The sequence below is a fragment of the Camellia sinensis genome, chromosome 14 (assembly GCF_055761805.1).
Source record: "Camellia sinensis isolate YWXY chromosome 14, ASM5576180v1, whole genome shotgun sequence".
NCBI lineage: Eukaryota > Viridiplantae > Streptophyta > Magnoliopsida > Ericales > Theaceae > Camellia > Camellia sinensis.
The window spans coordinates 29,394,483-29,538,661 of record NC_138974.1 but is presented as its reverse complement, the minus strand read 5'-3'; the positions used below and the strand labels follow the sequence as shown (position 1 = coordinate 29,538,661).

At 35.3% G+C, this 144,179-nt stretch overlaps 6 protein-coding genes, 1 long non-coding RNA gene and 1 pseudogene across 13 annotated transcripts; 4 read left to right on the top strand and 4 right to left on the bottom strand.

Annotated features, from left to right (window-relative positions):
• Window positions 1-7,270: 7,270 nt before the first annotated feature.
• LOC114292006 (uncharacterized) lies at window positions 7,271-13,415 on the top strand. Of its 6 annotated transcripts, none has more exons than XM_082906627.1 (9): window positions 7,293-7,395; window positions 7,806-7,864; window positions 8,404-8,514; window positions 9,433-9,513; window positions 10,841-10,889; window positions 11,047-11,143; window positions 11,758-11,810; window positions 12,164-12,226; window positions 12,819-13,415. In XM_082906627.1, the coding sequence occupies exons 2-9, from the start codon at window positions 7,860-7,862 to the stop codon at window positions 13,113-13,115; spliced, it is 756 nt and encodes a 251-aa protein (XP_082762753.1). In that variant the 5' UTR covers window positions 7,293-7,395; window positions 7,806-7,859; the 3' UTR covers window positions 13,116-13,415. The 6 variants fall into 6 exon arrangements, with proteins under 6 accessions (XP_082762755.1, XP_082762753.1, XP_082762756.1 ...); XM_082906630.1 differs by having other exon boundaries at window positions 7,297-7,395; window positions 7,806-7,887; XM_082906628.1 differs by having other exon boundaries at window positions 7,297-7,395; window positions 7,806-8,167.
• An 877-nt stretch (window positions 13,416-14,292) lies between these two features.
• LOC114292004 (uncharacterized) lies at window positions 14,293-16,307 on the bottom strand. The gene is made up of 3 exons (XM_028235904.2): window positions 15,952-16,307; window positions 14,891-15,000; window positions 14,293-14,733 (listed from the first exon to the last, which is right to left on the bottom strand). Exons 1-3 carry the CDS (start codon window positions 16,133-16,135, stop codon window positions 14,443-14,445), a joined length of 585 nt encoding a protein of 194 aa, XP_028091705.2. The 5' UTR covers window positions 16,136-16,307; the 3' UTR covers window positions 14,293-14,442.
• Window positions 16,308-47,908: 31,601 nt separating this feature from the next.
• Window positions 47,909-57,962, top strand: LOC114292005 (bidirectional sugar transporter SWEET14). Of its 2 annotated transcripts, none has more exons than XM_028235906.2 (4): window positions 47,909-48,291; window positions 48,694-48,904; window positions 57,467-57,628; window positions 57,748-57,962. In XM_028235906.2, coding segments are annotated over exons 1-4 (543 nt in total). In that variant the 5' UTR covers window positions 47,909-48,289; the 3' UTR covers window positions 57,916-57,962. The 2 variants fall into 2 exon arrangements, with proteins under 2 accessions (XP_028091707.2, XP_082762751.1); XM_082906625.1 differs by having other exon boundaries at window positions 47,915-48,363.
• Window positions 57,963-61,303: 3,341 nt separating this feature from the next.
• LOC145807787 (uncharacterized) lies at window positions 61,304-61,897 on the bottom strand. The gene is made up of 2 exons (XR_014351157.1): window positions 61,759-61,897; window positions 61,304-61,609 (listed from the first exon to the last, which is right to left on the bottom strand). It is a non-coding gene; the product is annotated as an uncharacterized LOC145807787 (long non-coding RNA).
• Window positions 61,898-63,571: 1,674 nt separating this feature from the next.
• On the bottom strand, window positions 63,572-65,488 carry LOC114292007 (uncharacterized). The gene is made up of 3 exons (XM_028235915.2): window positions 65,161-65,488; window positions 64,128-64,237; window positions 63,572-63,970 (listed from the first exon to the last, which is right to left on the bottom strand). The coding sequence occupies exons 1-3, from the start codon at window positions 65,342-65,344 to the stop codon at window positions 63,707-63,709; spliced, it is 558 nt and encodes a 185-aa protein (XP_028091716.1). The 5' UTR covers window positions 65,345-65,488; the 3' UTR covers window positions 63,572-63,706.
• A 737-nt stretch (window positions 65,489-66,225) lies between these two features.
• On the top strand, window positions 66,226-66,576 carry LOC145806876 (NDR1/HIN1-like protein 10). The gene has a single exon (XM_082904718.1). The coding sequence runs from the start codon at window positions 66,226-66,228 to the stop codon at window positions 66,574-66,576; it is 351 nt and encodes a 116-aa protein (XP_082760844.1).
• Window positions 66,577-78,066: 11,490 nt separating this feature from the next.
• LOC114292028 (bidirectional sugar transporter SWEET14) lies at window positions 78,067-79,777 on the top strand. The gene is made up of 6 exons (XM_082904716.1): window positions 78,067-78,363; window positions 78,487-78,523; window positions 78,629-78,839; window positions 78,968-79,129; window positions 79,270-79,389; window positions 79,637-79,777. The coding sequence occupies exons 1-6, from the start codon at window positions 78,315-78,317 to the stop codon at window positions 79,775-79,777; spliced, it is 720 nt and encodes a 239-aa protein (XP_082760842.1). The 5' UTR covers window positions 78,067-78,314.
• A 63,424-nt stretch (window positions 79,778-143,201) lies between these two features.
• LOC114292047 (bidirectional sugar transporter NEC1-like) overlaps window positions 143,202-144,179 on the bottom strand; it is a 4,186-nt pseudogene continuing 3,208 nt past the window's right edge.

Sequence of the window (144,179 nt, the reverse complement as noted above, 5' to 3'; positions counted from 1 at the left end):
TGCCCGACTGGGGGGCAATCAAGAAGCTTGGCAGGATTGGCCAGCATTTAGCTCTTCTTCAGCTGAGATAAGGATCCGCGCTAAAGAAAGTTGGTAGGAATAACCAACATTGAGCTCTCTTCAGCTGAGATAAGGATCAAGGCTGAAGAAAGATTGGCAGGAATAACCAACATTTAGCTCTTCTTCAGCCGAGATAAGGATCTGCACTAAAGAAAGTTGGCAGGAATAACTAACATTGAGCTCTCTTCGGCCGAGATAAGGATCAAAGCTGAAGAAAAGGTTAGCAGGAATAACCAACATTTAGCTCTTCTTTAGCCGAGACAAGGATCCGCCCTGAAGAAAGTTGGCAGGAATAACCAACATTGAGCTCTCTTCAGCCGAGATAAGTATCAAGGCTGAAGAAAGGTTGGCAGGAATAACCAACATTTAGCTCTCTTCAGCTGAGATAAGGATCTAGGCTGAAGAGAAAGTTGACAAAAATAACCAACATTTTATTCTCTTCAGCCGAGATAAGGATCTAGGCTAAAGAAAGGTTGGCAGGAATAACCAACATTGAGTTCTCTTCAGCCGAAATTAGGGTCTAGGCTGAAGAAGGTCGGCAGGAATGGCCAAAGCAAGTTGGCAAGTTTGGCCAACAAATTTTTGAACGATTTGACCGGGATAATATTTAGCTCTGCCAAAGTAGGTTGACAGGTTTGACTAACAAAATTTTTTGAACTCTAAGGACCAAGATGCTTATCTCAGCCAATGAAGATTGGCAGGTTTGACCAATTTTTTGGATTCTTCAGCCAGATATGTATTTCGACCAAAGAAGGTTGACAGGATCAGGTAAAGCCAAGCTAATTAGTTCGGCTAAACATGCAGTCAGAATGATGCAAAACATTGAAAAAGAAACATAGTAACCGAGCAAAGAGATCGAAAATTTTCAAAACACATAATGGTTATAACAGGAGAACGTGGATAAATGGGGCACGCTACGTATCTTAGGAATGACGTCGTGGAAGGACATGTTGAGCAACAAACAAGACTTATTGAGGCCGAACGAGTTACGAAAACCGAACAACTTTTCTAGCTTGGCAGAATGGGGCGTTCTTAGCTCGGCTGGAGGAAAATAATCCCAATCATGCTACGCAGATGGAATTAAGGGGCAATTGAAAGGGTAATTTGTGTAGTCAAATTAGGTCGAGCTAGGTTGGAGTGGCGGTCAAAGATGTTTTTGGACCTAGTTACGAAATCGAGCTACGGGTTCTAGCTACGGGACTGAGCTATGGGACCTAGCTACAGAACCAGCCTGTTGGACCTAGCTATGAGTTCTAGCTACGGGGCCGAGCTACTAGACTACGAGACCTAGCTATGAGACCGAGCTACAAGACTTAGCTACGGGTCCAAGCTATTGGACCTAGCTACGCGGCCTAGCTATGAGACCTAGCCATGGGACCTAGCTACGGGACTTTGCTACTTTCTAGTGGCGGTCAACGCTGTGGCCAAGCTACCCAGCAAGGTAGTCAAACAAAGCCGAAGTAACTTGGTTGACCGCAATGTTAGCCGAGGTAAAGGTGTCAGCCGAGGTAAAGGGGTCAGCTGAGGTAAAGGGAGTGGCCATCTCACTTGGCTTGCAAGGGTGTTCTAAGGATAAGCATTATCCTTGGGCATGAGACTCCTAGTAGGACTCTGCTGAGGAGAGTTAGAGTCTTATTGGGATTGTGCAAACCATCTCACTTGGTTGGTAGTGAGTAGGGTATGTGATTCGTAGGAGGACTCTCATAGGGAGAGTTGGAATCCTACTAGGATTATGCCAAGCACAATCTATAAAAGCTCATGACCAGACCTATGGACAGGTATCACAATTTCTACTCTAAAACACACAGAGCTTTTTGTCTATTGTCTATTTGCTGACTTAGGCATCGGAGGGGTTTCCGGCACACACCCACCGGTTAGCTCACGTTTGTGTTTTTAGGTGGCAAAGCAACGTTATTTGGAGGAGTGCAAACTTGATCAACAGGATTATACGAGAAGATTATTTCGCGCTCGTACACTAATCTATTTAAATCCAATTTTAATTAGGGGTTGCTTTTTAAACGGATCTTAAATTGATGTAATGGGTAGGGGTGTAACTTGGGCATGTTCAACCTGAGCAATCCGAGTCCAGTCCGAATTTTTTTAGGGTTTAGACAAATATTTTCAAATTTGGTACGAACTTGGGTAAAAATTCAGAAGCTCAAAATAAATTTGGGCGGGCTTGGGCAAAGACGTTAAACAACCCGAGCAACCCGAAGTCTGAATTATACATATATAGATATATAAAAATATTAAATATATATGTAAATTATTAGTCATTACATGATATTAAAGTAATTTATATTATTAAATCATATTGAATATATATTATATATACAAATAACATAAAATCTTACTTTTTTTTCTTTTGTTTTCACTCATAAATTGTAAAGACTACTATAACAGTATCTCTTTTACATTATATAAATTATTTGTTTTGATGGTATTAATGATATTCTATAAAAAAATAAAAAAAAGATAAATAGAGTCAAATTTTAATAATTTAATAATGTAGCTGCAAAAAAAAAAAAAAAAAAAACTAATATTCATTTACAAGTTGGGCAATTTGGGCAACTCAGGTAATTCGGGTTTAACTCGGGTCGGCTTGGGTAGATAATCTTGGGCTACAATTCGGGCTTGAGCAGGTCTTAGCACAACTTGGACTGGACTTAGACAATCTCCTAATCGGACCGAACCCGCCCAAGTTGCATCCCTAGTAATGGGGCAGGTTGAGATTGAATTTGCCACAGGTACTCTTTAGCTTCTTTATGAAATGATTTATTTGCGATACATTCTTTATTATATTTTTGATAAATTAAATGTGAAAATATTTTAATGAAATAATCATATGTTTTTAACTTCATTTTAATAAACCAACATTACATTATTCAAAATATGAAGTTGAACCACAATTTAATCCAATGAAAATGTTTTCACCACTTAAAGTTGCATGCTAAAAATTTATATTTAAATGAGTTATACTTCTTTGAATGTAAATAGTGTAAAATTTTTTCATTATGCTTCTTTGAATATAAAATCTTTTCGTTTTAAATTCATAAATCCAAACACAATTTCATTATTAAAAATTCACTCAAATTTTTGTTGATAATCTCCTATGGTAATTGTATTTTAAATTAGAATATTGGTCTCTTTCCTCGGGTTTCATTCGTCTTCTCAAAAAATTTTGATTAGAAATCGACAATATCAACATTTTGCTCATTGGTCAATGGCCTTGTAGGCTAATGACGTAGGAATAAAAAATATATATACACACATTGTGTTTTAAATTTTAAAAAATATATAAAAAAAAATATGTTTAGCCCAATCTAAGGGTACCCAGGAAAGAGTACTGCGTCATGTGACAATGGGCTGCACGTCATAGGCCCAACACAATTTTTTTTTTTTTTTGGGTATGAACAAAGCAATAAAAAATAAATACAACAATATAGCTTACAATTTGTATAAAAAAATAATTAGTGTGTTTGGATTCAGTTTTCTGAAAATTAAATTTTTTATTTTTCATATTTTTTTATTTTTAGTAAATATTTTTACAATTTTAAGATTTTTTTTGCTTGTTTAGATACACCTTACTTAGATGTATCTAAAAAGTAAAATATTTATGAAAAAATATATTTTTAAATTAATAAATACACAAAGATATGAAAATATATTGAATTTTTATTTTTTTAATTTTATTTTTGCAATTTAGTGAATTTTTTAAAGATTTTTTTCACAAAAATTATACTTTTTAAATGTATTTATGTTAGGTGAGTCTCATTTTTTTTTTAAAAAAAGTTGCTTAAAATATTAAAAAATTCAATAAAAATAAAAAAAAAATCGAAAATAAGAAAGTATAATTTTCTAAAAAGTAAATTTTAAAAACTGAAAACAAATAAGCTGGATACTATTTACGTTCCACCTTAAATTTCACTTATTTTATCTTTTTTTTAATCTCTTAAAGAGAATAGTGTGAAAAACAAAAAACAAAATCAGAATATCAATCGTCCTTAAATAAAACTAACATCAATGGGTTCAAAAGTGCTTTGATAATTTTATTATTGCATATATAAAACAGGTGAGAGATTAAAATAAAGGGTTAATTTTACTTTTATTTCCTAAATTATTTTTAAATTTTCTACTTCATTCATAAATTATCAATTTCGCCCATGGTAGTTCTTAAAACTTTTAATTTTTGTTCACATGGTCTAATTGGAGGTGATTACACAAATCAATTGAAATCTAATTTAATGAAAAGAAAAGTTATTTTAGAATTTAAAAAATTTCAATCATAAAAAAGAAAAGAAAAATTAGTCTAGGATTCCTCTCTCACTTTTTGTAATGGAAGGGATTCATAAAATTATTTTTTGATGTCTAAGGTCCCTAAACATATCCCCTATTTGTCTCTCCTTCCGTGTCCGATCTAAACGAAGAGCTAACCCCTTCTTTTGAATCCTATAGGGATGAAGATAATAATGATGCTGTTTCTGAAACTCGTTTGGACCACCAACCACCAACCACCACCCCTCTCCTCTTCTTACCGTAACCATTACTAGCTTCGACTGCAGCTCATTCGCCATCCCCAGCTTAGGTGACCCACCCTCTGTCATCTTCGTTGCTCTGTCGTTCCTGTATCACCATCACCACAGTCTAGATCTGGAAAACCTATATGTCTTCTCCCAATCGCAGGCTCGCATCAACACTGCGCCACAGCTAAGCTAAGGATGGGTACTGTTCTGAAGCTGCTTCAACTTCTTCTGCAAATTCATTTGTAGAGGCCATATTGGATAGAGACAGCGACATACAGTCTGAATTTCCTGAAGTTTTGAATGCATATTTCAGTTTTTGAGTCCTTTAAATTCTCACCCATACACTAGTAGGCAAGTTAATGTAGGCTTGTGATCGTTCTGGTTATAACTTGCTTAGAGTGCTTAGTATAAGCTTGGTAATACTCTCTACTAATTACTACCTGTTTGAAATTTCTCCTATGGACCAAACTAGAGAATTTCTCTGGACCAACCCAGAGAAAATTCTCTGAATTGAATTTTCTCTGGTTTTGACCAGAGAATTTCTCTGGATTAAATTGAATTTTCTCTAGTTTTGGCTAGAGAATTTCCCTGGATTAAATTGAATTTTCTCTAGTTTTGGACCAAAGAATTTCACTGAATTGAATTTTCTCTGTTTTGGACCAGAGAATTTTTCTAGATTAAATTGAATTTTCTCTGAGTTTGGACCAAAGAATTTTACTAGACTGAATTTTCTCTGGTTGAATTTTCTCTGGATCGAATTTTCTCTGGATTGATGTTGAGGGACCTTAGACATTATAAAAATATTGAGTGTCTTTTATGCTATAAAATCATAATACCAGGGACCTTAAAAAAAAATCCCAATAAAAAATATTTATTTTTCTTGTTATTTTGAACAAATTATATCTCAGAACCAATTTAATAGTGTTTGTTTATATAATTTACGGTAAATTACAAATACACCCCTGAGATTTGATTAAAATACAAATCGCCCCTTGTGATTTTAAAAATTACATTCCATCATTTGAGGTTTCTAATTTCATAACAAATCACCTCTTTTATTAATAAATCATCAAGTCAATTAACAACTTTTAATTATGTTAAAAATATGTTTTAATTAATAATTTAGGTAATTTTATTATTGTATATGAGAGCAATTATGAATTTTGTTTTTAGTTAATTTTGTTAAATAAAAAATTATAATAAGGGGGTATTTGCAATTTTTCAAACCACAAGGGACAATCTGTATTTTAAGTAAATCTCAAGGAGTATATTTGTAATTTACTCTATAATGTAAGTTGTCAAAATTATAAAAGGGTAAATTACAAATACACCTTCTAAGATTTGCTTAAAATACGAATTGCCCTCTGTGGTTTAGAAAATTACAAATACCCCATTGTCAGAATTTTTATTTAACAAAATTAATTGAAAAAGTAAAATTTCTAACTGTTCACCTATGTAATAATAAAATTATCTAAATTATTAATTGAAATAAAATTTTAACATTATTAAAAACTGGTAATTAACTTGAAATTAGAAATTTTAGGGGTATAACACATAGGGTAATTTGTAATTTAAGTAAATTTCAAAGTATGTGTTTGTAATTTACCCATTATAAAATTATCTTTTTACCCATATGTACGGGGAGAAAATATGCATCGCTGTCCGTACTCCTTTCGTCCAAGCTCCGTGTCTATCCGATCAATCTGAAAACACAACGGCGGTGAGCTACCCGGCGGTGTGTTGCTGGAAACCCCTCCGACGGTCAAGTTAGCACACACTCAGAGAAAGAGAGAGAGAAGCTCAATGAATATAAGTCTATCTCACCAAATGATGTTTTATCCTCAGCATGGGGGGCGCAGTCATGCTTATATACTTTCTGTGTTCACTTCTGCACACATTCGTTTATTAACACGTGGAGCTACTCTCTTATGTGTCAGCGCAAATCCAACTAAACACCACCTAATCAAATCGCCGGACGACATTGGCGGGAATGGGCAGTCCGGCGGAATTATCCCGACCTCCTTCGATCGAGCTACTTAACGAGCCCAACAGTGCCACTTGCCGAGCTCCATCACAACCGAGTTCCGTAGCGTTCTAGTACGCCCGAGCTCCAGAAAGGTTAAGCCGGTCCAAGGGAGACCTTTTCGCAGAGCTACACGCGCGACCAATAAGCCCGGGTTGACGGACGATCATCTTAGCTGAATGGGCCCTGGACCTCAACCGAGTAAACTAACTCTGGACTAGCCCAAGTTAGCTCGGCCCAAACGCGCTCGGACCTCTTTTTTGTCCAGTCTCTACCACGGCCCAGAGCCAGATTGTGAATCTCCCTATCACATTATTGAAATAAAATTTTAAAAACTGGTAATTAACTTGATAATTTATTAATAAAAGAATTTATTTGTTATGAAATTAGAAATTTTAGGGGTATAACACATATGGTAATTTGTAATTTAAGTAAATTTCAAGGGATGTGTTTGTAATTTACCCATTATAAAATTATCTTTTTATCCACCAAATTAGAATTTAATAATTATTAATTTATACTAATTAAGCTATATAGACAAAAATTTAAAACTAATAGACAAAATAAATGGTTTAGAGATGAAATACAAAAAATAGTGAGAAAAATAAAAAATAAAAAATAAATTAATCCAAAAATAAAATATAAGGAAAAATTAAAATGTGTAAAAAAAAAAAAAAACACAGAGGCAAACATAAATATCACCAATACTTGAATCCAGGGATTGATTGATTGAGAGAGAGAGAGAGGGAGGGATTCAGGTATCAGAGTTGAGTCCGAAATCGGTGCCATGTAAGTGCCCTCCGTTCACTATTACTTCTCTTTTTTTTTTTCTTCCTCTTCTTCTTCTTCTTCTTCTGCTTCTTCGTTCCCTAGATCTTTTTCTTTCACCGTTTCGTTACGGAGAAATCACTCGCATAGAGAAAAAAAAGAAGAAGAAGAAGAAGAAAGTTTGATTCTTTCAATAATTTATCTACTGTTGAAATCAGCTCTTTAACGATTCATGGGTTTCTCTTTTTTGCCTTCTGCAAATTAGGGTTTTGGGGAAAAAAATCAAAGAATGAATTGGAAGTGGAGAAACTAGAAAAAGTTTATGATTTTCCTGTAATTAATTATTGGGATAAATTTAGAAACACATGATTTTTTTCCCCTTCCTTTTATTATTTGGGTTTTTGTGAATTTTTTGTTATCATATTGCACAGGATGGAGATGGGCCTCATTAGATTGTGCAGAAGTTAGTGCTGATTCCAAAATTTATGAAGTAAACTCTGAGTCTGACCGAGGGAACTTACCAAACTTTGGAAATCACCATCTCCTTTTCTTTTCCTTTTTTTTTTTTTTTGTGTTCAAATTATTTTGCTTGTTAATATTTTATCTCAAGTTCTCAATTTTAATTGTTGATAAGATTGGAGGAAAAATATATGCTGTTGCACATCTTCTAATGTACAACATGCCTAATTAGTACATATTAATGTGTGTTTGAAAGGGGAAAGATTGAGTATAAATAGTGCACAAAGTGGTTGCCCGAGGCTTGAACCCATAATCTCAAGATTAATAGGCCAAGGTTTTACCATTGCACATATTCTAATGTATTATACTATAATTGGTTGATGCAAGTTCTGTCATTTTTATTGCTGCTTGAAATTAAGATATCAGCATAGCCCGTTAACCCTCTAAAGATCTTTTGTATTTAATCGTTTCAAATAGTAAATTAGTTTAATTATATATTGTCACAAACGGTTCTTATAGCTGCAGTATCTTTTAAATCTTAATATTGTTTTTGTCATTTCATGCTGGCAGAGGAATGGCAATGGAAATATCCTCAAATGATAATGCACAGCATTTAACTGTTTCTTCCAATGATGTTGACCATCACCACGACAATATGGTTCCTGATGTTGCAGATCAAGGGTACATGACATTTTTGCCTGGATAGTCGATCATTTCATTTTGGTTATTTTGACATCCAGAAATCTTAGTACAAGCAAGCTTTGTTTGTGCTTGCAATGATTTTGCTTTGTGGAAGATATCTTATCAGTAATTTTATACCTTCTTTTTCTTCTACATCCTTTTTCATTATTTGAAATGTAGTAAGAAAACAAGTAATTGGTGTGTATATATATATAATATTTGTGAAGCTTCATGTTCCGCATCTTGCAATTTTTAGTAGAAATAATTAGGGATTAACTAGATTTCATATTTTTCTTATATAATATCCACAACAGATATATAAATATATGATATGCTGCCATGTCCTACTTCTTTAAGATCTGCAGTGTTCGTATGTCCCAATCATGCTTGTTTGTATCTATGCTATGCAGATTAAGTCTGTTGTGTTAAATTTGTCTAATTGTAGAGATGATTGAACATTACATTGTGGAGCGAAGTGATAGAAATTTGAAATCGGAAGCAACTATTTGGAGACGTGGTTAAAGCAATAAGGTATCGGGGAAGATTAATAGAATCTGCCTGGATGCCTGAGATTGTTCAAGATTAGTGCTTGCTGCACATTGAGGAACAATGGAACTTTATAGAAATCACTGAATCTTTATTTTCTTATTTTGTTTTTTAATGGTAATGTAGGAGGAAATGCAAATGCAATACTTTTTTTTTTTTCTTCTCTTCATCCACCCCCTTTCTTCTTCTTATTCTTCTTCTTTGTTTCTTTCTTCTCCTACCCTTCCAGTGGGTTTGTGTGGAGCAAAGAGTTGATTATATGTCTTCAATTCAAATACCCAACAACTTTTTGAAAGCTTTATGTGCAAGTTTTTATAAGGGTCTTCATACTATATTTGGTTTCCTAAAGCTGTATTATACATAAAATTCCAGAGGAATGGAATACAAGCATGAGATTGGCGAAGAAGAAGCCAGAACTATACTTGAAGTTATTGCTTCAACTGGGAAATTTTGGTAAGTTTGTACCTTGGTATAAAATTACATCCATAAGTTGTATTATTTCATTTTGCATGAAATGTTCTGGTGTTTGTGGACCAAAGCATGGAGTTGATGCATAAACTTTGTTTCTGGGGCTTCTATCAATATTCTGATTACACATGTAGACACAAGTGAATGTAAGATATTCACCCGACACCCTCAACCCCCAACCTAAAGCAAAGAAGACCCTTTATTCTAGATTTCCTTATTAATATCGTTGTGTTCAGGTCTTTGTCACCACATTCTGTTACTCGATGATGTTCACTTCTGACATAAATTTCACGTATACATATAAAATCTTTAATTTGTCTCCTTATTAGTATTATATCTGTCTGATTGTCATGTATACATATAAAATCTTTAATTTGTCTCCTTATTAGTGTTATATCTGTCTGATTGTGATGTTTTGTGGCTTCGCTCGAGACTAATTTCAATACGATTGTATGAAGCAAAGTCTTTGGTGATGCCATGATGGTGATGAAAATTATGGCGATTTGAAGAAAAAGCAAAATTGTGGCATCTGCAGCTAATATTTGATCTTTCTAATGGGCTAATTTCTGTTCTTTGAAATTTTATTTATTTATTGGTGTTTGTGCATATTGTTTTTGTTTTGTTATTTTGGGTTCCCCATCCCCTTGCCCACAGTTTTAGCTAGATGGGGGAAGTAATTTTTAATTTAAGCAGACAGGCTTAAGCCAGAGTGATCAAAATCAAGAACCAGATCTTCATGGAAGCTTCCCCCCCCCCCCCCCCCCTTTTTTTTTGGATTGGGGGTGTACAAAACACCATTAATCCCTACACCTTTTGGGGTTTATATGATTCCTTCTTTCAGTAGAACTTTACTTCAGGATTTCACTTGGCAAGTGGCTGGGAATTTTTTTTTGCCTATTCCCTTTGAATGTTCTTTAAAGTGAGCTCATGAGGTCCTTGGGTGTTCTTTAACCATGCTTGATCCATGCATGGTTGAGTTGTTTTGACTCTTTGCTCGAGTAGAATCCTCCTCCATTGATAATGCTTGGCCCTTAGCCCTATAATGGCCATGTGTTTCCAATTAGCAGTGCAATGCTTAAATTGTATTTTCCTAATCTGATATGCATGTGTTGCTGCTTTACCAACAAACTTAAATGACGTGAGGAAAAGATCATAGGCTAGTATAAAGTTAGAAATTCATATGCAGCTTCGCATGTCATGCATTTGCAAGTTATTTGTTTTGTTTGTATACTTCAAGATTATATATTGTATGAGTCATAAATATTATTTCATTTTTGTTTGTGAAATAGTCATATTGCTTATATTGTTTCAGGCATGATTGGGACAAATTGAAGAGCTTGCTGTCCTTTCGGCTAAAGCAGGTATGGGGAGGTATGCTTGCATGTAGGTATTCAAATACTTTGTAGTGAATGAGTGATCATTTGTAGTTTTTATTTTGTTGTGGGATCATGATAGCATTTCAAATCTTTGCTTCAAAGATTTTAACCCTTTAATTCCCCCTCCCTCCTCAACCTGAAGGTGTTGTTTGAATATCCGGAGGCGAAGATGACTAGTGAACAACAAAGTGCTGCATTAGGAGAGACTTACCCAGAGTTAGTGAAGAGGCTGGATGAAGGTAATTCCTCACCATGGTATCATCACTGCTTCTAGCAGTCTCTGCTGTGAGTCTCAAGTTTTACTTGTGGTATTGCAGTATATAAAAGCAGATATCATAATATTTTACTAAATGACCCTATTAATTTATTCCTGCAAGACTTCTCTATTGCTCTTTAATTTGGTAGATCATTTTAAATTATTCTTTTGACTAAACTATATGATTGATCATTTAACTTAGAACTTCAAATGATTTTTTTTGTATTCATTAATAATGCAATCATTTTTTTTTTTCCTTCAAAAATAAAAAATAAAAAATGAAAAAAAGGAGAAAATCAAAATATAACTTCTTTGTATTGGTTCCGTGAATGCTTGTAACCATACTCGTTACTTGTAACTTTCTATTTCTGTCAACTCTGTTAAGAGCCATATCTCTGTTGAATTCATGCATAGTAAACCATTATAAAGGCTGGAAAGGTGTTGTGCATAACTCCATAATACTGATGGATATTTTGGATATTTGTGATTGTGTATATTAGTGATATTTTCTAGCTATGTATGTATTTGTTCTCCTAATCTGAAATTTTGGTAAGATATTGTTGAAAGCATTCACAGAATGTTTATTCTCCTCTGCAGCTCTTCTCAGCTTTATAGAAGGTCCTCCTTTTACCCTGCAGAGGCTTTGTGAGGTGATCATACTTGTCCATTATGAGTATCATGTTTCATTTTGTTGTACCCTGCCTAATAACTTCAACAATCTCCTAATTGGTTACTATTGTGCACTGAATTCTGGTGATGGTTCAAACCTTATTTGAGGTTTTGAATCAGTGGAATCCCAAATTTTATTTGTTTGTTAGTTTTGGAGATTGCCTTGTTGTTGAGGGAAGGGCATCCTAGGGTTGTTTCATGTTGGGCTTATTTTTGCTGAAACAATTGCTTACTGCTCTGTATGTTTAAATATATGTTATGCCTAGCAAATATCTGTATCTAAGTCGTATTATGTTTCCGTATGACTTATTTCATTGAACCTTCTGTGAATCAGATCCTTTTGAGTGCAAGAAGCATTTATCCAAATCTCTCGAAACTTGCTCTAGCACTAGAAAAGGTATGTAGGTGTGTTTTTTAGTTTGGCCTATTTAAAATGGCATCTTGAATTTTTTACATGCGTGAAATATTGCTGAAGTAGACAATATGTCTTCAGTGGTGCATTGACATTTGCATCTATTATTTCCTTCTGAAAAGTGAATCTTTGCTGAGGCCTGACTGCAAACAAATTTTCAAATATAGTAGAGCTACTCAAGGTCCCTTTCCTTAGAATAGCATGTTTCAGCTGGATGTTTAATATCATGTATGATTTGAACAATTTTTCAGGGTCTATTAGCTAGTAAATAGTTAGAAAAGCCATATATAATGCATGTGTGCATATAATTGAGTTGAAAAAACTTGTGCTTATGATATGTAGGGGGTGTATGAGTGGTGTATCCCTTTGTGACATAGCCATACAATCACATATTTTGATTCGATTCTCGTTTAGTACAAACCTTTGGAGTTGCTAGCTGTAGTTTTTTCAGTATGCTACAGTCATTAACAAATCCAGAATGGGATATTTCTCCAGATACCCCATTTGAACATCTCAAAACTTTGATTACGCCGGAATACTTTCCAGATGATGACTCATTTATTTTCTCTGCTTGTAGAATTTGTTGGTGACATCTACTCTGACAATCTCTGCTGATCCATATCCACCTGCAATGATGCAAAAACCCGAGGAAATTGACAAAAGAGATGAGGAACCTCAGGAAAGAGGTGAGGAACCTCAGGTGGCCTCTAATCCGGTAGAAAATGGGGTTGAACATGTAATAGGTGGCAATGATGAAGTAACAACAGAAGTAGAGGAAGCTGATGTTAATGATGATATGACAATTGACATGGAAGTTTTTGAAGAAATAGTTGGATCATCAGAATCTAATTCTGTTCCAACTACTGGTTCTTAGCCTCCTGATGGCCAAACTTGGCAGTACAGAAGTACTCATAGGTCCATGTGTCTTCTCTGATAGGGAACCGTTGAGTTTTAATTTCGGCTTAGATCCATATATTCTGATTCAAAGTTTGATTACTTTTCCGATTTCTCAATTATAAGGGATAACTGTACCGTGTTACCTTAATAGATAACACTTTGGTACAGCCTACTTATATTTCAAGCTTGGATGCTATTTTTTTGTCTTGGCGTTACCTTTCTAGTGTGGAACTTCGTTCATGAATTTATTTGTAAGCTTACTATTAGTTTCCTTTAACCCTCCATTGGATCACGGTTTATGATTTGCATTTTCATTTTCATTCTCTTGCCAGTGCACAATATCCTTTCTTCATATCACCTACAAATCTGCTTAAGATTCTCTTATCCCGGAATGGAAATAATTGCAAGCTAATTTAGTCGCGATTTTACATTCACAATGTCTCACTCCTGTCTTTGCTTCTGTCTTGTACTCGCATACTAGAGGAATACCAACATGGATTTGGTTTCCGATCGTGTTGTCAAGCTCAACTGTAGTAAGCATTACCAACTTAATGAACAAGATTTTAGACAATGCTAATGAATTCAATCAAATTAAATGCATATAAACATGGATGCATGGTGATGTTACAACATATTAGAGTTTAAGAGATTAATTTTTTTGTTTTCAAAAGTGAAAATTTTATTGTAACAAATATTTGGAGATCAATTCATGTTGTTGCGATGATAGTCACTAAAAAGTTGAGCCGAAAATAACTAAGACTTTTAGCAATAACATTTTGAAAATTTTGCTAATAAATGCATGGCAATAATTTGATCTTAAAAAGGTTTTTTTATATTATTTTATTTTAAAAAAAAATTTTAATACCCAAAAAATAATACTTCATCATTAAATGTCTATTTTTCTTGCAAAAAACATAATAATAACACTTGCGATAATAAAAATATTTCGTTCTTAAAATGTAATTTTATTTTTAAATTTATCCCTAAAATCTTAATTTGGTGTAGTGTGAGTGAAACCACTAAGCAGAAATCAATTGGAGCGAGTGCAGATCAATTGGAGTAATTAGTATAAAATTTGTTTTTCTTTGTTTTCCCCCCACTTTTCCAGTAACATAGCATACAGAAAGAATGGTGTGGTGAATAATGCAAACTTCTTTACAAAGCCTGTAATTCTTCTCATTAGTTGCACAAATATGTCAAAGCAGCTGGATCTAAAGTCTTCAAAACAATAGCACTACAACATCCCAGAAGTCTCACAACTATGGATTTTTCTTTAACTGAGGTCATAAGAGCACATCCATAACCTAATTAGTTGAACCTTGTCGAATTGTCTCCAAAAGATGCTCAATTCTGTACTTCATGATAGGCTGACCAGACCTTGTTTTCTTCAACATCTTCCCTCTTAAAGCTTTTCTTCGAGATTCAGCTCTCTCTCTTTCTTCCTTCTTTGCTTGAATAATGGCATCTCTTTCAATCTTTGCCTTCTCTTCCTCCTCGCACTTCTTCTTGTACAATTCTTGCAAACTTTGTGAACTCTTCTTGTAGTTCTTGTTTTTCTTGTTCATTTCACCAGCTATTTCAGTTTCATTCTCATCCTGTAATAACAACAAAAAATGCACACCCGAGACCATTTAGGATATTAAAGGTATATCAACAATGAAAGAAGTGATATTTTTTAAAAAAATGGGAAATTTTCAACAATACCCGAACAACACAAGCAAACAATCAGATTAAATAGAAAGGAATTCAGACCTCTAGCGGTCTCATAGCTGGGTAACGATCGTTCTGTTGGCTTTGTTGCTTTAGTGACTTCTTATACTTGCTCACATATTTGGCGTTCTTATAAAATTCCCTTTGCTTCTCTGTGAAAAAGAAAAAATAGTTAAACAGTATAAATTTGTTTCTAAATAAAGATGTAATTATGCACAATCAAGAAAAAATTAATAAAGGGAGTAAAACTCGAGGAGGATGAGATCAATGCAAACCACTGCCAATGTGAATATTTGCCCATACTACACGAATGTTTACAGAAGTTGATGATCGCTAGTTCATGACAATTTTTTTTATAGTTCTTTTGCCACTCCCATTTCTCAAACTAACAAGCTGTGATACAAACAACTATATTCCTAAGTGATTGTATTTTGTTGAGAAACTATAAATTCAATGTCCCTCCATCTTCTATTCTGTGTTGCTTATATTGAAAGGTTCCCAAATCTCCAAGTTCTTAACCGAAAAGTATTGGTATAGGAAAAGCGAAGAAAACCATACAAGCTCAAATTTTGTTCGCATAAATCAAGTTCACAAACTGGCTCATGCCATGTACTTCATCAGTATATGAATCAAAACAAAAATGACATGAAACCAAGAAACATGCTTGGAACATGGATAGATATATGGAAGGTTAACAGAAACATTTTCGGATAATTTTTGGTCATTTCAATTTGAAATTTTCATTAGGCTACGTTTGGTTCATGGATTTGTCATTTCAATCAAAACCGGTGAAATGTCCTTTTTATTTTCAAATCCCTCCTCAAATCCTTGAACCAAACACAGCCTGAGAAACATGAAAAATTAGACTTTGAACTCGAACACCACTACAATTGGCTAGAGTTATCAACAATACAGACTATTTCAATGTAAAACAGCTAAATCAATCAAACCCATTATTTCAAAGCAGATATCAAATAGAGAGAACAGATGGTTCCAAATTTGATTAAGAACACATGAGCTTGTGATACAGAATGGAATAGAGGCGAGAGAGAGAGAGAGAGAGAGAGAGAGAGAGAGAGAGAGAGAGAGAGAGGTGAATATACTAATCAAGGCGGGGTTGTATTGATTGGATTTCGTTTTTGCATTGGCGAACGTTTCGAGCGAGAGACCACCCCCTCCCAATCTCATCACGTTCTTCTTCTTAATCTTCTTCTGATTGATTGAACTTGAACCGTCGATCTTCTCTCTCCTTCCATTAGGGTTGTCTTTGGAGAATTGACGCTTCATCGTTTGATGAACAGAGATTGATCGATTGGTCGAGAATCGCAGGGCAAGAGCAAATTGGGGATTCACAATCCAAAACCCTAATTTGCAAACTAGTGTTTGCAAGAGAAGAGAGAGACGATGAAGAATCGAAATGGACTTCAAATTGGGTCTCGTGTCTACAAGGCCTTTATTGTTTAACCTATGGGCGGCCCAAGCCCAATATCACTTTGAAGTGTTGGGCTAAAGATCGAAAAAGAAAAAAAATCCCCAAAATAGAATTTAGTGTGAAACTTAAAAAATAATTACAAATAAATGATAAAATTTATAAATATAAGTAATTAAAATTATAAAATTTTCTATAAATATGCAATAATTTTAGGGGAATTTTTTTTAAGATCCCTGGTGAGAGAGTAATTTTTGGTAAAAATTGGGCTGAGCTATGAGATGGACTTTATGGCCCAAAGTATGAAGGACTGGGTAAAAAGGCTGAAAATTTACTCCGGCCCAAGAGTGAGATGGACTTTATGGCCCAAAGTATGAAGGACTGGGTAAAAAGGCCGAAAATTTACTCCGGCCCAAGAGAGATAAAGTTACTCCGGTCGAAGAGAGACAAAGTTACTCCGGTCCGAAAGCAATTTGGAGTTAGGCCGGTCTCGGTGGTAGTCCGGTCATGATGTTTTGTGGTTAGAACGGTTAAAACCTTGCTACTCGGTAGCTCGGTCTAAACACACCATGGGTTGAACAGAAGAGAACCGAGATAGGAAAGAGTAAAAGGACGAACCAAACTAAGGATAGTTCGGCCTACTCTGTGGCTCAGCATAGCCAGTTTTATCTCGGTCGTATGGCAGTTCGGCCATGGTAAAAACCATCCCACTTGGTTTAAGCAGTGGGGGGTGTTAAAGGATAAGCATTATCCTACAGGAGTATGAATCCTAGAAGGACTCTGCATGGAGAAATAAAGTCCTACTAAGATTGTGCCATTTGAAACTTATAAAAGCTCACAAACATCACCTTTGGGGAGGTAACACACAATCTTGCTTTCTGAATACACAAAGCTTTTGTTTATTTGTCAAGCTTACTGACTTAGGCATCGGAGAGGTTTCCGGCACACACCCGCCGGCTAGCTCACGTTTGTGTTTTCAGGTGATAAAGCGACGTCGTACGGAGGAGCACAGACTTAGTCAACAGGATTATACGAGAAGGTATATTTCTTTCCCGTACACCTGGTATTAAGATTTTATAGTATAAAGGACACTCAATATTTTCATAATGTCTAAGGTCCCTCAACATTGATCCAGAGAAAATTTGATCCAGAGAAAATTCGGTGCAGAGAAATTTCAAAATTTCTCTGGACTCCCCAAACCTAGAGAAATTCTCAAACAAACATTTCCAGATATTCTCTCACCTAGAGAATTTCTCTGGACTCCACAACCCAGAGAAAATTCCCAGACAAATATTTCCAGAGAAATTCTCTCAACCCAAAGAATTTCTCTGGACTCCACAACTCAGAGAAAATCCCAGAAAGTAGGGGCTTGAGAGAAAGCTCTCCCCCGATGGTTGGCTTGTGATTCATAGTGGGTTTGTGATTCATGGTTGTTCCATTAAACTAGTTTGTATCCATGATCTAGTTATTTAGTCATATGAGAGAAGTTGGTCTAGTGAGAATTTGAATTTTTTTCCCAAATAGTGGGTTCGTCCTAGGCATGTTCGCCTGCAAGATGGTTTCCATTGGCGTCGGAGGTGGTAAGTCACTGGTTTTGGCTGTAAGCATTCCATCTGTGATACTATTCGTTGCAATCACCGCTGTTGGCTGCATCACGTGGCTCATTCTTCACCCACAAGAACCCGTCTTCTACGTTGACTTCCTCTCTGTATCCAACTTCAACATCTCCGACTCGCAGAAAAATGCTCGATACGAAGTCCAATTGACCGTAACGAATTGGAACAAGAAGATAAACCTGGAGTTCGAAACCTTCAGCGTCTCTGTGTTCTAGAAGAGGAACCCGCTCTCAACGGGGTCAGTTCTTCAGCCTTTCGACGTGAGGAAGATGAATGAGACTGCAGTGAAAATTGAGTTGGGTTCGAACCCGAATGAGAATTACCAGATAAGGGGTAGAAGGACAGCTATTGACATGGCTAACATGGGTAGAGATTGGAAGCAGAGAGAGATGAGTTTAAATGTGGAAATGGTGGGTTTGGCTGAATTTAAGGCTAGTGATTGGCTAAGCAGCCACATGACAGTAAGTGTTTTTTTGTGAGAGAGTCAAATTTCTCTGTGATATATGTATGTGGGGTTAAGAGACCTTAGACATAATAAAATAATATTGTGAATCTCTTCCATTACTAAAAATGGGAGAGGGATCTCACACTAATTTTCCCATAATTTTTTCAGATGATTTCTGATTGAGAATTTTTTTTTAAAATATAAATAAAAAATCGTGGCATTATTGCAATATATTTCTCCTAATTTTATTCATAAAAAATATTGTTAACATATATAATTTAGAGTGTATATTAATATAACTTATAAATATTGTATATTTTTTACTTCACTTATGCTTATGGAAAATTAAGAGAAAATTAGAAAATCTCAATAGCAAATAAACAATCTCATCCCTGGCCCCATATAACATCAGCCAATCAAAATCAAAAACTTTTAGTGTTTAATTTTCAAACCAAAATTTCAGGAGGGAATTATCTTCAAATTTACATATTTTTAGTGTAAACAAACACATTGCTTGAACACATAAACAAAGTTAATGAGGGGATATAATTAGACCAATATCAATGTCATGATATTATGCATTGAAAGCTTGAGTCATCACGTGGCTTAATTATTTTATTACTATTATTAATAGTTTTGGTGACTAAGCCGATGGAAGGCAATCTTTGTAAACATTTATTGTTATTTTGCAAATTTACCAAAAATGTTGGTATGATAAATTATATATCATTTGAGAAATCAAAATGTTTTTGGGATAAAAACAATTGTGACCATTTAGTATAAGAGAGAAACTTTTTTTTCCTGTTGCCACGGTGTAAGATAATTCAAAAAGAACTACTTATGCACAAATTTCTGACTTCTAATAATAGTGTTAGATTAGATTATTTCCAATGATTACTCAAATCTTTCATTAAATTTGAATTTGATGACAAATGATTTTTTTTTTTTTTTGCTCCAACGGTTGCATCAAATAGGTATCAAATTGAGGACAAATGTGTTTTTCATCAAATCACTGTTTATTGCTGTTGCCGGATGTCCCCTGGATGTCCTCTCGGATGACCACCTCAAGGCAAAAAAAAAAAATTTACGCTAGCCAGTCAACTGGCGGGACATTTGCTCAGTCGACCAGTGTTCTGATGAAGCTCCAAAATTATCCGTTGGAGCACTTGATATCAAATGAAATTTTTACTCAAATTTAATGAAAAAATTGATACACCGTTAAAGATGCTCTTAGGGACACATAATTTTTGACATAGAAAATGAAGCGTGTGACCAATTTTTGGCACAAAAAGTGCACAATTTGCGGTGAACTTTTTAAAAATGAATTCAAGATGTGTAATCAAATAAAAAATTTTACACTTTGAAACTTATTAATTTTTTGACTTTTACTCACCAACTCAGTTCGATAATAATACTAATAAAGTTATATATAATAAAAGAGATCAAGTAATTTGAGCTTGACTCATGATCAGTTCAAAATATAGATAAGTTAAAATTTACATTTACTATTACAATCTTAAAATGAACAAGTTTGAATGATACAAATTAGAAGGATGAAAGGAATGGGTAATGGGTTTTGGGTTAAAGTCATAATTTTAAGGGTTGCTTTGCGTTATGGTGTTGGCCAATTAAAATTAACATATGATTTAAAACGTGTTTGGGTGGAAACAAACTTGTTTCACTTTCAATCAGTTTTCAACATAAAAACGAGTTTGCTTTGCAAATTCTAACTGGCTTTATATGAGAGAGATTGTTGAGTTGATGAGATGACTAAATCTCTCTGTTATTTTTGTGAGATCTTTGCAATAATTCTCTAGGAATTTTATGACTTAAATCCCATAAACTATACTTAAAATGTAAAGGAAATTATTCTATTATCAACTGAAGTGACACTTCAGATAGTGTACCTTTTTTTTCACAAATGACCTTTTTGTCTCCCAAATTATTTTTATTGAAATGATCATGGATCTTATAATAGAAATTATTTAAATCATTAAAGTAGGCTCGGGATAAGTCCACACACGGAGGTTGAGAATTGATACCCTTTTTATTTTTTTTGGGATTCAAAATATAAGATCCGAATACAACTAAAACTATTTGGATTAGTTTCTTTTCATTTTTTGGGCAGAGGGAGAAGAGTGTTTTTTATGAGTGAATCACTATCCTTCGCCATAATTTTTTTTTACAATGATCGAAAGGAAATTATAGTAGTCGATGAAGATGGAGACAACAACAAGTCTATCAATTCGAGCGAATCCAATGTGTGATTTTAAAAGAAGAACCAGAGAAAAACAAAACATGAGATCAAATTCAAAACCAGTTACAAGAAGCGATTTCGCAGCTTGAAATAGAGAGAGAACCACAAAATGCAAAAGACAATCCTTTTTTGTGGGCTTCATTGTTAATCTTTTCTTGTTCTTTTTTTTTTTTTTTTTTTAAAAAGGGGGGGGGGGGGGGTTGGTTAAGAAAACTGCATTGTGAGGAAAGAAATGAAGGAGGGAATAACATTGATGATGGAAGGATGGTTGTGAAGGAAGGGTAAAAAGCGTAAAGATGTAAAAATACTAATCCCATAGAAGATACTATATATTTTTCCAATCAGGCCATGATTATAATTGCAATAAACTCCTCATTTTCATTTAAACAATTAGCTCTGTTTGAGTAATTATCTAATAGATATGATCTATAGAATACGTACCGTGCTTTTCCAATATTAACGAGATATATGACTTTTTTTCTTCTTATTTTTCAAATAAATAATAATAATATATTTTATTATTATTAAATGGATACCTTAGATAATTTTTTATAATTTCAATAACTACAGTAAGGTCTTGTTTAGGAACAAATTATTTTAGTAATTTTTTTTTATTTTTTAACTAAAATATGAGAGGAAAAAAATTAGTATGTTTGAGAATAATTTTTTAACTTTTTTTTTTAATGAAAAAGAGTGAAATAAAATAATTTATAAAATAAAAAAATAGGTAAATTAATAGTTTTGGCCGTAAATTTATACCCACTTGTAAGTAAAATGATCTGCTGACGCGACAATCTGCTGTTTGACTGTGGAGTTAGTGGATTATTGGAAAACAGTAATGCTACAGGCCCCAAAATTGGCAACCTCATAAAAGGCATTGCAAATTTTATTAAATCGATGTGCTTCAGGTTTGCTAGAACAATTGGCATAACTAATCCGAACTTTCATGTAGCTCCTTTTAACATTTTTATCCCATCTCCTCAAGATGTACTTCTCCAGTACTTGATCAATCTTTTTATGCATGAAGACTGTGATTTGATCCTTGCACAATATTCCCCTAAATTCAAATAATCGACAATTGCAATTAACTTATTTTGTATCATCCTTAAAAACAACAATGAAAGTTGCACATTAATGACTCTCTCCAACTTTGACATATTCATCAATTGTATATTCTGAAATGCCACAACCTTCTTTACATGTAGTCAAATCACAATAAATCCTTCATAATATCTCTCCCTGGGACTCTTTGAATTTTGCTTTCGAGTAAGCACTTTGAAATTGCTTCTCTATCTCATAATGACTTATACATGGGATGCATGAGCTAAAAGAATTGAATTCCTCAAGATTTTCATTTTCGACCTTTTTTGCCAATGCATTCTCATATTGTTCAACAAACTGTTTCAAAGTGGTTTTCGAATTGATATCGTCATCAAAAAAGGCATGCATGCTTTCACTACGCTGAGTTGTTGACATTCCTGCCCAAAATATATCTTTGACAAAAGCTGACACCCAACGATGTCTCTCTTCATACAACCCAAGTAACTACTCATTACTTTGAAGTTCAAACGTCTCAATGAACCTATCCCATATTTTTTCAAATTCTTCTTTGGTCAATGAATCATAAACAACATTTTGCATTTCAAGTTTGATTGGTTCATATTCTTTGTACTTTCTCAATTTTTCGGGCACCTTTTTCATGATGTGCCACAAGCACCACCTGTGTCGTGCATTGGGAAAAACCTTCGCAATAGCCTTTTGCATAGCTCTGTCTTGATCTGTGATTATTGCACTCGAAGGGCTTTCAAACATGCATGTGAGCCAAGATTGAAATAGCCATGTAAATGACTCTGTGTCTTCACTTGAGATTAACCCACATACTAGCAATATCGATTGTCCATGATGGTTCACTCTAACAAAAGAAGCAAATGGCATGTCATATTTATTAACCAAATATGTCGTATCAAATGTTACTTCACCAAACTCACGCCAAGTCGCTCTACTCCTCGCGTCTGCCCAAAATACATTCTTCAATCAACCTTCTTCATTCAAATCAATCATGGAAAAGAAGTTAGAATTGTCTGATTGCATTTTCAGGAAGTAGTTGTCCATTGCAATAGCATCTCCTCCCTTGAGCTGTAAACGCCTTATTCCATTAAGATAGTTTCTCGCATCCTTCTCAAAAAATGTTAGCTTTTCATGTCCACCTCCCTCAACTACAAATGAATTAAAATTTTGATTCATTTTGATGCCAGCTATATCATTAAATTCAAGCCTTCGTTTGACATGTGGTTGAAATATCCAATTGCATTTGAAGAATCGAGTTTTCCCTGGACTTAGTCCATGGTTATGGTCAAGCTTAACAAAATTCAACCTCTACTTTCCACTGGTGCATAGATTTGCCGTGACCCTTGCCTTGCAATTTGTCTTCAATTGTGGTTGCAACTTAACAAGGTTGCTTCATCAGATCTTTTGCTTTCCACTGCGATTACAAGTAATTGTCGCATATCTCATCTCCCCATCATTTCCTTTACTAGAAGTTCTTTTGCACATGGCAAAACCTTTTTCTTTTGCATATCTTGTGTAAAATTTCATAACCTCATCTATGGAGTCAAATACCATCATCGGCTTAGGATCCTCTAAATGTTCTTCTGCATTTCTTATTTTATTTGTTTGATTAATATTGTCTTCAATCACTTCTGCACTTGCTTTCTCTATTTCATTCTCAATATTACATTATGTGTTGCTATAGTCACTTGTTACTTTGTCTTCCATCCTTTTAAAATATAACAAAGAATTATAAACATCATTTTAAAATTTGGCAAACATTTAACCCACCAAAATTGAACAGAAATAGTGCATTATTATTTAGTACAAATCTCTCAAACCAAAACATAATCTTCTAAAACTTTTGACAAATATTAAAGTTAAAATAAAAATTTTATTTATGTAAAGTAGAGGAGTTCAAAAAGAAATATAACCCAATTCCATCAATTGATATTAAGACAGACCGCCACATATTTAAAAAAATAAAAAAATTTAAGGCAGAGCATCACAACTTTTATTAAGATTGAAAAAGAGAGCACAACGCAATAATATTGTTCGCTGTTTCAATCTTTTTTTTTTTTTTCTTTTAAGACTTTTAACAAATATTTAGGCTTGTTTGGTTTATGGATTTGAGTAAAAATTTAAAAAATAAAATTAAAAAAATAGATGAAATATAAATATATTTCATTTATGCTTTACCCACCTTTTCATTTCTTTTTTCTAAATTTTTTTCTAAGTTTATGAATCAATCAGATCGTTAGGAGTTTGAAAATAAAAAATAAAAAGGTGGGACACAATTTCTTTTTTCAAATCTGACTCAAATCTATGAATCAAATACAATGTTAGAATATGAATTTCTCAGTAAAAAAAAAAAAAAATGGTTCAATCAAAAAATAATAAACCTAAAAATATATAACGCCTTACAAAAATTAGAAAAAAAAAGAAGAAAAAGAAGCTTACTTGATCAACTTCTTCCTTCGAGTTAGGCAATTTTCTTCAGCGATGATTTTTTTTCTTCGGTGACGATTATGCTGCTTTCAATGGACTGAAAGTCTGAAAAGAGTTGGGGGGAGGGGGGGTTTGGCGACTTTTTGTTTTTTTTTGGGTTAGTTTCTGCTTCATTTATTTTATGGTTTTCACAAAAATATCTTTTTACCGTGTGAGAGAAAAATGAGAATTGTTTAGTGGTAAGGCCCACTAAATTTAGGAGGCAGATTTTGATCATTTGGAGCATATATCATTTTTGATCATTTTACCTCTTTGGAGCGTATAGCATTGTTAATTGACAGTAACATAAAGAAAAATGAGAGAGAGCACTAATTAGTGCTACTATTAATGATGTGGTAGTGGATCTCACTATGAATGATTTGATGTTTTAGTCTTGGTGTTGTATTTTTTTTCTTTTTTTATTGAGTGCCATGTCATTAGTGATCTTTTTAGAGCTCTAAAATTAGTGGTCTCTATCATTGTTGTAACATAAAAATAGACCTGAGTAATCATTAATGATTTCACATCAAAACTAACGTGAAGAGACTACCAAATTTGTTCTTTCTCATTGGTGCTGTTTGGTGTAGCTGTTAAAATAGATTATAGATTATAGCTTAACAGATTATAGATTATGACTTTAATCAGAAGCTGTTAATCTGTTTGGTATAGCTGTTGGATTATAGATTTAAGTTGCTGAGTAGTGTTTGTTAAATAAGCTGTGAAGTAGCTTTTTTAATTAACTTTTATTTTTTATTATTCATTATTTGTCTACATTTCTCATAAAAAATAATAATAATATTTTATAGTCCATTTGTGTCTTTTTCTATTTTTTAAAAAATAAAAAATAAAAAAATCTAGAGTATAACCGTGAATTAATATGTCCACAGCAGAAGCTGATAATCAGAAGCAAGGGGTGAGCAGCTTCTCAGAATCAGCTTTTTTCACTTAAAATAAGTTGTTAGAATCAGAAGTTGTTTGAAATAAGTTTAACCAAACAGTCCAAAATAACTTTTTAAAAGCCAGAAGCCATAAGTTGGCTAAAAAAAGCCCTACCAAACACCCCCATTGAAGTCCTCCATGTCAACATCTCTCTTATATCAATGAACATGACATAGGCGGTGTTTAGTTTTTAATTTTTTTTAATTTTTTTTTAATTTTTTTTTATAAATTAATTATAAAATTAAAAAAAATAAATTCAAACAAAATATCATATCAAATTATATAATCATTTCATTTTTTTTCTCACAAACATCACATGTAATCACAAAAAAATCTAACTATCTTTCGAAACACAATTTTTTTTTCCCTAATAATATCCTACAACTAAAAAAACCTACAAAAAAAATTCACTTCCCAAACACCCACACATAAGGTATTTTATTTTGTTACAAAAATATAACCAATTATAAGTAGGCAATATCAAAATTGATATAATGATAAAAAACTACATAATAATTTATTAAAAGAGTTTAGAAGGACCATTTTTTTATTCAAAAAAATAATTGTAAGTTCGTGTTTAGCTTTAATTTTTTGAATTTAGTTTTTTTAAAATTGAGTTTTTTTTTTTTTGTATTTTTTATTTTTAGTGAATATTTTAAAAATTTGAAATAATTTTTTTTTACTTTTTTAGATATACCTTACTTAAATGTATTTAAATAGTAAAATGTCTGTGAAAAAATGTTTTAAAAAATAATAAATATACAAAAATACAAAAAATGTAATGAATTTTCTTATTTATTTTGCATTTTTTGGTATTTAGTGTATTTTTTAAATATTTTTTTACAAATATTATACTTTTTAAGTGTATTTATGTTCAGTGTGTCTAAAAAGTAAAAAAAAAAAGTTAAACTATTAAAAAAATTCATCAAAAATATTAAATTACGGAAAATAAAAAAATAAAATTTTTTAAAAACAGTTTTTTGAAAACCAGAACCAAACAAAGTGATAGGATGGTAGGCTTTTATTAGATACTCATAATTTCAAATTGTAGATAGATTTGTAGGATAAAATGATAATTTTTTTAATAACTTTTTAACTTTCATATTTACGTCTTTTTGTTTTTTTTTGGGTTATTTTCTGCTTCATTTATTTTATGGTTTTCACAAAAATATCTTTTTAGCACGTGAGAGAAAAATGAGAATTATTTAGTGGCGAGGCCCACTAAATTTAGGAGGCAGTCTAACTTGAGTTTTGATCATTTGGAGCGTATATCATTTTTGATCATTTTATTTCTTTGGAGCGTATAGCATTGCTGATTGACAGTAACATAAAAGAAAATGAGTGAGAGCACTAATTAATGCTACTATTAATGATGTGGTAGTGGATCCCACTATGAATGATTTGATGTTTTAGTCTTGGTCTGGTTTTTTTTTTTTTTTATTGAGTGTCATGTCATTAGTGATCTTTTTAGAGCTCCAAAATTAGTGGTCTCTATCATTAGTGGTCTCTATCATTGTTGTAACATAAAAATAGACCTGACTAATCCTTAATGATTTCACATCAAAACTAACGTGAAGAGACTACCAAATTTGTTCTTTCTCATTGAAGTCCTCCATGTCAACATCTCTCTTATATCAATGAACATGACATAGGCGGTGTTTAGAAAGGATTTTTTTTTAAAATTTTTTTTATAAATTAATTATAAAATTAAAAAAAATAAATTCAAACAAAATATCATATCAAATCATATAATCATTTCATTTTTTTCTCACAAACATCACATGTAATTACAAAAAAATCTAACTATCTTTCCAAACACAATTTTTTTTTTCTCTAATAATATCCTATACCTAAAAAAACCTACAAAAAAAATTCAATTCCCAAACACCCACATAAGGTATTTTATTTTGTTACAAAAATATAACCAATTATAAGTAGGCAATATAAAAATTGATATAATGATAAAAAAAACTACATAATAATTTATTAAAAGAGTTTAGAAGGACCATTTTTTTATTCAAAAAAATCCTTGTAAGTTCGTGTTTAGCTTTAATTTTTTCAATTCAGTTTTTTTAAAATTGAGTATTTTTTTGTATTTTTTATTTTTAGTAAATATTTTTAAAATTTTAAATAATTTTTTTTTACTTTTTTAGATATACCTTACTTAGATGTATTTAAATAGTAAAATGTTTGTGAAAAAATATTTTAAAAATTAATAAATATACAAAAATACAAAAAATGTAATGAATTTTCTTATTTATTTTGCATTTTTTGGAATTTAGTGTATTTTTTAAATATTTTTTTACAAATATTATACTTTTTAAGTGTATTTATGTTCAATGTGTCTAAAAAATAAAAAAAATTACTTAAACAATTAAAAAAATTCATCGAAAATATTAAATTACGGAAAATAAAAAAGTAAAATTTTTTAAAAACTGCTTTTTGAAAACCAGAACCAAACAAAGTGATAGGATGGTAGGCTTTTATTAGATACTCGTGATTTCAAATTGTAGATAGATTTGTAGGATAAAATGATAATTTTTTTAATAACTTTTTAACTTTTATATTGGCGTCTTTTTTGTCTTTTTTAGGGTTCTTTTCCGCTTCATTTATTTTATGGTTTTCATAAAAATATCTTTTTACCACGTGAGAGAAAAATGAGAATTGTTTAGTGGTGATGCCCACTAAATTTAGGAGGCAGTCTAACTAGAATTTTGATCATTTGGAGCGTATATCATTTTTGATCATTTTATCTCTTTGGGGCGTATAGCATTGCTGATTGACAGTAACATAAAGAAAAATGAGTGAGAGCACTAATTAGTGCTACCATTAATGATGTGGTAGTGGATCTCACTATGAATGATTTGATATTTTAGTCTTGGTGTTGTATTTTTTTTCTTTTTTTATGGAGTGCCATGCCATTAGTAATCTTTTTAGAAGTCTAAAATTAATGATTTTTATCATAGTTGTAACATAAAAATAGATCTGACTAATCATTAATGATTTCACATCAAAACTCACGTGAAGAGACTACCAAATTTTTTCTTTCTCATTGAAGTCCTCTATGTCAACATCTCCCTTATATCAATGAACATGACATAGGCGGTGTTTAGAAAGGATATTTTTTTTAATTTTTCTTTTTATAAATTAATTATAAAATTAAAAAAAATAAATTCAAACAAAATATCATATCAAATCATATAATCATTTCATTTTTTTTCTCACAAACATCACATATAATCACAAAAAAATCTAATTATCTTTCAAAACATAAATTTTTTTTTCTCTAATAATATTGTACAACTAAAAAAACGTACAAAAAAAATTCACTTCCCAAACACCCACATAAGGTATTTTATTTTGTAACAAAAATATAACCAATTGTAAGTAGGTAATATCAAAATTGATATAATGATAAAAAACTACATAATAATTAATTAAAAGAGTCTAGAAGGACCATTTTTTTACTCAAAAAAATCCTTGTAAGTTCGTGTTTAGCTTTAATTTTTTGAATTCAGTTTTTTTTAAATTGAGTTTTTTTTTTGTATTTTTTATTTTTAGTGAATATTTTTAAAATTTTAAATAATTTTTTTTACTTTTTTAGATATACCTCACTTGGATGTATTTAAATAGTAAGGTGTTTGTGAAAAAATATTTTAAAAATTAATAAATATACAAAAATATAAAAAATGTAATGAATTTTCTTATTTATTTTGCATTTTTGGGTATTTAGTGTATTTTTTAAATATTTTTTTACAAATATTATATACTTTTTAAGTGTATTTATTATCAGTGCGTCTAAAAAGTAAAAAAATTACTTAAACAATTAAAAAAATTCATCAAAAATATTAAATTACGGAAAATAAAAAAGTAAAATTTTTTAAAAACTGTTTTTTGAAAACCAGAACCAAACAAAGTGATAGGATGGTAGGCTTTTATTAGATACTCATAATTTTAAATTGTAGATAAATTTGTAGGATAAAATGATAATTTTTTTAATAACTTTTTAACTTTTATATTGACGTCTTTTTGTCTTTTTTTTGGGTTCTTTTCCGCTTCGTCTATTTTATGGCTTTCACAAAAATATCTTTTTACCACGGGAGAAAAAAGTGAGAATTGTTTAGTGGTGAGGCCCACTAAATTTAGGAGGCAGTCTAACTAGAATTTTGATCATTTGGAGCGTATATCGTTTTTGATCATTTTATCTCTTTGGAGCGTATAGCATTGCTGATTGACAGTAACATAAAGAAAAATGAGTGAGAGCACTAATTAGTGTTACCATTAATGATGTGGTAGTGGATCCCACTATGGATGATTTGATATTTTAGTCTTGGTGTTGTATTTTGTTTCTTTTTTTATTAAGTGTCATGTCATTAGTGATCTTTTTAGAACTTCAAAATTAATAGTTTCTATCATTGTAACATAAAAATAGACCTGACTAATCATTAATGATTTCACATCAAAACTAACGTGAAGAGACTACCAAATTTTTTCTTTCTCATTGAGGTCCTCCATGTCAACATCTCTTTTATATCAATGAACATGACATAGGCGGTGTTTAGAAAGGATTTTTTTTAAATTTTTTTTATTAATTAATTTTAAAATTAAAAAAAATAAATTCCAACAAAATATCATATCAAATCATATAATCATTTCATTTTTTTTCTCACAAACATCACATGTAATCACAAAAAAATCTAACTATCTTTCCAAGCACAATTTTTTTTTTTCTAATAATATCCTACAACTAAAAAAACCTACAGAAAAAATTCACTTCCCAAACACCCACATAAGGTATTTTAAATTGTTACAAAAATATAACCAATTATAAGTAGGCAATATAAAAATTGATATAATGATAAAAAAACTACATAATAATTTATTAACCGAGTTTAGATGGACCATTTTTTCATTCAAAAAAATCCTTGTAAGTTCGTGTTTAGCTTTAATTTTTTGAATTCAATTTTTTTTAAATTGAGTTTTTTTTGTATTTTTTATTTTTAGTGAATATTTTTAAAATTTTAAATAATTTTTTTTATTTTTTTAGATATACCTTACTTAGATGTATTTAAATAGTAAAATGTTTGTGAAAAAATATTTTAAAAATTAATGAATATACAAAAATGCAAAAAATGTAATGAATTTTCTTATTTATTTTTTATTTTTTGGTATTTAGTGTATTTTTTAAATATTTTTTTACAAATATTATATACTATCTAAGTGTATTTATGTTCAGTGTGTCTAAAAAGTCAAAAAATTAGTTAAACTATTAAAAAAATTCATCGAAAATATTAAATTACGGAAAATAAAAAAGTAAAATTTTTTAAATACTGTTTTTTGAAAACCAGAACCAAACAAAGTGATAGGATGGTAGGCTTTTATTAGATACTCATAGTTTGAAATTGTAGATAGATTTGTAGGATAAAATGATAATTTTTTTAATAACTTTTTAACTTATCTATTGGCGCCTTTTTGTCTTTTTTTGGGTTCTTTTCCGCTTCATTTATTTTATGGTTTTCACAAAAATATCTTTTTACCGGGTGAGAGAAAAATGAGAATTATTTAGTGGTGAGGCCCACTAAATTTAGGAGGCAGTCTAACTAGAATTTTGATCATTTGGAGCGTATATCATTTTTGATCATTTTATCTCTTTGGAGCGTATAGCATTGCTGATTGACAGAAACATAAAAGAAAATGAGTGAGAGTACTAATTAATGCTACCATTAATGATGTGGTTGGGGAACCCACTATGAATGATTTGATATTTTAGTCTTAGTGTTATATTTTTTTTCTTTTTTTGTTGAGTATTATGTCATTAGTGATCTTTTTAGAGTTTCAAAATTAGTGATTTTTGTAACATAAAAGTAGACCTGACTAATCATTAATGATTTCACATCAAAACTAACGTGAAGAGACTACCAAATTTGTTCTTTCTCGTTGAGGTCCTCCATGTCAACATCTCTCTTATATCAATGAACATGACATAGGCGGTGTTTAGAAATGAATTTTTTTTTTAATTTTTTTTATTAATTAATTATAAAATTATAAAAAATAAATTCAAACAAAATATCATATCAAATCATATAATCATTTCATTTTTTTTCTCACAAACATCACATGTATTCACAAAAAAATCTAACTATCTTTCCAAACACAAATTTTTTTTTCTCTAATAATATCCTACAACTAAAAAAACCTACAAAAAAAATTCACTTCCCAAACACCCACATAAGGTATTTTATTTTGTTACAAAAGTATAACCAATTATAAGTAGGCAATATCAAAATTGATATAATGGTAAAAAACTACATAATAATTTATTAAAAGAGTTTAGAAGGTTGTAAGTTCGTGTTTAGCTTTAATATTTTGAATTCATTTTTTTTTTTTAAATTGAGTTTTTTTTTTGTATTTTTTATTTTTAGTGAATATTTTTAAAATTTTAAATAATTTTTTTTACTTTTTTAGGTAAACCTTGCTTGGATGTATTTAAATAGTAAAATGTTTGTGAAAAAATATTTTAAAAATTAATAAATATACAAAAATACAAAAAACGTAATGAATTTTATTATTTATTTTGCATTTTTTTGTATTTAGTGTATTTTTTAAATATTTTTTTACAAATATTATATATTTTTTAAGTGTATTTACGTTCAGTGTGTCTAAAAAGTAAAAAAAATAGTTAAACTATTAAAAAAATTCATCGAAAATATTAAATTACGGAAAATAAAAAAGTAAAATTTTTTAAAAACTGTTTTTTGAAAACCAGAACCAAACAAAGTGATAGGATGGTAGGCTTTTATTAGATATTCATAATTTCAAATTGTAAATAGATTTGTAAGATAAAATGATAATCTTTTTAATAACTTTTTAACTTTTATATTGGCGTCTTTTTGTTTTTTTTGGGTTCTTTTCCGCCTCATTTATTTTATGGTTTTCGCAAAAATATCTTTTTACCACATGAGAAAAAAATGAGAATTGTTTAGTGGTGAGGCTCGCTAAATTTAGGATGCAGTCTAACTAGAATTTTGATCATTTGGAGCTTATATCATTTTTGATCATTTTATCTCTTTGGAGCGTATAGCATTGCTGATTGACAGTAACATAAAGGAAAATGAGTGAGAGCACTAATTAGTGCTACCATTAATGATGTGGTAGTGGATCCCACTATGAATGATTTGATGTTTTAGTCTTGGTATTGTATTTTTTTTCTTTTTTTATTGAGTGTCATGTCATTAGTGATCTATTCAGAACTCCAAAATTAATGGTCTCTATCATTGTTGTAACATAAAAATAGACCTGACTAATCATTAATGATTTCACATCAAAACTAAAGTTAAGAGACTACCAAATTTGTTCTTTCTCATTAAAATCCTCCATGTCAACCTCTCCCTTATATCAATGAACATGACATAGGCAGTGTTTAGAAAGGACTTTTTTTTTTTTTAAAAAAAAAAAATTTATAAATTAATTATAAAATTAAAAAAAATAAATTCAAACAAAATAACATATCAAATAATATAATCATTTCATTTTTTTTCTCACAAACATCACATGTAATCACAAAAAAATCTAACTATCTTTCCAAACACAAATTTTTTTTTCTCTAATAATATCCTACAACTAAAAAAACCTACAAAAAAAATTCACTTCCCAAACACCCACATAAGGTATTTTATTTTGTTACAGAAATATAACCAATTATAAGTAGGCAATATGAAAATTGATATAATGAGAAAAAAACTACATAATAATTTATTAAAAGAGTTTGGAAGGACCATTTTTTTATTCAAAAAAATCCTTGTAACTTCGTGTTTAGCTTTAATTTTTTGAATTCAATTTTTTTTAAATTGAATTTTTTTTTGTATTTTTTATTTTTAGTGAATATTTTTAAAATTTTAAATAATTTTTTAGATATACCTTACTTAGATGTTTTTAAATAGTAAAATGTTTGTGAAAAAATATTTTAAAAATTAATAAATATACAAAAATGCAAAAAATGTAATGAATTTTCTTATTTATTTTGTATTTTTTGGTATTTAGGGCTGGTTTGGCAAGTTTCAAAAAAGTCAAAAAGTCAAAAAGTCACTATCCTATTTAAGTCATATGATCTTATTTAAGTCACATCACCTCTCTAACACATCACTTCAAACTCAACCCAAATCCAACCCATATTTTATAAAAAGTCAAAAAGTGCACTTATTTAGATCATCCCAAACAACCCCTAAGTGTATTTTTTAAATATTTTTTTACAAATATTATATACTTTTTAAGTGTATTTATGTTCAGTGTGTGTCTAAAAAGTAAAAAAAATAGTTAAACTATTAAAAAAATTCATCGAAAATATTAAATTACGGAAAATAAAAAAGTAAAATTTTTTAAAAACTGCTTTTTGAAAATCAGAACCAAACAAAGTGATAGGATGGTAGGCTTTTATTAGATACTCATAATTTCAAATTATAGATAGATTTATAAGATAAAATGATAATTTTTTTTAATAATTTTTTAACTTTTATATTGGCGTCTTTTTGTTTTTTTTTGGGTTCTTTTCTGCTTTATTTATTTTATGGTTTTCACAAAAATATCTTTCTCCCACGTGAGAGAAAAATGAGAATTGTTTAGTGGTGAGGCCCACTGAATTTAGGAGGCAGTCTAACTAGAATTTTGATTATTCGGAGTGTATATCATTTTTGTTCATTTTATCTCTTTGGAGCGTATAGCATTGCTGATTGACAGTAACATAAAAGAAAATGAGTGAGAACACTAATTAATGCTACTATTAATGATGTGGTAGTGGATTTCACTATGAATGATTTGATGTTTTAGTCTTGGCGTTGTATTTTTTTTTTTTTTTATTGAGTGTCATGTCCTTAGTGATCTTTTTAGAACTCAAAAATTAGTGGTTTCTATCATTATTGTAACATAAAAATAGACCTGACTAATCATTAATGATTTCACATCAAAACTAACGTGAAGAGACTACCAAATTTGTTCTTTCTCATTGAAGTCCTCCATGTCAACATCTCTCTTATATCAATGAACATGACATAGGCGGTGTTTAGTTTTTAATTTTTTTTAATTTTTTTTTATAAATTAATTATAAAATTAAAAAAAATAAATTCAAACAAAATATCATATCAAATCATATAATTATTTCATTTTTTTTCTCACAAACATCACATGTAATCACAAAAAAATCTAACTATCTTTCCAAACACAATTTTTTTTTCTCTAATAATATCCAACAACTAAAAAAACCTACAAAAAAAATTCACTTCCCAAACACCCACATAAGGTATTTTATTTTGTTACAAAAATATAACCAATTATAAGTAGGCAATATCAAAATTGATATAATGATAAAAAAAACTACATAATAATTTATTAAAAGAGTTTAGAAGGACCATTTTTTTATTCAAAAAAATCCTTGTAAGTTCGTGTTTAGCTTTAATTTTTTGAATTCAGTTTTTTTAAAATTGAGTTTTTTTTTTATATTTTTTATTTTTAGTGAATATTTTTAAAATTTTAAATAATTTTTTTTACTTTTTTAGATATACCTTACTTAGATGTATTTAAATAGTAAAATGTTTGTGAAAAAATATTTTAAAAATTAATAAATATACAAAAATGCAAAAAATGTAATGAATTTTCTTATTTATTTTGCATTTTTTTTGTATTTAGTGTATTTTTTAAATATTTTTTTACAAATATTATATACTTTTTAAGTGTATTTATTATCAGTGCGTCTAAAAAATAAAAAAATTACTTAAACTATTAAAAAATTCATCGAAAATATTAAATTACGGAAAATAAAAAAGTAAAATTTTTTAAAAACTGTTTTTTTGAAAACCAGAACCAAACAAAGTGATAGGATGGTAGGCTTTTATTAGATACTCATAATTTCAAATTATAGATAGATTTGTAGGATAAAATGATAATTTTTTTAATAACTTTTTAACTTTTATATTAAAATGGTTGAATGTCGAGACCTAAGTTCAATTACCTTTGAAAATTGTTAAGGTACCAAGTTTAGTTACCCTTAAATTTGAGAATCAACTGTCTGAATTTTTTTAAAAAAAATAAAAATTAATTTGAAAATATTATCAATACCAAAAGATAAAATGACAAAAGTCATTTATTTGAGACGAATCTGAACGGCAAAAGTCATTTAGGTGATGTTTGGTAAACATTTTGGACTAAAAAAGCACAAAAGGACAAAAAAAAATGTCAAAAAATCACAAAAGGACAAAAAAAAAAGGTCAAAAAATCACAAAAGGACAAAATAAGCAAATAGACAAAAAAAAAAAAAAACACCATTCCAAAGCCAAAAAGCCAAAAAAGCCAAACAAGAATACCAAACCACTAAAAAAGTTTTAGGCTAAAAAAATAAAAAAAAAAATAAAAAAACTAACTAAAAAAGTCATTGCCGAACGAGGATTTAATGTAGAATTAGAGGAAGGAGTAGGTGAAGGATGTGTTTGGAGCCTGGTGCTAAAAACGTAACAGAAGGTGGACTCACTACAACAAAAACACATTTTAGTGACACCATACTAGTGGCGTGTTCTTAAAAAATGTCACAAAAATAATATTTGGCGGCTTTTTTTAGAAAAATGTCATAGAGCCACAAACGTACAAGGCTCTAGTGGCATTTCAATTAAAAAAAAGTGTCACTTCACTATAACAAAAATGTCATTACAACAAATTTACAATTTAGTGACACTACACTAATGGCATGTTTTTAGAAAATGCCACAAAAATAAAAATTAGCATTAAATGTTTTAGAAAAATGCCACAGAACCACAAACATATAAGGCTCTAGTGGCATTTCAATGAAAAAATGTCACCTCAATTTTATGGCATTTTATAAAATAATGACACAAAAAATTATGTTCGTGACATTTAACAACAGATGCCACTAAACTTTAGTAGCAATGACATTTTTTAAAAAAAGTCAAGACACTAGGTAGGTGCAAATTGCTTTTTATGGCACTTAGGTGAAAAGTGTCATAAACAAATATTTTATAGCATTTTGAAAAATGCCACTAAGCCAAAAACTTTCCAAACTTATAATGACATTTTTGAAAAAATAAAAAATGCCAATATATTTTCTAAATTTTTAAAATGCAGTACATGATTAAAAATAAATAAATTAAACTCAATATACACTACAGGAAAAAGCACATTCGGTGACTAAATTTTCTGACCAAAAAAAATTTGGTCGCTAAAAGTATAGCTTTCAGCGACCAAAACAACTTTAGTAGCCAAAAGTAAAGCTTTTTGGCGACTAAACAATTTTAGTAGCCAAAAGTCTACAATTGGCGACTAAAACTAAGTTTGGTCGCTGATTATATGAGTTTTAGTGACTAAAAAAATTTAGTAGCCAAAAGTCTACAATTGGCGACTAAAAATAAGTTTGGTCGCTGATTATATGAGTTTTACCGACTAAAAAAATTTTAGTAGCCAAAAGTAAAGCTTTTTGGTGACTAAAAAAATTTTAGTAGCCAAAAGTCTACAATTGACGACTAAAAAATAAGTTTAGTCGCCAAAAGTGGTCATTTTTAGCGTGGGAGAACTAACATCCTAAGCCTGGAATTAAATTTTTTGGCGACCAAAATTTTGGTAACTGAAAGTGCATCTTCGGCGACCAAATCCGATTTTGGTCGGCAAAAGTTAAGTTTTTTAGCAACTAAAAAATAATTAGTAGCCACAAGTATAGAATTGGTGACTAAAAAATATTTTTAGTCGCCAAAAGTAGTCTTTTTTTATTTTGCTAGTAAATAGTTTATTTTACATAAATTATGTTCAATAAAATAATTACGTTTATACATATATTTTTATATTAATATGGATGTATGTACTTGATTAAGGCCGAAATGTACGTCATTGAGGCCGTTAATTAGAATCTCTTAACTTCACTTGTTGGTCAAACTGTATATTTTATGTGTGTTGAGTGTCAATCAGGTTGTACATCGTTGGAGCATAAAATGAGCAAAAAGACAGAATTTGGGTAGAGTTGACTTTTTCGCACGTGCGTTGACTTTTCCGCACGTGCGTTGACTTTTCCGCATGTGCGTTGACTTTCCTGCATGTGCGTTGACTTTCCCGCACGCGCGTTGACTTTTTCTGAGAAAGTCAAACCGACGTTTTAAACCTGTTTGGACGAGATTGGAAGTATAAAAAGGCAAGTAAAAGGCTGGATTAGGGTTCTGAAATTGTTTTGACCTAAAGAGAGATGCTAGGATTTGAAAAAGAGAAAGAAACAAGAAGCTTCAAAGATGTCTCCCATGGTAGTTCCTTCTCCATCTACCTCCTCCTACTCCTCCATGAGTGGCTAGTCTCCTTTTCTAGGGTTTTGAAGAAACCCTAGCCATGTAATAGGTTTTTCTTTTTTTGATTTTATATTATGTAAAGGTTTGAACCATTGTATGGTGTTTTAGAAATTCTTTATATATAATTTTCATTATCTTTTCAAATATTTGACTTTCTGTGATTGTTGAATATTATCCATACATGAGTTTTCTATTCCTTCACATTCAAGGTATGGGACGAACCATGCTACGAGGAACGAGTCGTATCACTACCCTAGATTAGAGTGAACGATTCGTATTACTTGAGATGGTTCGTGCTCGTACATTGAATGTGATGATCTTCTTGTTAAATGCTTTGAGCTTGTAGTTGCGAAGCATTAATCCGTTTAAACCATAGCATAATTAATTTCAATTGGAAACCCTAATTATGTGGTTAGTGGTGAATTCTCTACCCTAGGATTTTTCCCCAATTCAGTAAACCTAAATTCAATTATTCTTGATAATTTAATTCATTAGTTTAATTTATTCATTATTAAATTAGGTTATAAACAACCAATCTTTTATCAAAATTAATTTAGGAATTTGACAATTAAATTAGTTTAATTTCACAATAGTCCCTGTGGATCAATACCTGGACTTGCCATTATTCTGATAGAATTTGGTATAGTTTAGTATTTAATTTTGGTGTGTTCAACGACCCATCACCATTTGGTGCCGTTGCCGGGGATTTCTGGCGAAATTAGTTAATTTAAAGTTATATTCTTATTTTAATTTTTAGTTTAGGATTTTATGCTTTTGGTCTTACTAAGTGTGCAGAGCGTTTGAAATTGAAGCTATCACTGAAGTGCAAGCGGAGCGCAACCGAGCTTTAAAAATAAAAAAAAACCGCAGCGCTAAAGTGAGTAAACAGAAGCAAACACTCACAAGCAAAGCACCAAAGTGCTAAAATGGAAGTCAAAGCTCAAACAGAGGTTGGAGACAACGTCTACACGCCAAGCATCCGTAAGACGAGTAAAGCGTCTTCGTTAAACCGCTGTGAGTATTTCTTCCTTTGGTATTTTGCTTTCATACTTAGTGCACAGAGTCGGAACTTGTGTGTGTGTTTGGGTAGTGTATACACGGGCGTCGTTCTTGTCGCCCTGAATTGTGGAGTTTGGACCTTGAACTAGAAAGGACCCTTAGGAAACTTAGAACCTCTGCCCGTATTTCTAGGCTTGAATATTCGTATTCATACATTGAGCCATTAGAGATGGCAGATCCTAATGTCCCGAATGTGCCTAACCGGACCCTTAAGGATTATTTTACACCCACTGCATATACATCATCATCATGCATCCAATTGCCTAATACCACTGCTGCTCATTATGAGATTAAGTCCAGCACTATACAAATGCTCCCATCATTCCATGGACTAACTCATGATGACCCTTATAAGCATTTGAATGAATTTCTGGAAATTTGCTCGACAGTGAGGATCCAAAATTTCACAAATGAGGCCTTAATGTTGCGATTGTTTCCATTCTCGTTAAAGGATAAAGCCAAACACTGGCTAAATTCTCTACCTGCTAATTCAATCACAACTTGGGACCAATTACAGCAACGGTTTTTGGAGAAGTACTTTCCCATAGGTAAAACCAACCAACTTAGGCGAGCCATCACAAACTTTGCTCAAATGGATGGCGAGCAATTCCATGAGACGTAGGAAAGACTTAGAGACCTTCTCCAACAGTGTCCCTACCACCAAGTGCCTGATTGGCAACTTGTTCAAACATTCTATTATGGCTTAACTGAGCCACACCGCCAAATGGTGGATTCGTCCTGTGGTGGGACATTTATGTCTAAAAATGATGCCGAGACATGGCAATTGTTTGAGAACTTAAGTGATAATTCCCTTCACCATGCCTCCGCAGCTCGGCAAGTCCGGCAACCCGTAGTTGGAGCCCCAAAAAGAGGGGGCATTTATGAAGTCGGGCAAAACCTAGAGTTAGCCCAACAAGTAGAGGCACTGTCCCGCAAGATAGACCATTTATCAGCTACGGGACATGCCCCTACCCAGCAAAATCAGCCTCAATTCCGTGAGGCATGTGTTATATGTGCGAGCCCTGCTCATGACTTGAGTGAGTGCCCTTCGGCATCACAATTTCCGGAGTTAGTCCAAGAGCATGTGAATGTGGCTCAAGGATTCTCCAACCCGGGTAATGACCCATACTCCAACACATATAATCCGGGATGGAGAAATCACCCTAACTTCTTATGGAGACCCCATTCACAAGGCACTTCTTATAATCCTCCACCACCAAGGCAGAATTTCAATAATTTTGCCAACCAATCATCCTACCAACCACCACAACCTTATCGACCCCCACAACTGTACCGGCAACCACAACCCCTGCCTGTTTCTCAGGACAACTCTGCCTTTGAGACTCAGGTATTGGAAGTTCTTTCAGAACTTAAGGGGTTAGCACCGATAGTTCACTCCCACACTCACTCTATTGCCAAGATAGAGACCCAATTGGGTCAAATAGCTAACTACATGAATCGAAGAGAGGAGGGAAAATTACCAAGTCAAACTGTGGCCAACCCTAAGGGACAATATAGGGCACAGAGTTCGGGTGGGAATGGTAAGCAACATGAGCAAGTGCAGGCGGTGGTTGCTTTAAGAAGTGGTAGGGAGTTAGGGCCTCAGTCAGTCGCGTCTGATGCAACTAGAGTTAGGAAAGGTGACCATGAGGGTACACCTAATGAGAGCAAGGGTGAGGGGGAAACACTTAAGAGGGATGAGTTAGTCCCTAGCACTCCATATGTGCCTAAGGCACCCTTTCCCCAGTGCCTTGATACACCGTCCCCTTTTAATAAGAATGCGGCATCTATGGAGGCAATGATGGATGTCTTTAAACAGGTAAAAATTAACCTCCCTCTGTTGGAGGCGATTAAGCAAGTACCATCATATGCCAAATTTCTGAAGGACCTTTGTACGCAAAAGCGTAAATCTAGGACACATGTGTCCCAAAAGGTCCTACTCACAGAGCAAGTAAGCTCCATCTTGTTGAATGACACACCTCCTAAGCTTAAGGACCCGGGTGCCCCAACCATTGCATGCATTATAGGGGACCATTTCATTGATAGGGCCTTATTAGATTTAGGGGCTAGTGTCAATTTATTGCTGTACTCTGTGTACGAGGAATTTGGGCTTGGCGAGTTGAAGCTCACTACTGTCACTTTTCAATTGGCTGACCGGTCCCTCAGAGTGCCACGTGGCATGATTGAGGATGTGCTAGTTAAGGTTGATAGGTTCTACTTCCCTGTTGACTTTTTGGTGTTAGATATGGAACCGGTAACCAGTTCTAAGAAACAAATCCCGGTGATCTTAGGTCGACCTTTCTTGGCTACGGCCAATGCATGCATAAATTGTCGGACCGGGGTTATGGAAGTTTCATTTGGCAACATGCAAGTGAAACTTAATGTTTTCCAAGCATCCCAACAACCTCATGAGAGAGAAGAGTGCTTATTAGTGGATGTTGTGGATGAGATTGTGGAGGAGGTTTTGCCCTCCATTCTTGTAGAGGACCCTTTAGAGGCTTGTTTAGGTCATTTTGGGTTTGAAAATTTTGATATTGATGGGTCAGTTAAGAAGGTTTTGAAATTGTTGGATGCGGGTATCATATACCCCATCTCAGATAGCAAGTGGGTGAGTCCCACACAAGTGGTGCCCAAGAAATCGGGCATCACCGTTGTTGAGAATGAGGGAGGAGAGTTAGACCCCACACGAACCACTACTGGGTGGCGAGGCTGCATTGATTATAGGAGACTAAATTCCTCGACTAGGAAGGATCATTTTCCTTTACCCAGGGGTTTGATGGACCCATTTTATTATGATTGATAGATTGATTCCTTATTCTCTTTTCTTCCCCTTCTATGTTATTTTGTTTTTCTTTGTTCTTGTCATGCTTTATTTGCGTCTAGGAGACTTTAAATCCTCTAAAGGTGTAATTCTTTTGGTGTTAGCCGTGCCCGAACGGCATCTAATGGTCTGGTATAGCCACCTAACCGTGTTTGTAGTGAGTTCCTAGGAGACCAACTGAGACGGTGGAAACTAGAGTTCGAATGGCAAAGCCTAGAACACAAAGGTTTGGGATTTCCGAGACTAGAGTCTGGTTTAAATACCCAGGGGTGTGGAGATTGCTTCAAAACTACCTCGGCTTGAACTCTGTATGGCAGCCCCATAGGTTGAGGTAGCTTTATGCGCCTCGATTCTGGATACCGAATCAACCTAGTCTGTCACCCTGTTGGAGAATAGGGAAAGTTACAAACACAGTTAGGGAGAAAAGTAGTACCCGTGGTTTTCGCGTGAAGATTATACCTTTAGTGGGCATTCCGTTATTTTCTTATGTACTATATTTATTTCGGATGTCAATTGAAGGTAGAAATGCTTAGTTTTGATTTAAAAAAAAAAAAGAAGGTTGTTTTATTTGTTAATTGTTGTTTAAAAAAAAAAAAAAAGAAAAAAAAAAGAAAGTGTTATACTTGTTCAATTTTACAAATATATATATATATATATATATATATATAAACAAATTCCGCATGTGCGGCACTGTGCGCACATAGGGCCAAAAACACCTCACAAAACAAATTGCCCCTGCTTTAAAAGCAGGTGCGGGCTGACGTTTCCAAAAAAAAAAAAAAAAAAAAAAAAAGTCAGCGAGGGGATGAAATCGCCGCACGTGCGGCCTGGGCCCCGCACGTGCGGGAAGTTTGGCATTTGAAGGAGCTGCACTCTGCTTTAAAAGCAGGTGCGGGGCAAGTGAGGGAATTTCAAAATTTTTTTATTTTATTTTATTTTATTTTTTTTCAAAAAAAAAAAAAAACGAAAAAATTGCAGATTTTGTTTTCCTTTTATTTTTCTTATTATTATTATTTTTATTTTCATGTACTAATTTAATTTTTAAAAAAAACATAATAATAATAATAATAATAATAATAATTTAAAATATTAAAAAAAAAAAAACCTTATAAATAGTGGTACTAACACTAATCCTAATTTAGTGTGTTTTTTTTTTTTTTCTATTTGTTTAGTGTAAATTGCTTCGTAGTGATTCTGGTTAGTTTAATTAGTTAGTGACATTTGGTTTTATTCTTATTTTCCTTATACTTGTGTAGTTAGTGATTTTATTTTTATCTTAGTCTATGATGTCATTATTCATATAATTACTAAGTAGTTTAGTTGTTATTTTATTTTATTTTTTGCAATTTTATTTCATTTTCTTCTCTTCAATTAAAAAAAAAAAACAACAAAAAAATATATATATATAAAAAAAACAATGTTTATTTCTGGTTGTTTTATTCTATACTTTAGTCTATTTTGTAGTTTAGTTATTTTATAATTTAGTTTAATTTAGTTTATTTTATAGCTTAGTTAATTTAATTTATTGACATTTTACTTCACTTATTTAATTAATTTCGTTTTTACAAAAAAAAAAAAAAAAAAACTAAGTGTGTATATATTACTCTCTGCCTACCTGGATGTGCACCTACAATTCTGGCAATTTTCTCTCATTTCTCTTTACTTTTCCATCGAGGACAATGTCATATTCAAGTTGGGGGATGAGGGTTATATTTTTTTTTGTGCATTCCTATTTGGCTCATAATTCATGCTTATACCTGTTTCACTTGACTGCATTACTTCACCTGATGTGACTTTTTGTTAGTAGGGTGATGATATTTGCATATGTTATTTGGAGATCATAGTAGACTTGTATGAAAAGGATTTATTGGGTAGATACTTGCATGCCATGTTTGCACGAGGAGAGTTGTCTATGTTTGTGGTAAATAGTTTATTTTACATAAATTATGTTCAATAAAATAATTATGTTTATACATATACTTTTATATTAATATGGGTGTATGTACTATATAAATAATATATATTGCATATATAATCATGTGGTACTATAGAGGTGTAGTGAGAAAAGTGTGATGTATAAGGTTTATGGTATGGGAGGTTGGCGGTTCGAGTCTCCGCAAGAGCAGATCAAATTGTTCTACAACGAATTATCGTCACAAATGACACTTGATAGCATCACGAATAGTGCCTACCATAACATTAAAGTGTCACTGAAAAATTTTAGTATTGATGGTGTAATGACACTTATAAGTGTCACTAACTCTTTTTTTAATGGCGCTGGAAAGTGCCACAAATAATATCTACCATGACATCAAAATATCATTAAAAATTTTTAGTCATGATGGTGTAGTGGCACTTGCAAATCTACCGTGGTACGGATACAAATGACGCTTGTTCAAAATGCCACAAGACTAAAAAATATCATTAAATTAATTATTTTGTAACACTTTCAAATGTCACTGAACTATGACACTAAATTAAAAAAATGTTATAGTGGGTCCTCACCCTTGCCTTTGCCTCTCTCACGTGCAAATTGCAACCCTCTCCATCCCATCCTCCAAACCAACACAAGACCTCCCTTGCCTTCCATCCCTCTCTTTTGTCATTATTTAGCTCTCCTCTAGTCTCTCTCTACACACGCACAAAAGTCAATTAATGTAGAATTAAATTTGGTGTTACATAAATTACACGCGCACAAAAGTCAATTAATGTAAAATTAAATTTGGTGTTACATAAATTACACGCGCACAAAAGTCATTTAATGTAGAATTAAATTTGGTGTTACATAAGTTACATCTAAAAAAATAATGTTATATATACCAATTAGTATATTAACACTAACTATTAATTCTATTCATTAATTACATTATAAATATCAAAAACTTCTTAAATTGTGTCACAACATTAATTGGTACACTAGTTAGCACATTAATTGATACATGTAACACCACCACATCCAAAATAAATATTTAGCTTCTCATGTTCAAATATAAACAAGTTTAGTTATCCTTAAATTTCAGAATCAAGTATCTAATTTTTTTTAAAAAAAATAAAAATTAATTTGAAAATATTATCAACACTAAAAGATAAAGCAACAAAAATCATCTATTTGACACAAATCTAAAGGACAAAAGTCATTTAATGTATAATTAAATTTGGTGTTACATAAGTCACATCCAAAATGAATATTTGGCTTCTCATGTTCAAATACAAACAAGTTTAGTTACCCTTAAATTTCAGAATTAATTGTCTGAATTTTTTTTAAAAAATAAAAATTAATTTGAAAATCAATAATACTTGAGACCCCATAACTCCCAATTAATTTATGATCACACATTATGTTTTTTTTCCCTCCTCTCTCCTCTCTTCTCTCACAAAAGTGCTGGGGTTTGAAGCGTAACCCTTTGAAAATATTATCAACGCTAAGAGATAAAGAGTCCAGATCCTCTGTAGTGGTTTCCTGCAGTGGTTCCTGCTGTGGTGCCAAAACGACGTCATTTTGGTACCTCCTTCTTTTTTTTTTTTTTTTTTCCTTTCCCCAGCTCCTCTCTTGCACTCCATTCCCAACTCTGAGACCCAAATCAGAGAGATACCACAAGGATGACAGAGAAGAAGAAGGAAGGAAGAGAAAGGGAAATCACCGGCATCACCAACGAGACCCTTCACCTCCTTACCTCATCGGAAAACTCTCATGCTACCGTCGCCGCTGTCACAGCCCCCAAAGCCTCTGAAAAAAGGGGCTTCATCTTCTTCTCGCCATTCAATTTGTTCCATGATTTGATGAAGACAAAACCATTAGAACGAAGGCGTTTGCTTGGTTTGGAAGTTCATGATAAATATGTTGGCCTTGCTGTTTCAGATACGAACAACAAGATTGTTTCACCTCTGAGGTATGAAACTTCATTGAACACAATAAGTTTCAATATTTTCATGCTCTCTCCTGGGCATTTCATGGGAAGTTTTATGTATTTTTTCAGCAGGACATATGTAACAAGTACCCACTATTGGTATAAAATTTGCTAGCATGTTATGATCTATATAGAGTCAAGGATATTTGCTATGTGTTTTTCTGGGAACTTACTGAGTGCTACCTAACACGTTGGTAAAACTAATTTTTGCTTGGTCTGCTGGGTTCTTGTTTCCCTTTGCAAATTGAACGTTAATTAGAACATTCATTCTTGCTATCAGCAAGAAATTTCATAACAGTTAAAGTAAATAAAAACTCCTTAATTTTTTTTCTTTCTTCTCTTATCAATTTGATGAAGAACTAACTCACATTTTAACTTTCAACCATATTTTGAAATGTTTAAAATTTGGTTGTGTTTTGTACTCAAAATACTCAGCATTTAGATATTTAGTTTTGCCTCTGAAAAAATTATGCTGAAATTGAAAATTTGAAACCTTTTTTGTGACTTGGTCATATGTGCCTTTCCATTCCATTCTGCAAACTGTGGTTGTTATTTATGGACGATATGCCCGTAGCCCACTTGATCTACGAGAAGGAGGAGGAGGTTGAGGAGGAGGAGAGATAGAGGAGGAGGAGGTTGAAAATCCATTACCGTCGCCTCGCCTTCGCCTTACCTCCGCCGCCGCATCACACCGCATCGCCTTGCCTCGCCGCCATCGCCCTCCTTTTTGTTTCGTATCTCTGTTTTGCTCCTCTAATGGGTTAGGTTCTCAGCCTACCTCAGAGAGAGAAGACAATGGACAAAAGAAAAGAAGAAAGAAAGAAAACAAAAAAAACAAAAAAAAAGAAGATGAAAACGACGTCGTTTCAGTACCACGACAGGAAGAATTGCAGGGAACCACGGCAGAGGATCCAGACTCAGAGATAAAACGACAAAAGCCATTTATTTGAGATGAATCTAAACCGCAAAAGTCATTTAACAAAAGTTGGGGTCCTCACCCTTGCCTTTGCCTCTCTCATGTGCAAATTACAACCCTCTCCATCCTATCCTCCAAACCAACACAACACATCCCTTGCCTACCATCCCTCTCTTTTGTCCTTATTTACCTTGCCTACCATCCTCTCTTTGTCCTTATTTACCGCCCCTATAATTATCACAACATTTTAGTCGAGTATTCTATATAACAGTTTTCAATTTGTTTATATATATATATATATATATATATATATTTATATAAAATATTTATAATAATACAATATACTAAAAAAAAAACTACTCCAAAAACTAACATCTTTGGTCCACAACTGTCTTAAAATTTAGCGAATATACTTGACCTACTTACAAGGTAATTTTCAAGACATAAATTTTTGGTTGATAGCATTTTCTTATAAATTTATGGTAAATAGCATTTCCTTTTACCTTATATTATAGGAGAAAATTGATGGGTCTAAAGTTTAAGAGAGGTACAAGTCACATGAGCCAAACAGGTAGGAAATTGAGTTGTCAAATGTGGTTTTTCCATGAGATAGTTACAAAATACAGCAATATTAGGTGTCATAAAAAACCTTTCATAAAAATAACTATGAAAAATTGGTGACCCTTGTATAACACTTAGAATAAAACACTACACTCTAATCAAGGTAATTCAAAGATTACAAAACTTTCATGATTATTTTCATGAAATTTTTTTCATCATCCCTAACTTTTTCCTAAAAAACACAATGAGCTTTGTGAAGTTGCCAAACCAAGAAATAGGCTTGGGGGAATGGAATTCATGATGAATCATCAACTCATCTAGGCCAACACACAACCTTCCCTCGCATTCATGAGCAGTTTTTTTGGTTGGACAGCTTAAAGCCAAATCCCGAACGCAAACCATCTTCAAAAAAAATTCTCTTTCACTTTTTATTTTATGCCTATATAAATGTGATGAATGCAAAGAGTTCTCGTAAGCTCTTTTGGTCATGTTTGATTCACAAAATTAATAGTAAAGTATTAATAATTCTATTAAATTAGTGTGGTCTTCACTATCCAATTGGATTAATATCTATTAGATTAATAATCTCACCCCTACCTCATTACTAATAATCATACAAATTTGTTGGATTAATTATCCAATGGATTAATAATTCTAAACCAAAATGTTAAAACAAACATACCATAATTGGATCCACGGATTAATAATCTCAATTCCATACTTAATCCACCCAATCAAATGTCATTTGCTCTCAAACAGTCCCACCTTTTTTTCCAAAGGGCTTCACACTCCATCACCAAGATATGGCTATCTTAACTGCTTCTCACATGGCTTCTGCCTTTGGCATTCTTGGTACATTCTTCATCCCCCCATAAATTGCATCTTCTTCTTTTTTTTTTAACCTTCTTATCATCTAAAGTTTTTTCTTTTTTTCATTTCCCATAGGCAACATTGTGTCATTTTTTGTGTACTTGGCACCACTGTGAGCTCTCCATCCCTCTCTTATTGTATCGTTGATATTATATCTATCTTGATACTGTTAGGGATGGCAATATGAACCTGGTCTGACGGGGACTCGGACCCCCCGTCCCGATAAATAGATTTTTTCCTAAAAATTATTCCCTATAGAGTCGGGACTGATATTAAAAAATACATCTTCAATAATTTTCGGGCTGTCCGGCCCGACCCGGCATTTCTCCGAAAGATCCCCGCATATATCCTATTTATATGTTTTTGTATTATTATATTTATATAACTCTATTTATGTTTAGTTGTATTATTATTTTTATATAACTCTCTCTCTCTCTCATATACATACTCTCATCTCAACTCACTCTCTTAACTGACTCTCATCTCTCTCACTCTCTGGTTCTTCTCTCTGTCAACTCTCTCAAACCCATGTCGATCCAGACCAGATCCAGTCTCAAGAACAGCCGCTCCGCCGTCCTCCGTCGCAACACTTCCTCTACCATCCTCCATCGCAGATTCGCAGCACCGCCGTAGGCCGTAGCACCTCCTCTCTCTCTTCTCTCTCGCCGTAGCACCGCGGTTTCAGCCATGTTTCGGCGTAAATCTGAGTCGATCGACATGGATCCGTGCGCGATCCACACAGATCTGTGTATATGTATACATGTATGTGTGTGTGAGTGTGTATCAGTATCATTTTTTTTTTTTTTTGGGTTCATCTATTGTATATGTATACATGTATGTGTGTGTGTATCAGATCTGTCCATTTTTTTTTGGTTGTAATGTTGTGGTTGCTGATCTGTTCTGTTGGGGGGGTTGTTGTTTGTTGTGGATGTTGTTTTTTACCGGGATGTTTAGGGGTCGGGGATCCCGAAACCCGTTGGGGGGGCGGGGGCGGGGAGGGTGATGGGTTCCCTGCCGGGGATCGGGGACGGGGATGGGGACTTTTGTGCCTTCGGGGACGGGGAGGGTGATCCCCGGCCCCGCCCCGTCCCGTCCCGTTGCCATTCCTAGATACTGTTATTTAAAACTAGTATTTATCAATAAATATTTTATTTTTTTGGGTAGGTCAACCTTCTATAGAATATACAAGAAGAAATCAACAGAAGGATTTCAATCGACACCTTACGCTGTTGCACTCTTCAGTGCTATGTTACTACTGTACTATGGTTTTTTGAAGACAAATGGGCTTATGATTATTACAATCAACACCATAGGATGTGCCGTTGAAGCCACATATCTTCTAGTCTTCATGATATATGCAACAAGGGAGGCCAAGGTTAGTGTCTGTAGGTGAGGGTTCAAGAAAGGAGTTGGAAAATTCGAAGATCTTCGAAGATCCTTGAAGAACAATTTCGAATTCTCTAGAATATGATGAGAGGCTTAGATTCTTCAATAATCTCAACTTAGGAACACAAAAACAAAGGAGATGATGGAGATAAGAGATTGGGTGAAGAAGAAGGCAAAATGGCTAGAGAATCGAATAATGGCAAGGCTCTCCCATTGATCTCCCACTTTCACTCTCAAGGTTGATAATGGAGAAGGGAAATTAGTTCTTTCCCAAGAGTTAAAAATCTCCAAAATCCATCCCTTGTAAAGCTATGGGTGGGTGCTATTTATAGGCACCTCATGATGTAGGATGGAGCCCATGTGCAAGGCACATGGGGGATATTTTCTCTAACCACCTTGTCCGAGGGGGTGACCTCTCCGAGGAGGTGACTTCTCCGAGGATGAGAAAACCCCGAAGAGGAGATCAATCCCTCGGCGAACCCTTCTTCTTAGCCACACCTAACCAATGATCCCCAATCATCCCAAAGGGTCAGGGGTAGTCCCAGAGGACGTCCTGCCGCAAAATATTGCCGAGTCTCATGGACCCCCCGGGGTCGTGCCACCTCGACCCGGGTATAGGCTAGTTTAACCGAAGAGTGAATTTATCTCCACTCACCGTCCTCGGGATCGGGTCCTTTGTTCGAACTCCATTACGCCCATGGTTCTGGTGCGTAGATCCCGGAAAGCTCCGAGCCCGCAAGTGTTCTGGGACTCATTAACGGAGCGACTTCTAGATTGCGTCTGAATCCGTTCGAAGCCAAGTACTTCGGATCTCTAGATTCGTGGGTCCGAATCCTTTCGAGTCCGAGTGCCTCGGATCTCTAGGCTTGCTTAATACCCTTTCGAGTCCGGGCCCAAGTAAGTCTCTAGGTTCATGGATCCGAACCCTTTCGAGGCTTAGAGCGATTCAATCCGTTTGATGGCGATAAATCCGGGCCCACTGATTCTTGGACTTGCGATAAATTCGGGCCCACTAATCTTGGGCTATTGGGCCTAAATAATTTAGTGGGCTCAAATTAGCCCCTCTTACATTTGCCCCTTGCGTGTATGAGAAATTTTAAATTTCTCAGACATGCATACTGTCATTTCTTCGACCCTGTTTCGCATCACGTTCCCCAAAAAAAAACATTTTGTCACGACAGAGCCTATGGATAAAGTTGATGACGCACTTCAATTTACAGAAAAAATTGACAAGCAAAAATTTTATTTTTTTTTTTTTTTTTTTTTTTTTTTTTTTTTTTTAATCCAAGCAAATAATAACAAAGCAGCACCTTACCCACTCCACCGAAGTCAAAAGTGTGGTAAATTTTCTCCAAATAAATATCTAAACAATCTGGGTTTGGTGATTGTGCAGGTGTTAAGCCCTAGATGCACTGAATAATTGCTTATGCATTCTTGGGCCACGTCAACGCCTTCAACAAATGGCTGGTTTGTTTATTATAAATAATATACCAGTGCTCTGCTTTGTTTTTCGGAGACCACCGCCGCCTCTTCTGTAAATCGAGAAAATTGAGACCACGACGAAACACATTTTTTTTTTTTTACAGTAGATCACAATCCAAGGACCCATTTCGGCACATGCTCTCTCTAAACTAAGATCACCCAGCTTTCTTCTTCTTCAAGCAGCTCTGCTTCTACAATACCGGAGGACTATCGCCATCTGCATACCGCCTGTTGTTGCAACTCTGGGTGCCGCCGCTGTCGGTATTTTACTTTGGTTTAACGACACAACATCTCAGAGATTCAGGCACACCCACTGAAGTCTACCGTCGCTTGCACACCGTATGCTGTCGTAGCTCCGTCGGAACACCAATCTTTCTAGTGTTTTCCAATACACCGTCGCCCAAAACATTTTCTGCAGATCTACCCATTCCATGCGAGAACCAGATGTGGATCTGTCTTGTGCGCGCGACCAGTCAACTCGTACGGCCTGTGTGCTTTTCATCCGTCACTTGCAGCCTCGCTACCGCTTCCAGTCGCTCCTGGCCAACGCCGACCACGCCGCCCACTCAACGCGGCGTTGGTTTGCCCAGCTGCTTCGCCAATTTGGAACCGCCGACTTCGACGTTTGCTCACTCCGGCGGCGCTTGTGTCGTTCTGCTCTTCCTCGGCTTGTCTTCATTCGATTGGCTTCATCTTCTTGATTGTCCAGATCTGTGAGCTCTTTATATATATATATATATATATGGGTTTTGATTTTCACTCAACTAATTCCATTCCCTTCACTGTTTTAGATTTATTGATCTTTGGATTTCAAGATCTAGTTGAATCTTTGCTCAAAACCTTCTTCCTTCGGCTTCGACGGTCCAATGCAAACCACACACGTTCGCCCTCTCAACGCAACGTGTGTGGTTGCTGACTCTTCTGTGGTACCAGCGTTGCTTCCGGCTTCAACTTATCTGACGCCGACCACGCACGTTCGCCCACTCAACGCAACGTGTGTGGTCTTGCCAAGCCTAGCCCGGTCTTGTTGATCTTGATCGACGCCGACTCCGCTACGTCTTTAACACTGCCTTCGTCCTCAACTGTCCAACACCGACCACGCACGTTCGCCCACTCAACGCAACGTGCGTGGTCTTGCCCAGCCCAGCTCAGTCCTGTTGATTACAGTCTATAAAACCTTTCTGATTTCAACTTGAATTCCAACATCGGCTTCGGACTTCACCCCTCTAACAGTCCCAAATTTGTGAGTATGAAATTCGGCTCCCTCTTCCTCTTGTTGAATATAAATTTTGTTATCGAATGATTGATTGTTGCAACCCCGAGAATATTAGATATCATGCTCGAACTCCTGATGTAGAATTCATCGTAGGACTTGTTGATATGATGAAATACCTCGTTGAATAATAAAGATGATATATTGTTGTTTGTTTAACTTGTGGATGCTTGAGAAATACATAGCTGATGCCAAAATTTTGTGTGACCGTTGTAGTTTTACGTCGGCTTGAGAGGAACCAGCCCGGAGAGACAAAAACTTGATTGTTGCATTTTCATGAACTTGCTCAGAGTAATAAAATTGTTGTAGCTTAAATAGATAATTATTATTTGTTGATGTTGCCCCATTCTGATAATGCCTGAATCATGATCTGAAATTAATATTGTTTGTCTCAGTTGTCGGCTTTGCTATTTCAGGCAAATGAATTCTTGATTGAAATCCACGACCTCGGGGCCTTTGGAACCCGAACTAATGAGAGCAAGGGCTGTTCCTCGGAAGTCTGAACAGAAGCAAGACTGTCCCTCGGGAGTCCGAAGGTAGCACACACCCTACTTTGGCAAGAAAGATTCCTCTGGAAGATAACCGAGTCTACCAAGCTTGCACCAACAGAAATAAAGATTGTCTCTCGGAAGTCCGAGCGGAAACAAGGCTGTCCTTTAGAAGTCCGAGCAGAAACAAGGTTGTCCCTCGGAAGTCCGAGTGGATGCGCACTTCTACTTCGGCAGCTCATGGAAGCAAAGGCTATCCCTCGGGAGTTCGAGCAAGAGACAAGGCTCTCCCTCAAAAGTCTGAGCAGAAACAAGGCTATCCCTCGGAAGTCCGAGCAGAAACAGGGCTGTCCCTCGGAAGTCCGAGTGGATGCGCACTTCTACTTCGGCAGCTCATGGAAGCAAAGGCTATCCCTCGGGGGTTCGAGCAGGAGACAAGGCTCTCCCTCAAAAGTCTGAGCAGAAACAAGGCTATCCCTCGGAAGTCCGAGTGGATGCGCACTTCTACTTCGGCAGCTCATGGAAGCAAAGGCTATCCCTCGGGAGTTCGAGTAAGAGTCCACTCTACTTTGAAAAGAAAGATCCTCGGAGCTCGTATTGATGAAATCAAGGGCTGTTCTTCGGACCCGCACTAATGAGAGCAAGAGTTGTCCCTCGGAAGGCTCTCCCTCAGAAGTCCGAGCAGAAACAAGTCTATCTCTCGGAAGTCCGAGTGGAAGTATACTTCTATTATGTCAAGAAAACTCCCTTCAGGTTGGTAACTGAGTCTACTATTTCTCTTTCTTCTTTGAGGGGCAACAAAAATTGAAAACTGTTTCAAGCAACATAACACAATGAAGATATACAATGTAGAGAAAATAACTTCTAATGGCGATACATAATATGGAGGAAATAAATTTCTTCATGACATAAGAAAGATAGAACTTCTTGGACAATGTAGTAAATGCAAACTGTAAATGTCATAGATAGACTTCTTCTACGGAATGTTGAAATTTGCCCCTAGAGTTGCAAGATCATTTGGAAAGCTTTCACCAGCTGCTCGGGTTGTGGCCATCATGCACCATCATAAATAGTACACCATCTTGCCTCCTTCTCGAACTTTCATCACCTTCCGAGGAATAGGCGGACTTTCTGGTCTAGACATTGCCCGCTTACTTGACTCTGCCATCAGCTCCTTGTCATCTTTGATATCCTCCCAACGAGGAATTTTGACCCCTCGAGGCTTAGAGGTGGTGGGAACTTCTTCGACAGCCAGTTCGGTGAAGTAGATGGCATCAGAATAATGAGCTTCATGGATCTCGAAAGGCCTTTCTGTAGCCTGAATTGTCACCGTCTTCTTTCCCCATTTTGCCTTAACACACTGATGATAACTCGATGGTACAGCCCCATATCTATGCATCCAGGTCCTCCCTAGAATGATGTGATAATTTGTCTCAGAATCGATAATATGGAACTTGGTGGCCGAGCGAATCTCTCCAACGGCTAAATCAACTGTTACGCATCCGATAGTAACTCTCCTTTCTCCACCGAAGCCAGTGATGACTATCGGCTGCATCACAATGCGTTCTTCAGAGATTCCGGCCTTTTCTAGAGTAGCGCGAGTCATAATGTTGATAGAGGCTCCACTATCTAGAAAGGCCCTTTTGAACTCAACCCCGTTAATAAAAGCAGTCACATAAAGCGGGCGATTGTGAGAAAAAAGATACTTCCGATCAACCTCGGAGAAAGTAATGGCACTAGACTGCTCTTTTGCCTTCCTCGGGATAGATCCCTCAGTCGACATGCATCCCTCATGGTGTGCCTCGGCTATATTAATGATAGACTTGGTGATTTCTGTTCTTGCCTCCTTGGAAAGTCCAAGCTGGTCAAAGAACTGCTTGAACTTTACACAGTCTTGCAAGGTTTTGGCATAGTGATCCGGATCTTTTTCCACTTTTGGAGGCTCGTAGTTAACCATCTCCTCGGTCTCTTCAAAATAAGATGCCACATAAACATGGTGTCCTCCTCTTCCGTAGTACTCTTCTCCTCCTTCTGGATCAAAGGGATCTTCGCCATGAGTCATAAATGTTCTGCCCTCTGGATCGAGAGCACTTCTATAGTAAACTTGCTCACCCTCTGGCTCGAGGATGTCGTCCAAATAACAATCATCGTCATCGAGGTTGGCGATAGCCTCAATCATCGGGCCTTCATAAGCTATCATAGCAACATTCTTGCCCTTGTCTCGGTGTTGAGGATATGGTTGTTCTCGGATGTCTTGAGTCCCTTGCTTTTTGAACCTCAATTCGTCTGCCTCGACTTTATCTCTGAAGATTTTTCTGAGAGTCCAACACTTCTCTGTCGGATGTTTCAATGTACGATGGTAGACACAGAATTCAGGGCTCTCACGGTCTTTCTTTGATGGCATTTCTTCAACATAAGGCAATTTTAGCTCTCCGTCAGCCACCCATTCCTTAACTAGAGCTTTCACTTCCTCGATTCCACATGGATAAGAAACATTCCCCTTTTCACCATTATATTGCTTTCTCTTCTGGCCTCTATGACCTCCTCCTTGTGAATTTCGGGTATCTGGGGCAGAGGCAGCAGCAACAATAGGTCCACGAGACGATTTGAAACTAGTCTTGTAACTGGCCTTAAATCCGGACTCCTGATCATGAGGAATGCTAATGTTCCGAGCTGCTTCTATTAATGCCGAGAAGGTGGGTAGCTTGTGATTAACTAGAAACATTTTGTATCTGCTCAATGCCCCTTCTAGACAGATTTGAACCAGATAACTCTCCTCGACTGCTTCATGACAATCTACGGCCTTGTCCTGAAACCTTTTGACGTAGTCAAGGATGTCTTCACTTTCTCGTTGCTTCTCTTTACACAATGTAAGTGTGGTCACCCTCTCCGCCACTTGAAAGAACTTGGAGTGGAATTTGTTAACCATTTCCTCCCAACTTCGGACAGAGTTTGGGGCCAAATTAACATACCAACTATATGCTCGGTCGGTGAGGGACTTAGAGAATTCTCTCAGTCGGAGGACGTGGTTTGAACCATGAATACCTAGAGTCTCGATGAATCGCACAACATGTTCTCGGGCATTTCCTTGTTTGCCGTCGAACTTGATGAACTTCGGCACTGTATACCCCTCAGGGTATGGATAGCTCAGCATCTCAATGGGGTAAGGCGGCTTGACGTCTGGATCAGGCAAAGAGGGTAAGGTCCTCTTGCCCCGTTCGAGATCGAACATGGCCTGTACATCCGCGAGAGTGAGAAACTGTTGAGGGAGAGAGTTTGATGGTGGTATTCCCGGGACTTGGCTTATGTACCCGAAGACTGAGCTAGGGGCGTCTTGGCCATTCTGGTGCTGCGAATTCATCATTGGTGAGGACATTTGACGATACTGGCCATCAGCGCCTATAGACAAGCCAGTCGGTGATGGGATATTGAATTGAGGCCCATAGAGTCCACCGCACGGCGCCGCTATACCGGGTTGTGCTTGCAGATTTGTTGTTGGCACCAAAGGAGGCCCGCTTGGTGCTTGGGTAACATTCACTGGTGGCGTAACAAGATTAGGTACGGGCATAGCTCCCTTTTGCGCCATCATGCTCCTTATGTTTTCCTGGACACCAGCAGTCGTTGGAGTGTCGTTCATTACACCAGAAACTCCCCTAGTCACCATTGGATCTTGGCTTGGCACGCCATGGAGACCGGGTATGGGCAAACTGCTGCCGCCTACTGTGGTTTGAGCATGTGTTACTGTGGCCGTGTTGCCATGAGCCATAGGCTGATTGGGGCCTACTTCTCCTTGGATTTGATTTTGCGCTCCGGCGGGAATAACTCCACCACCAGTTTGATTTCCGTTTGGCGCCGGTGCAAAGTTAGAACTCATCACCAACATGGTGTGAGTGAGATTCTGAAGAGTGGTAAGAATCTCTTGCTGAGTATTCTGAAGTCCTTGAATGGCTTCAAGCAAAAGTGGTTGATCTGGAGTCATGGTTCTGTCATCACCACCATTAGAGGATCCTTGTTGGTGAACTTCATCTTCTCCCGCCATTCTTGTTGGAGTTGTGTGGATTCCAGATCTCGTTGAGACCATTAACCAATCCGCCTCCCCAGTGGAGTCGCCAAAATGTAGGTGAGGGTTCAAGAAAGGAGTTGGAAAATTCGAAGATCTTCGAAGATCCTTGAAGAACAATTTCGAATTCTCTAGAATATGATGAGAGGCTTAGATTCTTCAATAATCTCAACTTAGGAACACAAAAACAAAGGAGATGATGGAGATAAGAGATTGGGTGAAGAAGAAGGCAAAATGGCTAGAGAATCGAATAATGGCAAGGCTCTCCCATTGATCTCCCACTTTCACTCTCAAGGTTGATAATGGAGAAGGGAAATTAGTTCTTTCCCAAGAGTTAAAAATCTCCAAAATCCATCCCTTGTAAAGCTATGGGTGGGTGCTATTTATAGGCACCTCATGATGTAGGATGGAGCCCATGTGCAAGGCACATGGGGGATATTTTCTCTAACCACCTTGTCCGAGGGGGTGACCTCTCCGAGGAGGTGACTTCTCCGAGGATGAGAAAACCCCGAAGAGGAGATCAATCCCTCGGCGAACCCTTCTTCTTAGCCACACCTAACCAATGATCCCCAATCATCCCAAAGGGTCAGGGGTAGTCCCAGAGGACGTCCTGCCGCAAAATATTGCCGAGTCTCATGGACCCCCCGGGGTCGTGCCACCTCGACCCGGGTATAGGCTAGTTTAACCGAAGAGTGAATTTATCTCCACTCACCGTCCTCGGGATCGGGTCCTTTGTTCGAACTCCATTACGCCCATGGTTCTGGTGCGTAGATCCCGGAAAGCTCCGAGCCCGCAAGTGTTCTGGGACTCATTAACGGAGCGACTTCTAGATTGCGTCTGAATCCGTTCGAAGCCAAGTACTTCGGATCTCTAGATTCGTGGGTCCGAATCCTTTCGAGTCCGAGTGCCTCGGATCTCTAGGCTTGCTTAATACCCTTTCGAGTCCGGGCCCAAGTAAGTCTCTAGGTTCATGGATCCGAACCCTTTCGAGGCTTAGAGCGATTCAATCCGTTTGATGGCGATAAATCCGGGCCCACTGATTCTTGGACTTGCGATAAATTCGGGCCCACTAATCTTGGGCTATTGGGCCTAAATAATTTAGTGGGCTCAAATTAGCCCCTCTTACAGTGTCTATGCCTTGTCTTTCATTTACAAGCAATGATATACAAATAAAAAATTTATAAATCACTGATTATAGTGCGATTTTTTTTGTTGTGGGCCTTTTTTTTTTTTTGGTGATCATTTCAGATATATACGACAAAGCTGCTTATCATGTTTAACGTAGGAGCATTCGGTTTGATCACGCTTTGCACATTCCTATTCTCCAAAGGGCATCAGCAAGTCACGATTGTCGGATGGATCTGCGCTGTCTTTTTTGTCTCTGTTTTTGCTGCTCCTCTTAGCATCATGGTACTTGTTTGTTATGTCGAATACATAATTAATTATATAAAATAATTTAAAATTTGTGTTGATAAAATTATTAATTTTATGATGTATATGTTCATGTGCTTTTTTTGTTTATTTTGCAGAGGCTGGTTATAAAAACGAAGAGCATGGAGTACATGCCATTTGCACTCTCATTTTTCCTCGCACTATGTGCGATCATGTGGTTTCTTTATGGTTTTTTCATAAAGGATTACTACATTGCAGTAAAGTGTCCACAAAATTTGTGTACACAATGCATTATATGTCTATAATTACAAAATATTGTTACCACAATGCATTATAAATTTTGTTACAAAAATATTGCATTATATATGTCTACATTGCAGTGAGTCTCTCGGGTCCTGAAAATATCTTTCAAATTTTTAAATTAAAATTGTATAGTTTTAGATTTTTGTTACTTATAACTAAATAGTTTCATTTATTTATTTATTTTTCTTGTTTTTGCGCAATCAGATGCCGAAGCATTTGGGATTGCACAAATGGCGCTGTACATCGTCTACAAGTATGCAAAAAAACAAATTTTACCCCAAGTTCACTGAAAATTAAAAAAAAAAAAAATACACAAATTCACAACGGAAACAAAAGTGCAATAAATTCTTAAACATCCAAAATTACATCACTTTTTTCTTTACTTTTAAATGTGCGCAAATTTTTTTTTTTTACCACAAGTGAAGCTGATTGATCACCGTTCCTAAATCTTGCAGCTTCACTTGTGATAAAATTTGTTTAAATTTAAAAGTAAAGAAAAAAGTGATGTAATTTTGGATGTTTAAGAATTTATTGCACTTTTGTTTCCGTTGTGAATTTGTGTACTTTTTTTTTTTAATTTTTAGTGAACTTGTGGTAAAATTTGTTTTTTGCGTACTTGTAGACAATGTACAGCGCCATTTGTGCAATCCCAAATGCTTCGGCATCTGATTGCGCAAAAACAAGAAAAATAAATAAATAAATGAAACTATTTGATGGTTTAAATTTAAAAGTAAAGAAAAAAGTTATGTAATTTTGGATTTTTAAGAATTTATTGCACTTTTGTTTCTGAATTTGTGTATTTTTTTTTTTTAAGATTTAGGGACGGTGATCAATCTTGTTATGTTAATTTGATGGTTTAAATTTAAAAGTAAAGAAAAAAGTGATGTAATTTTGGATGTTTATGAATTTATTGTACTTTTGTTTCCGTTGTGAATTTGTGTATTTTTTTTAAAATTTTCAGTGAATTTCTTTTAATGTTTTAGTCAATTTTTTTTTAATTCACTTAATCTATGTACACAAAAAGTACAAAATTTTATAATTTTTATTAAAAGTCACTAAATACTAAAAAATATAAAAATTTAGTTAATTTTCATATTTTTTTTTATAGTTATTGATTTTCTTTTCAAAATTCACAATTATTTTACATTTTAAAAATATTGAAACATATAGATTAAAAATTCAAAAATTATTTACAAAAATTCAAAACCAAACAAAATTAGTAAAATCAAGACAGAAATTACAGTGGAGCCACCTTACTTTTCTTCATGAGACTTTCCTGGGGGACTAACATCAATCACTTTGGATTGAAACTCGTTTAAATCCATGGACTTTGATAAAATTGAAAGAGTTGATATTATCTCAAGTTCAAATCGATATAATTTGATTGACTTGGGGGTGTTTTAGAAAGTGTATTTTTCAACTTTTTTTTTTTTTGGGGGGGGGGGGGGGGGGGGATTTATTTTAGTCTTTGATGAACTTTTTTTAAATTTTTTTAAAAAAATTATAGGTTTTTAGATTAAGTTCGACAAAACAAATGGAAAAATTAATAATTTTTAAAAAAATCCAAAAAAAGACAAAAATAAGTAATATTTTAAAGTTTATTTCGTGTTTAGTGATTTTTTTCGAGAATTTTAAAAAAAAAAAATAGATTCGTCTCAACAAGACGGACCAGAAAAATAAAAATTTTGACATAATTTTGAAAAAATAAATCACTAAAGATAAAAAAAGAAAGAAAAAAAGATGACTTTTACTTTTTGTTGCCAAAATGGTCCTTAATTAAGCTCTCTTCAGCTTATATTTGAACATGAGAAGCCAAATATTCATTTTGGATGTGAGTTATGTAACACCAAATTTAATTCTACATTAAATGACTTTTGTTGTTTTATCTTTTAGTGTTGATAATATTTTCAAATAAATTTTCATTTTTCTGAAATTTAAAGATAACTAAACTTGTTTATATTTGAACATGAGAAGCCAAATATTTATTCTGGATATAACTTATGTAACATCAAATTTAATTCTACATTAAATGACTTTTTGTGCGTGTGTAGAGAGAGGCTAGAGGGGAGGTAAATGAGGACAAACGAGAGGGGATGGAAGGCAAGGGATGTCTTGTGTTGGTTTGGAGTATGGTATGGAGAGGGTTGTAATTTGCATGTGAGAGAGGCAAAGGCGAGGGTGAGGACCCCACCGTCTGTTACGTTTTTAGCACATTATAAGAAATAATGGCCTTGTTTGGTTTTTGTTTCCTAAATATTTTTGAGAAAATTTTTTTACAAATAAATTTTTAAAAGTAATTAAACCAAACAAACTTTCTCAAAAAAAATTTTCAAAACTTGTTTGGTTTACAAGTTTTCTAAACAAATCTCTCTCTCATACGTATCAAATCAATCACTTTTTTCAACACTCTCTCTCAAAATAATTTTCCAAAACATCTTTTGAAAAAAATTAAACCAAACAATTTTTCGTACTTTTTATCTCTAAAACTCATCTCCCAAACTCAAACCAAACATACCCAATATCTTTGTCGATCAAAAAATTAGTTGTTAAAAGTTTATTTTTAGTCGGTAAAAGTTATTCGCGACTAATTTTTTTGGTCGCTACTTTGATCGTCAATTGAGGGTCGACAAAAGTAATTCGTGACTAAAATTTTTGTTAATCGAGAAAAGTTGGATTTGCGAACTAAATTTTTGGTCGCTAAATGCATCAGTATTGCGACTAATCCATTTTGTCGGTAAAATACTTTGGTCGCGAAAAGTGATATTTTCCCGACCCAATATCTTAGTTGCCAATTATTACATTCCACGATCAAACAAATTAGTCGCCAAAAGTTGAGGAATCGCCGACTAACAATTTAGTCGCCAAAAGGTAAGGAATTGCCAACTAATGATTTTAGTCGCAAAAGTGTAGAATTTGCCGACTAATTTTTAAGTCGCCAAATCTCTCTTTTTTTTTTTTTTAGAACAATCAATTTTTGTTTATAAGCATTCAATCCAATATCGAACAAAATTCATTCAACCCGACCACATTCTAGTCTTCATGATTAGACTTTGTTTTCAAAATGTAATAAGAAAACACATTGTAGTCTTCATGATTTAAGATAGATAAAGTGACAAGGAGTGATATCTACTAGTGTTTCCACAAGTATAATCAGACAAGCGCAAACAACTGCAACAAAATAGAGGTAGAGCTGGTTAGCCCAGTTTGACAACTTATTGCCCTTCACATGATTGTTATTTGTGTTGTTTTTGCTCAGTGAAATTTAATTTACCAAAAATAATAAAAAGATTGGAACACAAATTCAGAGGATGCATAACTATTTGATATCAATCAAGTAGAGAATTGTTCTATTTCTAAAGGGATAGGGCAAGACCCTTAAGAGCATATCATTTCCACATAGCACTTCATAAGCATTGCTAAACAATCTATCATCAACAAAATTGATTTCTAGAACAAGATAAACAAAGGCTTCGAAAATGATGGCACACAGAAGAAGATAGTGAACGAACTTCATCACGGTTTGAAGAGAGTCAGATATACATAGCTTTAACCCCTGCAAATTCCTGAAGGGTCTGGCTTTTCACTAGATGAAATATTAAAGAAAACGGTCAAGCAAATACTTTTGTCGAGGCCACACATCTTTCAAGATGTAGTGTTTTCCTGTCCTATGACTGTATTGGCAACAACGGGTCCTTTCTGCAAGGTTTACCGTAATTAGTGCCAACCTTACAAATAAGATTTAATCCAAATTCTGCTAAGCAGTCAAGCAGAGAATAGCTGTTTGATTACAGGTACATGATCTTCATCCTAAAGAAAACCAGACAGATAATATCAAATGAACCAACCTTCTCCAAAGATGTGCAAGGTCCAATGATCCCCTGAATTTTAATATCCTTTGAACAATTGATCTCGAGTGTGCCACTGGAAGAAACAAATCAGTATTGAGTTTATAAAGCCTAAACATAATCCAACATCAAAGTTAAAGGAATTTAAGCGAAAAGTAACAGAAACAAAAGGCCTAATTCCACATATGCATAAACACATAATGCACAGAATAAAGAGACCAAAATTTTAGTTACCACACATAGGTATATTACTTTAGTGGCAACCTTGAACATACACAGTTTAGACTTCAATGTTTACTGATTTTAATGCAATTTTTCGCAAATGAATTACAAAGCCAAGCGCAGAGACCAAACAACAAAATAAAAATACAACATTTTACAATACAACTCCCACAAGGTCATGCAATTTTTCGCAAATGACATGGAAGTTTTTGAAGAAATAGTTGGATCATCAGAATGCACAGAATAAAGAGACCAAAATTTTAGTTACCACACATAGGTATATTACTTTAGTGGCAACCTTGAACATACACAGTTTAGACTTCAATGTTTACTGATTTTAATGCAATTTTTCGCAAATGAATTACAAAGCCAAGCGTAGAGACCAAACAACAAAATAAAAATACAACATTTTACAATACAACTCCCACAAGGTCATGCAATTTTTCGCAAATGACATGGAAGTTTTTGAAGAAATAGTTGGATCATCAGAATCTAATTCTGTTCCAACTACTGGTTCTTAGCCTCTTGATGGCCAAACTTGGCAGTACAGAAGTACTCATAGGTCCATGTGTCTCCTGTGATAGGGAACCGTTGAGTTTTAATTTCGGCTTAGATCCATATACTCTGACTCAAAGTTTGATTACTTTTCCGATTTCTCAATTTTAAGGGATAACTGTACCGTGTTACCTTATTAGATAACACTTTGGTACAGTACTTATATTTCAAGCTTGGATGCTATTTTTTTTGTCTTGGCGTTACGTGTGGAACTTCGTTCATGAATTTATTTGTAAGCTTACTATTAGTTTCCTTTAACCCTTCATTGGATCACGGTTTATGATTTGCATTTTCATTTTCATTCTCTTGCCAGTGCACAATATCCTTTCTTCATATCACCTACAAATCTGCTTAAGATTCTCTTATCCCGGAATGGAAATAATTGCAAGCTAATTTAGTCGAGATTTTACATTCACAATGTCTCACTACTGTCTTTGCTTCTGTCTTGTACTCGCATACTAGAAGAATACCCAACATGGATTTGGTTTCCGATCGTGTTGTCAAGCTCAACTGTAGTAAGCATTACCAACTTAATGAACAAGATTTTAGACAATGCTAATGAATTCAATCAAATTAAATGCATATAAACATGGATGCATGGTGGCGTTACCACATATTAGAGTTTAAGAGATCAATTTTTTTGCTTCCAAAAGTGAAAATTTTATTGTAACAAATATTTGGAGATCAATTCATGTTGTTGCGATGATAGTCACTAAAAAATTGAGCCGAAAAATAACTAAGACTTTTAGCAATAACATTTTGAAAATTTTGCTAATAAATGCATGGCAATAATTTGATCTTAAAAAGGTTTTTTTATATTATTTTATTTTATTTTATTTTAAACAAAAAATTTTAATACCCAAAAGATAATACTTCATCATTAAATGTCTATTTTTCTTGCAAAAAACATAATAATAACACTTGCGATAATAAAAATATTTCGTTCCTAAAATGTAATTTTATTTTTAAATTTATCTCTAAAATCTTAATTTGGTGTAGTGAGTGAAACCACTAAGCAGAAATCAATTGGAGCGAGTGCAGATCAATTGGAGTAATTAGTATAAAATTTGTTTTTCTTTGTTTTCCCCCCACTTTTCCAGTAACCTAGCATACAGAAAGAATGGTGTGGTGAATAATGCAAACTTCTTTACAAAGCCTGTAATTCTTCTCATTAGTTGCACAAATATGCTTTGTACTTCATGATAGGCTGACCAGACCTTGTTTTCTTCAACATCTTCCCTCTTAAAGCTTTTCTTCGAGATTCAGCTCTCTCTCTTTCTTCCTTCTTTGCTTGAATAATGGCATCTCTTTCAATCTTTGCCATCTCTTCCTCCTCGCGCTTCTTCTTATACAATTCTTGCAAACTTTGTGAACTCTTCTTGTAGTTCTTGTTTTTCTTGTTCATTTCACCAGCTATTTCAGTTTCATTCTCATCCTGTAATAACAACAAAAAATGCACACCCGAGACCATTTAGGATATTAAAGGTATATCAACAATGAAAGAAGTGATATTTTTTTAAAAAATGGGAAATTTTCAGCAATACCCGAACAACACAAGCAAACAATCAGATTAAATAGAAAGGAATTCAGGCCTCTAGCGGTCTCATAGCTGGGTAACGATCATTCTGTTGGCTTTGTTGCTTTTGTGACTTCTTATACTTGCTCACATATTTGGCGTTCTTATAAAATTCCCTTTGCTTCTCTGTGAAAAAGAAAAAATAGTTAAACAGTATAAATTTGTTTCTAAATAAAGATGTAATTATGCACAATCAAGAAAAAATTAATAAAGGGAGTAAACTCGAGGAGGATGAGATCAATGCAAACCACTGCCAATGTGAATATTTGCCCATACTACACGAATGTTTACAGAAGTTGATGATCGCTAGTTCATGACAATTTTTTTATAGTTCTTTTGCCACTCCCATTTCTCAAACTAACAAGCTGTGATACAAACAACTATATTGCTAAGTGATTGTATTTTGTTGAGAAACTATATATTCAATGTCCCTCCATCTTCTATTGTGTTGCTTATATTGAAAGGTAGGTTCCCAAATCTTCAAGTTCTTCACCGAAAAGTATTGGTATAGGAAAAGCGAAGAAAAACATACACTCAAATTTTGTTCGCATAAATCAAGTTCACTAACTGGCTCATGCCATGTACTTCATCAGTATATGAATCAAAACAAAAATGACATGAAACCAAGAAACATGCTTGGAACATGGATAGATATATGGAAGGTTAACAGAGACATTTTCGGATAATTTTTTGTCATTTCAATTTAAAATTTTCTTTAAGCTGCGTTTGGTTCATGGATTTGTCATTTCAATCAAAACCGGTGAAATGTCTTTTTTATTTTCAAATCCCTCCTCAAATCCTTGATCCAAACACAGCCTGAGAAACATGAAAAATTAGACTTTGAACTCGAACACCACTACAATTGGCTAGAGTTATCAACAATACAAACTATTTCAATGTAAAACAGCTAAATCAATCAAACCCATTATTTCAAAGCAGATATCAAATAGAGAGAACAGATTGTTCCAAATTTGATGAAGAACACATGAGCTTGTGATACAGAATGGAATAGAGGGGAGAGAGAGAGAGAGAGAGAGAGGTGAATATACTAATCAAGGCGGGGTTGTATTGATTGGATTTCGTTTTTGCATTGGCGAACGTTTCGAGCGAGAGACCACCCCCTCCCAATCTCATCACGTTCTTCTTCTTAATCTTCTTCTGATTGATTGAACTTGAACCGTCGATCTTCTCTCTCCTTCCATTAGGGTTGTCTTTGGAGAATTGAAGCTTCATCGTTTGATGAACAGAGATTGATCGATTGGTCGAGAATTGCAGGGCAAGAACAAATTGGGGATTCACAATCCAAAACCCTAATTTGCAAACTAGTGTTTGCAAGAGAAGACAGAGACGATGAAGAATCGAAATGGACTTCAAATTCGGTCTCGTGTCTACAAGGCCTTGATTGTTTAACCTATGGGCGGCCCAAGCCCAATATCACTTTGAAGTGCTGGGCTAAAGATCGAAAAAGAAAAAAAATCCCCAAAATGGAATTTAGTGTAAAACTTAAAAAATAATTACAAATAAATGATAAAATTTATAAATATAAGTAATTAAAATTATAAAATTTTCTATAAATATGCAATAATTTTAGGGAATTGTTTTTTTAAGGTCCCTGGTATTAAAATTTTATAGTATAAAGGACACTCAATATTTTCATAATGTCTAAGGTCCCTCAACATTGATCCAGAGAAAATTTGATCCAGAGAAAATTCGGTGCAGAGAAATTTCAAAATTTCTCTGGACTCCCCAAACCCAGAGAAATTCTCAGACAAACATTTCCAGAGATTTTCTCACCTAGAGAATTTCTCTGGACTCCACAACCCAGAGAAAATTCCCAGACAAATATTTCCAGAGAAATTCTTTCAACTCAAAGAATTTCTCTGGACTCCACAACTCAGAGAATATCCCAGAAAAGTAGGGGCTTGCCTAGAGAGAGAAAGCTCCTCTCCATTGGTTGGCTTGTGATTCATGGTGGGTATGTGATTCATGGTTGTTCTATTAAACTAGTTTGTATCCATGATCTAGTTATTTAGTCATATGAGAGAAGTTGGTCTACTGAGAATTGGAATTTTTTTTCCAAATAGTGGTTTGTCCTAGGCATGTTCGCCGGCGATATGGTTTCTATTGGCGTTGGAGGTGGTAAGTCACTGGTTTTGGCTGTGAGCATTCCATCTGTGATACTATTCGTTGCAATCACTGCTGTTGGCTGCATCACGTGGCTCATTCTTCACCCACAAGAACCCGTCTTCCACGTTGACTCACTCTCTGTATCCAACTTCAACATCTCCGACTCGCAGAAAAATGCCCGATACGAAGTCCAATTGACCGTAACGAACCCGAACAAGAAGATAAACTTGGAGTTCGAAACCTTCAGCATCTCTGTGTTCTACAAGAGGAACTCGCTCTCAACGGGGTCAGTTCTTCAGCCTTTTGACGTAAGGAAGATGAATGAGACTGCAGTGTAAATTGAGTTGGGTTCGAACCCGAACGAGAATTGCCAGATAAGGGGAAGAAGGACAACCATTGACATGGCTAACATGGGTAGAGATTGGAAGCAGAGGGAGATGAGTTTAAATGTGGAAATGGTGGGTTTGGCTGAATTTAAGGCTAGTGATTGGCTATGCAGCCACAAGACAGTAAGTGTTTTTTTGTGAGAGAGTCAAATTTCTCTGTGATATATGGATGTGGGGTTGAGGGATCTTAGACATCATAAAATAATATTGTGAATCTCTTCCATTATTAAAAATGGGCGAGGAACCTTAGACTAATTTTCTCATAATTTTATTAGATGATTTCTGATTGAGAATTTTTTTTTAAAATATAAATAAAAAATCGTGACATTATTGCAATATATTTCTCCTAATTATATTCATAAAAAATATTGTTAACATATATAATTTAGAGTGTATATTAATATAACTTATAAATATTGTATATTTTTTACTTCACTTATGCTTATGGAAAATTAAGAGAAAAGTAGAAAATCTCAATAGCAAATAAACAATCTCATCCCTGGCCCCATATAACATCAGCCAATCAAAATCAAAAACTTTTAGTGTTTAATTTTCAAACCAAAATTTCAGGGGGGAATTATCTTCAAATTTACATATTTTTAGTGTAAACAAACACATTGCTTGAACACATAAACAAAGTTAATGAGGGGATATAATTAGACCAATATCAATGTCATGATATTATGCATTGAAAGCTTGAGTCATCATGTGGTTTAATTATTTTATTAATAGTTTTGGTGACTAAGCCGATGGAAGGCAACCTGTGTAAACATTTATTGTTATTTTGCAAATTTACCAAAAATGTTGGTATGATAAATTATATATATATCATTTGAGAAATCAAAATGTTTTTAGGATAAAAACAATTGTGACCATTTAGTATAAGAGAGAAACTTTTTTTTTCTGTTGCCACGGTGTAAGATAATTCAAAAAGAACTACTTACGCACAAATTTCTGACTTCTAATAATAGTGTTAGATTTGATTATTTCCAATGATTACTCAAATCTTTCATCAAATTTGAATTTGATGAAAAATAATGTTTTTTTTTTTTTTGCTCTAACGGTTGCATCAAATAGGTATCAAATTGAGGACAAATGTATCTTTCATCAAATCACTATTCATTGCTGTTGCCGGATGTCCCTCGGATGTCCTCTCGGATGACCACCTCAAGGCAAAAATTTGTGAAAAAATTGCATTGGCTGGTCAGCCGCCCGGTCAACCACCTCAAGGCAAAAAAAAAAAATTTACGCTGGCCAGTCAACCGGCGGGACATCTGCTCAGTCGACCATTGTTCTGATGAAGCTCCAAAATAGTCCGTTGGAGCACTTGATATCAAATGAAATTTTTACTCAAATTTAATAAAAAAATTGATACACTGTTAGAGATGCTCTTAGGGACACATAATTTTTGACATAGAAAATGAAGCGTGTGACCAATTTTTGGCACAAAAAGTGCACAATTTGCGTTGAACTTTTTAAAAATTCATTCAAGATGTGTAATCAAATAAAAAGTTTTACACTTTGAAACTTATTAATTTTTTGACTTTTACTTACCAACTCAGTTCGATAATAACACTAATAAAGTTATATATAATAAAAGAGATCAAGTAATTCGAGCTTGACTCATGATCAGTTCAAAATATAAATAAGTTAAAATTTAAATTTACTATTACAATCTTAAAATGAACAAGTTTGAATGATACAAATTAGAAGGATGAAAGGAATGGGTTTTGGGTTAAAGTCATAATTTTAAGGGTTGCTTTGCGTTATGGTGTTGGCCAATTAAAATTAACATATGATTTAAAACGTGTTTGGGTGGTAACAAACTTGTTTCACTTTCAATCAGTTTTCAACATAAAAACGTGTTTGCTTTGCAAATTCTAACTGGCTTTATATGAGAGAGATTGTTGAGTTGATGAGATGACTAAATCTTTCTGTTATTTTTGTGAGATCTTTGCAATAATTCTCTAGGAATTTTATGACTTAAATCCCATAAACTATACTAAAAATGTAAAGGAAATTACATTCTATTATCAATTGAAGTGACACTTCAGATACTGTACCTTTTTTTCACAAATGATTTTTTGTCTCCCAAATTATTTTTATTGAGATGATCATGGATCTTATAATAGAAATTATTTAAATCATTAAAGTAGGCTCGGCTCGGGATAAGTCCACACAGAGGTTGAGAATTGATACCCTTCTTATTTTTTTTGGGATTCAAAATATAAGATCCAAATACAACTAAAACTATTTGGATTAGTTTCTTTTCATTTTTTGGGCAGAGGGAGAAGAGTGTTTTTGATGAGTGAATCACCATCCTTCGCCATAATTTTTTTTTACAATGATCCAAAGGAAATTATAGTAGTCGATGAAGATGGAGACAACAAGAAGTCTATCAATTCGAGCGAATCCAATGTGTGATTTTAAAAGAAGAACCAGAGAAAAACAAAACATGAGATCAAATTCAAAACCAGTTACAAGAAGCGATTTCGCAGCTTGAAATAGAGAGAGAACCACAAAATGCAAAAGACAATCCTTTTTTGTGGCTTCATTGTTAAACTTTTCTTTTCCTTTTCTTGTTCTTTTTTTTTTAAAAAAAAGGGGGGGGGGGGGTTGTTAAGAAAACTGCATTGTGAGGAAAGAAATGAAGGAGGGAATAGCATTGATGATGGAAGGATGGTTGTGAAGGAAGGGTAAAAAGCGTAAAGATGTAAAAATACTAATCTCATAGAAGATACTATTTTTCCAATCAGGCCATGATTATAATTGCAATAAACTCCTCATTTTCATTTAAACAATTAGCTCTGTTTGAGTAATTATCTAACAGATATGATCTATAGAATACGCACTGTGCTTTTCCAATATTAACGAGATATATGACTTTTTTTTCTTCTTATTTTTCAAATAAATAATAATAATATATTTTCTTATTATTAAATGGATACCTTAGATAATTTTTTATAATTTCAATAACTACAGTAAGGTCTTGTTTAGGAACAGATTATTTTAGTAATTTTTTTTTTTAATTTTTTAACTAAAATATGAGAGGAAAAAATTAGTATGTTTGAGAATAATTTTTTAACTTTTTTTTAATGAAAAAGCGTGAATTAAAATAATTTATAAAATAAAAATAGGTAAATTAATAGTTTTGGCCGTAAATTTATACCCACTTGTAAGTAAAATGATCCGTTGACGCGACAATCTGCTGTTTGATTGTGGAGTCAGTGGATTATTGGAAAACAGTAATGCTACATGCCCCAAAATCGGCAACCTCATAAAAGGCATTGCAAATTTTATTAAATCGATGCGCTTCAGGTTTGCTAGAACAATTGGCATAACTAATCCGAACTTTCATGTAGCTCCTTTTAACATTTTTATCTCATCTCCTCAAGATGTACTTCTCCAGTACTTGGTCAATCTTTTTATGCATGAAGACTGTGATTTGATGCTTGCACAATATTCCCCTAAATTCAAATAATCAAAAATTACAATTAACTTATTTGTATCATCCTTAAAAACAACAATGAAAGTTGCACATTGATGGCTCTCTCCAACTTTGACATATTCATCAATTGTATATTCTAAAATGCCACAACCTTCTTTACATGTAGTCAAATCACAATAAATCTTTCCTAATATCTCTCGCTGGGACTCTTTGAATTTTGCTTTCGAGTAAGCACTTGGAAATTGCTTCTCTATCTCATAATGACTTATACATGGGATACATGAGCTAAAAGAATTGAATTCCTCAAGATTTTCATTTTCGACCTTTTTTGCCAATGCATTCTCATACTGTATAACAAACTGTTTCAAAGTGGTTTTCGAATTGATATAGTCATCAGAAAAGGCATGCATGCTTTCACTACGCTGAGTTGTTGACATTCCTGCCCAAAATATATCTTTGACAAAAGCTGGCATCCAACGATGTTTCTCTTCATACAACCCAAGTAACTACTCATTACTTTGAAGTTCAAACGTCTCAATGAACCTATCCCATCTTTTTTCAAATTCTTCTTTGGTCAATGAATCATAAACAACATTTTGCATTTCAAGTTTGATTGGTTCATATTCTTTGTACTTTCTCAATTTTTCGGGCACCTTTTTCATGATGTGCCACAAGCACCACCTGTGTCGTGCATTGGGAAAAACCTTCGCAATAGCCTTTTGCATAGCTCTGTCCTGATCTGTGATTATTGCACTCGGAGGGCTTTCAAATATGCATGTGAGCCAAGATTGAAATAACCATGTAAATGACTTTGTGTCTTCACTTGAGATTAACCCACATACTAGCAATATCGATCGTCCATGATGGTTCACTCTAACAAAAGGAGCAAATGGCATGTCATATTTATTAACCAAATATGTCGTATCAAATGTTACTTCACCAAACTCACGCCAAGCCGCTCTACTCCTCACGTCTGCCCAAAATACATTCTTCAATTGGCCTTCTTCATTCAAATCAATCATGGAAAAGAAGTTAGAATTGTTGGATTGCATTTTCAGAAAGTAGTTGTCCATTGCAATAGCATCTCCTTCCTTGAGCTGTAAACGCCTTATTCCATTAAGATAGTTTCTCGCATCCTTCTCCAAAAATGTTAGCTTTTCATGTCCACCTCCCTCAACTACAAATGAATTAAAATTTTGATGCCAGCTATATCATTAAATTCAAGCCTTCGTTTGACATGTGGTTGAAATATCCAATTGCATTTGAAGAATCGAGTTTTCCCTGGCCTTAGTCCATGGTTATGGTCAAGCTTAACAAAATTCAACCTCCACTTTCCACTGGTGCATAGATTTGCCGTGACCCTTGCCTTGCAATTTGTCTTCAATTGTGGTTGCAACTTAACAAGGTTGCTTCATCGAATCTTTTGCTTTCCACTGCGATTACAAGTAATTGTCGCATATCTCATCTCGCTATCATTTCATTTACTAGAAGTTCTCTTGCACATGGCAAAACCTTTTTCTTTTGCATATCTTGTGTAAAATTTCATAACCTCATCTATGGAGTCAAATACCATCCTCGACTTAGGATCCTCTAAATGTTCTTTTGCATTTCTTATTTTATCTGTTTGATTAATATTGTCTTCAATCACTTCTACACTTGCTTTCTCCATTTCATTCTCAATATTACATTATGTGTTGCTATAGTCACTTGTTACTTTGCCTTCCATCCTTTTAAAATATAACAAAGAATTATAAACATCATTTTAAAATTTGGCAAACATTTAACTCACCAAAATTGAACAGAAATAGTGCATTATTATTTAGTACAAATCTCTCAAACAAAAAAATAATCTTCTAAGACTTTTGACAAATATTAAAGTTAAAATAAAAATTTTATTTATGCAAAGCAGAGGAGTTCAAAAAGAAATATAACCCAATTCCATCAATTGCTATTAAGACAGACCACCACATATCTGAAAAAAAAAAAAAAAATTAAGGCAGAGCATCACAACTTTTATTAAGATTAAAAAAGAGAGCACAACACAATAATATTGTTCGCTGTTTCAATATTTTTTTTTCTTTTAAGACTTTTAACAAATATTTAGGCTTGTTTGGTTTATGGATTTGAGTAAAAATTTTAAAACTAAAATTAAAAAAATAGATAAAATATAAATATATTTCATTTATGCTTTACCCACCTTTTCATTTTTTTTTTTCTAAATTTTTATCTAAATTTATGAATCAATCAGATCGTTAGGCTTTTAAAATGAAAAATAAAAAGGTGGGACACAATTTCTTTTTTCAAAGCTGACTCAAATCTATGAACCAAACACAATGTTAGAATATGAATTTCTCAGTAAAAAAAAAAATATTGTTCAATCAAAAAATAATAAACCTAAAAATATATAATGCCTTACAAAAATTAGAAAAAAAAAGAGAAGAAATTTAGTTGATCAACTTCTTCTTTCCAGTCAGGCTATTTTCTTTGGCGATAATTTTTTTTTTTTTGGCGTCTTTTTGTTTTTTTTGGATTCTTTTCTGCTTCATTTATTTTATGATTTTCACAAAAATATCTTTTTAGCACGCGAGAGGAAACTGAGAATTGTTTAGTGGGGGCCCACTAAATTTAGGAGGCAGTCTAACTAGACTTTTGATCATTTGGAGCGTATATCATTTTTGATCATTTTATCTCTTTGGAGCGTATAGCATTGCTGATTGACAGTATCATAAAAATAGACCTGACTAAATCATTAATGACTAACGTGAAGAGACTACCAAATTTGTTCTTTCTCATTGAAGTCCTCCATGTCAACATCTCTCTTATATCAATGAACATGACACAGGTAGTATTTAGGGAAGATTTTTTTTTATTTCTTTTAAATTTTTTTTATAAATTAATTGCAAAATTAAAAAAAATAAATTCAGATAAAATATCATATCAAATCATATAATTATTTTTTTTTTCTCACAAATATCACATGTAATCACAAAAAAATTTAACTATCTTTTCAAACATAAAATTTTTTTTCCCTAATAATATCCTACAACTAAAAAAATTTACAAAAAAAATTTACTTTCCAAGCACTCACATAAGATATTTAATTTTGTTACAAAAATATAACCAATTATAAGTAGGCAATATCAAAATTGATATAATGATCAAAAACTACATAATAATTTATTAAAAGAGATTAGAAGGACCATTTTTTTATTCAAAAAAATCCTTGTAAGTTCGTGTTTAGCTTTAATATTTTGAATTCAGTTTTTTTAAAATTGAGTTTTTTTTTTTTGTATTTTTTATTTTTAGTAAATATTTTTAAAATTTTAAATAATTTTTTTAAACTTTTTTAGATACACCTTAGAACTATTTAAATAGTAAAATGTTTGTGAAAAAATATTTTAAAAATTAATAAATATACAAAAATACAAAAAATGTAATGAATTTTCTTATTTATTTTGTATTTTTTGGTATTTAGTGTATTTTTTAAATATTTTTTTTACAAATATTATACTTTTTAAGTGTATTTATGTTCAGGGTGTCTAAAAAGTAAAAAAATTACTTAAACTATTAAAAAAATTCATCGAAAATATTAAAATACGAAAAATAAAAAAGTAGAATTTTTTAAAAACTGTTTTTTGAAAATCAGAACCAAACAAAGTGATAGGATGGTAGGCTTTTATTAGATACTCATAATTTCAAATTGTAGATAGATTTGTAGGATAAAATCATAATTTTTTTAAATTTTTTTAATAACTTTTTAATTTTTATAGTAAAATGGTTGAATGTTGAGACCTAAGTTCAATTACCTTTGAAAATTGTTAAGGTACCAAGTTTAGTTACCCTTAAATTTTAGAATCAACTGTCTGAATTTTTTTTTAAAAAATAAAAATTAATTTGAAAATATTATCAATACCAAAAGATAAAACGACAAAAGTCATTTATTTGAGACGAATCTAAACGGCAAAAGTCATTTAGGTGATGTCTGGTAAACATTTTGGACTAAAAAAGTACAAAAGGACAAAAAAAAAGGGTCAAAAAATCACAAAAGGACAAAATAAGCAAAAAGATAAAAAAAAAAACACCATTCCAAAGCCAAAAAAGCCAAATAAGAATACCAAACCACTAAAAAAGTCTAAGGCCAAAAAAATCCAAAAAATCAAAAAACTAACTAAAAAAATCTTTGCCAAACGAGTATTTAATGTAGAATTAGAGGAAGGAGTAGGTGAAGGATGTGTTTGGAGCCTGGTGCTAAAAATGTAACAGAAGGTGGAGTCACTACAACAAAAACATATTTTAGTGACACTATACTAGTGGTATGTTTTTAAAAAATTTCACAAAAAGAATATTTGGTGGCATTTTTTAGAAAAATGTCATAGAGCCACAAACATACAAGGTTCTAGTAGCATTTCAATTAAAAAAAAGTGTCATTTCACTACAACAAAAATGTCACTACAACAAATTTACACTTTAGTGACAATACACTAGTGGCATGTTTTTAGAAAATGCCACAAAAATAAAAATTGGTATTAAATGTTTTAGAAAAATGCCACAGAATCACAAACATATAAGGCTCTAGTGGCATTTCAATGAAGAAATGTCAAATCAATTTTATGACATTTTATAAAATAATGACACAAAAAATTATGTTCGTGACATTTAACAACAGATGCCACTAAATTTTAGTAGCAATGGCATTTTTTAAAAAATGTCAGGACACTAGGTAGGTGCAAATTACTTTTATGGCACTTAGGTGAAAAGTGTCATAAACAAATATTTTATAGCATTTTGAAAAATGCCGCTAAGCCAAAAACTTTCCAAGCTTATAATGACATTTTTGAAAAAACAAAAAATGCCAATATATTTTTAAAATTTTTAAAATGCAATAAATGATTAAAAATAAATAAATAAAACTTAATATACACTACAGGAAAAAGCACATTCGGTGACTAAATTACCTGACTAAAAAAAATTTGGTCGCTGAAAGTATAGCTTTCAGCGACCAAAACAATATTAGTAGCCAAAAGTAAAGCTTTTTGGCGACTAAACAATTTTAGTAGCCAAAAGTCTACAATTGGCGACTAAAATTAAGTTTGGTAGCTAATTATATGAGTTTTAGTGACTAAAAAATTTTTAGTAGCCCAAAGGAAAGCTTTTTGGTGACTAAAAAAATTTAGTAGCCAAAAGTCTACAATTGGCGACTAAAAATAAGTTTGATTGCTGATTATATGGGTTTTACCAACTCAAAAAATTTTAGTACCCAAAAGTAAAACTTTTTGGTAACTAAAAAAATTTCAGTAGCCAAAAGTCTACAATTGGCGACTAAAAAATAAGTTTAGTCGCCAAAAGTGGTCATTTTTAACATGAGAGAACTAACATCTTAAGGCGGGAATTAAATTTTTTGGCGACCAAAATTTTAGTAACTGAAAGTGCATCTTCGACTACCAAATCCGATTTTGGTCAGCAAAAGTTAAGTTTTTAAGCAACTAAAAAACAATTAGTAGCCACAATAAAAAATATTTTTAGTCGCCAAAAGTGGTCTTTTTTTATTTTACTAGTAAATAGTTTATTTTGCATAAATTATGTTCAATAAAATAATTATATTTATACATATACTTTTATATTAATATGGATGTATGTACTATATAAATAATATATGTTGCATATATAATCATGTGGTACTATAGAGGTGTAGTGAGAAGAGTGTGGTATATAAGGTTTATGGTGCGGGAGGTTGGCGGTTTGAGTCTCTGCAAGAGCAGAACAAATTGTTCTACAACGAATTATCGTCAGGAATGACACTTGATAGCGTCACGAATAGTGCCTACCATGACATTAAAGTGTCATTGAAAAGTTTTAGTCTTGATGGTGTAATGACACTTATAATTGTCACTAACTCTTTTTTTAATGACGCTTGATAGTGCCACAAATAATATCTACGATGACATCAAAATATCATTGAAAGTTTTTAGTTATGATGGTATAGTGGCACTTGCAAGTATCTACCATGGTACGGATACAAATGACACTTGTTCAAAGTATCACAAGACTTAAAAATGCCATTAAACTAATAATTTTGTGATACTTTCAAATGTCACTGAACTATGTCACTAAATTAAAAAAATGTTATAGTGGGTACTCACCCTTGCCTTTGCCTCTCTCACGTGCAAATTGCAACCCTCTCCATCCCATCCTCCAAACCAACACAACACATCCCTTGCCTTCCATCCCTCTCTTTTGTCCTTATTTAGCTCTCCTCTAGTCTCTCTCTACACACGTACAAAAGTCATTTAATGTAGAATTAAATCAGGTGTTACATAAGTCACATCTAAAATAATAATGTTATATACACCAATTAATATATTAATATTAATTATTAATTATATTCATAAATTATATTACAAATATTAAAAACTTCTTAAATTATATCACATCATTAATTGATACATTAATTAGTATATTAATTGATACATGTAGCACCATCACATCCAAAATGAATATTTAGCTTCTCATGTTCAAATATAAACAAGTTTAGTTATCCTTAAATTTTAGAATCAAGTGTCTAATTTTTTTTAAAAAAAAAAAATTAATTTGAAAATATTATCAACACTAAAAGATAAAGCAACATAAATAATCTATTTGAGACAAATCTAAAGGACAAAAGTCATTTTAATGTAGAATTAAATTTGGTGTTACATAAGTCACATCCAAAATATATATTTGGCTTCTCATGTTCAAATATAAATAAGTTTAGTTACCCTTAAATTTCAAAATCAATTGTCTGAATTTTTTTAAAAAAATAAAAATTAATTTGAAAATCAATAATACTTAAGACCCCATAACTCCCAATTAATTATGATCACACCTTATGTTTTTTTTTTTTTTTTTCTCCTCTGTTCCCCCCCCCTCTGTCACAAAAGTGCTGGGTTCTGAAGCGTAACCCTTTGAAAATATTTATCAACACTAAAGAGATAAAACGACAAAAGCCATTTATTTGAGATGAATCTAAACGGCAAAAGTCATTTAAGAGAAGTTGGGGCCCTCACCCTTGCCTTTGCCTCTCTTCTCCCCCTCTGTCACAAAAGTGCTGGGTTCTGAAGCGTAACCCTTTGAAAATATTATCAACACTAAGAGATAAAAACGACAAAAGCCATTTATTTGAGATGAATGTAAACGGCAAAAGTCATTTAAGAGAAGTTGGGGCCCTCACCCTTGCCTTTGCCTCTCTCATGTGCAAATTACAACCCTCTCCATCCTGTCCTCCAAACCAGCACAACACATCCCTTGCCTACCATCCCTCTCTTTTGTCCTTATTTACCTTGCCTACCATCCTCTCTTTGTCCTTATTTACCGACCCTATAATTATCACATCATTTTAGTTTATATTTACATTTGTCCTTATTTCATTGGAGTATTCTATATAACAGTTTTCAATTTGTTTATATTTATATAAAATATTTATAATAATACAATATACTCAAAAAAAACTACTCCAAAAACTAACATCTTTGGTCCACAACTGTCTTAAAATTTAGTGCATATACTTGACCTACTTACAAGGTAATTTTCAAGACACAAATTTTTGGTTGATAGTATTTTCTTATAAATTTATGGTAAATAGCATTTCCTTTTACCTTATATTATAGGAGAAAATTGATGGGTCTAAAGATTAAGAGAGGTACAAGTCACATGAGCCAAACAGGTAGGAAATTGAGTTGTCAAATGTGGTTTTTCCATGAGATAGTTACAAAATACAATGAGCTTTGTCAAGTTGCCAAACCAAGAAATAGGCTTGGGGGAATGGAATTAATGATGAATCATCAACTCATCTAGACTAACACACAACCTTCCCTCCCATTCATGAGCAGTTTTTTTTGTTGGACAGCTTAAAGCCAATTCTCAAACGCAAGCCATCTTCAAAAAAAATTCTCTTTCACTTTTTATTTTTTATTTTATTTTATGCCTATATAAATGTGAGGAATGCAAAGAGTTCTCATAAGCTCTTTTGCTCTCAAACAGTCCCACCTTTTTTTCCAAAGGGCTTCACACTCCATCACCAAGATACGGCTATCTTTTTTTTTTTTGATCGGCAAAGAAAAATTCCATTAAAAACATAAAATTTACAGGTATAAGGAAATAAAACGCAATGAGAGAGATTCGAAGAGTAAACCTCACTCTCCTACTACTGCTACTCGCGATCTTACAACCAACCCCTTAACCAACCTCACTCTCCTACTACCAAGATATGGCTATCTTAACTGCTTCTCACATGGCTTCTGCCTTTGGCATTCTTGGTGCATTCTTCATCCCCCCATTAATTGCATCTTCTTCTTCTTCTTCTTCTTCTTCTTCTTCTTCTTCTTCTTTTTTTAACCTTCTTATCATCTAAACTTTCTTCTTTTTTTCATTTCCCATAGGCAACATTGTGTCATTTTTTGTGTACTTGGCACCACTGTAAGCTCTCCATCCCTCTCTTATTGTATCGTTGATACTATATCTATCTTGATACTGTTATTTAAAACTAGTATTTATCAATAAATATTTTATTTTTTTGGGTAGGTCAACCTTCTATAGAATATACAAGAAGAAATCAACAGAAGGATTTCAATCGACACCTTACGCTGTTGCACTCTTCAGTGCTATGTTACTATTGTACCATGGCTTTTTGAAGACAAATGGGCTTATGATTATTACAATCAACACCATAGGATGTGCCGTTGAAGTCACATATCTCCTAGTCTTCATGATATATGCAACAAGGGAGGCCAAGGTTGGTGTCTATGCCTTGTCTTTCATTTACAAGCAATGATATACAAATAAAAAATTTATAAATCATTGATTACAGTGCGATTTTTTTTGTTGTGGGCTTTTTTTTTTTCTTTTTGGAGATCATTTCAGATATATACGACAAAGTTGCTTATCATGTTTAACGTAGGAGCATTCGGTTTGATCGCGCTTTGCACATTCCTATTCTCCAAAGGGCATCAGCGAGTCACGATTGTCGGATGGATCTGCGCTGTCTTTTCTGTCTCTGTTTTTGCTGCTCCTCTTAGCATCATGGTACTTGTTTGTTATGTCGAATTCAAAATTAATCATATAAAATAATTTAAAAATTGTGCTGATAAAATTATTACTTTTTTTATTTTTATTTTTATTTTTATAGATGTACGTGTTCATGTGCTTTTTTGTTTATTTTGCAGAGACTGGTTATAAAAACGAAGAGCGTGGAGTACATGCCATTTGCATTCTCATTTTTCCTCACACTATGTGCGATCATATGGTTTCTTTATGGCTTTTTCATAAAGGATTACTACATTGAAGTAAGTGTCCACAAAATTTATGTACACAAAGCATTATATGTCTATAATTACAAAATATTGTTACCACAATGCATTATAAATTTTGTTACAAAAATATTGCATTATATGTCTACATTGCAGTGAGTCTCTCGGGTCCTGAAAATATCTTTCAAATTTTTAAATTAAAATTGTATAGTATTAGATTTTTGCTACTTATTACTAAATAGTTTCATTTATTTATTTATTTTTCTTGTTTTTGCGCAATCAGATACCGAACATCTTAGGATTTGCATTTGGGATTGCACAAATGGCGCTGTACATCGTCTACAAGTACGCAAAAAAACAAATTTCACCACAAGTGAAGCTGCAAGATTTAGGGACGGTGATCAATCTTGTTATGTTAATTTGATTTTTTGTAAATAATTTTTGAATTTTTAATCTATATGTTTCAATATTTCTAAAATGTAAAATAATTGTGAATTTTAAAAAGAAAATCAATAACTATAAAAAAAAGATATGAAAATTAACTAAATTTTTTAGTATTTAGTGATTTTTAATAAAAATTATAAAATTTCGTATTTTTTGCGTATAAGATTAAGTGAATTAAAAAAAATTGACTAAAACATTAAAAGAAATTCACTGAAAATTAAAAAAAAAATACACAAATTCACAACGGAAACAAAAGTGCAATAAATTCTTAAACATCCAAAATTACATCATTTTTTGCGTAAATTTAAAAGTAAAGAAAAAAATGATGTAATTTTGGATGTTTAAGAATTTATTGCACTTTTGTTTCCGTTGTGAATTTGTGTATTTTTTTTTTTAATTTTCAGTGAATTTCTTTTAATGATTTAGTCAATTTTTTTTAATTCACTTAATCTTATACACAAAAAATACAAAATTTTATAATTTTCATTAAAAATCACTAAATACTAAAAAATTTAGTTAACTTTCATATCTTTTTTTTATAGTTATTGATTTTCTTTTCAAAATTCAAAATTATTTTACATTTTAAAAATATTGAAACATATAGATTAAAAATTCAAAAATTATTTACAAAAACTCAAAACCAAACATAATTAGTAAAATCAAGACAGAAAAATTACAGTGGAGCCACCTTACTTTTCTTCATGAGACTTTCCTGGGAGACTAACATCAATCACTTTGCATTGAAACTCGTTTAAATCCACGGACTTTGATAAAATTGAAAGAGTTGATATTATCTCAAGTTCAAATCGATATAATTTGATTGACTTAGGGGTGTTTTAGAAAGTGTATTTTTTAATTTTTTTTTTTTTTTTTTTTTTTGGGTTTATTTTAGTCCTTGATGAACTTTTTTTAAAATTTTTCAAAAAAGTTATAGGTTTTTAGATTAAGTTCGACAAAACGAACGGAAAAATTATAATTTTTAAAAAAATCCAAAAATAAGTAATATTTTTATGTTTATTTCGGCGTTTAGTGATTTTTTTCTAGAATTAAAAAAAAAAAAAAATAGATTCGTCTCAACAAGACGGACCAAAAAAAAAAAAAAATTTTGACATAATTTTGAAAAAACAAATCACTAAAGATAAAAAAAAATAAAAATAGATGACTTTATTTTTGTTGCCAAAATGGTCCTTAATCAACTATTAAGCTCTCTTTAGCTTATATTTGAACATGAGAAGCCAAATATTCATTTTGGATGTGAGTTATGTAACACCAAATTTAATTCTACATTAAATGACTTTTGTCGTTTAGATTCATTTCAAATAGATGACTTTTGTTGTTTTATTTTTAGTGTTGATAATATTTTCAAATAAATTTTTATTTTTCTGAAATTTAAGGATAACTAAACTTGTTTACATTTGAATATGAGAAGCCAAACATTCATTCTGGATGTAACTTACGTAACATCAAATTTAATTCTACATTAAATGACTTTTGTGCGTGTGTAGAGAGAGACTAGAGGAGAGGTAAATGAGGACAAAAGAGAGGGATGGAAGGCAAGGGATGTATTGTGTTGGTTTGGAGGATGGTATGGAGAGGGTTGTAATTTGCACGTGAGAGAGGCAAAGGCAAGGGTGAGGACCCCATCGTCTGTTACGTTTTTAGCACACTACAAGAAATAACACTTTTGTCGATCAAAAAATTAGTTGCTAAAAGTTTATTTTTAGTCGGTAAAAGTTATCCGCGATCAATTTTTTTGGTCGCTGCTTTGGTCGCCAATTGAGGGTCGGCAAAAGTAATTCGCGACCAAAATTTTGTTGGTCGAGAAAAGTTAGATTTGCCGACTAAATTTTTGGTCGCTAAATGTATTAGTATTGCGACTAATCCATTTTGTCGATAAAATACTTTGGTTGCGAAAAGTGATATTTTCCCGACCAAATATCTTAGTTGTCAATTATCACATTCAACGACCAAACAAATTAGTCGCCAAAAGTCGAGGAATCACCGACTAACAATTTAGTTGCCAAAAGGTAAGGACTTGCCGACCAATGATTTTAGTCGTAAAAGTGTAGAATTTGCCGACCAATTTTTTAGTCGCCAAATCTCTCTTCTTTGTTTTATTTTTTTTATTATTTTTTTAGAACAATCAATTTTTGTTTATAAACATTCAATCCAATATCGAACAAAATTCATTCAACCCGACCACATTGTAGTCTTCATGATTAGACTTTGTTTTCAAAATGTAATAAGAAAACACATTGTAGTCTTCATGATTTAAGATAGATAAAGTGACAAGGAGTGATATCTACTAGTGTTTCCACAAGTATAGTCAGACAAGCGCAAACAACTGCAACAAAATAGAGGTAGAGCTGGTTAGCCCAGTTTGACAACTTATTGCCCTTCACATGATTGTTATTTGTGTTGTTTTTGCTCAGTGAAATTTAATTTACCAAAAATAATAAAAAGACTGGAACACAAATTCAGAGGATGCATAACTATTTGATATCAATCAAGTAGAGAATTGTTCTATTTCTAAAGGGATAGGGCAAGACCCTTAAGAGCATATCATTTCCACATAGCACTTCATAAGCATTGCTAAACAATCTATCATCAACAAAATTGATTTCTAGAACAAGATAAGCAAAGGCTTCGAAACTGATGGCACACAGAAGAAGATAGTGAATGAACTTCATCACGGTTTGAAGAGAGTAAGATATACACAGCCTTAACCCCTACAAATTCCTGAAGGGTCTGGCTTTTCACTAGATGAAATATTAAAGAAAATGGTCAAGCAAATACTTTTGTCGAGGCCACACATCTTTAAAGATGTAGTGTTTTCCTGTCCTATGACTGTATTGGCAACAACATGTCCTTTTTGCAAGGTTTACCATAATTAGTACCAACCTTACAAATAAGATTTAATCCAAATTCTACTAAGCAGTCAAGCAGAGAATAGCTGTTTGATTACAGGTACATGATCTTCATCCTAAAGAAAATCAGACAGATAATATCAAATGAACCAACCTTCTCCAAAGATGTGCAAGGTCCAATGATCTCTTGAATTTTAATATCCTTTGAACAATTGATCTCGAGTGTGCCACTGGAAGAAACAAACCAGTATTGAGTTTATTTATTTATTTTGATAAAACAAATCAGTATTGAGTTTATAAAGCCTAAACATAATCCAACATCAAAGTTAAAAGAATTTAAGCAAAAAGTAACAGAAACAAAAGGTCTAATTCCACATATGCATAAACACATAATGCACAGAATAAAGAGACCAAAATTTTAGTTACCACACATAGGTATTTTACTTTAGTGGCAGCCTTGAACATACACAGTTTAGACTTCAGTGTTTACTGATTTTAATGCAATTTTTCGCAAATGAATTACAAAGCCAAGCGCAGAGACCAAACAACAAAATAAAAATACAACATTTTACAATACAACTCCCACAAGGTCATGAAATGAACATAACTCTTTAATTTGCAAGTGACATCCACATACTGGTAATGCAAGTTCTATTCAAATGAATGTAAACAAATAATAAATAAATAAAAAATGAATGGCAGAGTCAGAACAATATCCACCGCCAAGTGACTCCCACATGGTTGTGACATGGACACTAATTCCACAATCAGGTGTGACATCCATATGCTGGATTGTCGAAAAAATCTAAATACACCTCTCTCTTTATTGTTCTTTTTGGTGTTGCATCACTGTAGACCACCTAGACCAAAGGGTAGACACCAAGAGAGATGCCAATGGCACTCTCCATAGAAGAAGAGAGAATGGCTTCTGAAAGCCACATTCGTATTACTATGCAATTTGCTTGATTCTCCTTGATCGTTGATAGTCATGTTTTCCACCTAACAACATCCATTGTAAAGTTTTCAGTGGAGGTATTTCCTATGAAGTATATTCCCAGTGAAAAAGGACTTTTCTATGCCTGAACAAACACAATTGTACACACAATCATTAGTTGTTACTTTCTTATGTATCAATTTAGGTTTAAATTCCCCAGTTAAAGCAACCCCCAACTACAGGATCTGAACCATCTCCATCACATCATCAATGGTTGTGAAGAGCAAACTCAACATATCTTTATTTCTAATTCAAAAACAATTGAGAGAGGATTTAAAATTCTAAATGACAACAATTATAGACCTCTAATTTTGAATTTTAATATGAACATTAGATAAATGATAAAATCGAAAGAAAAACCAAACTATACTAACAAATATAATATTAGAAGAGGAATAGGGTGTTAAATAAGTTGGATTGTTTTTACCTTGGCATGGTGATCTTGAAAACCAGCAATTTCCATGGCTTCAACATCAAATGAATCAACCCTTTTGAGCTTCTTGACTAACCTTCTCCTGACAGATCCATACCCATCGCTAGATTCTCTACTCTCATTTTCATCAAGCAGTGACCATGGAGGGGACTCAGAGTCCATTTCACTGCCATCAACCCACTGGGCAGAGGTAGATCCATACCTACCACCAGTTTTGCCCACCAACCTAGCACTGATCTCCTCAATCCTCTCTTCTTCCATAGCCGCCAAATTCTACAACCTTAGCAACAATCAATCAAGAAATGAACCTAAATGGAATCAATCCACCATGTGTTTGGCACAACCTACTAAACCCTTCACTCTTAGCAATAGTCAATCAAGAAATGGACCAACTATAATCAATCCATCATGTTCTGGCAAAACCCACAAAACCTTTCATTCTCAACAATAATCAATCAAGAAATTGACCAAAAATGGAATAAATTCATCATGATCCAACAAAACTCACAAAACCCTACACTCTAAGCAATGATCAATAAAAAGATGGACCAAAAATGGAATCAATTCATCATGTTCTGGAGAAGGAAAAAGATGACAAACCTCTTCAAAATCATCAATCAGAGCTCAAATTCCTCTCTCTGTACTAAAATTCGCCGCATTATATATATATAGAGAGAGAAAGAGACCGCGGGCAAAGGCTAGAGAGGGAGAGAGCGAGAAACAAAGAGAGACAGACAGACAGACGAAGAGTGAGAGAGAACCTATGAGGATGTGGCGGTGGCGGTGGCGCTAGCAGTGGCGTGCGACGCTGGTCTGCGATGAGGTGAGATTGGGTGAGGATCCCCCAGAAATGAGGAGTCCATTAGACAGAGGGCGACGGCGATTTGCGCCGGTGGCGATGTGCGATGGACGTGAGCAATGGTGGTGAGGGACTTCGGTGAGCTAGAGAGAGTGGGCACCGATTGAGAGAGAGAACACAGAGAGAGGGAGAATGCGAACCAACATAGAGAGACACAGAGAGCGAGCTAAAAATAGAGAGGAGATTAGGGTTTTTTTTATTTTTTTATTTTTTTTCTGTTTTCCTGGGTACAAAACAACGTCGTTTTATAATCGGCGACCAAATTTTTTTGTCGCAAAAAAATTTCAATTCCCACCTCCACGTTTCAAATTTCCCTTCCAAACTTTTGGCGACCAAAAGACCAGATTAGTCGCAGAAAATGTACTTTTGTTGACAAACTTTTTTAGTCGCCAAATCTTAATCAACAAAGGCTAAAATATTAGTCGCTAAAAGTACTAATTTGGCGACTAAATTTTTTTGGTTGCTGAAAATAAGTTTTTGGCGACTAAATTTTTGGTCGCTAAAGAAAAAAAAAAATATTTTCCATTCGGCAACTAAAGTGTTTTAGTAGCCAAAACTCAATATACGGTAACTAAAATATTTTTGGTCGGGGAAAATAAGTTTTTGGTGACTAAAATTTTGGTCGCCAATTCCACAACCAACTTATTTTTGATCTTTTGCGACCAACTTATTTTTTGGTCGCCAAAATGTGACCTTCCGCGACCAAATTTGTAGTTGGTCGCCAAAAGTATATCACTTTCTGTGACCAACTCATTTTTTGGTCGCCAAAATATGATCTTCTGCGACCAACTCATATTTGGTTACCAAAAATAATGATCATTCGTGACTAATTAATCTTTGGTCGCCAAAAGGTAACTTTTAGCTACCAACTTATATATTGGTCGCGAAAAGTGGTCGCTAAAAGTGCATTTCTTGTAGTAGCACCAGGCTCCAAACACATCCTTCACCTACACAGCTTGCTTTTTCTTTAACAATAATACTTGAGACCCCCAGTGGGGATGACCCCCCACCCCCACTGTTTTTTGACTGGTTCAAAAATTTATTTTATTTTATTTTATTTATTTATTTATTTTTAAATCTTGCTCTCATAGGGGACCATGTGAAACTGAGGGCGCTAGGGTTCACCCCACAGGGGTCCAGCACGGTTGTTTCTTTAATTGGCTCTCTTTCTTTCTTCAAACTAATCGGCATTTTTTGTCCTACTAACATTGCTGCACCAACTCCTTCCTCTAATAACTCTATTCTTGTGTCATTAAATTCATCAGCTTTGCCCATCTTCAACCGTTTGATTAAATTCATCAGCTTAGGCCCATCTTCAACCGTTTGATTAAATTCATCAGCTTTGGTCCATCTTCAACCGTTCGATTAAGAACATACCCACCCCACACCAAACACTTTTGATCTGTTTGCAACTAGTGTGTAGCGGTGTGCGTTGTTGAAAGGAGAATTTACGTGTACGTTTATTAATTTATTATTCAATAGATTTTATAATAATAAATGACATTTTTTTATCAAATACTATTAAAAAATGTTATTAAGTGTGTCTAGTTTTAATTTTTTAAAAAGTGAATTTTTTTTATTTTTTGTGTTTTTTATTTTTATTTTTAGTGAATATTTTTAAAATTTTAAACAATTTTTTATTTTTATTTTTTTGGATGCACCTTGCTTATATGTATCTAAATAGTAAAATATTTATGAGAAAATATTTTAAAAAATTAATAAATACACAAAAATACGAACAATGTACTAAATTTTCATATATTTTTTTTTGTATTTTTGATATTTAGTGAATTTTTTACAGATTTTTTCACAAATATTATACTTTTCAAGTGTATTTATATTAGGTGTGTCTAAAAATTAAAAACAATTGCTTAAAATATTAAAAAAATTCAGTGAAAACAAAAAAAATATGAAAAATAGAAAAGTAAAATTTTATGAAAAGTGAATTTTGAAAATGGAAACCAAACTGAGTGATTCTTGATAATTTTCAGTGATAATTTGAGAATTTTGTCACAAAAAGTCACAAATTATAAGTTTTAGCAATAATTTTTTAAAAAATCGTCACAAAAAGTCATTAGTTTTCAACTTTTAACAACAGTTTGAAAACTTTTGTCACAAAAAAGTCACTAGTTGTAAATTTTAGCGACAATTTATAAAAATAGTTGAACAAAAAAGTCACTATTGTCAAATTTTTGCGACATATGCAAAAAATTGTCAAAATTTTTTATTTTAAGTTATAATTTTACTATGACTTATTTTTAATAGGATTTGATGAAAATTAAATTCAACTATTAAAATCTAGGGTAATTTACAAACATACCTCTGAGATTTTCTCAAATTATAAATTACCCCTGTGATTCTAGAAATTACATTATGTCTCCTAAGATTTCTAATTTCATAACAAATAGGTCATTTTCTTAATAAATCATCAAGTTAATTAATAATTTTTAATAATTTTAAAATTTTATTTCAATTAATAATTCAGATAATTTTATTATTGTATAAGTGAACAGTTAGAAAATTCACTTTTTCAATTAATTATGTTAAATAAAAAATTCTGATAAGGCGGTATTTGTAATTTTTCAAACCACAGAGGGCAATTCGTATTTTACGTAACAACAATGATTCATCCCCCCTTTTTCCCCACCCCCTTTGACCCCCTCTCTCTCTCATTGGCTACATTTTCTTTTTCCTTTTCTTTTTTTTCCTACTCCTCCAATCACCACCCGCCACGTGGCAAAGGGGGGTGAGGGGGTGACCCCCAAAAGGGGGTCCCAAGCATTATTCTTTACGTAAACCTCAAGGGGTGTATTTTTAATTTATCCTAAAATCTATAGGTAGTTTACCTTTGTTAAAATTGTATCACAGTATAAATTCAGCAACAATGATTCATCCCCCCTTTTCCCCCCACCCCCTTTGACCCCCTCTCTCTCTCATTGGTTACATTTTCTTTTTCTTTTTCTTTTTTTTCCTGCTCCTCCAATCACCACCCGCCATGTGGCAAAGGGGGTGAGGGGGGGACCCCCAAAAGGGGATCCCAAGCATTATTCTAAATTCAGTCCCGTTACAGAGCCCGAATAATTCATGCTCGAATGTGGCTCAAAACCCAAAATGACGTCGTTTTGGGTTTTAATTTTTTTTTTTTTCGCGGGAAGAAGAAGAAAGAAGAAGAACAAGAGAAGAAGAAGAAGAACAGAACCAGAAGAAGAAGAAGAAGAAGAGGAAGAAAAGAAGAAGAAGAAAAAGAAGAACAGAGAAAAGGAACAAACCCAGCAAAACCCAGCAAAATCAAAACCCAAAACAAAAACAAACCCAGAAAAACCACAGAGAGAGAGATATCAAACCAAAATCCAAAATCCAAAATCAAACCCAAATCCAGATGATCAATCCATTGATTTCAGACGATTACCCTCTTTTTTTTTTCTCTCTCCTTGAAGATGAACACACAGAGGGGAAAGAATCTGCAGATTTTTTTTGTTCTTGATGTGAAAGAATCTGTAGATTTTTTTTTTTGTTCTTGACGTTGATCAACAACATGAACATCTTCATCAACATCCATTTTGATGATGAACAAGATCTGTAGACCCAACGAGTTCAGAAAAATTTGCAGAAAAACGCAGAAAAAAAAACATCAAAACGAATGTTGATGAAAAAAATTTGCAGAAAAAAAAAATCTGAACATCAACATCATACATTCATCAACAGCAAAAAAAAGAAAAATTAAAATTAAAATTGTCGAATCCAGATCCACAAATCCAAATCTACAAATCTGTTCATCAACAAATCATCAATCCAGATCCACTAGAAAAGAAAGAAAGAAAAAAAAAAAGTAGAGAGAGTAGAGGCGGTCTGCTTCCTTGTCTTCCTCCTCCTCCTTCATCACTGTCTTCTCTCTTCCTCTTCTTTTCTTCCTCTTCTCTCTTCCCTCTTTTCTCTCTGTCTCTGCGTTCGAATGCAAGAAAAAGCCAAAAAAAAAAAAAAAAAATGAAACCCAAAACGACGTCGTTTTGGGTTTCGAGCCAATTTGAGCCAACAGTATTTCGGGCCCTTAAACATTTTTGGTATAAATTTGGATATGAATTTGGAAAATGTCTCGTAGCTCAAATTTTGTGGCTCAAAAGTGGCTCAAATGGCCAAAACGATGTCGTTTTGGCCATTTTTATGTTGTTCTGTACTCAAAACAACGTCATTTTGGCCATTTGAGCCACAAAATTTGAGCTACGTAGCATTGTCGTATGAATTTAAGCTGGACAGGTAAAAAGTTAGAAATAGTTATGTCCAGGTATTTTGGAAAGATCAAAATAATGAGATAGTTTACAGTAACTGAAGTGTAAAATATATATATAATAAAAATATATCTCTTGATGGTAGTGAGAAGAGATATAATAAATTTAAATTATACATTGTTTTTTTAATATTTTTTTTTTTTGCATTTGAATTTTTGGTATCTGGTATTGCTCATTTTTGGTGCAGTCAAACACAAATGATCAGGCTTGACAAATCATTTGATCCATTTGCTTACAACAAAATAATATGCATGATGCTTGTGCCCTAATGATAGATTCTAATCGGTTGGAGATTTTTTTTCGCCTAGATATTTTTTATTTTGGAAAATTTATGCACTCAAAATATATATATATATATATTGAGAAAAATGTCAAGAAAATATAATGTTTAATTTAATGTATCGTGAATGATATTTAAAACGAATATGATCTATGATACTTGTTTTATTTTCTATACTTTTTTTGAATATTAATTTTTTAATATGTAACATTTGTATTTGGTCTCCATCTATTCATAGGAAGCCTAATTAATCCAACAAATTAGATGATCACATGTGTTCACATTTACACCACTAGAGTGTTATTTAACCGGTCATAAGATTGGTTAAATGTTCATTTCGTGCACAACTTTGCCTGAAAATTTTGTATTTTCATGCAATTATTAAAGGGAAACTAGCAAGATTATCACTGAATATAGACCACTAAATTATGCAATTTAAGGTTCAAACATTGTAGTTAAGGAGGCATTTCATGTTAGGTAGTTTGACCATAAATATGTACACATGCATTAATAAGAAAGGTTATATATGGTCTATTTTTTTATCAGTATTTTACTTCACTTCTTACGTTGATGTTTATGATTGATTTTCTTATTTCGAGATAATTATTAAAAAATTGATAAAAATAAATAATATTTTATTATATAATTTGGTAATATAAAAGAGTGACAAAAACAAGTGATATATACCAATAGTTCTCATACATGCCCAATCTTAAGCCATAGTATTGAGAAACCATTTTGTTTGGTTTTCAAACTCAAAAATTATTTGTGTTCTTTGTTTTTCGCATTTATCTTTGCTAAACTCTTATCATATTTTGGTAAGTTTTTTTTAAAAACTTTTTAGATTCACTCAAAAAGTTAACTATTTGAGAAGAAATCTAAGAAAAAAACAATAAAGTAAAAAAAAAAATATTTGCATGGTTTTTGTCTTTAGTGAAACCAAAATTTTAAAAAATAAAACAAAATAAACTTTTAGGCAACCCTAAAAAAAAAAAAGAATAAAAATATGATTTTTTTTTCAAAGAAAATAAATCATGAAAAACAGGAACAGTATTCCAAAATCAAACCAACTAACTACATTGATCAAAGCTTAGGGAGATCATTTAATGGGCCCAAACAATTAAAATTTAATAAGCAAATGAAATCGTTTTACACTCGTTGGTTCATGAATGTCTAAAATGTATTATCTCCAATATAACAAGTTGCCCACAACAACACTTTTATGACAAAAAAAACGGAATGGTTTATTTATTTAGAAAATTGTTCGAGGGCTCAAAATTGTTTGACTCGAAACTCAAAATGATGTCGTTTTGAGTTCTCTTACCGGTAAGATATATCTTACCGGTAAGATATATTAAAATTCTCTTACCGATAAGATAATCCAAAACGACGTTATTTTGAATTCGGGACAGATTAGAATTTGAAAATTTTCACCCCTGTAGCAGCTCTGATTTATTTATTTTTCAAGTCTTTTCTGGCAATCATTCATGGTGGCTTTGTCTTATTTAGATTCCTTTTTTTAAAGTCAGTTATGATGACATATTTAGCTCGTAAGCCTTCCATCTGTTTTTATTGTTTTTGTTTCTCAACTGATTCCATCTGTTGTGTTTGGTTGTTCGATATTTAATCCTGACATACCATAAAATTTATTGGTGTAACAAATACCATACACAAATCATTTTTTATCAGATTTTCTTATTATTAAATAAAAAAACAACTAATAGTATAAGTCTAATGATAAGAAAATAGCTTTATTTGGCAACAACTAAAAAGTCATTTTTTAATTTTTGTTGTTTTTAGTAAATTTTTTTAAACTTTGCTAGTCATAATAATGTAGAAGAATCTATAAAGTAAAAAAAATCAAAATAAAGGTTCCTTAAACACAAAAAAGTAAAAAATATATATAATAATTCTTCTAGTCATTTTTTTCAGTTGACTTTTCAATTTTTTTATTTTTATTTTTTATTTTTTTAAAGGTCTTTTAGCCAGTAAAATTTTAAAGTGAGTCCATTTTGAATTTAAAAAAAAAAAATCACTGAAGAAGAAAAAAAAAACTGCATTGGCAAATATCAATTTCATATGTTAACCATACAATTTTTTGATTGTGACATTGCAATTGAAATAGGTGTGTGAAATTGTCCAAATTATGTGAAAGAAAAAATTTATTTCAAAACGTATCTATAAAAAAATGTATTATATAAATTCAAATTTAAACTGATATGTCACATCACAACACCCATATTTTTTTTTTCAAAGTAAATTTTAAAATATTTTTTATGAATAAAATAATATTATTGTACGAGCACGAAATAATCTTCTCGTATTATCCTGTTGATCAAGTTTGCACTCCTCCAAATGTCGTCGCTTTGCCACTTGAAAACACAAACGTTCCAAATGTCGTCGCTTTGCCACTTGAAAACATAAACGTGAGCTCACCGGCGGGTGTGTGCCGGAAACCTCTCCGATGCCTAAGTCAACAAATAGACAATAGATGCAAAAGCTCTGTGTATTCCAGAGCAAGAATTGGGATTGTGATACCTGTCCATAGGTCCTGCTTTGAGCTTTTATAGACTTGCCCTGACCCAATCCTAGTAGGATTCCAACTCTCCTTATAAGAGTCTTCATAGGAATCATACACCTTGCTCACTATCAACCAAGTGAGATGGTTTACACAATCCTAGTAAGACTCTACTCTCCTTAGCATAGTCCTCCTAGGAGTCACACTCCTACTCACTACCAATCAAGTAAGATGATTTTGCACAATCCTAGTAAGACTCTACTCTCCTTAGCAGAGTCCTCCTAAGAGTCTCAAGCCCAAGGATAATAATTATCCCTAAAACACCCTCATCACTGCAAGTTAAGTGAGATGGCTGAACCCTTACCTCTGCTGACATTGCGGTCAACTGTGCTCACATATCTCGGTGATACTTTAAGCACCACTGTCAGTCTTGACTTTGAAATGACGCCTGCAGAGCTATCCTTCAGCTCGGTTCTCCTTCCACTGATACCTCGGTCCAGGACAGCTAGGTCAGGTCACTGGTAGCCCATCTCTGACTGACCCGATGTTTAGATGATCAAGGACCGTGCTACATAAATAATTACCTCGGTCCATAGTTCGGTCCAAACCCGAAATATAAGATGTTTTCTTAGTCTAATACCCAGCTACACTAGCCCTTATCTCGGCCCATTACGCGGCCCAACTCCCAAAGAAGACTCTTCCTACTTCAGCTCAATTTATTTACAAATTGCCCACTCAATTATTATATGTGAAATTTATAAGGAATGTAACTGTCAACTACTCCGGTCGCAAACGTGCAAATCACATGCTAATTTCATAGCAAAACGGAAGATCTGATTATATGTATAGTCATAATCTGAGCTTCCTTTATAAGTTGGTTAAAAAAATTAGTTTATTAGTTAAAAAAAATTCTTTCAAATTCTTTTTTTTTTTTTTTTTTGGCCTTTAGTATTTTTTACTTTTTCAGTTTGTTTACTGCAGAAGAATCTAAAAAGTACTTTGAAAAAAATTGAAAAACTCCACACACACACACACACACACACACACACACACACAAAAAAACAAACAAAACAAAACAAAACAAACAAAAATGGTTTTGGCATTTTTTTAAAGCTATAGTGGAATTTTTTTGAATTTTAAAAAAAAATTTATTTGCTATTTTGGTTTGTCTAGCCGAGTAAAGTTTTTGAAATTCTTTTTTTAAAAATCCACTAAAAATGAAAAAAATAACTAAAAAAAATCAATCCCAAACCACATAGCTGCTACAACAATTTTGTTTCACGCTTGTAACCTACCTATTTATGTCATAAATTTTAAATCCTACCAACTGAAAAGCATGGACATCAGCATTTGTTAATTTTGATTCAAAATTATATTCAATTCAACTTGATAAGCTACTATTTTCCCCCAGAGTTCTAGAAACACATTTTCCATTGTCACTTTTTTTTTTTTTTTTTTCAAATAAAAAAATGAAAGTTAGAGATTAATTCTGAAGAGATTAGATAAATGGGCTAGCTTAATGGGCTTGAGCCTATCCGGTTTGTTATTAATTTTTGGGTACTTACCCGTAAATTTTATACACAAAGTTCAAAATTTATCTAATTTGATAACAAAATACTTACATTAATTAGTCTTACATATTTTAAATTGTTACCAATTTTTTTTTTTTTACTATTTTATAACTTTAAATACATCTCACCACTACTGAACTTCCGTCAAAAGGTCACCGGAGACTCACTGAAATATTCAACATTACTAGAAAGTTGCCGGGGCATTGCTGGAGTATCACTGGAGTATCGTCGAAGTGTTTTGAACATCACTGGAAATCGCCAGAATGTTCAGAATATTATTGGGAAAAAAAAGAATAAATGGAGAAATTATAGTAAAAAAAATAGCAAAATGTGCTAAATATTGATAAACTGAAAGAGAAAAAAAAAACATAATAACAACAAACAACAATGGGAAAAAGTATATATTGTTTTTTAATATTTGTAGGATTTAAGCAAATAATCTCTAATGTTGATCAAACTGAAAAGTAAGTTTTGAAATTGTAAAATGTTACAATTTCAAATTCAAAGTATGATTCTATTAAGCATTTATCCATATTAATCAAATTAAAAAACATGTTATGAAACTGTAAAATTTTACAGTTTTAAGCATTTATTTATATTAATCAAATTGAAAAACATGTTATGAAACTGTAAAATTTTACAGTTTTCGTCGCTTCGTTTGGCAAGCTAACATTTTAGCCAAAAAACTAAAAAGTTACTAAAAAAATCAAAAAGCCTATAACCTATACAAAAAAGTCAAAGATTTCATTTTTTCTCTATTTTTTGCACATCTTTTCGTAAAAAGCCAAAAAATCACCCCAAACATATTAGTTTTTTTTACCTTATATTTTAATAAAAAAATCAAAAAATTACTAAAATAACTTGTTCCCAAACATAGACTTAAAATTATAAAAAATTTATCTAAGGTATCCATTTAATAATAAGAAAATACATTACTATTATTTATTTGAAAAATAAGAAGAAAAAAAGTCATATGTCTCGTTAATATTGAAAGAGCATAGTACCTATTCTATAGATCGAGAGAGCTGTTAAGATGTGTACCTCAATGAAATGTGTACATCATATACACATTTATTTTAAGCCATTAAATTTTTACAAATTAATCTCAACCACTGAATAATTTGATTAGAAATCTTGAGTACCTCATTCAACCGGTTACCATTTTTACAAATTTCTTCACCGATTGTTCTCTTTCCAGCAGAGCTCTTCACGTTGTTTTCCCAAAGTCCCCTCTGTTTTTGAGACACCACTCCGACACTCTTCTTTGCCCTCGAAGACCATCCCTCGAAGACCATCCTCGCAAACACGACCTACCTTCGACTTCGCCTCAAGGTATGTCTCTCTCTCTGCAACTTTTTTCTCTCCCCCTTTCTCCATCTCCATTCTATGAAACCCTAGACCGCAAAATAAAAATGCCTTACACAGTATTAGAGTTGCTAATGTAGAATTTTTATCTTTTCCTCTTATATTAGTTTGTTCTTTATTTGGAAATTATTTTTCTATGATTCTGTCAATAGTGATATGAGCTTTAATCCAATGTTTTAGGATTTTGAAAATGGGGATCAGTAAAACAGAAATAAACTTGAGGAGGTTGCTTGCTGCTGCATCTCATCAACAAAATCAAGCAAAGCTTATACATGTACGTCTACGGATCTTTCAACTCAAACTATTGATTTGGGAATGGTTTGTGTGCTCTATCTTCTCTATATATGTGCGCGCATGTTTATGTACATATAGATTTTTACTCAGTTACAACTCTCCCTTCTTGGGGGATGTTTCTGTTATTATTATTTTTTAAATGGTTATAGAGCATGTTAAAATGCCTTAATTGATTGGCATTGTGCATTGGCTGTTATATTTATATATATATATATATATATTTTGTTATTGATCCAGCAAAAGAATTTGGTTTGTTGTTTTTTTGTTTACGAATTCATGCCATACTTATTATATATTTGCATCGTTGCAGTATGTTGCTACACTAAGAGAACAATTAGAACAACTAGCCGAAGAGAGAACCCCAGATGGATTACCAAGGTCAGTACTCTTTTCTTTCAAAGTTTTATTTTTTTTTCTTTGTACTATTGGATTATTAGAGAGGCACTGCATAGTGCACATTGTCATGTTCGTCATATAATTGTCGTGAACATTTTGAATTGCTTTTTACATATCCTTCTATTTGAATTGCAATTTAAATTCAAAAAGTTTTTCTTTGTGTATCTTTTTCAAAATGATGATCTTTGATGTTGCAATTTCAATCATGAATTGTGTAGTATTATGATAGTGTTTGGTTCACTGCAGTAGAGTGGAATAGAATGATCATTCTATCAAAATATTCATTCTCATAGTTGGTTAGACTAAAATAATAATGATAAATGCATTATAAATGGATTCATGTTACACGATTTTAAAGGAATTATCATTTCGTAGGAAAATTTAAGGAATCACATTTCCATTCCATTCCCTTTCATTCCAACGAACCAAATAGAGCCCAAGATTGAAGGGAAATTGTAAATATAATGCATTATAAGCACTGGAGATATAGGTGAAGGTCGTCTAAAGCCATTTTAGGAGGAATGATTGTGTATCGATTTCTTCATTTGAGGCCGTCTTAGGTAGATATAGCTCCTTCGGATTATTGTGCTGGCCTTTTATAGCATCAGACATGTAATTCATTTGAAGAACTGAAAGCTAGAACCATTTCGAGAAACTAAAGCCATAGAAGAAATCTAAAAAAATTCAATATAAAGACATCAATGCAATGACAAAAAAAAAAAATAATAATAGCAATGTAGGCAGGTCCAATCAAGGAGTAAAATGTTTGTAAAAAAGGGATATCTTAGTCTTCAAAGATTGTAGATATCTTGATAGATATAACAAAATTGATATTGGTACCTAAATATTCTAAGTCGTCATTTATTTTTTTAAACTTCACGAAGTGTGTAAATATATTTTTCTTGATAAATAGATATTAGACTCAATTTATCAACTTTGTGAAACTTTTTTTTTTTTTTTTTTTTTTTTTTTTTTTTTTTTTCTGTGACTGTTTATATAGAGTTTCAAAAGCTCAGGTGAATGATTATTCAGAGAAGATTGAAGCCCTTGCTGCCAAATTGGCTGCCCCTGTGGTGCGTATATACTTCAGCTTTGTTCTATATTGGTTGGCATGTTAAACAAATAATATTCAGGTTTTTCTATGTTTTAGTAAAGTACACTTGAATGAACATGGGTTTTAGTTCAGATCCCCAGCATTATGAAACTGTTCCATTTCTCTGATTTTGAATTACAAATTCATGCATCTTATATGGGTATTTCATTTCCATCTAACTTTTCTCTTGGAAAACTTCTAGTCAGAGTCAGTTTTGCCAGAAACTTTGCAGCCTATTTCTGTTACTTCTGTTAAAGAAAGCCCTTCCAAAGCAGTAGGAGAAAGTTCTATTCCTACTTCTCCAGGATTGAGGAGGAGATTTGTGTAAGGAGCTATGGTTTCTTTACTATGGATTTTTTGGTGATATGTGTTTGGTCTTACTTTGTTTCATTTTTTGATTAAACAACGCTCCATCAAACATTGAAGATAGACCTCGTGATAGTGTTGAAACTGATTATTCAGCGCCTGTCAAATTGGATGCTGCAGCACGGACTCATATTGACAAGCACAGGTATTTTCCACATCTTAACTCATTGTTGAACTAAGTTGAAGTACTAGAGCATAATAAGAGAGTGCGAGCAAGAAAATACCTATTTGTTTCTTGATTGACGTTGACACGTCTCTTTCTATTTATCGATGTATATACTTTTATGTACATTACATATGTATTGCGTCATTGCAGTTGAACAGTCGGTAACCTAACCTAATTCCTTTGAGGGGAAATGAACTTTCATCATTCTTTTTTAGGATTGCATTCTACTTGACCTAGATATCATTTGTAATTATTACCGCAGATACTTCATTATTGCTAATTCTTATTCCTTCCTCTATCAGAAAACTTCAAGATGATTTGACAGATGAAATGGTTGGGTTATGTGTGAGTGATTTTCTGATCACACTGCCCTCTTAGTAATCAGCTAGAGAGCACTGGCAGAATAGATGGCTTCAGTTATCCTGCAACAGAAAGAAAAGGCTTCGGCGGTGGCTCTTCCACCCGAGGACACTTCGACGATCAAGTCAGTATATCTCTCAAAGATAATCAAGTGCTAAACTTACTGCTCAAAGCATAAATTGCGTACCTTAGACCCACGGGGGTGCCTCTCTTTTATAGTTTACTTAGTCCTAGTCCCATTAGAAGCCTCACTTTTATGGACTTCAATTCAGTACTTACTTTGGACTCCTCAAGAGATAAAGATAAACTCTCTAAGAGCTTTATCCTTATCTTGGCTTAATCTCCTCTTTATTCTAGGACTTTTGTCCCTTATCTTTTATCCTCTTATCTCGGATTCCGATATCTTCAGAGATAACCTCGGCCTTGCCGAGATCACCTCGGCGTCACGACCAGGACACGTGGCACCTCGGCTGACACGTCAGCGTCACCTTGCCACGTGTTGGTACTCAGAAAATATATCCCCATAACTGCCCCCTAGGTTCTATTACCTCGGCATTTTGGGGTGATAGAACCTATATCATTTCGTTTTTCCAGTACGTCGGTTTTCAGTATCTCAGCCGAGATCATTATTTTGGCCGATATCTTTTTATTGAAGAACAAGAATTTCAAGAACCCTTCCACGCGTACGAGCTGCCATACACCATAATTCAACCGTTTTTAACCACGCGTTTCTTTCTTACTGGTTCGTACCTGTGACGCGCCTATAAGCCGTCTCTTTCTCACGTGCGTCGTCTGACGTATACGTTCTTCTAGGTGTATTGATTATTTTTTGCCGCCATTTTCATTTTTGACAAAACCTTTCCCCCTTTCTTTATTTTTCCACTTTTGCATCTGATTTCTCTTGCTTTTTCTCTCTCTAAACTCTTTCTTTCGAATCTGCCATTGCTCAAGCTCCAAGCTCTGCAATTGTTTTCATTCGTCTTTCTGGTGAAGCTTTCGCTACTCTGTTACTCCTGCAACCATTGTCTGACTTCAGCGAACCTTATTTCGGCCTTACTTTTTCTGGTAAGCTACTGTTCCTTTCGTTTTCAATTCTGTTGATATTCTTCATTACTTGTTGCCTTTACTGTATCTGTTGAAACTTTTAATTTGCGATTCATACACCTAAATGTGTCCTTCCCATGATTTTGCCCTTGCTCATATCTTGAACACACGCATTGTTTCACTACTTCCCTATATCTTTGTCACTAATCTTGGCCCTGTATTTCTTGTATTCTTTATGCTCTTGATAAACTATCTCTGTTCTTGATTCTAAAATTCCATTCTTGCTTTCTGTTTTTTGTGTCTTTTCCAGATCTGAGCCTTTGATCTTCATCTCCATAGTTTTAGGTCTGGGATTTGTTTGTAGAACCCACGATTTAGGGTAAAACTGAAACATTCCTTACAAATTTCTGTACCAGCCCAAACCTAGGTTTTTGCCGAGGTCCCATCAGTAAGAAACATCTTATTTCTGAATTTCAACCCTTCTAATTCAAGCCGATATCATGGGTATGTGGAGACATAGGGTAGATACCCCGACCAAACTTGAGTACTTTAGGCAAGAGTTCTCCATCCCTGCCGATGTCCATCTGAGGCTGGCTGGAGATGATGACTCCATCATGCCTACAGAAAACTCCATGCCCTTTCCCATTGTAGCTTTTACTGAGTGCGGATTCCGGCTCCCACTCAACATTCTTTTTCGCTAGATTCTTCACTATTATAAGTTGAACCCCATGCAACTGGCAATTAATTCCTATCGAGTGATCTTTGGTGTCATAGCCTTAGCTAAACAGGAAAATGTTAGGATCACCCTAGCCAATATCCAGTATTGCTATACCATGTGTGCCCTTAATTTGAAAGAAAAAGGCTACATTTATTATCTTTAGCCGAGGTCTACAGAATTCAAAATCGTAGCCGACCTCCCAGACTTCAACAAGGGGGCTGGAGATGACTATCTCATTACTTCGGGAAATTGAGAGTTTGCTCCAGACGAGGACATCCATCTCTACCCTCTTCCCCGATCAGTTTTAGAGGGCAAGGGAAAGAGCCCAGTATTCAGCTTTGCCTATTTTCTTTCAAAGTCTTAAATACTTTGTCTGTTTCTAATGTCTATTCTTCTTGCAGTTGTTCGTCAGCCACCGAAAAATTTTCGTCAATCCTTTGTCCCCAGCAAGGACTTGAAAAAACTTCTGGACTTGCCAGTCCATAAAAGGAAAGCGCCTATACTTCTCAATTTTATTCCATTATACAAGTCAACTTTGCCCGACGTTCCCAAAAGGAAGAAGAAAAGCCTTTCTCCACCCTCTGCTACAACTCCGTTGACTGCATCCATATCACGAACAGATCAAGGGTCAACATCTGATCCAGCTGATCAACCATCAACTTCGGCTCCATACCTAGTCCTAATATCAGAACGAAAACGTCGGCGACGACTTGTCTTTACTGCCGAGATGGGTCGCCCTAAGCCTGTTGCAAAAGATCTTCTGGCCAGTATTCTATCATCTGTTGATGAGCAGCCAACACAAACCCAACCTCCATCGAAGCCGAAAAGAATAAAGAAGGCTCAACCAAAGGCTAAGATAGCTTAGGTTGAATCTAAAGACACCTTGCCGATCTGAAAGTTGGCTGAGAGTGATAAATCTCAGCCTTCTGTTGGGAAGAGGCGCTCTGAGTCTCAACCACCAGAATCCCAAAAACCAAAAAAGCTGAGGTCTTTTTCTGCAACAACTTCGGGATAAAAAAAGCCCTATGCCCCATGGGCCCCCACAATTACTCTGGAAGACAAGCCTGTCATGGCAAGTGATAGCGCCGATGATATAAACGTCGGCGTCGCACTCAGTACCGCTCTGCTTCTTCCAGGTGATCTGGAGCAAAACGCCCAATACAGTGAGTATGAGAACTATGCTTTAATGCTTCAGCACTTCGTTCAGGTAAATGTCTTCTATGTGGTAACTTTTTTCTTTCCTTCCCTTTATTTCATACTTTGAATCAATGTTTTAAAAACCGGACCGGTGAACGAACCGGAAAAGGCATCGGGTGGACGGGTCACCGGTTCAACCGTCGGGTTGAACCGGAATCGAACCGTGACGTAATAAATATATTAAAATTATATTTAAGTAAAAATATAAGTAATAAAATTATAAATTAAAAATATTAAATTATCTTAAATATTTGTCCTAATATTTTTTTTACTGAAAAATATAATAATATATTTTAAAATATTATTAATTTCAATTTTGGAAGATGAAATCAAATATTTAATATTCCCTCCATATGATTTTAATTCAAATAATTTGATTGAAAGGAAAGCAAAAATTTTGGAGGGATATCAAAATTTCAATATTCCCTCCAATACATTTTATTGAATCCCACATGGATGACTTGAGTTTTTTTGAAAGAGTTTTTTTCTTATAAATAGGTGAAGACTTTCACAATACTTTCATCAAACTCTTAATGGGATTCCTCACAAGAGGAGACCCTTGAAAAAGAGTTTCAAATTAAAATTTTCTTATATTCTTATATTTTATATATATATATATATATATAAAATAAGAAAAGAAAGAAAGAAAATAAAAAAAACAAAAAAAAAATTAAAAAAAAAAAAATTGAAACGGTCCGGTTTGATCAACCCGTGACCGGGTCGACCGGTTCACCGGTTTAACCGGTGGGTTCACCGGTTTTCAATAAATAGGCCGGTTTTTACAAATGGCCGGTTTAAAGGGGCTGACCGGACCGGAACCCCATCCGGTCACCGGTTGTTGAACCGGCCGGTCCGGTCCGGTTTTTAAAACCATGCTTTGAATATTCTCTAATACCTTTGTTTTCTTTCAAGCCATCCAGCATGTCCACTTTTTCTCAATGCAGTCTTTTGAGAATCGGGAGAGGCTTGTCGAGATGAAGAGGGAGTTCTCTTCCCTCCAAAAGACTAACAAAGGCTTACAATCAAAGATGAAAAAATTGGAGGACCAAGCCGAGACTGTGATCAAAGCTCAGAATAATGCCGAAGAGAAGGCTGAGGCTGCTGAGGCTATCAGAAAAGTGGCTGAATCTCAGAAGAGAGAAGCCGAGGAAAGAATGGTCCAAGCCGAAAAGGAGCTTCAAGAGGCACTTTGAGGAAAGCTAATGCCATTCCTCTTCCATTCCCTCCAACTCAATCTTCAAGTCAAGACATCGGCGAATCTTAGTCTGAAGATAGTGATGAGGAAGAGGACGATGCCTTGGTGAGAAAAGGGAAGAAAGAGGCTATTGCGTCTAAGTCTCTTCCTTCAACTGAGCAAGTCCTGGACTTGACTCAAGATGAAGAGGGTGATGGAGTTGTTAAAGAAACTACCTCGGAGCAGGCATCCTCCGATGCTCCTGTAGCCGAAAAAAGCATTGATGAAACCCTTGCCCAGATTGATGCCGAGATTGCGGAGGAGAAGGCGGCCGAGGTAGCTCTTTCAGATCCTTTCGAGGTCCAAACCCAAGTTGCTGTTGATATTGATGAAGCTTAATTTTCATGTTTTTCCTGTCTTGTCTTTTGTACTGTTTTGTTTCCTTAGACAATGTAAGCTTTTTCATATGGCCGATGTGCCCCTGTTTCAACTGAATGCTTAACATAACTTTTCTTCAGTGAATGCTTATATCTTTGTCTTCTTCTAACTGCTCTTGCATGATTATATACTTAGAATATTTTGCATGTCTTATGTACTCTTCCTTCTTTGTGCAATCTTCTCGGGGTGACACACGTCGGTTATGCCACCTGACGATTTACTTCTGCAAGTACTTGTCTTGTAAATTGCTACAAATTTCCACAAGTGTTAAATAATATATGTCGGCTTAACTTCAACTTGTAAATTGCTTCAAATTTCAACAAGCGTTAAGCATTACTCTGGTTTAACTTCAACTTGTAAATTGCTACAAATTTGAACAAGTGAAGATAAACAATTATCTCGGCTTAACTTCAACTTGTAAATTGCTACAAATTTCAACAAGCGTTAAGCATTACTTCGGTTTAACTTCACCTTGTAAATTGCTACAAATTTCAACAAGTGAAGATAAACAATTATCTCGGCTTAACTTCACCTTGTAAATTGCTACAAATTTCAACAAGCGTTAAGCATTACTTCAGTTTAACTTCAATTTGTAAATTGCTACAAATTTCAACAAGTGAAGATAAACAATTATCTCGACTTAACTTCAACTTGTAAATTGCTACAAATTTTAACAAGTGAAGATAAACAATTATCTTGGCTTAACTTCAACTTGTAAATTGCTACAAATTTCAACAAGCGTTAAGCATTTTTGTCTTCTCTCTGCCCCCAATGTGAACTTGAGTTCCACTTGGGTTCTCATTATTCAGAAACAACATTATGCATCTTTTATCAATTCACAAGTCTTTGGAGAACTCTGCTAAAATTTTATTGATGACGTCGGTAAAAAATAACAAGGAACATCTAATGATAGAAAAATTTCAAATTACAAGTGTTCCAGGGTCTTGGCAATGCTTTGCCCTCATTATCTTTAAGCCGGTATGCTTCATTGCCCAATACCGAAATGATTCTGTAGGGTCCTTCCCAGTTTGGGTCAAGTTTGCCCTCTCTAGGGTCCTTCTTGTTGCTAACAACTTTTCTTAGGACTAGGTCGCTGACCTGAAAATCCCTTGGATTGACCTTCTTATTGTAAGCTCTAGCAAGTTGCTGCTGGTATGCTGCGAGCTGAATTGCAGCTTTCTCCCTTCTTTCTTCTAAGAGATCCAGATCTCGGGCTAGAAGTATGTCATTAGTCCCATTCTCTACTCCCTGGGTTCTGATCCCTGGGATGCCGATCTCCAGTGGGATGACTGCTTCTGTGCCGTAGGCCATGGCAAAGGGGGTTTCCCCTGTTGATCTTCTCGGCGTAGTCCGATATGCCTAGAGTACATTGGGCAACTCGTCTACCCACTTTCCTTTTGCTGCCTGCAGCCTCTTCTTTATCCCATCCAAAATTACTTTGTTCGATGCTTCTGCTTGCCCATTGCTTTGGGGAAAACTTGGTGTTGAAAAGTAATTCTTTATCTTGAATTTCGCACAGAAGTTCTTGATGAGTTTGCTGTTAAACTGCGTTCCGTTGTCGGCAACTATTGCTCTTGGAATGCCAAATCTGGTGATGATGTTTCTCCATATGAAGTTCTTGACGTCCACATCTCAGATTTTGGCAAGAGGTTCTGCTTCTATCCACTTCGTAAAGTAATCTGTTGCTACCAGCAAGTACTTCTTTTGCCCAGTTGCTTGGGACAACTGCCCAATGAGATCCATGCCCCATTGGGCAAATGGCCATGGACTGGATACAGGGTTCAGGTCAGCAGCTGGCTGGTGTATCAAAGGTGCGAACCTTTAGCATTGTTCATACTTCTTCACGTAGGCTTCTGCATCTTTTTGCATGTAGGGCCATCAATATCCCTGGGTAATGGCCCTGTGAGCTAGTGATCTGCCCCCAGCGTGGCTTCCACAAATCCCTTAATGAATTTCATACAGAAAATCTTTAACCTGCAAAGGGTGTACGCACCTTAAAAGGGGTCCAGTGAAGGACCTTCTGTAGAGATGTCCGTCCGCTGTTAGATTGAATCTTACCGACTTCAATCTGACCTTGTGTGCTTCCTCATGGTCTTCTGGCAACTTTCCCTCTTTTAGGAATGCAACAATTGCATCCATCCAGCTTGGTCCCAATTCCACACACATTGCTTCTTTTTCTATGATCGGTTGTTCTATGCTTCGGCTTGACAAATAGTCAATCATTATTGTCCTTGTTTTTTCAGTTTGTATTGAACTGGCCAAGTTGGCCAATGCGTCAGCGTGGCTGTTATCATCTCGGCTAACTTGAAGAAGTCAGCAGTTGCGAAATAAGGCTGCCAGCCTGATGACTTCCTTTGCATATGCTGACATCCTCTCGTCTCGGGTTGCGAACTCTCCTGTTGTCTGATTCACTATAAGTTGTGAATTATAAAAAATTATTACCTCATCTGCTTCTGCTGCCACTGCCAGCTTTAGTCCTGCAATCAATGTTTCGTATTTTGCCTCATTGTTTGAGGCCTTGAACCCTAATCGAATAGACTGCTCCAATATCTCCCCATCAGGAGCTATTAACACTATTCCTGTCCCCGCTCCTTGCCGGTTTGAGCACTCATCAACAAACAGGCGAAAGGAGTCGCCGATGTAAATGTTGCAGGGTCTGAGTTTTTCTTTTCCTTGTTCTTTTGCCTTTGGCTGGGCTTCTCCTTGTTTTCTTAGACATTGTTCATCTTGGCTCAACGGAGCCTGATGTTTGATGGATTCTGGCGTGAATTCGGTCACGACGTCGGCCAAAACTTGGCCCTTAATTGCTGTTCTCGGTCTAAACTCCAGGTCGTACTGTCCCAAGGCCACTGCCCATCTTGCTATTCTTCTTGTTAAGTCTCCTTGTTGTAACAAGGACTTCAGCGGGTGCTCTGTTAGCACTATAATCTTGTGCGTTTGAAAGTAATGGTTCAGCTTCTTTGAAGCCGTTACTAAGGCCAACATTAATTTCTCTAGTGGTAGGTACCTTGTTTCTATATCGGCCAAGGTTTTGCTTACATAATAAACAGCCTTTTGCTCCCTATTTTCCTCTCGGATTTGCACTGCACTTACTGCGTGTTCTGAAACTGCCAAATACAAAAACAGTTCTTCTCCAAGTTCAGGTGTTGAGAGGACTGGAGCCGTAGTCAGATACTTTTTTAGGTCGGCCAAAGCAGCCTCACATTCCTCAGTCCATAGGAAGTCCGTGGCCTTCTTTACCAGGTTGAAGAAAGGTTTACATTTGTCTGAGCTTCTGCTGATGAATCTGTTTAGGGCTGCGGCCCTTCCAGTTAGCATCTGCACCTGTTTTGCCGACGTCGGGCTCTTCAATTCTAGGATGGCCTTGATTTGATCTGGGCTGGCCTCAATGCCCTTTCTTGTTACCAGGTACCCCAGAAACTTACTTGATCCAACTCTAAACGCGCACTTTGATGCGTTGAGTCGGAGCCGGTATGTTTTGAGTATATCAAAGACCTCTTTTAGGTTGGCAAGATGACCTTTAGGTTCCTTGGTCTTCACGACCATGTCATCGATGTAGACTTCTGCTGTTCGGCCAATCAGGTGTTCGAACATTTTGGTTACCAGCCTTTGGTAAGTTGCTCCTGCGTTTTTCAACTCGAAAGGCATTACCCTGTAACAGTACAGGCCTTTTGGGGTGATGAATGCGGTTTTTTCTTCGTTTGGGGGGTACATGGCGATCTGATGGTACCCCCTGTAGGCGTTTAGAAAACTCATTCTTCCATGCCCTGAAGTGGCATCTACTAGCTGGTCAATTTTGGGCAGGGAAAAGCTGTCATTGGGACAGGCTTTATTGAGGTTGGTAAAGTCTACGCAGACCCTCCATTTACCGTTCTTTTTCCTTACCACCACTGTATTAGATAGCCACGTTGGGTAATGTACTTCTCTAATGGCCCTGGCCTCCAGAAGTCTGTCTACTTCTTCTTCTACTGCTTCAACGTGTATCAACGTCGGTCTTCTGGCTCGCTGAATTACAGGTTTAGCCAACCTGTTAACATTCAGTTTGTGGCAAGTGACCTCGGGGTCAATGCCAGGCATTTCGTAAGGTGTCCAAGCGAACACCTCAATATTTGCTTTCAAAAAAGTTTCCAACTCTTTTTCCTCTTCTTCGGCTAAGCCCGAGTCGAGAAGAAAGAAACGTTCTTCATCCCTATCCTGGACGAGGATGTTCTTTAGTGCCTCTTCGCTCTTCTCGGCTGGTTCTTTGCCAACGTCTTCTAGGACTTCAACGTCCTCATCTTCAATTTCTGCCTTCTCTGGCTCTCGCACACTGCAGGTAGATTTCATTGCTGCCATGGAGCAATTCTTCGCCTGTAGCTGATCGCCTCTAACTTCCTCTATCCCATGCTCTGTTGGGAATCGCAATAGTTGATGCAATGTTGAGGGAACTGCCCCCATTGCATGCAACCATGGCCTTCCCAAGATGATGTTGTATGGCGAGGGCGTGTCGATTACCATGAATTCTGTCTTGATCTTCTTAGTGCCGGCTTGTACTTCCAAGCTTGTTGCGCTTAGTGGCCATGTCGGTGTTCCATTAAAGCCGACCATCGGGCCATTGGACTGCTCCAAGTCATCAGGATGAAGGCTCAGCTCCTTGTAACATCTAACATACATGATGTCGCAAGAGCTCCCTTGATCAATCAAGATGCGTTTCACTTGGCACTTCCCAACCTGGAGGGATACTACCAAGGCATCATTATGTGGATGCTAGACCATCTCTAGGTTGGCTTCAGTAAAGGTTATCATCGGTCCTTGGCATTCTTCAGGCCAAGGTCTTTTATGTCCGACCTGGTTCACGTGCTGTAGGTGTTTTACCTTCTAGGTCTCCCCTCGTATGTCGTTTTCGTTCACTTTTGAGTGAATTACATTAACCACCCGTGGTCCTCCTACCTATGGTTGCTGTGCTGGGGGAGGCGGAGCTGCTGGCGCTTGAGGCAATCTTGCCTGTTCTTCCTTTGTCCTGGCCTCATCGACAAGGTCCCTCAGATGGCCTTGCCTCACCAAGTCTTCTAAGTGTGCTTTTAGGGCTCTGCAACCCTGAGTTGGGTGCCCTTTTTCATTGTGGTAAGCACAACGCCTACCAACGTTTCTTCCCATAAATTCCCCTGGTGTTCTTGTCGGTGCTCTGAAATAGGGTTGGTTTCGTATTTGATCCAAGACTTTGTGGATTGGGACTCGGAATACAGTCGTCACTGCCTGTTTAGACATCAATTCCATTTCTTGTTTGATCGGTCCATTGTTACCTCGGCTTCGCTTCGGCGAGCCATTTCCTTTCTCCTGCTTTGTCTCTTAGTTTCCCGACGTATCCTCCTCGGCTCTGGTGTACTTCTCGATTCTTGCCATGAGTTCTTCCATGCTTTTTGGCAATGTCTTTGCCAAAGATTTCCGTAGTGGGCATCTTTCAGGCCGTTCTTGATAGACACGACCGTCACCTCTTGGCTGCATTCAGGTATTCGATTGAACACCTCGTAGTACCTTTTTGCGTAGGCCCTAAGGCCTTCATCCTTGGTGATTTTTAAAGCCATCAACGCGTCGACCCTCAAGGGTTGTAGTTTGTTCATCTCAAACCTGGCCACAAACATCTCGGCCAGGCCTTCCCAAGCCTTTACGCTTTCCTTCTGTAGTTTATGGAACCAATCTGATGCAATCTCCCCGAAGGATAAGGGGAATACTTTGCAGAGCAACGGCTCTTTCCCACTATATAATGCCATTGAATTAAGATATAGTCTAACATGAAAGTTGGGATCTGACTTACCATCATATATTTGGAACCTCGGCATACTGAATCTCTTTGGTGCTTCAAATTTGTCCAGTTTCACCGAGAATGGTGTCTTTGGCTTAACCGGGAAAGTTACCTCGGCTTCAGCATTCTGTTGTTTCCTCTTGAGGTAATCTCTTAAGTCTTCTTTACTCCTTCCTGGAGCTTGGTTATCTTTGGACTTCAATCTTTTCGGCACACTACTTTCGGCCTCGTGGTGAGCCCGTTTTGATTTTTCTCCATGAGTTGTGTCAAAGCAGAGCGCCTGCCCTTGAACATGCCGATGTTCTTTGGGCTCTGGGTCCTTCGTGTGATACGTCCTTCGGGACTCCTCTCGTCTCGGCTCCTCTCGTCCGACTTCCCTGGAAGGTCGGTGAGAGTGCCTTTCGCTTCTGGTGTGCTGAGGGGCTTCGGGGATTGTTTTCCTTCCTCCCTTCTGGGTATTAGTTGCTGGAATCGGCGTGTCGTGCAGCGGGTATGGTGGCTGCATGACACTGTTTTGCATCATGGAGTTGACGGCCGACTGCAGGTCTGCCAACTTGTTCGCCAATTCTTTTACTTCCTTATCCCTCCGTAGGCACCTATCCCTCCATACCTGGAGGTTATCTTCGTTATAGTACTTGCTTTGGTCTGTCTTCTTCGAAGTGTTGCCCTCTTGGCCGACGTCTTTCTCTCCGTGGCCCTGGTCATGAGTTTCTGCATTGTGGTTGTCTCCTTCAACGTCAAGGTCAATTGGTCTGCCACTCCCAGCAGGAGTGTCGTCCCCAATCTTTTCCTTATGTCCGTTACTGGCCATCTATTCTTCTAAGTTCCCACAGACGGCGCCAAATTGTGTGAGTGATTTTCTGATCACACTGCTCGCTTAGTAATCAGCTAGAGAGCACTGGCAGAATAGATGGCTTCAGTTATCCTGCAACAGAAAGAAAAGGCTCCGGCGGTGGCTCTTCCACCCGGGGACACTCCGACGATCAAGTTAGTATATCTCTCAAAGATAATCAAGTGCTAAACTTACTGCTCAAAGCATAAATTGCGTACCTTAGACCCATGGCGGTGCCTCTCTTTTATAGTTTACTTAATCCTAGTCCCACTAGAAGCCTCACTTCTATGGACTCCAATTCAGTACTTACTTTGGACTCCTCAAGAGATAAAGATAAACTCTCTAAGAGCTTTATCCTTATCTTGGCTAAATCTCCTCTTTATTCTAGGACTCTTATCCCTTATCTTTTATCCTCTTATCTCGGATTTTGATATCTTCGGAGATAACCTCGGGATTGCCGAGATCACCTCGGCGTCACGACTAGGACACGTGGCACCTCGGCTGACACGTCGGCGTCACCTTGCCACGTGTTGGTACTCAGAAAATATATCTCCACACGTTGGCACAGCAACTTAAAGAGAGCAGTCTCATGATGAGTCAATCCCTACAAAACACTGAAAAAGTAAGTTCCCAAAATGTCACAGTTTTAATTTACTTTGATTCTGATTGTTGTCTTGAGGTATACAGTGAATGTATCCTAGTAGCTTAGACAGTTGACAATACTTGTATTATAGAGATTTCTTATAACTATGATGTCTAATAACTAGCACATTAGATGTATTCTAATACATGGTCAACGAACCTCATAGTGCAATTGTAATTTGAGTGCAGATACTTGATTCCACAGACAGGCGGTTGAACAGAGCTTGGCAAGCACTGGTCGTGCCAATGTACGTGCTATGGATATATACTCGAAGAGTGTCAAGACTACGTGTTTTACATGGCTTCTGATATTTGTAATGACATGTATATTCATCATGGTTGTACTTCTTATTCGTGTCACTTAGTGTATTACATTCAGTGAGAAGCAACAATCATAGATTCTGCAAGTCTTATAGTGCTTAGAATTTACCAATCAAACTATGTTCTTCTGATGTAACTTATATGTGCTTATGATTTTGAGTATTAAGCCATGTCACAGGTTTATTCTGCATTTGACTTTTGATGGAAGTGTCATTTTGATTCTCAAGAAATGCATTTGAGAAAATTTTGCTAGGGCTTGTTTCTGGTTTTTCTGTAGTATTAGCTAGCTAGTAATAATAGTACTAATCAGAATTATGGCTCAATTGTTTAGTTACAAAAATTAATCGAATATCGGTTGGGTTGGGTTAGGTTAGAGTTGATTTGTTTGATGTCACAAAAACACAGTTCTTAGCAATTCAACAACACAAGCCTTATTGTATTGGTTGTTTGGTGCAGTTTATGGGTGTTTATTGGTTCTTTATTTTATTTCATTATATATATATATATATATATAGGGAGCTGTTAAGATGTGCACCTCATTAAATAGTGCTCATCATATACACATTTATTTTAAACCATTAGATATTTACAAATTAATCTCAACCATCAAATAATTTGATTAAAAATATTGAATACCTCACCAATCGGTTACAATTTTCTTTACCAATTGTTCCATGTCCACAAACCCTCTTCATGTTGTTGGCCCAAAACGCTTCTGTTCTTCAGACACGACTCCGAAGCTCTTTGCTAGCGAAGACTATCCTGCGAACACAATCTGCCCTCGACTTTGCCTCAAGGTATCTCTCTCTTTCTCTCTGCAACTTGTTTCTCTCCCTTTCTCTATCTCCATTCTATGAAACCCTAGACCGAAATCTCCTTCTTCGAAACTGCCCCTTTCACCTTTGTGAATTCATTGGGTTGGTTTGTAAAATTAGGAAAATATGATTTGAAGAGGTTTAGGTTTTTTTTTTTTTTTTTTTTTTTATCCTTGTTTGCTTTGGTAGTTATTTTGATTCCATAAATATATATGCTAAAAATTTGGCTTGAGTGTGTGAAATCTGATGTGTGGGTAATTGAATTTTGTACTCATGTAACTGATATGAGACTGTAATTTTTTATTTGTTTATTGAAATCTGTTTATGTTTCTAACAATTACTCTTGTGGTGGCTTGATTTTCTTATGAGAAAGAAAATTAAAGTGGGTTGGGATGTATTACCTTTAGCAATTTTATGGGAATTGTGGAAAGTGAGAAACAAGTGGATATTTTGATGTTACTGCCACTTAGTTGAATACCCGTTTAGATATTTTTGTTTTTTTTTTCTTCGAAAGTGTTAAATAATTATCTCCAATTCTTTCATCAAATCTCATTAAGGGAGAGTTATTTTGTTCATCAAATTGAGAACCCATCAAATAAATATGAATTTGATGAAAATTAAAAAAAAAATGAAGCATTGGAGATGGGTTTTCTCGATCAAATTTGATGAAAAGGGAAATTTTGGATAAGAGGAAGATTTTTAAAAAGATTTTAATGAAAGGATTTGAGTAGTTCATATAAAATCAAGTTTTTTTACTCAAACTTGAAATCAAATTAGTTGAAAAAATTGGTGAAAGGTTGTAGATGCTCTAAAATGGTTTATGAGTTGCCTTGGAGATGATGAAATGCCAAAATTTGATAGGACTAAGGCCTAAATTAGAAAATCTACAAGGTATTAACAATAGATTAAAAGTTATGAAATGATGAGATTTTTAAAACTATATGAGGACACCAATGTCTTACAACTATTTTTGGGATTCTATGTTTGAGGAGCAAATTATTTGTGCAAAGTTCATTGAAATTTATTTTAGCTACTATGTTGTTATGATTTGAATTTCTAACTAACCGTGCGAAGAAGTAAAAAATAGTGATATCTCTAACTAGTGGTGTGATTTGTAGAACTTGTGCATCTTAATGTGTTGAAATAAACTAGCAAGACTGATAGGTAAAAAGTTTGTTTGTGATGATTGGTATAGGTTGCTTGCATTGGGCTAGGTTGAGAAGCATGCATTGCAGCCATAAGATCGTTCTAAGTGTGATGCTTGTCTTTTATGAGAGCCTTGCTTCTTGGGCTCGAGCTTCTGGTTTTTTAAGCCTCAAGGTTTTGTTGTAAGCTTCTTTCCTCGATATTCGAACTGAGAAAGTCTTAATCCATAAGCCTTAACAGCCTTTTAAATTGATTGTGACATTGTCTCAAAACACAACAATATGTATTAACAGTGAACATGGAGGTAATGCATCTTTTGCTGATATGGCTAGCAAGGTAGGCAATAGAAAGCGCCCATGCCTAGCAACATCATAATCATATGAACATTTTTTTATGGGATCATCCACTTCCTTGTTCCACCATTTAGTGTTGTCAAAAATGGCATGAATTAGGATAAATAATTGTGAATGATTGTGATTGTGTATAATGTAAATTTGTGTTTGGATTAGCAGATGTGAATCCAACATTGACACGATCTACTCCACCTATTCAGGAGCAGGTTGCCTAAGATGCTCCTCGTTCTACAATTCGCTGTTGAGATTCCCAATCTTGTGCTTGTGATCCCATATCTATTGGAAGGGCAGGGGCAGGTTGCCTGATTTGTTTGATAAACTTTGAGATCCCAACTATCTCTCTTTCTCCCTTTTCTCTATTTTGCTATACCCTTTTGCTATCTCACTTACTCATGACCTTAGCCCTCAAAATTACAGATGATGAAGATGAGTTTGTTAGGTGCTGGCCTTGCTGGGTCAGCGGGTCTAGATCTACGGCATCGGGACATCAACAATCTTCTGCTTGGATGGTGATTTCTCTCTCTCTCTCTCTCTCTATATATATATATATATATATAACATATGTATATACATATTTGTATGCATAATTGCATATACACATGTTCATATCAATTCTTTGTTTTTTCATAATTGGAATTGAATTTGGATGTAGTATAATAGAATGTAGATTACTTGGTTGAGATTGATTGATTGGTTGTTATTGATTTAAATTATGTTAATAAGGTAGACAAAAATGGTAAAGTCATATGGGTTATTGATTGTGAATAGAAAGAATAGGATGATCTATTGCATTTTCTTTCCCAAGATACAATATAGATAAAATAGAAGAAAGAAAAAAACATTCTGGAAGTTTAATGGGGAAAAAGTTGAAGATATTTGTAGTGGGTTTCTCTCAATTGATCTATGTTTGGCCTTTATCATTCTCTTTAAGGAACATGTTTGTGCAAGTTTTTCATGGTGCAAAAGTAATGTGTGTCTATTTTTTGTTTTTCCACGCAGTACAGGACCTCAACATCATCCGTAATCATGGGGAGAGCCCACAAATAAAATTTGTGTAAGGTGCATTTTAGTATATATATATATATTTGAAAGGAAAAAAGAAAAGGCAAAGGTGATGTCCAAGGGAATAATTTATGGGCTCCTTGTCATCAACTTACGGCTCTATATAGGAATAATTTGTTGTCTAACTGTAAGGATTGAAATTACTAAATGATTTTTCCCTCAATGTTATTATCACCCATATATCCCAAAGGGGAAGGAAACCTTAAGAATATGTATCCTTCTTTCTTTTCTGTTTTTTTATCCAGTTCTTTTAAGATGCACAAGTCTCTTTTGTCCATTTGGCTTAGTAACTGAATAGTTATTATCCATGTTAACTGATTGGTTTAATAGATTTGAGATTATGTTTGATTTAATAAAAACAATATTTAGGGCTTCTTTTCTATGGAGGGTAAGTTTTGTGTTTGGGCTATGCAACTAACTTTTATCTTACAGGTGTAAGGTGCACGATCATTGAATACGAAAAGAATTTTGCTGTCATGTTTTTATTTTTAAGATACCAAAATCCCCTCTTAATTAATTCCCCTCTATTGCTTACATAACATTATGCTTTAGGAGCAATGCTACATCTACTTAAATCTTTACTAAAAACATACATGTCTAAACATTATTGGATGTTTAAATATCTTTGCTTGTTTTACAACCAATCACATATTTGACCTCTTGTATTTTTAGTAAGATTGTTAGCATGTATAGAATTACTCTATGCTTGAGAAACCAATAACTAACAAATTTATTCTTTCAAATAGAAAACTAGGTTGCCATGTCAATCTCTAGCTAATTCTGACAATGGGTTTGACATATTAGTGTATGGTGACATCAACAAGAGAATGAAATTTGCTCCCAAAAAAATTTATATAAATTTTTTTTTTGAAGAAAATGAAAACATAGGATAGTAATAAGCGCCCTATAGTTGGCATGGACAATATTCATTAAGAAAGGCTGTCTAAACTTTTTTTTTGCTCCCTTCTTAAGATAACTCCTTGATTTGGATTGTAAGGCTTTATTGCATCTCTAGAGGAAATTTTACAACTTCTAAAAATCTGGGCATAATTTCTTCTCTCATGACATCATTTTTTTTATTATAAATATTCTAAAGTTCTTAATGTTGGATATTTAGAATATAGCATAGTTGCATCAAGCCGTTTTCTCTTTGTCAAACCTTCAAAAAAAAAAAAAAAAAATGAAAAACCTCTTTAGATTTTTAATATATTTTGATCCACATAATTTGATTTGCTTTTGGAATTGAATAAACTGCATTATTGGTAACCACTGGAAATAAGGACCTCAAAATGAAATTGGTAGGTATTGAATTAATTCACAATTAAACATGATCACAATTGCCATAATAGTTTTAGTAGAGACTTTGGGCAAATTATAACCTCTTTTCTTGTATACTCTTTTGTTATACACCTACTCTTTTGTGAGATGTAGACTCCTCTCTGCCCAGTTCAAAGAGGATCAAGCTAATGATTGGTTTATTAATGAGTGACAGCTACCATTATTTGTATTAAAGTCTCATGCATCTGTATAGCCTGTGCATACTATTAGTAATGTTTTGCAGTCCTATTTTCACTTGGCTGTTAATGTGTTTGCATTGTCCAGTCTCCATTGCAGGTCTTCTTAGATTTAAGGTCCTTTGTATGAAGCTATGCCCATCATTTCTCCTAACTGTTTAGGGATGTTATGGGTTGAGTGGCTGTGAGATCTATATGCTAGGCTCCTGATATGTGAGTGTTTGTGAGGCTGTTTATACTAACTGTTTTTCTGCCCTTGTTATGTAGTGGTTGAACAGATGTAATCCTATGTTTGAGCTGGTGCATTTGCTGCTTGGGTTTGCTGAAGCTGGGCAATGGTTGGTTCTAGTTTACCTATAACTGGCAACTGACTGGTGTTGCTAGTTGTGGCTAGTGTTGCTGGCTGTTGTTGCTGCTGTTTGGCTGCCTACTCTATTGGGAAACAATACTGCTATAGTTGGAATGTTAGCTGGGGCTCCTGTTGCTGCTGCAGCTGGTGCAACTGATACTATTGGCTCATGCTGCTGTTGTGGACTGCCTGCTCTGTTGGAAACTTTTTTATTGTTTTATTTTTTTTCCTGGCTGGATTTGTCTCGTACAATTTGTTGGTTGTTGGAGCTATTTTGGATGTTCCTTCTGTTTGGTTGTTTGTTTTGTTTTGTTTGTTGTCTATCTTTAGCTTTCTTAGCTTCCCTTTGCGAGCTTTTCCTTCATGTAGCCATAAAAAAAACAGACTCTAGTAGCTAAAAATAAAATAAAATAAAAATTGGTGATTAAAACTTTAGTAGCTAAAGACAAAATCAAACTTTAGGCGACTAATACTTTTGTGACGGAAAATGCGGCATGGGTCAAGTTCAGCATCATTTATACGAAAACCTCCGCTGTAGACCACCTCAACATGCATCCTCCATCGTAGAACACTTCCATTTACCGCTTGCAATGACATATCTATTTTGAAGTGGGAAAACAAAGTTTTCTAGTGATCAAAGTAGGAAAGTTAATTTTTAAAATTCTAAAGTTACTCTTAGAAGTTAGCAAATTGGACCAAAAATAAGAAAAGACAAATAATATAGGGACTAAGGTGGGTACAATGACGAACAATATATATATCTAAGAATTAAAATGCAATTTATTATTTTCAAAATGGAATGACGGTAAAAAGGTAGTGATTGACTATGAAATAATAGGCAATGAATAATATTGGTGATAGAGAGGAACATACAAATGCAATAAAATTACCTGCTTTCCAAATCCTTATCGAAACAATAAGCCTTCACAATTTGTTCCTCAGCAAATAAAGGGCAGGGCCTCACAATTCGTGTAGTAGATGACTTGTGAATTTAATCGAACACATAAACAATAAATTGTCAAACTTCTTGCAGTGCATTAAATAAGGGGATTGAAGATCAAGAACAATAATGAAATTAGTAATAACCTTAATGGCAGTAGCAGATGCTTCAAAATTGAGGCCAAGTAGTTTTCCAAGTAAGTTTAAACTCTAAAACAAATTAAAACAAACAATAAATAATGAAAAATCCTGAAATATATTTATAGGAATAACAACATTGTATAACACATATATTATGTACATGACTTACTTGATCAAACTTATCCTCATTTGTATCGAGAGATGAATCTGATTCATCTAAATGAAGCTTTGTCTTGGTTGGTACTTTCTGATTGGCTTTCCTCTTCTTACTAGCAATGGCAGTAAAAGGTGACTGTATGTCCACCTGCGCATCCGAATGTTGAGTGCAAGGACTGCCATATGGACCAATGGATGAACTAGATTCATCAATAAGTTTGAGTTTTGGGATTTTCTTTCTTTGGTTGTTGTTCAGTCTTACCTTCATTTTGTTCTTCGCTTGTTTGGTTTGCTCATAAAGATGGGCATCCAATTTCAAGATGGATGGTGTGAGCGGAATTCTATTTTCCTCCATGTTCTCTAATGCTACCACAACATTAGGTTTTGGCAGGAGTATATTGGTCTCATGTTCAACTATAGGTACAATCATAGATTTAACCACAACATTAGGTTTTGGCACAAGTATAGGGGAGACATGTTCAACTATAGGTACAACTGTAGATTCTACCACAACTCCAGGAGCAACTATGCCAGCTTTACATTTACAGTGGTCGTGCCCCACTTCCTGTTGTTTTGACATTTGTAGTGGCTCACATTTTTCCATGACCTTCAGAATGGAAGAATTAGTTATTCCACTTTTAACAATAACAACTAGTTCTTCCAAAACACTTTTCATGTCACGAACAGTCGTCTCAATTTTTGAAATTCGAATATCATTGATATTTTTTATTTCCTCGCTTTGTACAAATGGTTGCATTTGCTCATCAACAACAAAATTAATATCAACCTATTTATAGACACATCGTAAACAATTTAGTTTTCCATTTCAACAAGAAAAATAACAAACAAAAACCAAACATAAAAGAAAGGATATGCTAAGGATGACCTCTTCATTCTGGTAACCTCTTGAATTTTGGAATAGTTTCAGTGTCGCCTTTATTTCTGCATCACCCCAATCAGCCAAGTAGGGGACCGAACAAGCACGAGCAACATCACAACCACTAAGAGCAACACGATCAAAGTAAAACAACTGCATCACAAAAATGTATTAATTTGACATATACTATGTAATGAAAAAGGCATTGAAATCAAGTATTTCTAACAAAACAATTTGTAATTGGTTAGAAGCATACCATTACAAGAAATAAGAATCCATTTGGTTGTGAGTGACTTTTTGAATTGTACTTGCATAAACCACAAACAAAGAATTGAAGAGTGAACTTTGCCCAATTATAATCCTTCATGCCATCCACATTCTGAACGAGGTGAATGAATGATTGTTTAACAACATCCTTTGTGGTTGGGCATAAGAAGGCACCTAATATGTATAGGGCAAATATCCTCGTAAATTCCTCCCCAGCTCTCTCTGTTTTGGTCAAATACTCTCTCAAAGCATTCAGTTTGATAGCTCCTTGGACAACTCCAAGTTCTTCAAATAGCTTGGGAAATGCTTGTGAAGATTTTTTTAGTTCTATTGTTTTGCCTTCAGCAGGAATGCCCAATAACTTGTGAACGTCTAGTTCAGTAAAGAGGAGTCATCGCCCATGAACATTCAACGAACAAGTTTTGGGATCAAATTTCTGAACCAACCTTTCGCAGAGGTCATGATCAAGCTTTGTACATCTGAGATTCAAAAGCCCCCCTAACCCACTACTAGTAACTGCATCACGTTGTTCCATGCTCAATCTTCTTATTATTTTAACAATTGATTTTAAGGCAATTCGCGCTTGGAAATGCCACTGAAAAAGAATACAGTGGGTATTAGAATAATTTAAGAAAGACACTTTCAATAACTTTAGAATAGTGTGTGAATCAATTTCTGTGAGAATATGAAAATACAAACATGTTATTACAATGTGTGAAATATGTCATAATAAAACAATAAATTGTTGTTCTCTTTGTATTTCACCTTTCTTGGTTTTGTGGGAAGGGGACCTTCCAACTTGGCTTGCTTATCAACAGTCCACCTGTCCATCTTTTTGTACTCCTTGTCTTCCTTCTGTCGGGTTCTCCATTGATGTCTGTAGACACCCCATTTTTGACCGCCCTTAAGACTTGGGCGCTACTGATGGTTTGCTCGGTGATGAAAGATGTGCAGGGCAAAGGTTCAATCTCTTCGACAAGGAGAGAGCCAAATCCCAACTTCGCACCCCTTTTGGACCAAAACTATTTTGAATGGTTTTTTAGACCTTAAAACCCTCTCTTTCAAAATATTTTTGAAATAAAGTTTCTGCGATGTTTCGAGGCTCGTATTTTAGCAAATGTTGCGCTTTTCGGTAAACCGAGCGAGGACAAAGTGGAAATGAATGAAAGAGAGATAAAATCTTTGAAAATTCTTTCAAAACACCTTATTTAGGGGTTTGAAATTGAAGAAAAGAGGAGAAGAGGGGAGAAACCAAGTTGGAGAAGAAGTTCGGCAAGGATCCGGGTAGGAGAGAGAGTCGAACAGCCCTCGCTGAATCGGGCTTATTCATTTGCATACTTGGATTTTAGCTATGAGGACACCACCATTGCAAATTTTACTTATGGGGCTTCATTTTGCACTCAAGAATCTCCTAAATCCAAGTCCGGGTGGGGGAGATATGGTTGGTTGAAGTAGGGGATCAATCCGGTTGGATTGAATCTGCGCGGCTTCACCAAAACGGACATAACTTTTTGCACAGGAGGAATTTTAATGCAAGGTTTACGCCATTGGAAAGATAACTTCTGGGGTTTCAATCTGGACATCCACCGACCACTTTTTGGCCTTGGCAGCCATGTACCGGCCACCAATTTAGCCGGCCGGCTATTTATAGTAGCCGGCTGACCATTTATTTGGCCGATTGTCTCTTTTTCTGGCTGGTACCTCCTTTTTTCCTTATTTAGGCATGGTACAAGCCAGCTGTGCCAGTTGGAGTGCACGGACCCTCCCCTTTATACACGTGTGTGGCTGTTTTGAACCTTTGCACCTTTTTACTCAAGCTTCTCATGGAAGCTTGACCTCTTGAGGAAGCTTGACCCTTTGTCTTAGCTTCCTCAAGAAGCTTGGACCTTTAGGTTAGCTTCCCTTGGAAGCTTGACCCCCTTGACCCTTTTATATTAGCTTCTCTAAGAAGCTTAGCACCATTGCCTTGTCTATATAAGGAGACCTCTCTTCTCCATTTGAGAGGTTGAGCAAAACCAGACCTAATTACATATATCTCTGATATATATCACTCTCTCTCTCTATATCTCCCTCTCTCTCTTGATTTGTGTATGTTTGAGGGCCTAAAAGTGTAGTTTGTTCTTAGTTTTGCACTAGAACACATAGTATTACACCATACTTTGACTTTGGAGGTGTTGAGGGTTTGTTCTTCAAGTTTTGAGCTGATTTTGATCAGAAGAAGATGGCTGCACTTGCTGTTCTTGAAGTGTTCTTCAAGGGTAACACTTTTGCTTTATTTTCTCCAATCTTGCACTAGTCTTTAACCTATCTTGCATACTGATTTAAGCTTTGTGTATAACTGAAAAAAGTCTTGTATTTGCATGCTTAAGATACTTCATTAAGGTCACTTTGGTGTTGGGGGTTGACCTCCCCTCCTTAGGCCTTGTTTGGCCCTTTTTGTGCTCTCTTTGTTAAGCTTTGGGAACTTTTATGTATTGACCTTCTCATAACTGAAATCCAATGGATTTTCAGTGGTGAAGAAGGGGTCTTGAAGTCTTGCATAGGGGAGGGACGCCCCTCTCCCTTTGTCTCTCTTTTGTTTGCATTTTTGGCTCATAAGGGTAGCATGTATGCTTATTTGCTTTTGGCTTCATTTCAGAGGTTTTTGGGTGTTATTTGGTCATATTATATCTCTGTTTTTGGTCGGATTAATGGCCCCCTTGCATGCTTAATATACTTGCTTTGTATTCCTTTATTTTGCCTAGAAGTGCATCATGCATTTAGCCTACCATGCTCTCATGTTTTTGCCTAGCTTTATGAAGCTTTTGGTCATGTTTCATCATGCTTGAGGTCTGTTAGGTATTGATTTGCTCATACCTTTCATGCTTTGTATAGTCCCTTTGCATTCTAGCATGTTGGCATCGGGTGTGTGAGTCATTAGCATGCATTACCTTGGCTATTTCAGTGATTTGGAATCACTTATTATGTCATCTCAGTCCATGTTTTGTGCTTACATGCTTACATTTGTTCTCCTTTCAATGCCTTGAAGAGATGTGGTCTTATGCTCCATGTTTAGGCTTTTGTGCATTCCTATGTATTTGAGTCATTTGAGCTGCCATAACAGTGGGTTTTGGGACTTGTTTTGGTGCATTGTAACTCTATTTTTGGTTGCATAGTCTATGCCATGTTTGCTTGGGATAGGTGTTGGGCAATGCTCTCTTTTGTGGCCTTGAATGCCTTCTATTTTGCACCCATTCCCTAGCATGTTTTGGCATCATTTTTCGCATGCTTTTCAGAGTTTAACATGAGTGTTTAACGTCCATGTATATTGCCTTCAAGTATGCCTAGAGTTGTCCCTTTTCATGCTTAGATGATGAACCTTGTTGTGTGCGTGTTTGCATGCATAATTGGTGCTCTTTTGCACCATCTTTGGCCACTGTTTTGGGGCATGGCCGAGGCCTCCCATTTCAGTTTAAGACCACCCTTGTACATAATTGCATACTTGGCATGATGTATATTGCATTACATTAGTTGCATGCTTGCATTATATCTTGTTTGCATTTTTTGCATATTGCTTAGCTAATGGCATCGCATGACCTTGTTGCATACTTGGCATACTAATGTGACATTAGATTAGCTTGCATGTCTTGGTAGTATTGTATTGTATATGGCATACATGCATTGCATCTTGTTTGGTTTGGGGTGTCAAACCAGACTTGAGGGATGAGGCGTGTTCGTACTTAAAGTGACAAAATATGTCTCACTCCTCGGTCGCCAATGCCCTTGACCTCAACATGAGAGGGCATGAGGCATTCATTTCTTTTGTGCATGCATTTACATTGAATGGCAAACTTGGCCTCTTAGGCCATCATGCATCAAAATGCATAATTGATGGCCCGAGGGTCGAAAACCACGCTTCCTTGAGTCCATTGCATGATAGGGAGTGTGGCCATGCTCACATTTGCTTGAAAATTCCATGCCATACACTACTTGCCCTCTGTTGTTGTCAACTGCAGGATTCTGCAGGAAGAAATAGCCGACTGGCCATCTTTAGTGCCGACCAGCCATCAGTGTCCAGCCGATGACACAAGCTTTGGCCGATAATCCCATTCCTATGGCCGGTGGCCTTTTGTTCCGGCCGGTGGCATTCCACAACACTCAGAAGGAAGCTCAAAGCAGTTCTGGAAACTTTCATAATTTTTAGAATAGTAAGGCAGTGTAAACAGAGGCAACAGTGGCATGGTACGGGTTTCCGAGCAAGGCGAGTCAAACATGCATCATCCACGCATTCTGAGGCAGGGTTGCAGCCACCTTCCTTCTGCATTTAATTCATTAATCAATTAGAAGTTCTGTAATAATTAATTTAGTAGTATTTATTTAGTTGTGTAATATTTATTCGGACCCTCCGAGCGAGGGCTATTGTGTAATAAGTGTGCGTGAGTGTGTGTATGTCTTCCAACCCCACGTCTTTCTTCCCTTTTATTTACTAGCTTTCGATGGTTAGTTTAGGGCATGTTTCAATTAGCATACTTATGATTGCATGCGTGCATCATTCCTCTGTCTTGCATGCACCGGGCTCGGCGCATCATGCTAACTGCATTTGTATTTCAATTCTAAGTTGAATACGTGTTAGCTGTAGCATCACATATGCCATCTTAGAATAGTCGAGCCTATTGTAGTTGCATCTTGCATGTGTTGCATTAGCCATCTTAACATGAACTAGGATCATGCATTTGATTACTAACTAGTTTCTGTTTTGGCTTGGAGTACTCGGTAAGCATTTACGCTTTAGCATCCTTGCATGTGTGTGAGTGTTGCCATGATAGTATGCTTACCATGAGGCTATGTGCTTATGTGATATATTTGCCTGAATGCTTGTGGGTGAAGGTTGGATTATCTGAATTGGAAAAATGCATTGACTGTGAGTTTTAAGCCCACTAAATAGCGGCAAAACCATGTTTTCCTAAGCCCACCCGAGGGTGGCAAAATCTGCATTTTAGCCTACTTATCAGTAGCAAACCATTTTCAAAACAAACATGAAATGTTTTGTTCCAATTCAGGTGACCCAGTCTATACTTGTATGCTGTGCGCATCACATAGTAATTCTAGGCTAATAACCGGTATAAGAATGCATAACGTTTTCAAAACAAGATATCATGGTTAGTAGAGGCCGATCTTTGGATCGGGCGAGAGGGGGTGCTCATAGCTGACCTTCCCTAATCGTACCCAAGTTCCCGAGCCGAGGCAACTTTGGTGATGACGGACACGTGGCCTAAGGCAAACGAGTCAGGGTTTTCCTAATTTTCCCAAAAATAAAATATTTAGGTGGCAACTCTGTATCTGGCAAAGCAGTCCATGTTTGACACTTCTTTTCTAAAAATCTGTTTTCCAAAACGATTTGCTGGATTTGGACTCTTTGGTTCAGATTAAGAACCATGACGATTTGAGAGTCCGAACTGTAGTGAGCCCAAAACGAACAGAACGGGATTCATCCTCCCGGGGCGTTCGGGGACGTCTACAGTTTCTGGCGACTCTGCTAGGGATTTAGAGAATTTGACTCGAACTCATGATATCTTGTCTTGACTACACTTATGTGTTTCTTTGCATTGCATGTGCATTGGTGTGCCTAGGACACTGTGTTTGCCATCTGCTATTCCTGAACGGTTTGCCGGAGGCTGACCGGTTACGGGCTCTGCCACGATGGGAACACAAACTCCTGTTTTACCGGGGCACCCTTTTGACCATTCGACCTAGTGCATATTCGAAATCCATAGTGACCATTCCAAGCTAGGACAGGTTTCTTACCCGATCATAGGTTGTTTGAAACCACTGCGTACGTAGTGAAACCCTAGCTCCTGACAAAATAGGACAGGGAAACCCTACCCCAACATAGGGGTGTTTTTGGCTCTCACTTGTTTGCTATGTACTTTTGGAGTGCGTCTCTACAGGAATGCATGTATCAGTTTGCAAGTCTGGGCATCAGGCCTGTGGGTATCAGTATTTTGGGGCAATCAGTTTTACCTGAGGGTATCAATTTACAAGGTAGAATTTTGGGGCAGAATTCAGTAAAAAGTACAGTTATTCAGCTATGCCCATGCCCATTCTAGTGAAATCAGGCTGAGATGCTCTATGTTTTCTCTTTTGCTAGGTAATCCTGGAACCATAGCTTCAGAAGGCTCTGAGATCCCCCAGATTCATTGGGCTTGTGTTGATAGACTTTGTTAGGTCAGAGATTCAGTTCAAGGGCAACCAGTTTTCCTTCGCCAGTGGTAAGGCAAAGAAGGGCCAGACAGGGCTCATTTGTTCATCTGATCCGACAGTTACCAGTCACATCATCAGCAGACCCGTGATGGCACAGAGTTCGGAAGAATTTGTGGCCGTGATAGCAGCGTTAAATCAGGGAACTACCATGCGGGATGAGACTAGTACTGAAACGCAACGCCCATCTGGGATATCTGCCTCATATCCAGCTTCGGGACCCCATCCGAACTTTGACCCACTTCCGCCAGCTGAAGATTTGCAAGGTCCAGATCCTTGAGAAGGGTTGGCTTAAGTCCGAGTTTTCAGACCCCTGGTGCAGCCTAATGAGAGGCTTTATCCCCTTGATGCTAATGACCTTGATCCAACCGCGGTGAAAATTGCGAACCTTGAGAAGCAAGGTATAGGGCCTTAACTCCATTCCCGACATTGAGGATGGGCACACCGAGGCTGCCGTACGGCTCCCAGACAGATTCAAAATGCCATATATTGACCGTTTCGACGGGTCTGGAGATCCAATGGTACATATCCGACTTTTCTTGGATGTCCTGAAGCCGATGGGTCTGACTAAGCCATAAAAACTCTCTCTGTGTGGAAGAACCCTGTCGGGTGTAGCAGCCACTTGGTACGCTAAGTTGGAAGATAAAGTGAAGCAAAACTAGGAAGAACTAGCTAAGGCCTTTGTCGATTAGTATTCATACAACACCCAATTTGAAATGACCATGCAAGAGCTTGAAACAACCCGCCAGAACCCAACAGAGCCTTTTGTGGAATTTGTTGCAAGATGGAGAGCAAAGGCAGCACAGATGACAGATCGGCCTTCCGAGAGGGATCAAGTGCAAATAATAGTGCGAAACCTCGAGCATGATATGTTGCAAAAGTTAATAGTCGCTTCGCTATTCACTTTCAAAAGTTTGCATGAACTGGGTGTTCAGATCGAGAATGCGTTCAACAGTGGGATCATTCCCAGAACAAGTGAACCGACAAGGAGGGTGATTTCAGGGAGTACCAACGCTGGTAGTAGCATTATTTCCAAACCCACCGAAATCAATACAGTCGCTACAGCCGACCTTTTTGCCAATCCAAGCCTACAAACCGCCGACACAGCCCGAGCTCAAGGCAGAACTTTCACCCCCCTCTATATGAGCCTGACTAGCGCACTAAAAGTCTTAATGGAAAGAGGGTATCTCAAACCCTTCGATCCTCAACCTCTGCCTGACCCACTTCCAGCCAGACATAACCCCTCCAAGTACTGTATGTACCATCAGCAGCGCGGTTATGGCACCGACCGTTGCTACCGCCTTCGTCATGAGGTCCAAAATCTCATCGACAACCGGACGATAGCTCCACCTTCAGCCCCTAATGACCAAATACCTCATCCACATCTCAACCTAATCCACGCACTGGCCGTCCCTTACGACCCCAACGTATACATCACCCCAACCCATTTACCCAAACCGGAGGTGTTCATTCTAATCAGCATGGACTTATGCATGATGGAGGCACCTGGACTCCAATCATCTCAAACCCATGAGCCCACTACTTCTGAGCTGATGAGAATGATCGAAGATCTTTGGAGAACTGTGACAGATTTAGCCTTTGGGGTTTTGGCCCCATCATCGACCACATCACGTACTAGGGAGTTCATGTCTAAAGGCTCCCCAACCTCAGGACGAGCTGCATTGGAAGAAGGCCACTCCTTTGGTAAAGTGGAGGCAAGTGGTAAGAACAAGGTAGGGGCAGGCATTGGTCCCCATGAACACCTTTAGTGGGATATTGAGGCTTTGAAAGCCGAAGGGTTGAACAAACAGCAAGTACTCGCAGTTGTTGCAAAAGTTGTGGATGACACTTTCGCTACTCAGAATGAGAGCAGTTCAAATCAAGGGGCAAGTCGGGAGAAGGGTCGTTGCACCAAGAATGTCCCTTTCAGCTCTAATCCCATGCTTGGAAGAGATCAGCAAACCCAGTCAGCGTCCGTTAATCCCTTTGTTGGCACGTCCAGCAAAACTCCATAAACCTCAAAACACCCACCTCGGGGCCAGAGGGTGTTCACCCCACTGTACATGTCTCTATCAGCGGCCTTGAGGGTCCGGATTAGAAAGGGGGATCTGAAACCCCTGGAGCTGCGGCCACTGCCAGATAAACTTTCCCCCTCCCATGATCCGGCCAAGTACTGTGCCTTCCATCAACAAGTCGGCTACGGCGCTGATAGTTGTTACCGTCTTCGCCATGAAATACAAGATCTGATTGACAACAAGGTCATCGTCGCGCCGGGTCTTGCAAAGTCTATCGGCACTGGATCAGTGAACTTGTGGGAGATAATGTGACTATTTGATCGGGGGATGAACCACCTGCGGGCGGTGCTCGATTTACTCCAGATGTGGCGTATGGCACGCACTGTTTTGAGCATTTGCGAATGTTAGTTTCTAACTTGGGTATTTAGGTCTGTTTTGTTGTGTTGTTTTGAGTCTGTCTCTTTGTTTTGAGTCAGTCTTTTTGTTTCGGGTCTGTCTTGTTGTATCGAGTCAGTCCTGTTTTGTTAGAGTCAGGTGATTCTGGGGGTGTTACCTCGGGCATCACTATTTTGTTTTGTGTTTGTCTTTTCGCTTTCTTCTGAGTCTGCTTCTGCCATGGAGCCAGTTACACCAACAATTATGAATGAAACAACAGTGGTTTTTTCATGCTTTTGTGCTTGCTTCTGCCTTGTGCCAGTTGTGCCAGAAAGTTGAATGGAACGACAGTGCATTTCACCTACTTTTTTGTGCTTTTAAGTCATTACGTTGACCTAAGTTTTTCAAAACAATTTTTGAACATTGTGATGAAAACGAAGAGGAACGAATTTCTCGGGATTTGCAAAAACTTGATCAATTGAGAGAAAGAAATGCATGCTAAGCCCTTAATGATTGAGATGATGCTTGTTAATGTGACTACTGAGAAGGACCCTAGCTTGATCCAGATTGGTTCTACACTGTCTTCAGCGCGAGTGATTTGTCGCTTTCTTAAAAAATTTCAAAAAATGTTTTGCGTGGTCCTGCGAAGACCTGTGTGGAATCGCTCTTGAGATTGTGCAGCTTAGGATCGCTCTCAGCCTCGAGACTCGACCCCTCACTTTCAAACCTTGAACTTGAGTTCAGAACATTCAACGGCCAACCACAACGTGAGGCCTGTGTGGCCAGATTCGAAGCAGCCCTCGAACTAAGGATAAGAAAGTCAGATTAAGAAGGTCAGACGTCGTCAAAAGAAGCTTGCAAAGCTAGATCAAAAACACCCCTCGAACTAGGGGCAAAAAGTGTCAGATGTGCTTGAAGAGTCAGAAATGGGGTCATTGCTCAAGTTAACAAAGATCGGCAAGAATGCCAAATCCCAGAAGGGAGGAAAGAAGAAGACATTGCTAAAGAACAACTGAGTTCCTATCCACAACACTAAGGGCAAATTCACCCTCCATTAGATGAACTTCTACATCATCAGCGAACAGCAGACATTCTCCTGGATTTAAATGACTTTAAGATCTCAAACCATTCAACATGGACAAAGCTACGCTTTTACCCTTGAGAGGCTCGTTGGGCCGAAAACCTAGAAGGGCGACCCAGGCAAAAGTTAGAACAAGAAAAAGAAGAAAAAAGAACAAAAAAAAAAGAGAGAAGAAAAATGCAAAGAATGAAAAAAAGAAAAGAAGAAAAATGAAGAAAATAAAAGAAAAGATGAAAAAGAAAAGAAATGAAAAGAATTGAAAAGAAAAGAAAAACAAAGCTCGCAAGGTTGAAAACCCAGAAAGGGCGGCCTTGACAAAAGTTAGAGCGTAAAAGGAGAGGGTTAATACCCGAGTGTACCTTAACCCCGAACTACGTAAGGCTTGATTCCCATCTTTGGGATACGTAGGCAACTTCATTCTGAAGTCCAGTCGTAAAACACTTCAAATTCGACTGTGTCCATGTGATGGTTCTGGTCATCTTTGTCTTCTCTGTATTCGAGAGTTCGGTTCTGATCGTCACTCTGAGGACTGATTACAATACGCTGCGGTGCTATCCAAACAAGGGGCAACTTTCCGTTGTCCTACAGTGTGCTACGGTGCCATTCAAACAAAGGGCAACTTTCCGTTGCCGTGCTGTGCCCTTTGGAACAAAGGGCAATTTTCCATTGCCTCCGATCTGAGGTTGTGCATCTCGAGAGTAAGTTCCGTGCTCGTTAAGCATTGACCGTTTGCAAAAATAATTTTTGAAATTTTTTTACTGAGGTTGACTATTTTCTCAAAAATTACTTCATTTTCCAAAACTGGACCATTTTCTTGGACCCAAAAAAGGAAAATTTTCAGTGCTCATAGCCTGACTTGCATGATTTTCAAATAAAAAATCGAACAAGCATGTTAATCTAACTCTCATTTTAGTCAAAATTATTTTAGTAGAAAGCCAAAAAGCAAAAAATGGCCAAAATGATGAACTAGGGGGCAAGTTGAGTCAGGCTTCCTGTCTTTTCCCCGTTGTCAATGCATTTGCCAGAAAGGGCACCATACTTGCCAAGAAGGGCACTCTACCTACCAGAAAAGGGCACAACTGAAGTTAACAGCAAAAGGGCTGAAAGCTCTTATCCTTCGAGCAACGAGGTATCAAACCAAGTGTGAAGCACAAACTGGAATGGATCAAAATATTCCACTCCCTCATATTCCACTCCCTCATCTGGACAGATCTGATCACGTCCAAACTCCCTAGCAGAGCATCATCAACCGATGTTAGCCGCAGATTTGCTACAAACCCAGTTGTAGCGCAACCCCACTGTAGAAAGTTCACTGTTGAGAGCAAAAGAAAGAGAATCTAGCAGAATGCTAGGGGCATGAGCCTACAACTTCCTGTTCATCCATCAACCACCCAGGGGAGGGATGAAAAATGAGAGATTGAAGAATAGAGAGATGTGCGATCAGAGAAAAAGTGAGAAAAGAGCTTTTTTCAGAAAAATAGAGATTGAGTGCCAGAGTGATGTGAGAATCACAAATGAGAAAGGGTGGGAAACAATACCCGAAGAAACTGGCTCCTCGCGAACAGAGGGGTCTCTTACCATTGGTGATACACATCCGAGTGTTGTGTTTGTGTCTTTGTTTGTCTTGATTCTTGTTTTGAGTCGTTTTGAGTATCAACAGATGTGTTTAGGTTGTTTTACCTTCGTTTTTCCTTTGTCGAGTCGTTTTGGCTGTGGCCAGTCGTTGGCTCAATACCCGGTTAAGAACTCGTTTCTTAATTTCAAATTCAAAAATAAAATCGTTTTGTGCTCAGAGTGCTGTGCTATTCTCCACATTTATACAAAACAAGATTCTTTCTTTCATAAACCGCAAGGTTCAACCCAGGTCATGTGAGAACAGTAGACCAAGGACCTATAGGTTCCGGACTGCAAAGCAAAAGAAAAAAAAGAAGAAGAGGAAAATTTGGAGCATCTTAGTGTGTTTCAACTTCAGCAAATTCTGAGACTGCATTCTAGGTGCACCTTCTCAGGCCTCGACATTTCTCTGGAGTATGAGTGTATCTCGACCCCAAGTGTAAGCCCACTTCAAGTCAGAATGGCAGTCCAAGCAACACCCGAGGGTTGCACATGCAGATGTTACCTTTTGCCAATATGAACAGGGTGTCCCCTTTTCGAGCTGAGTGTGTTGCAAAGTCCTCTAAGAGGTAACCAGAGGCACCAGAGTACATATTTGATGCTCCTCTATTGCATAGAATATGAACTTTCATATATACTTTTGTTGCATGCGTGCCGTGCATCGTTATGATTTCTGCATAAAATATGCTTGCTTTCAATATCGCATAGAATATGCTCCTGCTTCATACATGGAAAATGCCCCCATACTTGTATAGAAAATGCTCGTATCTTTCGCATGGAAAATGCCTCCATACTTGCTTAGAAGGTGAATTTTATCACACTATCTTGTGCATTTCAAATCACTCGCGCTGTTTGGCGTATCGCACTATCTTGTGCATTTCAAATCAATCGCGCTGTTTAGCTTATTGCACTGTTTAGTGCATTTCAAATCAATCGCGCTGTTTAGCGTATCGCACTGTTTAGTGCATTTTGAATCACTCGTACTGTTTAGCGTATAGCACTGTTTAGTGCATTTCAAATCATTCGCGCTGTTTTGCGCATCGCACTGTTTTGTGCAGGTTATCATTCGTGTTGTTTTGTGCATCGCACTGTTTTGTGCAGGTTGCTATTTTGCGTATCGCACTGTCTTGTGCACTTCCGTATTTGTAATCACTCGTGCTTTCTTGCGCATCACACTGTTTTGTGCAGTTTACACTTGCGCTGTTTAGCGTATCGCACTATTTTGTGCAGTTTACTTTCGCGCTTTCTTGCGCATCGCACTGTTTTGTGCATTACATTGTATCATTCGCGCTATCTTGCGCATCCCACCTGCACTTGTTAGTGTATTCCATTTCATTTACGCTATTTTGCGCATCACACTATTTTGTGCACCTTACTCGCATTGTGCATGCATTTTATTGCGCTATTTTGCGTACCTTACCTGCACTTGTTAGTGCATTGCATCACGCTATCTTGCGCACCTCACCTGTATCGCAGTGTTTTGTCCATCTTCTTAGCATTGTTTTGTGCATCACATTGTCTTGTGCACACTGTGTTTTTGTATCACTCGCACTGTCTTGTGCACTCTCGGGTCTAGGAGACCTTAAATCCTCTAAAGGTGCGATTCCTTTTTTGTGTAAATCCTGAATTTTCAATCAAACTGGCTTCGCGCAGCGTATAAGTCCAATTTTCAAACCAACTACGCGTAGCATATAAGTTTAATTATCAAAGTCTTCCTGTATATCATTTGCATCCTGCCCTTAAACTACGCTGGTTTGATTCCTTGCAAAGGGATACGTAGGCAGCTTGCGGGCACAACCATTTATTTATCGGTATTTTGTTTGTTTGTCCAAGTCTTTGGCCTTGTCAAAAATGGATTATCTCTGGGCTTTGACATTCACTCACGTCACTTCTCGACTTCCGAGTTCTGTCAAAGAGGGGAAACTGTAGACACCCCGTTTTTGACCGCCCTTAAGACTTGGGCGCTTCTGATGGTTTGCTTAGTGATGAAAAATGTGCAGGGCAAAGGTTCAATCTCTTCGACAAGGAGAGAGCCAAATCCCAACTTCGCACCCCTTTTGGACCAAAACTATTTTGAATGGTTTTTTAGACCTTAAAACCCTCTCTTTCAAAATATTTTTGAAATAAAGTTTCTGCGATGTTTCGAGGCTCGTATTTTAGCAAATGTTGCGCTTTTCGGTAAACCGAGCGAGGACAAAGTGGAAATGAATGAAAGAGAGATAAAATCTTTGAAAATTCTTTCAAAACACCTTATTTAGGGGTTTGAAATTGAAGAAAAGAGGAGAAGAGGGGAGAAACCAAGTTGGAGAAGAAGTTCGGCAAGGATCCGGGTAGGAGAGAGAGTCGAACAGCCCTCGCTGAATCGGGCTTATTCATTTGCATACTTGGATTTTAGCTATGAGGACACCACCATTGCAAATTTTACTTATGGGGCTTCATTTTGCACTCAAGAATCTCCTAAATCCAAGTCCGGGTGGGGGAGATATGGTTGGTTGAAGTAGGGGATCAATCCGGTTGGATCGAATCTGTGTGGCTGCACCAAAACGGGCAATTGGAAAGCTAACTTCTGGGGCTTCAATCTGGATATCCACTAACCACTTTTTGCCTTTGGCAGCCATGTACCGGCCACCAATTTAGCCAGCCGGCCAGCAAAATAGCAAGCCGACCATTTATAGTAGCCGGCCGACCATTTATATGGTCGATTGTCTCCTTTTTTGGCCGGTACCTCCTTTTTGCCTTTTTCAAGCATGGTGAAAGCCAGCTGTGCCAGCTGGAGTGCACGGACCCTGCCCCCCATACACGTGTGTGGCTGTTTTGAACGTTTGCACCCTTTTACTCTAGCTTCTCATGGAAGCTTGACCTCTTTTGGTCTTAGCTTCCTCAAGAAGCTTGGACCTTTGGGTTAGCTTCCCTTGGAAGCTTGACCCCCTTAACCCTTTTATATTAACTTCTCTAAGAAGCTTAGCACCATTGCCTTGTCTATATAAGGAGACCCCTCTTCTCCATTTGAGAGGTTGAGCAAAACCAGACCAAATTACATATATCTCTGATATATATCACTCTCTCTCTCTATATCTCCCTCTCTCTCTTGATTTGTGTGTGTTTGAGGGCTAAAAAGTGTAGTTTGTTCTTAGTTTTGCACTAGAACACATAGTATAACACAATACTTTGACTTTGGAGGTGTTGAGGGTTTGTTAAGTTTTGAGCTGATTTTGATCAGAAGAAGGTGGCTGCACTTGCTGTTCTTGAAGTGTTCTTCAAGGGTAACACTTTTGCTTTATTTTCCCCAATCTTGCACTAGTCTTTAACCTATCTTGCATACTGATTTAAGCTTTGTGTATAACTGAAAAAGTCTTGTATTTGCATGCTTAAGATACTTCATTAAGGTCACTTTGGTGTTGGGGGTTGACCTCCCCCCCTTAGGCCTTGTTTGGCCCTTTTTGTGCTCTCTTTGTTAAGCTTTGGGAACTTTTGTGTATTGACCTTCTCATAACTGAAATCCAATGGATTTTCAGTGGTGAAGAAGGGGTCTTGAAGTCTTGCATAGGGGAGGGACACCCCTCTCCCTTTGTCTCTCTTTTGTTTGCATTTTTGGCTCATAAGGGTATCATGTATGCTTATTTGCTTTTGGGTTCATTTCAGAGGTTTTTGGGTGTTATTTGGTCATATTATATCTCTGTTTTTGTTCAGATTAATGGCCCCCTTGCATGCTTAATATACTTGCTTTGTATTCCTTTATTTTGCCTAGAAGTGCATCATGCATTTAGCCTACCATGCTCTCATGTTTTTGCCTTGCTTTGTGAAGCTTTTGGTCATGTTTCATCATGCTTGAGGTCTGTTAGGTCTTAATTTGCTCATACCTTTCATGCTTTGTATAGTCCCTTTGCATTCTAGCATGTTGGCATCGGGTGTGTGAGTCATTAGCATGCATTACCTTGGCTATTTCAGTGATTTGGAATCACTTATTATGTCATTTCAGTCCATGTTTTGTGCTTACATGCCTTACATTTGTTCTCCTTTCAAAGCCTTGAAGAGATGTGGTCTTATGCTCCATGTTTAGGCTTTTGTGCATTCCTATGTGTTTGAGTCATTTGAGCTGCCATAACAGTGGGTTTTGGGACTTGTTTTGGTGCATTGTAACTCTGTTTTTGGTTGCATAGTCTATGCCATGTTTGCTTGGGATAGGTGTTGGGCAATGCTCTCTTTTGTGGCCTTGAATGCCTCCTATTTTGCACCCATTCCCTAGCATGTTTTGGCATCATTCTTCGCATGCTTTTCAGAGTTTAACATGAGTGTTTAACGTCCATGTATATCGCCTTCAAGTATGCCTAGAGTTGTCCCCTTCCATGCTTAGATGATAAACCTTGTTGTGTGCGTGTTTGCATGCATAATTGGTGCTCTTTTGCACCATCTTTGGCCACTGTTTTGGGACATGGCTGAGGCCTCCCATTTCAGTTTAAGACCACCCTTGTACATAATTGCATACTTGGCATGATGTATATTGCATTACATTAGTTGCATGCTTACATTATATCTTGTTTGCATTTTTTGCATATTGCTTAGCTAATGGCATCGCATGACCTTGTTGCATACTTGGCATACTAATGTGACATTAGATTAGCTTGCATGTCTTGGTAGTATTGCATTGTATATGGCATACATGCATTGCACCTTGTTTGGTTTGGGGTGTCAAACCAGACTTGAGGGATGAGGAGTGTTCGTACTTAAAGTGACGAAACAAAAGGCCATGCATTGCATCTTTAGTGCCGACCGGCCATCAGTGTCTAGCCGATGACACAAGCTTTGGCCGATAATCCCATTCCCATGGCCGGTGGCCTTTTGTTCCAGCCGATGGCTCTCCACAGCACTTAGAAGGAAGCTCAAAGCAGTTCTGGAAACTTTCATAATTTTCAGAAGAGTAAGGCAGTGTAAACAGAGGCAACAGTGGCATGGTACGGGCTTCCGAGCAAGGCGAGTCAAGCATGCATCATCCATGCATTCCGAGGCAGGGCTGCAGCCACCTTCCTTCTGCATTTAATTCGTTAATCAATTAGAAGTTCTGTAATAATTAATTTAGTAGTATTATTTAGTTGTGTAATATTTATTAGGGCCCTCCGAGCGCGGGCGATTGTGTAATAAGTGTGCGTGAGTGTGTGTATGTCTTCCAACCCCACGTCTTTCTTCCCTTTTATTTACTAGCTTTCGATGGTTAGTTTAGGGCATGTTTCAATTAGCATACTTATGATTGCATGCGTGCATCATTCCTCTGTCTTGCATGCACCGGGCTCGGCGCATCATGCTAACTGCATTTGTATTTCAATTCTAAGTTGAATACGTGTTAGCTGTAGCATCATCATATCCCATCTTAGAATAGTCGAGCCTATTGTAGTTGCATCTTGCATGTGTTGCATTAGCCATCTTAACATGAACTAGGATTATGCATTTGATTACTAACTAGTTTCTGTTTTGGCTTGGAGTACTCGGTAAGCATTTACGCTTTAGCATCCTTGCATGTGTGTGAGTGTTGCCATGATAGTATGCTTACCATGAGGCTATGTGCTTATGTGATATATCTGCCTGAATGCCTGTGGGTGAAGGTTGGATTATCTGAATTGGAAAAATGCATTGACTGTGAGTTTTAAGCCCACTAAATAGCGGCAAAACCATGTTTTCGTAAGCCCACCCGAGGATGGAAAAATCTACATTTTAGCCTACTTACGAGTAGCAAACCATTTTCAAAACAAACATGAAATGTTTTGTTCCAATTCAGGTGACCCAGTCTATACTTGTATGCTGTGTGCATCACATAGTAATTCTAGGCTAATAACCGATATAAGAACGCATAATGTTTTTAAAACAAGATATCATGGTTAGTTGAGGCCGATCTTTAGATCGGGCGAGAGGGGGTGCTCATAGCTGACATTCCCCAATCGTACCCAAGTTCTCGAGCCGAGGCAACTTTGGTGATGACGGACACGTGGCCTTAGGCAAACGAGTTAGGGTTTTCCTAAATTTCCCAAAAATAAAATATTTAGGTGGCGACTCTGTATCTAGCAAAGTAGTCCATGTTTGGCACTTCTTTTCTAAAAATCTATTTTCCAAAACAATTTGCTGGATTTGGACTCTTTGGTTCAGATTAAGAACCATGACGATTTGAGAGTCTGAACTATAGTGAGCCCAAAACGAACAGAACGGGATTCATCCTCCCGGGGCGTTCGGGGACGTCTACAATGTCCTATGTCCTTCTTCATCTACATTGCCTCAAAAGTAAATGTAAGTGATGCAAGTAGAACATAAAAGATAAAGATAACATAAAATATGCAAACAGTATGTGGTAGGTAGGCAATGTGTAAACCGTGTCGGTAACTGTTATTTGTGCTTCTTGCATGCTTTTGTTTTCATCTTCGCTATAGGTTCAACCCAATGTATAATAAGAGCTAATATTTAAACCCAACATAAAACATGTAATTAAAATAATACATTGAATAGTGTGAAGAAATAATACTTGTAGAAGAAGAATGCTGGTGTAAATCGTTTGTGTATGCAAGGTTTGTTGCTTCCTTCGCTCATTATGTATTATTATATATTATCTACATAAGCAAAGGTGAAATAATCATATGAGACAAAATCAAGTTAGTAAGTGCAAGAATAGTAAGTGCAAGAAAGGTATACACACCAAAAGACAAATAATAATAAACACAACCCCTTCCTTATTTGAGAGATATATATACTATGAATACAATAAAAGAAATGTACTGATTAGTTTTATTCAGTTGACGCAATAATACAAGCACACACTAGTTACAACCGATGACTTGATGGGGACTGTTACTACCGTCTCATGTTTTCTCTAATTTCATGTGTTAAAGAACATCTAGTCCTTATTTCCATCCTTTAATTTTTTCTTGATAATAATAACAATAAAATATGGGGGTTACGATAAAAAACAAAACCAAATAAGCTGGTAACTTCGAAGACGAACCAGACAACATCTGGAGAACAACTGTTTTACATAAACTCAAGGAGGTTTTGCAAACTTACTTACATCTAAAACATCCAAGGGTTTTGCACAAGTTAAAACTCGCATCAGAAGATAAGTTTCTCAGAAAAAACAAAAAGGAAAAAAGAAGGCCAAGTAATACTAGAAAATCAGTTGGGAAGAAACGATCCTTAAACTTTTCACACAAATGCAAGATGAGAAAGCATAGGATACTTGACCAAGCCAAAAGACAGAAAACAAAGAAGACAAACCAGATTACTAGGTCACAAAATCATAGAAGCATGAACATGCAACAACTTAAGGTCCAACAATTTCAGCAAAACTAAATTTTACAGCTTACAACTTAAATGCACATTCAATTACCAGAACATAATCCCAAGATAATGTTGGCAATAGTTTTAATATCTTGGACCTATTCCTTGAGGAAACATTAATCAAATTGAAACCAAGAATTGGTCTTTAAAGTTCAAACCATTTTAGTAAAACCTAGCACACTTAAGGAAGCACATGTCCAAATGACTTAATAATAGAAAATCCAAGTACAAGCACACTGAGAGTTAAAATGTAGCACGCTATGTTCTATGGCACCAAATGCCAAAATTCTATTTGCTAAAAGCCAATTTGATCTCAAAAAAGGGAAAAAGAAGGATGAGGAGGAAAGAGAGAGAAAAGAATAGGATTTAAAAATTCCATTCTCCAATGTCAATTTTGAAATGAATCTTCAAATTGATCTTTTCCACCCCTCTCCATTTTTTAAGGGAAAATTAGTGAAAATCCCATGGCATTAACTTGTTCCCATGACTTCTTTGTTAATCTGTAAAGTCCCATTTTACAAATTGTTTGGAAGCTTAAATAGGTCCCATTTTATAAATTTTTGGAAGTTGGAATCACTTTCTTTGTTTGTTAGGTATATCAAATTCATGATGGTACAACTAGAAACCCAGAAAAAATAACAAAAAAAGAAAACGTTGTTAAAGCTTGGACTATTTACATCATCACAAGACGATCAACGAGAGACACACTGGATACCTTTTTTGCCTCGCTGACTTCGGTGAGTTGATTATGGCGAGAGTGGCATTTTGGATCAATGCTCATTGGAAGAGGTGTTCTTATTCAGTCCAGGATTTGCAACTTGTAGCAAATCAGGTCAAATAATGTTTAAAGTACAGGTGGTGTTGCTGCTGCTTGATGTTGCTGTGGCTAGATGCTGCTATTGTTTTCTGTTTGTTCCAATTTCTGCTACTGCTGTTCTTCTTTGTTTTGGGCCATTTTGTTGCTGCTAGTTGATACCAAATATATGTAGCTTAGGGGATTGTTATGGGTAGCTTAGGGGACTGCTGTGGCTGAGTTGTTTTGAGTCTCGGATGGGTATATGTAGCTTATTGAGGTCCTCTGTTGCTCTCATTTTTTAACTCCAAATCATTCTCTTCCAATTCAAGGATTGTACAGATTAATGTCTATCATAAATAAAATTTAAAAAATAACTATTCCAGCGACAATGAGGTCTCAATTTCTGATTTTGTTACGCTATAAACTAGTCTCTCCCTTCGTACCTTTTTTTAATTTTTTGTGGTTTCACTATTTCTTGAGTTGAGAGTTTGTAGTTGTACTGTGATAGATTTGACAATATGGGGTAAGACTATAATCAATGACTATTATAGCAGAAATTAGGCTTACTTTGTTTCCTTTGTTTTCCCCTTTCTTTTGTGTTGAGTTTTTTTTTTTTTTTTTCATTTATCTCTGTTTTCCCCTGTTTTTTTTACTGCACAATCTGAAGTTCTTTTCACTTATCAATGACAGAGAAATTTAAAACTCTAACCTACCTATTATTGAGAAAAAAAGAAAGGGATGGTAGAAGATTTTGAAGTTCAAAATTTTCTTATTCGACTGGGTATTGTATATGCAATATGAACAAAAACATGAGTATTTCATCATATTTAACTCATCAAAAACAACTAAGGCTCCAAAAAAAACATCAAACCCTAGACTCAAACAATATCAACAATAAAAACAAACATACCATAGGTCTCCACAACATGAAGGTGTTGGCTAATAGTTGTGGTGGCAGCAGCAACAACTCTGTCGTGGGGTCAAACAATGGTTGATACAAAGACAATATCAGACTGGTGGGGTGAGAGAATCTGAGACCAACAACATGAGAGACAAGACTGATATGCCAAAACCCCAAAACATGCATTTCTATAGGAGTTTTTGGATGGCCAAATTAAGCATGAGTTGAGTTTTTAAGAAGTTTTAATTTTGTTTTTCGGAAACACTATATGACTGTGTTGAGTTTTAAGAAGTCTTAAATTATTTTTTTGGAAACAAAATATGACTATTTTAATGGAGGTGGAGTGTCTCCAATCTACAATTTGGACTGGATCGTATTGTTTGGACTTTTTGGGGCACCATTGACCCCGTTTTGATAATCACAATTTTTTTTAGGTGTATTTATTTACAAAAAAAAATTAGGTCGCTCAAATGATCATAATCTTTTCAAATTATCGCATTTGTCATTACAAAAAGTGATAATTAAATTTTAAAAACACCAATTTTGTACATTTTTTGGTGACAACCACAGATTCCTCTATCTTTTTGTGTTAATGAAATACACAAAATACGCAACAAAATTAATGGTTTGGATTCGAAATAGAACCCGTGATGGGCCTCACAGGCCCAAACTGTGCCCTCAAATCCAAATTATGGGGAGTCGAGGTAATCCACCTTTTAAATTTGGTGAGGTTAAATAATTATGCAAATTTATTAATATTTTTTTATTTTCTATTTTCCACAGACTATTTTTTTTACAATTTTTTTCATTGAAATTTCACTTTTACAAAATATCATTTTTTCCGAAAACGCCATAAACTCAATCGAAAAAGGCATCCTGAGGGCAAAACTTCGAAACAGCCCTCAAACCACCGTGTGGTTCTCACGGACAGCTTTTCCATGACAAATAGAACTTGTGACAACTGACGGAATGTAATCTAGACTCCGTAGGTTGGGAGTTAGAGCCAAATACGTCCAAAGCTTACTCGAAAAAGGGCGTTTCAGAGGCGAAAATTCAAAAAAGCCCCCAAACCGCCGTGTGGCTCTCACGGAAAGCTTCCCCATGCCAAATAGGATTTGTGACAATTGACGGAATGTAATTTGGACCCGTAGGTTGGGAGTTAGAGCCAAATACGCCCAAAACTTACTCGAAAAAGGCGTTTCGGGGGCAAAAATTCAAAACAGCCACCGAACCACCGTGTGACTCTCACGAGCAGCTTCGCCATGACAAATACGACTTGTGACAACTGACGAAATGTTATTCGGACCTGTAGGTTGGGATTTAGAGCTGAATACGCCTAAAACTTACTCGAAAAAGGACGTTTTGGGGGCGGAAATTCAAAACAACCCCCGAACCACTGTGTGGCTCTCACAGGAAGCTTCCTTATAACAAATAGGAATTGTGACAACTGATAGAATGTAATCTGGACCCATAGGTTGGGAGTTGGAGCCGAATACGCCCAAAACTTACTCGAAAAGGGGCGTTTCGGGGGCAAAAATTCAAAGCAGCCCTTGAACGACCGTGTGACTCTCACGAGTAGCTTCCCTATGACAAATATGACTTGTGAAAATTGACGGAATGTAATTCGGACGCGTAGGTTGGGATTTAGAGCCGAATATATCCAAAACTTACTCGAAAAAGGGCGTTTCGGGGGCGAAAATTCAAAACAGCCCCCGAACCACCGTGTGACTCTCACGGGCAGTTTTCCCATGACAAATAGGACTTGCGACAACTGACAGAATGTAATTTGGACACGTAGGTTGGGATTTAGAGCCGAACACCCTCAAAACTTAGTCTAAAAAGGGAGTTTCAAGGGGTGAAAATTCAAAACAGCCCCCAGGCCATCGTGTGGCTCTCACAGGCAGCTTTCTCATGACAAATAGAACTTGTGACAATTGATGGAATGTAATTCGGACCCGTAGGTTGGGAGTTAAAGCCAAATACGCCCAAAACTTAGTCAAAAAAGGGCGTTTCGGGGGCAAATATTCAAAACAGCCCCCGAACCGCCTTGTGGCTCTCACGGGATGCTTCCCCATGACAAATAGGACTTATGACAACTGACGGAATGTAATTCGGACCCATAGGGTGGGAGTTAGAGCTGAATACGCCCAAAACTTACTCGAAAAAGGGCGTTTTGGGGGCAAAAATTCAAACAACCCCTCAACTGCCATGTGGCTCTCATGGGAAGCTTCCCCATGACAAATAGGACTTATGACAACTGACGGAATGTAATTCGAACCTATAGGTTAGGAGTTAGAGCCGAATACGCCCAAAACTTACTCGAAAAAGGGCGTTTCGGGAGCGAAAATTCAAAACAGCCCCCGAACCGTCGTGTGACTATCACAGGAAGCTTCCCCATGACAAATAGGATTTGTGACAACTGACAGAATGTTATTCGGACTCGTAAGTTGGGAGTTAGAGCCGAATACGCCTAAAACTTACTTGAAAAAGGGCGTTTCAGGGGCGAAAATTCAAAACAGCCCCCAAACCACCGTGTGACTCTCACGAGCAGATTTTTCATGACAAATAGGACGTGTGACAACTAATAGAATGTAATCCAGATCTGTAGGTTGGGAGTTAGAACCGAATATGCCCAAAACTTACTCGAAAAAGGGCGGTTCGGGGCGAAAATTCAAAACAACCCCCGAACCGCCGTATGGCTCTCACGAGCAACTTCCCCATGAAAAATAAGACTTGTGACAATTGACAAAATGTAATTTGAACTCGTAGGTTGGGAGTTAGAGCTGAATACGCCCAAAACTTACTCGAAAAAGGGCGTTTCAGGGGCGAAATTCAAAACAACCCTCGAACTGCCATGTGACTCTCACGGGCTACTTCCCCAGACAAATAGGACTTGTGACAACTGACGAAATGTAATTCGGACCCGTTAGTTGGGAGTTAGAGCCGAATATGCCCAAAACTGATAATTGATTCATCATGGAAGGTTATTTTTGTGATTGAACTTTATTTTGGTTATTATTTTTCTCACATGTTCTAATATCTTGAATGAAATGGCACTGACAGACATTAATAAATAGGGATAGTTTTATATCCAATCTAATGATTCAAGTGCCTTTTGCAAACAATTAATGGGGAAGTTGGTAAAAAGAATAGTTTCTATTCACATTGGGCTTTGATATTGGTTTAGCCACAGAATTTGGATACATGTTGCATATAAATAGAAGATTGTTACATTGGCTTTATGTTAGTAATGACAGATTTAGTAATGATTGTTCTGCATTTAACAATGTTCCTTATAACAAAAGACTTTAGAAAGACTGATAACTGATTCATCATGGAATGTTGCTTCTTTGATATGTTATTTGTCACTTGTTCCCAAATTCATTCATGAAGTTGGGCATTTTTGGGTCCAATTCTAATTTTTTTTGTTTTTTTTTTTGTTTTTTGTAGATGACTTTGTTGCGTGGACTTTTAGAGTAATATTTTGGTGTATGGAGAAGAAATTTTACTTTTGTATGCAACTAATGTAATACTTTTGTCATTCCAAGCTTTTGTGCAGTTCACTATTACTGATACAGAAAACTTTTGGCAGCCAATAGATAATTACTAGTATGGTACATAGATCACCTTTTGTCGCCGTACATATATATGATTTTTTGTCGTGGTACATAAATGTACTTTTGTCTTGGTACATACACCACCTTTTGTCGTGGTAGTACATGTAATTTTTGTATATGGAGGGCTTTGTTTTTTTTATGATTCTATATTTTGTATGGAATTATTTTTTTAGTTTGGACAATAGTTGGTTTGTATGTACTTTGACAGTTAAAGTTTTTTATTTTTTGTATACAAAAATTGACTTTTGGCGACTAAAAATTTATTCACCAAAAGTGAAAATTCTTGTAGTGTGTGTCAAAGTCATGTATACCCGACGTCATCATTTGGACATAATGACAACATGATGCTAGTAGTGGCAACAATGCTATTATAATGGCCTAAGTCGATGATGATGGTTGTGTTTCAGTGGATCAAAGGGCATGATTAATTGAAGTTGGTAACAATAACATTGTTGTCTAATTCGCTAATAATGACAAGGAAAGAAAGAGTGAGAGTCGATGAGATAGTCATAGCAACAACATTTCAGGTAACATTAACATTGATGATAATGACAGAGAGAGAGAGAGAGAGAGAGAGAGAGAGAGAGAGAGAATTGTAAAACGAGAAACGTAGTTGAAGTGTTATGCGTTTTTGTTAGTGATAATGTTTGAGGTAATGAAAACACAACAACAAAATTACATATAAATGGCGACCGATCAACCAATCAATTGTACAATCAATTGTGATATTTGAATATCCCTTATATTCTAATGGATTGTACAATCAATTGTGATAGTTCAAAACTCTGGCCACTAATCGATTGTACAATCAATTGTGGCCTTTCAATCCAATCGATTTTGCAGTCAATTATGATTTTCCATTCACTCCAATATGCTATACCAATTGATTACACAATTAATTATGTTTGAAATTTTAAAAGTTATGATGTTTTCATAATGTTGTTATGATTTTCGGGACAAAATTACAATCAACATGCTATGTTATGATTCATTGATAAAAGTTATGATAGTTTGTTAATGTCGTTGTGATTGTGGGAAAAAAATTTATACTCAATGTGTTATGGTTATGATTCATTAGTAAAAGTTATGATTTATACCACCAAAAGTTATGATTTGTCATGATGAATCATAATAAAAAATGTTACGATTCAAATGTTATGATAATTAATTAGAAATAACTATATTTGTTATGAGTTGTCATTATATGGTTATGATTTATAGTGTCTTTGTTATGATACTTTGGTGAATATTATGACATTATTATGATTCATTGTAGTATTGTTATGATATTTGAAAAACGTTATGATTCTTTCATGTAACCTGTTAAATGACTTGTTCAGCAAGCTACTTTTTATGACGTGGCACAATATGAACCACACAATAAGTGCATATCATATGCCCTTTTAGAAGGTGCACATTGTAGACTTTTCCATAGAATCATATCTATTAGATAATTTCCCAAACAGAGCTAATTGTTTAAAAGAAAATGAGGAGTTTATTGCAATTATAATCATGGCTTGATTGGAAAAATAGTATCTTCTATGAGATTAGTATTATTACATCTTTACCCTTTTTACCCTTCCTGCCCAACCATCATTCCATCATCAATGTTATTCCCTCCTTCATTTCTTTCCTCACAATGCAGTTTTCCTAAACCACCCCTCCATCCCCTCAAAAAAAAAAAAAAAAGAAGAAGAAAGATTAACAATGAAGTCTAGAAGAAAGGATTGTCTTTTGCATTTTATGGTTCTCTCTCTGTTTCAAGTTGCGAAATCACTTCTTGTAACTGGTTTTGAATTTGATCTCATGCTTTGTTCTTCTCTGGTTCTTCTTTTAAAATCACACGTTAGAATCGCTCGGTTTGATAGACTTGTTATTGTCTCCATCTTCATCGACTACGATAATTTCCTTTGGCATTTGATCTGTGTCTGCTTTGAAATTTTGCTCCATCTCAATTGCACTCAAGTCGATCACCGTCCCTAAATCTTGCAGCTTGACTTCTGGTAGAACTTGTTTTTTTGTGTCCTTGTAGACGATGTACAGTGCCATTTGTGCAATCCCAAATGCAAATCCTAAGATGTTCGGTGTCTTATCGCGCAAAAACAAGAAAAAAATGAAACTATTTAGTTATAAGTAGCAAAAATCTAATGTACAATTTTAATTTAGAAATTTGAAAAATATTTTCAAGATCTGAGGGACTCACTACAAGTTCAACTCAAATGATCCATTCATTTTTTAAACAATTTGATTTTTTTTGCAAAAAAAATGAATGCATTTGATCATTGAAACATCCTTTTGGACTAAAAAATTTGTTCCCCAAAATTTATAAATAATGTGGTAACAAAAATTTTGTAATTATAGGCATATAATGCATTGTGTACATAAATTTTGTGGACACTTACTGCAATGTTGTAATCCTTTATCAAAAAGCCATAGAAGAACCACATGATAGCACATAGTGTGAGGAAAAGTGAGTGTGCAAATGGCATGTACTCCACGCTCTTCGTTTTTATAACCAGCCTCTATAAAATAAACAAAAAAGCACATGAACATATACATCATAAAAGTAATAATTTTATCAACACAAATTTTAAATTATTTTATATGATTAATTATGTATTTGTCACGACCCAAACCTGCCCCTATGGGTTTAGTACCGTAACCGGCCAGTAATCCGTGATTACTGAAGGCCTGCTTAATAGTAATAATAGTAATACAGAGTACAGGGGCTGGCGGAAGCCAAAACAGTAAATGAAAGATGTCCAATGAGCTGTGACAATCTGTATGCAAGAAGGCTTTCATAACATATTCACATTC

Excerpts from the sequence above, each read along its gene's own strand:
- LOC114292006 (XM_082906627.1), top strand. Across the intron at positions 9,514-10,840 it reads GCTTCAACTGGGAAATTTTG|GCATGATTGGGACAAATTGA; the intron begins GTAAGTTTGTAC and ends ATATTGTTTCAG. Across the intron at positions 11,144-11,757 it reads AGTGAAGAGGCTGGATGAAG|CTCTTCTCAGCTTTATAGAA; the intron begins GTAATTCCTCAC and ends TCTCCTCTGCAG.
- LOC114292004 (XM_028235904.2), bottom strand. The coding sequence starts at position 16,135 with ATGAAGCGTCAATTCTCCAAAGACAACCCTAATGGAAGGAGAGAGAAG. Across the intron at positions 15,001-15,951 it reads ATACAACCCCGCCTTGATTA|AGAAGCAAAGGGAATTTTAT; the intron begins GTATATTCACCT and ends TCTTTTTCACAG. Across the intron at positions 14,734-14,890 it reads CAGCTATGAGACCGCTAGAG|GATGAGAATGAAACTGAAAT; the intron begins GTCTGAATTCCT and ends TTGTTATTACAG.
- LOC114292005 (XM_082906625.1), top strand. The coding sequence starts at position 48,290 with ATGTATGTGTGTGTGAGTGTGTATCAGTATCATTTTTTTTTTTTTTTG. Across the intron at positions 48,364-48,693 it reads TCTATTGTATATGTATACAT|GTCAACCTTCTATAGAATAT; the intron begins GTATGTGTGTGT and ends TTTTTTGGGTAG. Across the intron at positions 48,905-57,466 it reads ATGCAACAAGGGAGGCCAAG|ATATATACGACAAAGCTGCT; the intron begins GTTAGTGTCTGT and ends TGATCATTTCAG.
- LOC114292007 (XM_028235915.2), bottom strand. The coding sequence starts at position 65,344 with ATGAAGCTTCAATTCTCCAAAGACAACCCTAATGGAAGGAGAGAGAAG. Across the intron at positions 64,238-65,160 it reads ATACAACCCCGCCTTGATTA|AGAAGCAAAGGGAATTTTAT; the intron begins GTATATTCACCT and ends TCTTTTTCACAG. Across the intron at positions 63,971-64,127 it reads CAGCTATGAGACCGCTAGAG|GATGAGAATGAAACTGAAAT; the intron begins GCCTGAATTCCT and ends TTGTTATTACAG.
- LOC145806876 (XM_082904718.1), top strand. The coding sequence starts at position 66,226 with ATGGTTTCTATTGGCGTTGGAGGTGGTAAGTCACTGGTTTTGGCTGTG.
- LOC114292028 (XM_082904716.1), top strand. The coding sequence starts at position 78,315 with ATGGCTATCTTAACTGCTTCTCACATGGCTTCTGCCTTTGGCATTCTT. Across the intron at positions 79,130-79,269 it reads CTGCTCCTCTTAGCATCATG|AGACTGGTTATAAAAACGAA; the intron begins GTACTTGTTTGT and ends TTTATTTTGCAG. Across the intron at positions 79,390-79,636 it reads TAAAGGATTACTACATTGAA|ATACCGAACATCTTAGGATT; the intron begins GTAAGTGTCCAC and ends TTGCGCAATCAG.